We start from the raw sequence: 117668 nt of genomic DNA, 5'->3' as shown, positions 1-117668 counted from the left end.
CCAGTATCCCGAAGCATCAGAACAGTCACTGATACCACGTGTGCTGTTTAGTTCTTTTTCAATGTCAGATGAGGCTGGCAAGGTGGAGCCAGGAACTGCTGACAGAACTGGCTCGCTAACCCGGGTGAGGAATCTGATGTGGCAACACTCCATGAGATAATTTTACTGTAGTTTCAGGGTGGTGTGGCTCGGGACTTCTGAGGCTCAGCAAACGCTTCCTCAATGCTTCCTGGGTTTTGAGTGAGGAAGAAAGTACCAGAAGCCAGGGCCTTGAAATGTTGCCCCTGGACTCTGGTCTCTTGGGGGTGGGGTGGAGGATGGGAGTGAGGGGTGGGAGGGCTTCACTGGGGGAAGATCTTTTCAGTTATCTCATGCTTTGATTTCTCAGTGATAACTGAACCAGAGGGCTTCTTGCTCGCTTTCTTCTTTTAAGACAGGCTCTAACTATTACCCTGGCTGGTCCACCTGGAACTCTCAGGAATCCTCCTGCCTCATCCTGCCGAGTGCTGATATCATCGTGTATGCCATCATACCTGTCTGGGGTCTCAGTGGGACCTCTGTGAATGCTGGGACATGTGTGGAATGTTGGCGATGGTAGGTCAGAACGGGGTGGGGAAAAGCCACCCTTTACGGAAAATCCTAGTGTCTGCTTCCCAGGTTCCAGGAAGGCTGGACATGACTGGAAGCATGGAAGCCAGCAGCTTCCTTCCAATGGCTTCATCCACCATCCACCATTCCAAAGCAGCATTACGGACAGTAGAACAGAGGTCCAAATAGAGTTGGACCGGCCAGCACGAGCTTTGTTGTTTTAACCTAGAGCAGCTGGTGGAATTCTGGCTATGCATCCATTCAGCAGGTTAACCCTGAGCAACTACCAGGGCCAGGCTCATGCGTGCACCTCAGGCGGAGGAGGAGGGAGGAGCATACACCTTCACTGTTCTGCTCCTACCACCTTCTTAAAAGGATCCTGCCAGCTAGGCAAGCTGGCTCAAACCTGTATTCCCAGCTCTTGGTTGGTGGAGGCAGAAGGATCAGGAAATTCAAGGTCAGTCTTGGCCACATAGTGAATTTGAGGCTAGTCTGCATGAGACCCTGCTGAAACAAACAAACAAACAAACAAACAAACAAACACAGGGTTGTACACATCCTCCAGGCCTAGGACTCCCAGATTAGAAGTCATGACTGCTGCAAGGAGGGACCAGGTCTAAGGAGAAGGAACCCAGTGTTCAGAGGGGTGCAGGGCTTCTCATCTTTTGCATGCTCAGCACCCATGCTGAGCTTGGATAGCATTCTGAGCTTCCTCTAGGAAATACGATCATGCCTTTGAAAAGAAGCGATTGCTATCTGTCACTCCAAATGGCTGTGAGGAACAGAACACCGGGGCAGGAGGATGGGGTATGTAACTCATCTAGTGCAGAAAGAAGTTGCCGGGGTATAAAGAAATAGCTGGAAAAGTACTGCACGGGGAGTCGGAAGCCTGCTTTGAACTCCAGCTTTATTGATCAGGGGAGCTTTCTTTGGAAGGCTCTCTTTAGAGCCATGATTCAGAAGGTGAGCCACATACTTCAGATAAGAGTGAAACCACCATTGTTCTGCAGGTCCCGCCTCAGGACCACACCAAGCTTTATAGCCCTGGGCCTGTCTTAATGAGAATTGCATCCCCAGAGCAGCCTTAATCCCTGGGTGCTGCCATCCGCCCACCTCTTCCTGTCTTCCACATAACCTCTTCGGTTCACCGGTGTCTGGCCCTCGAGTTGAAGGCTCTTACTGCCTTTTCTGTCTTCCCCACTCTCCTCACTCTGTATCCTGACCCAGATGGCTCGCCCGTCATAACCACTGCCTTGCTAAAGCCAAGTTCCTTTGCCCCTCGCTCACTCTGTCATCTCTGCCTGGCCAATCCCCAGTCCTGGCTCAGGCCCTTCCTTCAGCTTCTCCCTACCCGCTCTTGGAATGACAGAAAAATGAACAGTCACCCACTGGCGGTTAATCTCCGCTGTCAAGATGACAGGATTAGAATCACCTGGGAGAGAATGCGAGGCGTGTTTGGGATGCTGTTTCCAGGGAGGTTTAGCTGAGGAGGGAAGACCCACCCAGAAAGTGGGTGGCACCTTCCCATAGGCTGGAGTTCCGGACTCGCTAAGAATTCTGGGGAAGAAAGAGCCGGCGAGTGGAGCGCTGGGTTACACCTCTCTGCTGCCTAGCCTTGTGGGGGATTGTGTGATCAGAACGCAGTGTAACCAGCCGCTTTCGGCTCGCAGCGCCGTGCCTTTCCTCCGTGACGGACTGTGTCCCTTTCTTTCAACTGTTACCCAAAATGAATTCTTCCTGTAAGCCGCTCTTGCCAGGTATTCAGTCACAACGATGAGAGAACTAGCTAGAACCCCCAGACTAAACAATCACCCAGTGAACCTGTTTCCTCTCCCTCTCCCGGAATAATAAATTCTCACCCTTTCTTCTCTCCTCCAACTTCAGTCTCTCCTTTTGCCACCCTTGCTTCACATCGCTTCCTATTGCTCAGGGAAAACAGATACCAACAAAGAACTCCCTGAAGCTTGCCCCTCAGCCCTGATGTATTTAGGTCACCTCTTGTGACTCAGAGGGCCTCTTTCCAAAGCCAGTTCTGTGCACCTGGCCCCACCTTCTCAGATGCCTCCTCAGGGATCTTCCCACTCTGTATCATCAAGTCTTTCCCGAATTATTCTGATCAGCATACAGACAAGGTCCCACCGTTTTTCTTCACCTTCAAAGAAAACAGCAGCTTTCCTCCACTTTCAGCCCCTTCTCCAGTGTCTGCTCTTTCTCTCTGCTCCTTTGTGGCAGAATTTCCTGAAGAAGCAGTCTCTGTATTTTTTTTTTTTTTTTTTTTTTTTTTTTTTTTTTTTTTTTTTTTTTTTTGCGTGCACATGCATCCGCCAACCGGGCTGTTGCTCCCAGCACACCGGAAGAGCAGCTCTGGTCAAGGTGTTTGGGACTCCCTATTGCCAGTTTCAAAGGTCGGTCAATGTGCAGCCCTTAGCTTAGTTGACTTACCTGCAGCATTTTACTAACCAAGCCCTCGCCCCTTAAATGCTTTGTTCTCTGGCCAGGGCGCCTCTGTCGCCTCTGTCACGGGTTTGCCTCTCACCAGCCCCTCCCTAGCTCCCTAGTCTCCTGGCCTGTTTCCTTTCCTCTCCCTGACCTCTACTCCTGGCACACTCTAGAGTTTTCTCTCTTACCTGCTCCTTGGCTATCTTGCCCAGATACATGGATTTTTTTTTTTTTCTGGTTCCACATTTTGCTAGTTCTCAATCATACATGTTCAGAACTGCTACATCCAGGCTACTTCACGCTGTACATACTGTATTTCCAGGATGTTTCTCAGATATCCAAACTGAGGGCCCTGGCAGCAAGGGTTCTCCTTATGCTGTCCCACTCCAATCTTCCTGCTTTGGGTGAGTGGTAGCTCTAATCTTCAGGACGAAATTCTTGATTTCTATCTTTTTTTTTTTTTTTTTTGTCAAATCCGAATTTCAATATGCAAATCTTATTGACTTTTTGGTCAAGTTATGTATACTATGAAGCATTTTCTCTTATTTCCTCCTGGCTTCCCTGGGGCCACATCTACTCTTGCTTAAATCCTTGCATCAGCCATCTATCTGGCCTCCCTGCTTCTACCCTAGCTCCTCAGTTTACAACTGCAAAGGATGTGTCGCCCTCCGGAGAAGTGGACTCACGCTTCTCTGAGGCAGTGGTATTCACTTTTCTCACCTCCCTTACCACACTCCTCCCAGCAGCATCTTTCCCGTTGCTTGGGCAAGGCAGCCATGCTCTCTACTGGTTTCTTCCCCCCCCCCCCCCCCCACTCCGCCCAGACATTGACATAACCACGATCTCGTTAGCCCTCCCTCTCTAGTGGGAGCTATGGTTTGAATCTGAAATGCCTCCCACAGTCTCGAAGGCTTGCTCCTCAGCTTGTGGGGCTATTTTTGAGGAGCTCTCAAAACTTTGAGGAAGTGGGGCCTACCTGGTAGGCCACTGGGTTACTGGGGAGTGTGTTGTCCCTGTCTACTTCCTGTCTGGGTTCAGCTGCCAGGAACAGGTTCCTCAGCCGCGCCCTCCCTGCCATTGTGGACTGAAACCCTCTCAAACTGTGATCCCTAACGGACCTTCCCTCCTTGACGTTGTTATTGCCAGGTAATGTGGTCACAGTGATAGAAAAGTAATTAATAAAAAAATAAATAAAAATTGTGAGGCAGCAAGATGGCTGCCTGCTACCAAGGGACCTGCTACCAAGCCTGATGATCTGAGTTTGATCCCCAGAACCCACCCGGTAGAAGGGCGGAGCTGGCTTCCGCAGGTTGTCCTCTGACTCCCCCAAGCGTGCTGTAGCGTGTGTGTGTGGGGGTATGTGTGGGTGTGGGTGCAAATAAAAATATTTACAAATAAAATGTAATCGTTGTTGTTGAATGTTATAAAATTTTTGTGTCAGAAGTGGGGTGCTACTCTGAACAAATCTAACCATGTGGCTTTTAGGCTTTTGGAACTGGTTTTTGGAGGGAATTTGGAAGCATTTGGAGAAGCAGGCTCCAGAAGCCCTAAAATGCACTAAGCAGACTTTAATGGTGATTTTGGTGGGGCTTCAGAAGCCGGAATCCCGGCAAGAGTGTGCACAATAAAGGCTGTGCTCGTGCAGCTTCAGGTGGGAACAAGAACTCGGCTGTGACTTTTCCTGCTACATCCTAGCAAAGGATTTATCTGTATTTTTCCTGTATTCTGAAAAACTGAGTTCACAAGTCACGGACTAATTTAGCAGAGAGAACTCCAAGGTGGCATAGCATTCAAACTGTAGCGTGGCTTTTGCTGACTGATTGTAGTTAGGTTTACGGTGAGAACTGGCAACAAGTAGCAGAATCGGGGAGACAGTGCTACCACGTGTTCTACTCTAACGGCTCCATCTAAAGAAGTGTTTTTCCAGGTTTGGCCACCCAGACCTTCTTCTGCAACCATGGTCCAATGGTACATGGCAGCTGCTCAAGCTGGCACTAGACTTTCTTACCATACATCTAGGGCCGAATTAGGGAGCTGTATGATCATCCTTAAAGACTCCAGAGAAGACCCCACGAGGCCAGGCAATGTGTAATAGGGGGTTGGAGTCCCTACAAGGTATCTGTGGACCCATGAAGAGAGCCCCAAGGTGCAGTGGATGCCTGAGATGCCAGGAATGTGGGTGTCTGCTCAAGAGAGCTGCAGGTACCAAACGGAACCAGACCGGGAGAGAGGCCCTGGGTGCTGAAAACAGCACAAGCCACAGAGACAGTGCTGCTGCCCAGGACTGTTGGAGCTCACACCATGATATGATGTCCCTGGATGTTGGTCATGGAGCTATGGGGGTTAATATTTGACTTACTGGCTTTGCTTTGATAAAACCCTTTCTTCTTATACCATATTCCTGTCTTTTTGAAATGCAATGTTGACCGTACCATTGTACATTGGAAATTTATAACCCATTCCTTTACTCTCAGGGGCTCGCAGCTAAGGGATTATTTTGAGTCTCAGGAGAGACCCCACATAGACTTTTGAATAATGTTGGAAATGTTAAGATCGTGTGGATACCTGGACTAAGTTTTACATTGTAAGACTCTACATGGTAAGCCTTTGGGGGCTGGGGTGGAACATTACGGTTCGGCTGTGAAATGTCTCTCACAGGCTCATCGTTTGAATGCTTGGTCCCCAGTTGCTGGTATTCGTTGGAGAGGCTCTGAAAGGTTTGGAAGGTGGAACTTAGCTGGGGGAGGTAGGTTCCTAGGTCCTTGAGGGTGGGTCCTCCCTGCCCACTTCCTGTTTGATGTCTGCTTCTCGGTTCACGTTGATACAAACAACCTCTACTACACACCCTCACCGCCATGCCTTGAACAACCGGCACACGTTCCCCATCGTGATAGACTGAAGCCATCTGAAACAGTGAGTCAAAGCAAGTCCTTCCTCCGCTGGGCTGTTGCTGTCAGGTGTTCTGACACAGCAACAGTAAAGTGACAAAGACTAATCCTCTCTTTTCCTGCCATGTTCACATGAGGCCATTATGTTGCTTTTTACCTTGTAAAAAAAAATATTTTATTGTACATGTGTGACAAGGTTTTGCCTGCATGCGTCCCTATGTATTGGGTGCACGCCTAGTGCCTGTGGAGGTCAGAAGAGTGTCAGATCCCCCCAGAACTGAAGTTATGGGTGGTTGCGAGTTACCGCACGGATGCTGGGAATCGACCCCAGGCCCTCTGCCAGAACAAGTGCTCTTAACCACTGAGCCATCTCTCCCGCCGCTATTTTACTTTCCTTGCTAGTCCTCGCCGTTCTCTGAACTAGCCTTATTTCTATGCTGGTCTGTGGTCCGTCACTGCCGTGGAAGCCCGGTGCGGGCAACTCGCTCGGAGCTTACCGCACGGCTGCCAGGCCGTCCGTGGAAGGTTGTAGTGCGTCAGAGCTTCTGGCTGAACGCGCCAGCGGGATTGCTGTGTATTTTACTTATTGGGTGGCTGTGGCTCTGTGGTGTGCGTTCAATAAGTATTCTTGGGATAAAGGACGGACGGGTGTGTGGACCATTTCTTTATTTCCTTTGCCAGTTCACATCTGTTCTCTTCTCAGGGCCTCATTCTCTTCATTTGGAAAGGGGGTGATTAACATCGATCTCGTGGGATGGTTATGAGAACTAACCATCCACTCAGAAGTTGGCACTGAGCTGGCTGGGGTGGTGGTGCACACTTTTAATCCCAGTACTCCGGAGGCAGAGGCAGGTAGATCTCTGTGAGTTTGAGGGCAGCCTGGTCTACATAATGAATTCAAGGTGAGTCGGGCCTACATCGCGAGACCCTGTCTAAATGAAATAGGTAAGTGTATGTGGCACAGATAACGTGACATTTATACAAAATATCCAGAAAAGGCAAACCCACAGAGACTGAGAGAGCGTGGGGCCGCTGGAACTGGGGCACGGAACACAGTAAGTGGCTGCTTCCTGGGTGTGAGAAAAGTACTGCGCCTACACCAAGAGCCGCACAGCATTATGGTCCCAAATGTTATGGAATTCCGTGCTTGAAGGTGGCTAACAGGGTGGGTTTTAGGTCTCCAGACTAGTGTTATGCTTTATACCTTTACATAAAAACAAATACAGCCCTCTCTCCAGCTCTGCCCTGCTGGTCCTGGATCCTGGCGCATGCATGCCTGAGCACCAGTAGCACAGGCAATCCTCTCTCCCTGAGATACCTATCGATCCTCTGCAGCCTCGGGTACTATGCTGGGCACTGGCAGCCCAGAGAACCCCTGAGGCTGTCTTCCCCCCGTGGGAGAACGTCCAGGTGGCTACTGGAGGCAGGCTGGGCAGGAATGAGCCCAAGATCCTGACAATCACTGATACCAAAGGTGTCCCAAGCTGTGCTGGACTGGGGTAGAGGTGAGACTTAAGTTGTGTCTTGAAGGACAATGGATGGAGGGAAAGGGAAGCAAGAGAGGAGATCTAAGGGCCTGGCAGGTGGAGTCAAGGGGTTCATGAGACCCAGATGAAGGCTTGGAACCCATGAACACACACACACACACACACACACGCACACGCACACGCACACGCACACGCACCCACGCACCGTGTGCTAACTCTTTTCAGGGGAGTTTGGAGCATGCCTGGTTCCCTCAGGCTCTGCTGCAGAAGGCTCTCTCCCCTGATGGTCCCATCTGGCTATTGCCTTTGCAGGTCTGTAAAACTCCAGCTTCAACTTTGGACTTTGTACCGGCACTGGAAATCCTTTTGTTTATCGCTGCCGGTAGCAGGGCCTGCTGAGATCTGTCCCTTCGGCGACAGGCTGGACCCCTTCTTCCTTCCAGTTGCACTAATCCACAGCGCTGGGGCACTGGGGGGAGGGTGCAAGCCTGCTCCCCCTCAACACTTAGGAGACGTGAGTCCTCCCTGCTGAGCGCCTTGCAAATCCTGGCTGCCGCCCCGCCCCGCCTCCCCTTCACCTGCACTTCTGCCCCGCCCACCCCGCAGCGGCTCCAGGTGAGTCAAGCTTCGCCGGGCCCGCCCACCTGTCCAGGTTCAGCAGTCCCAGCCGGAAGCCACCTCCACGGATTGTGCACAGTGTCTGAAGGTGGGAGCGGAGAGGGGACACGGGGTTGTGGGAGAGGGTGCTCAGGTCTCTTCTGACTCAGGAAGAGCTCCTGTGCGTGCAGCAGAGAAACTAGATCCAGTCGGGGGTGTGTATTACTGTGTTGTGGGTTGTGAAATGACAGCAGGAGGGGGATGGGCAGACAGGTGTGGGCTGTGGGTACAGAGCGTCTGGGAAGTGACTTTGCGGATATCTCTGGAAAGAATTTACAGAGCAGGGCAAGGGCAGAAAGGAACGAATGTGAGACCTTTGAGAAATCTAATTTAACTCATTGCAGTGTAACAAACTCTTGTCTTTTGAGTGCTGGGTGCCTAGACAGAGGTCCCCAGGAGGCAACCAAGGATTGCTTGCAGATGAATGAACAAACTAGGTCCGTTCCCTTTCTGAGGCTTCCATCTCCCATACGATCATTCCCTCTGCCCATGCCCCTGCACTCCTTTTACAAGCCTTGTGTACTGAACCCTGAAGTCCAGCTTCCCAGCCCCCAACCACAGGCAAACACCAGCCTACCCAGCCCTCTACCTCAGGGAAGTGTGTGGCTGGTAATGACCAGTTCTGACTGGATGCTGATGAGGCAGAGGTCACCTGTAGACCCTGGAGCAGCGGGACAGGGACAGTCTGGTTTGGCACGAAGGGATGAAAACTCAGAGTTGAGGGGTGGATAAGTTTGGCCTCCGCCCATGCCGGAGTTTGAGTCCCCCACCTAAGAACAGGACATGTTTGGCCTATAGGGAGCTGTAGTGGTAGGCTCAGGGTTGGCTTAGGGAGTAGATTGGAGATGGTTAGACTCCTGTTGGGAGATCGCAGCTGGGGACGGTGACTGGAAGGACACAGCTGTGGCGGAGGGTAGGGAGGAGGGCTGAGTCACTGGAGTGAGAGCATCCTTTGGGTACCGAACTAAGGAGTGTGGCTGGGTACGCCCCTAAGCTGGGTGCTTCTGTCCCTTGCCTGCCCAGTCTGCCCAGGGACACCTATGACTCTTGTCAGCCTCCAGCAGACACTGCCCAACTGCAGCTGTCCTTCTCTCCCGTCCCTAGCCATGCCTCAGGTTCGCTTCTCTCCACACACTGTTGACCTCCTTCAGAGGCGCCCAGGCCTTACACAGGTGATCTTCTCCGTTGGCTCAGATGCCCTTCCCCAGCCCCGAGCGGCATGACCCTCATCTGCGTCTTTTCATTACTCAGGTGGTCCTCTGCAATAGTTCCCCAGGATAAACCCCGCTGCAGTGGCAGAATGTGGGCCCTCCACTGGGTAGAGGGGAGCGGACGGAGGCCACCAGAAGGACTGAGGTGTGGGGTAGGAGAGGCTCCTGAGGCAGGAGCAGAGAGGCATAGCTGCTCTGTGTGAAAAGAACTTTTAGTCGCCTGGTTCAACTGTCTGGGAGGCTTACTGCTTCTGTCTGCTAGCCTAGGCCTAGGCCTGGAAGCTTCTAACCTCTGACAATTACTGCTTACTTTCAGCATTTCTGCCTCTGAGAATTACTGCTTGATAAGCTCACCCTTTCTTGTTCTTTCTGAGCTCATAGCTGGCGGATTCATCTCAGCTGTTTCTGGCTCAAACTCCTCTCCCAACTTATTCAGTCTGGCCTTTCTCTCTGCCTCTGAATTGCCCTGCCTGGCTCAAACTAACTCAAGAAATCTCTAATGTTCTGGCTGCTTCTCATTCAGTCTTCACCTGAGTTCTCTCTCTCTCTCTGCAACCCTGTCTCTTCATTGGTGTCCTAGTGAAAACTGCATCTTCTCTTCCATCGCCCCTTAAGTAGCTTCCTTTTCCTCTCTCTCCTCATGAGAATGGGGTGTATCCCATTCTGTCAAGTCTTTCTCTGATTCGTCACTGTTTCTGCTACTCAATTAGACATCACTTTCCAACATGGGTGCTTCCTTCTAACTTTACCTTCATTGCTTGGGATTAAAGGTGTGTACCACCACACCTGGACCTAACCTTTTCTTTACCTAAAACAATACCTGTACCTACTCCATACCAGGCTGGCCTTGAAGTCAGGTCTGCTTGCCTCTGTCTCCTGGATTAAAGGCGTGTTTGTATTCCAGCCAGATCACACAGACCTAGAAGTCTTTGGAGGTGATCTCTTTCCAGCACAGCCATGTCCTGAATTAAAATTCCTCTACAGCTCTGGGGACAACCTGCTGTTCTTGTGGTCTGCTTCAGAGCTGGGTAGCTCCACACAGTTGCAACTGAACTGCCCCTGCCCTGTTTCCTATCAGCTTGCCAAAGATTGTGCCAGGCTGTGCTGTGGTATTGGAGACCTGAGTTTGAATTCTGGGGGGGCCTCAACTGAATCATTGTCCATTTGGAGGCCTCTGTGCTCTCATCAATAAGGCAGGTGTTTATACTTAGGTAGTGGGATTTTGTGAGCATACTGCTAGTGTCTAAATCTTAAGGTATGCTTACTAAGAGCATTAGAAATTCCAGTATTAGCCCATTCTAGAGTTGAAATCTATGCACAGCTGCTTTGGTCCTCTTCCTTGGACCAGTGATGTGGGCAGTGGTCATGTCCTTGGAATTTATAGTACCCTAACATGGCTGTGGGTCTAGTGTGGAAGGTGCACTCTATCTAACCCCTACATGTCTGTATTTTTTCAGGACTTGTACCCCAGGACTGCCTGGAGCCTGGGGTTTCCCTGGAGCCAGGGCTTTTTCTGGCAGAAGCCAAGGCTCACCAGTGTCATCAGGCCTCTCCATGACCGACGCAAACCAAAGTGAGTGGTAGAGAGGTATAGATGGATGAGGATGGATTGGGTCCTCTCAGCTGCTGAGATTGGAGGAAGGGCTCTGCCCACTCTCTCAGTTTCCCCTGGCAACCCCATCTGGGGTCCGCCGTTTGCAACCCTGTCTCTTCCTCTGCAGCTGGATTCACTGTGGCCACAACTCCATCAGCTATGGCCCCTGGCCTGGCCACTGGGGGCCGGGCATGGCCTGTGCTAGTAGGGGTCGTGCTGGGGGCGGTGGTCCTCTCTGCACTCATCGCGCTGGCTGCCAAGTGCCACCTCTGCCGCCGATACCGTGCCAGCTACCGGCACCGCCCACTGTCCGGAGCAGCAGGTGGGAACCGCCCACAGGAAGGTGAAGATGAGGATGATGATGGCTTCATCGAGGACAATTACATTCAGCCTGGGGCTGGTGAGATGGAGACGACGGGAAGCAGGGACCACTTCTCTCTCTGAGCCACATCTTTGGACACTCCCCATTTCCCTCCATGCCTGGCAGTTTAAAGACAGCATGCCTCAAGCCTCAGGGTCAGAAACCGCTAGTACCTAAAGCCTCACCAGGAGCCTGTTTCTCGACACTTAGTTGCCAAAGTGACAACAGCTTCTCAATTACTCTCTGAGGCTCTCTGCTGTCCTGGGATACAGCCTGACAGTGAGTGAATGTGGAGAAACTGGCCCCTGTGAGTAGGCCTCTTGATTTCCTTTCTTTGCCTCCCTCCTCCCTACTTCACTAAGTTTTACCACAGTCACCCACTGCCTGGACTGCTTTGATGCCCCTCATGATGGCAGCCCTAACCACAAGTTCCCAGATTTCACACGTCTCCCGGCAGGAGAAGACCGTGCCAAAATAACTGAATTTGTTTTTCTTATCAATAAAGTATGTGACTTGGTTATAAAATATCATGTTTTCCACTGTAATTAATCTATTTTCATTTTGGATTCACATAAGAAGTCGTTCCTTTACCTAAGCACACTGCTCATAGCTGGTAGACGCTGCCTAGACCTCCCCCTTCCAGGTTCCTTCTTGAGCATCTCTCTGGCCACAGTTTGTTTTATTAAAATCATTTTTTTTTTTTACTGGTCCAGTGAAATGGCTCAGAAGGTAAGGGGGCTTGCTGCCAAGGCTGACAATCTGAGTTTGATCCCTAGGATCCACATGATGAAAGAAGAGAACTGACTCCCAAATTCTGTCTTCTGACTTTCACATGTGTGTGACAGCCCACTCATGCCAAGCACAAAATAAATATTTTAAAAAGTATAACAATAAATTAATTGACCATTTCATACATGTGTGTCCTGCATTTTGATCATACTCACACTCTCTCTCCTCTCTCTCATCCTCCCCCCTCCCTCTGAAACCCTTCCTCCCTCCACGTCAGCCTCCCGCTTTCATATGATCTCAGATTCTCACACAAGGCAATGCCAGGCAAACATACACAACCCTTTGTATCCAAGGGTTTTGTATTCACAGGCTCAGCCAACTTTGGATGGAAAATATTTGGTGAAAATGCCTAAGCTTTGAGTTTGCTACACACCATCATTTCCTGCTGAATCTATGAAAATGGAATAATTTGAAGGCATTCTATTAAGAATCAAAGTGGGCCCAGCGGTGGTAGCGCATGACTTTAATCCCAGCACCTGGGAGGAAGAGGCAGGAAGATCTCTGTGAGTTCCAGGCCAGCCTGGCCTACAAAGAGTTCTAGACAGCTAGAACTGTCTAGCTAAATCCTGTCTCAGAAAGCCTAAACAACAAACAAACAAAAGAAAGCGGGGCTGGGGAGATGGCTCAATTGCTCTTACAGAGAATCTGGGTTCAGTTCTCAGCTCACACCGTGGGTAAATCCAATTCCAGGGGATCCAATGTTCTCTTCTGGTCTCTTTTAGAACTGCATGCACACACAGGGAGCACAGACGTGCAGGCAAAACGCCATATACATGAAGTTAAAAGAATCAGAAGTATTTTAGACGTGACTTAAAGTACCTGGGAGACTATGGATGGGGTATAAGCAGGCATTGTAAAATTCTGTATGAGGCGCTTGTGTGTATGGATTTTGGTTTCTACAAGGGGCTCTGGGGTAAGGGATTTTGGGATACACAGTTCCAAGGGACAGTGGTGTTTGCTGAGTGACTGAGGAGTGAATGTGGAAAGGGGAGGAAGAGGCAAATGTGGAGGATTTCATCAAGAAGCTTAGTGATGGGAAGGCCAGACGGTCGTGAGCCACCTTTAATCATAGCAGAGACAGAGGCGGGTAATCTTGAATTTGAGGCCATCCTGGTCTACAGAGGGAGTTCCTAGACAGCTGGGGCTATGTAGAAAGACCTTGTCTTGAAAAACAAACAACAACAAAAAAAAAAAAAAAAAAAAAAAAAAAAAGGAAAGGAAAGGAAAAGAAATATAGAGCCAACAAGATGGCCAGAAGGGAAAGTGCTGTGTAAGCCTGATAACCTGAGTTTGATCCTCGTAAAGATCTAAGGGATAAACTGACTCCCTCTGATCTGTGCACACATGCATGATGAGAAGGATGGTTCATGATGAAGGGAGATTTTGCCAGAGAGGCCACCTTGAGCTGGGAGGGGCTTGAGTTGAGAGTTTTTCATTATGAACAGTTTGGGGAAGGAACATGGCTTTAAATAGAAGCACAGGGACAGTTGATTTAGAAGGCAGGTTGTCCTGTCCTTGTGGCTAGTGGCTGGCACTGTACCTGTAATGCTCTGTCATTTAGAAGGACATTGATGTGACTCTTCTTTCTTAGAACTTCTAAAACTTTGAACCCAAGTTTCAAGCAATCAGGGAAGACGCTGGTCCAAGCTGGTTCTTGTACTCATTTCTGATCTAATCAGCCAAGACTTGGAGGACGGAAGGGCCAGAATCCTGTAGCACACATGGGGGATGGTGCCATCTGTTTATTTCCGATCATTCCCAGACAAGGGGCCATCCTGCTTGTGTCTACCCTGTGTCTGCCCTTGAAGGAGAAGAGAAGAAAAGTGGTTGGGGGGGGGTGGGGGGTGGCTGATGCAGGGAGGGCCTTGAGAAAGGCAAGGATTTCAGATGGGACACAAGGAGGTGTCTGAGAGTCCCTGGTCAGCTGTGAAGCTGGAGTGGACAATATTGGTGAGGGCCTCTGAGGCTCAGACAGAGAGCGTACAATCCAGCTGAGAACAATTGAGGCTCATCTGTGTCTATTTTTTTCCCTCTTCAAAATGATAGAAAAGCCCTTGTAAGCCTAGTAAGATGGCATAGTTGGTAAAGACTTGCCTCATGCAAGCACCACGCAAGCCTGATGATGACCTGAGTTCAAACCCTGGAACCCAAATTGAGGTGGGAGGTGAGAGTCAACTCCACACAATTGTCCTCTGACCTCTACGTGTGTGCTGTGGCATGTGTGTTCATGCAAACACACAGACTAACTAATAATAAATACATACATTCAAAGCCATTGGGGCTGAGGAACAGAGAGGGAGTGGAGGAAGAGACAGATAAGTGATGAGACCAGAGAGATATGACACAGACTCCAGAAACAGGAAGGGGACAGCGCTGACAGCAGTTGCTGACTCTAGATCCGGGGAGCTTCCCTGGTTTCTGGCTTGGCATCTGGATACAGTACTGGGAGAACAGGTTGGGAAATGACCATTCCAGGTCAGAGGAAGGATTTCCAGAAGGAAATACCCAGGACAGAGGGGTTCACCTGGGAGCCGTCCAGCCTGGGGTCTTGGGTTTGGGGATATCAGCAATGTGGCCTCAGAGAGTAGCAATGTATGAACCAGCTAAAGAGGGCAACTGAGAGGAGATGCTGAAGGAGGGTGGGGGCATGCTGTAGGGGTTGTCTGAAAGGAAGGGCCTGGCCTGGAGATGGGGTGAAAAGAGCTAGAGGAGAGAAGTTTGACTCCTGGGGTCCGAGTTACCAGTTGTTCCTGGGTTCAGAGGTGGTTTGGCCCTTGAAAGCTTGGAAAGAGCAGAGGCATCTACAGTCTGAAACCCCAAAGGATCCTGAAGAGCAGGCCCAAGGGACTATAGATAAACCCTGGCCTCTGAGGAAAGAGCTGCTGCCTGCCTTCAGTGTCCACTGGGGAGAAACAGCCCTGAGTGCAGTTATGGACCTGTGAGTGGCTCAACTGTCCTAATTTTTACATATGCCTCAAGACATGAGCTGGAACCTCTAGGACCCAGGAGATGCAGGTGCCTGATTCAAAGCTAGCAGTTGCTTTTCTTGCCTACAGCACTCAAGGTTCCATAAGCCTGGCTTCCTCTCAGAACCTGCTGTTGGATGCCAGGCCTAGCAGAGTAAAACCCTCAAGTCACAGAACCTTGGACCCTGTCCTTCTAGGCCTCATTTGATTTGTTGAGGCAACCCGTTTCCAAGGGTTCTGCATGTGTGGTTCTAGGCACAGGGAGGAACCTTGACCTGGGTCATAGGCTTCGAAAGCCACAGGTGCTGACCCATGGAGGAAGAGAGTGATGTCACTAACCTGAACTCCCCCCCCCCCATCTGGCCTCTTCTGGCTTCAGGTGGTCCTGGCCCCAGCTTGCCACTACCCACTCCTCACCACTGGCCACTACTTGCTCTGCCCCAGAGCCCCCAGGCCAGACCTGATTTCAGAGGAGAATCCAGCTTCTTGGCTGCCTCCCAAGGCATGGCCATGTCTCTGCTGTGGGAAGACCAAAGATGAGGGAGGAATTGTGAAAGCCACAGACGCTCAATTTAAGAAACTCCCAGGCTCGGGAGACAGCTTAGTCATAGAGCTTGCTGCACAGACAAGAGGAACTCATGCTGAAGTTCACATCCTAGAAAAATATAAGGAGCCTGGTGGCACGTGCTCATAATCCTAGCAGAGACAGGTGGATCCCTGAAACCATTGTCCAACCAACTCATCCTACTTGGTGAACATCGTGCCAAGGGAGACACTGTCCCCAAAATCAAGGTGAATGGCTCCTGAGGACACCTGAGATTGACTTCTGGCACCTACACAAAAAAAGCTCACATGTGTACTCATGTTTGCATGAATGAACACACACACACACACACACACACACACACACACAACAGCATCCTAGCAGTGATTTGAGAGCACAGGTTAATCCAAATCCCAGCTCTGACACTGGTATGCTGTGTGACCTTGAGCAAGTTATTAAACCTGTCTGTTCCCAATTTCTCAGTAAACTGGTATTTATTTCATATTGTTGTTGGTAAGACTGAGTTCCATATGAAAAAGAGAGTGAATAGTAACTATATCCCTAATGATGGGTGCTCTGCCATAGTTCCATACAATAGGTAGCCAGCATTCATTTTCAGGGAGGACCTTGCTAAGTCTTCTTGTCAGTCTCCTCTTCCTCTTCCTCCTCCTCCTCCTCTTCCTCCTCCTCCTCCTCCTCTTCCTCCTCCTCCTCCTCCTCCTCCTCCTTCTCCTCTTCTTCTTTTTCTTCTTCTTCTTCTTGGTTTCTTGAGACAGGGGTTCTCTTGGTTGTCCTGGACTCACTTTGTAGACCAGGCTGGCCTCAAGCTTACAGAGATCTGCCTGCCTCTACCTCCCTGAGTGCTGGGATCACAGGTATGTGCCACCGCACCTGCCCTGTCGGTCACTTCTTGCTGGAGACTTGAAAGGCGGCTTCCCAGGATACAGATCTGGTGAGGACAGCAAAGGATTTGGATTAAAAACCTCAGATGCTGTATAAACAGTAAAATGAGCAGCAAGAACAGCATTAATACCGTACCTTCTCCCAACAGCTCTACTGTACAGACTCACAGGCTAAGGCTCACACATCTTAGCTGCTATCTGCTGACTGCACTCAGAAACTGACACCATTGTCTTACCTGGAAGTAGGAGTAACAGAGACTCAGAAAAGAAGACTCCTTGGAGGGTTTCATCCCTACCTGGCCTGGGCTGACTGCATTCCCCACTTGGCCAGCACATGAAGACCCAGAAGATTCAGACTGTAGCCCCAGGTTGGGGGAACAGAACTGGCAAGCCTGATCTGGGGAGACTTTCAAGATTACAGGCAGGGTGCTGAGCCTGAGGGTTCCTGTGTAGGTTGCCTAGCCCCTGGAGGAGACCAGGAGGTCTGGCGTCTCCTATAGAATGTGACTAGACCGGAAGGGGCAGTTTCAGGAGAACATTCTCCCAGTGTCCGGGAAACATGCCCGAAAGAATGTAGAACTTGGCTATAGCCTCTGGAGGGAGAGTATCAAGTTTCTCTCTCTTCCTCCCCTGGTATTAGTGTTTTTTCGCTCAATGCCAGTTTGGATATTTCGTTATTTATTTAGAGACTGAATCTTACTGTGTAGCCTTGACTGGCCTGGAATTTGCTATGCAGATCAAGTGGGCCTTGAACTCATAGACATCTGTCTTCCTCTGCCGCCCCTTACCTGCTGCCTCTTTGTCCCTCAGCTTGGACTTTGAGGTCCATCATGTCAATCTCTCCACAGTACTTTTTTCCTGCCCCATTGTTCACCACCGAACATCCCAGTGAAACTCCAGCCCATGGCTGATGGCTGTCCATGCCTGCATCCCGGCCTGCAGCCCTTCCTGCTAGTGTCTCAACTGGGTTTTCAAAGTTTCTTGAAGCTTTCTTGGTCAGGCTATGGGATGCTTGGCCATCCTACTAGTTTTAACCCCAAAAGCAATCTCCATTCCTGGGCTCTAGTAAGAGACTTCCAGCAGGACCGGGTAATAAAGGGAGTCATGAAGAATTTACTCTTAGCAAGCAAGGAAACAAGAACGAGTTCTTTAGAAAGGGCACAGAGACGAGTGGCCACATCCCAGATCCGAGCAGGCAATGCCTTCCCCTCCCCTGTTTCCCCCCAGGCCTGGAACTTCCAGGGAATGGGTGTATTTTTCTCAGAAGCCCATTTTACCTAGATCTTGGTCTGTTGTAAGAAGATGTATAAGATGCAGGAATGTGTGTAGGGATTTGAGTGCCCCCAAAGTTGACAAGTTTACTAGGTGAAAGGGCAGTAGCATTCCGGGCATGCTCCCTTGGCAAGGAAGTCCCTCAGGCTGGAAGGACCAACTCAGCTTAGTCTTTACATCCTGCTTTGGGGTCTCTGAGCTGGCCCAGTTGGAGGGCCTATTGTTCTTGATGTCCTATTTTGGAGGACCACAGTCAGTCCCTCCTAGCGCTAACCTCCTGCCTAAGAATCGTAGACCTTCCCTCCTCCATAACCCTTTAAAACTGCCTCCACCTTGAAGGGAGAATCGCTATCAGTCAGGGCCTCCCTTCGTTTTCTGCTTCAAGCCCACAAACTCACCTGCATGCATGCATATTCTTCCTTCTCTTTATCGAAAGGAGTTGCAAGCTCATTCCCATCCTCCTTGTGCTTTTGGGCCACTGGCCTCCCCTGCTCCAAGGCTGACTTCTGTCTTGCACCTTCGGGTGATCACTGCTGAATCATCCGCATCTCTTCCATCTGGGCTCCTCTGTGGGTCCTACTTTCCCAGCATCCATTGCACCTTGGAGCTGTATTGAAGCAGTTCCTAACTTAAGTCCCTGTACCTTACACCTGGGTTCAGCATTGATTTCTCAGCTATTTCCCTAGCTCCCTTTTTGTCCCTTACAAATCCACTGTCTGCAGACATATGCGTCACCTGAACGCACAGTTCTGACCAGGCCATTTCTCTATGTAAAGTCCTCACTACAGCCTGGGAAATGGCTTCCAGAGTGTTTGCCATGCTTGGACTGAAGAGCTCAGTGGAGGCACGGAATCTCCAAGTCTAGCAGGCCGGTCGGACTAACCAAAAGAGCAAGCTCCAGGTTCAGGGATAGACTGTTCCTCAATATACAAGACGGAGAGATATGGGGTGTGGGGGGAAGGGCACCCAATGTCAGCTTCTGATCTTCACATTCTCCTGTGCACATGGACGCGTGGACCTGAGTCCCTGCATACACGAATGCACATCACACACACAGCCATACTACCAAACCAGAAACACCAGAAACAAGCTTCATTAGCTTCCTCCTGGCCAGAAAGAACTGGCCCACCTGTAAAAAGACCCCTGAAACTCTCGCCTAGCACCCCCTTTCCAGCTTTCGGTTCTCACCTCTCCTTAAGCCTCTAAACCGCTAAGGCCCTTTGCTTCCCTCTTTCTGAGCTCCTCTTCCCAACCTCTCCTCCCCCAGAGGTAGAGGAGAGGCAGCTGAGACAGCATTTCTGGGCCGTTTAGCCATTTCTTGTTTCCCTCCTAAAGCTAATCCCTACCTCCCTCAGAGGATCCAAGCAGTCTAACAAACTTTAGCCACAGACCTCCCTGGATTAAGAACTACTTGTTTTTCAGTGTCTTGAGGACAAAGTCTAAATTCCTCCCTAGGCTCTTGAAAGGGAGGAAGAGAGGATACCTCCCTCCCATATTCTCTTACAGTGTGTTTGTATAGTGTGTGTGTGTGGGGGGGGGGAGCTGAGTCAGCAGTGGAAACTGAGGCGGGAGGTGCATCTGAGGCAGATGCTTCTAAGGACTGTTCACTGCAGGGTGGTGGGTCGGGTAGGGAGTAGGGCCAGCACAGGCAGAAGGTGGTTTCACCGGTGGAGGATGTTTTGTCGAGAGCAAATGCATGGCGGAGGAGTAGAGGAACCTGACAAAGGGCCACAGAGTCTTAACCAGAAGTCAAGGGGGCTGAAGACAGCAGGACAAAGTGTCTTCAAGAAGGGACAGCTTTGGAGAGAACAGGGGAGCTAACGAGCGGGCTGCTGTTGGTGATGTGGACCAGGCAGAAGTTGAGGGAAATGTTTGGAGCAAGGTGGAGGAAGGCAGGAACAGGCTGGTTTAGCAATGGAAGCAAGCGGTGGGTGTAGCGCTGGCTCTAGAACCTGCCTCATGTTATGGTCAGGTGGGTAGATCAGGTAGGTCAGGTAGTTGACCTCTGTGTTAGGGAGCAGGCCATCTGGAGCACATGCTTTATTCTCTCCCTCACATCCTTCCCCAGGAGACGGACACCACCGCCACATGCTCAGTGAGAGGCTAAGCTGTGTGTCTTAGACTCCTTCCTGTCTTCTATGCCTCCGTGTTTCTGATTGCCTTCAGTGTCTTAAAAGAAGTATTAAAGAGACCAGGCCTGTCTCAGTCAGAGGGAAAAGGGACCCCTTGCTTAGGCTGGGGTGGAAGGAATTGGTCTAGGGCTGCAAATCTTGGGAACCCAGGGAGAGTGAGGATTCCTCAGGGAGAGAGATTAAGGGTCTCGGGAGAAAAGGACCCTGTGTAGAGTGGCCTAACTTCCCTTCCCGGTGAAAGGTGGATTCCACCTTCCCAAGTGACAGTGCCTCAGCCACTTAAAAGGAGCCCCTGCAGCTCGCTAGATTCTTGTTGGGAATGAAAGATACATAGAAAAGCAAAAACAAAACAAACACTGCAGGGATGAGCCCTCACTGAGTCTCCTCAGACCTATCAAGAGCTGTGGGTTAGCCTCTGCAGCTGAGGGTGCCGTGGGCACCAAAAAAGAGCAAGCCACTGACTTAAGAGGAGAGGGTCGAGGGGGTGACTCCCCAGAGAACATGGCTCCCCAGAGAAAGGAGTCTTAAGGCATAAGAAGGATGGGAAGCAGGATGAGTGAGGGGATGCCGAAAACATGCGGAAAGAGTTTGGTGTGGCTGGTCCATGAGGCTGAGAGGAGAGCAACACCACATGATATTAGGAAAAATTTTGAAGTAAAAATTTAAGGTGGATCTTCATTTTAGTATTACCATGATCACTCTGGCTCAAGCATATGTGACAGGTGAAGGTGAACTTGAGGCAACAGAACAAAAATCATGGTGTGGAGGCAGCTGTACAACCAGGACCAAGTCCCTGCTAAAGAATAAGGATGTGTGTGTTATCAGTCTATGGGGGCCTCAGAGATGCTTTATCCTTGGTCTTGGGAGAGGAGCCAGTGAGAGGGCTTCTACCGTCCAGGCCCATGCTGAGGTCTCGGACTTGGATGGTGACTGACCGGTGGCCCCTTCAGTCCAGCTGTAGGAACTTGTAAGATTGACAGCAGCGATCCTATTTTGAATGTGTGGAGGGACGGAGCTCCATGGAGCATTCAGGAGATGGGTTCCTGCTGCTCTGGGCGTCCTGGGAAGTGTGCTGTTTTCCTCTCCCAGTTCGGCTCACCTGGCCCTCCTCTCCGTTGGCAGAGTTTGTAGCCCCCTTCCCCTGCCCACCAGCCCAGCACCTCTCCAGGAGACATGCTGGCCCCATCTGCTGAAAGCAACTTTTCTTCATCAGAACCTAAAACTCTGTGTTCCTCCTTCCCGCCTAGCAGACAGCATGCTTCCTGGAGGAGAGCATAGCAGACTTAAGGAAGGCTGTGACCCTGCCCTGCCCATTTGAGTTGCAGCTTAGAGGCACATTCTTTGATATGGAGATTGGCCTAAAGGCTAATTGTAAATCAGGGTTGTCTCCTTTTATTATGGAAATGGAGCCTAATTGGAGGTCAATCTTGGTAAATAATTAGCAGAAACATTCTCAGGGAGCCTAAATTTCAATTGTGGTACAGAATTTTCTTCTCGAAGTTTGCCAGCCTGGTTAGTGTACTTATCTTCCAGTCACTGGAAGCGGTGCTCCTCCTTTAGCTAAATTCCACTTTGTGTAACTTACTATTTCCCAAGTGAGTTTATTAGTAAATCCTTTACAGCTCCAATTTTACTACTTCAAGTTTCTCCTGCATCAGTGTCATTCAGGAGACAGATAATCTGCACCTTGTGGAGCAGGAAGTGGCAAAAGCAATAACTTGCAATAATCTTTGTCACCTGGAAACACAACGCAGACTTACTGCCTCAGAAGGGCTTGAACCCAGATGCAGAGCCCACAGGGATTACAGGCTGGCTTTGTTTCATAGTAGGGGAGGGAGACCGTCCCCCAAGGCTTCCCTCAGGGACTCCACAGAAGGCAGGCTATATATAAAGCAGGGGGCACACTTCCAGAGAAACACTCACCAGTTCCTGAGGTTAAATCTCCCCTTGAGCTAGTAAATGAACAAACATGAATGACTGGGGCCAGAAACCCACTGTCCTCTGAAACCTGTGTAATCCTCTTGACCCTTCCCCCTTCTCTCATGAGAAGAGAAACCCCAGGTCTGACTGAAGACACCATTATGGCACCATAGCCTGGGATGAGGGTCTCTGAGGTGAGAAGGGCAGGTGAGGACAACAACAATAATTGCCTTTGCATTCAACATTTGCCAGGAGCCCAGTCATCTCCCTCAGGTGGCATTTAATCCTAAGAATCAATGGCAACACCATTCTAAGAAACTAAAGCAGAAGAGGCTGAGTTACCTCACCCAGGCCCCAGCTGCTAGGTTACAAGGTCAGAGGTGTTTCCTGTCCAGGTCCATCTCATCAGGAAGCCATTTCCCATGTCACTCTTCCTGAAGAGCAATTACTGGTGTAGTTACAGAGAGGCAACAGTCACTTCCATGGAGACCCTTGATGATGTCATAGGGCGAGGCTGGAGCTGTAGAGTCTCAGAAAGATGGGTCAAGTCTTCAGGGATTCCAGATGAATTTTGCTTAGAGACTCCAGAACCGGGCAGCAAGCACGACAGTCCATAAGGCACAAACAGCCCCAAGGAAGCATCACTCACCTTCTCATGGTGTGGATGCGTGGGTACACATGAGCTCCTAATCACATGTGATGCAATGCCATGGCAGGGGGCACACATACATGCATGCACCTGTAAATGTCCTGAGACAAGTTCTGGGGACACTGAGGCAGTTCCTGGGAAGAAGGGCTCCACCTCCGTCAGATGAGGCTGGCAATGCTGGAGGTGGTTTCATGACGCTGGCCAGAGGACAGCTGTCCGGAGATGCTAAAGATGCTGCTGTTACCACCGTGGTCATTTTGGGTGGCGGCTGCATCTGTACAGATTGGGGAGCAGTATCCACTCACACCCACCTGATACAGTAGCAAACCCAGCAGCAAGGCTGAGCCCAAGGAAGCCAGGGTAATGCCCACAGACAGCATGGCAGCCAGTGGCCGAGCTGGGGCTGGGGCAGCAGCCAGCCCAGCCAGGGTCAGGCCAGTGACCAACAGCACGAAACCACTGAGCAGTACCACAACGGCATCGGCCCCTCCGCCGCTGCGCAGCAAGGCTACGTGCTGGGCCTGGCGGATACAGTTCATATCCTGCACGGCAGAGCTCATCAGCTGCTTCACCAGAACCATCAGGGCCAGCAGGCAGAGCACGGTGCCCACCGCTAGTCGCCATTCGCCGGAGCGGCTACTAGTGGAGGACAGGAGGGCCACGCCGCCCGCCCCACAGCCAGCCACAAGGCCCACGGCCACGGAGAAACAGAGCAAGGAGCGCCGGGGCTGCTGGGACCACCACAGCTCCACCTGCTCTGCCAGCACGTCTGGGGGCAGCCCCCTGCCCACTGAGGCTTGTTGGGACATGGCTTGGCTCAGGCAGGGTCAGGAGAGAAGATCAATGTCAGGGCCCAGAGGGCGTTCATCGTGGCCCTGTGTCCCCATCACCTGGTTGGCAGCTGGAGGCCCGGTGTCCTCTTCTCAATGCTGGCTACGGTTGCCCTCTCCTGCAGGGCAGGATCACATGTTACTCCCCATCTGTCTGGCCCGCGGAGTCTCACCTCAGAGTCTTAGGGAAGGGCCCCAAGCAGCTTCCTCAGGGCCCCAGGAATCTTGCCCAGGGCCCTCAGGTCCTGTTTGTGAAATCTGCAGCCCCAGCATTCTTTGGGAAAGCACCTCCCCTGACCCCAACAGAGTTCCCTCCACCACAGAGCTCCCCCCTCCCCTTCAAGGAATCCCCTTGCCCAGCCCCTGACCTCTCTGGCTCTGGCTGTCTCAGCCGCCTGGAACAGACTGTTGGAGGGAGCTGGTGCCACAGTGGACGATGGGACGAACAGTCGGAGATAAAGCCTCATTCAGGACCAAACTCACATGGCCTCAGCTGTCACTGCTGGGTCCTGGGTGGGGGAGCTGTGGGGAGGGGAGGCTGATGACTTAACCCTTCTGGAGCCAGCTGCCTGACCCTTCTCTCCTAGGGCTGTACCCTTCTCTGTGGGTCAGCACACCCTCCCTCCTCTAATCCTGTCCTATCTCCTGCTGGCAATAAAAGATGCAGGCTCCAAGCATCCCCAGTGCTCATCTTCCTCCTGGGCTAAAGTCATCTCTGATGCAACAGGGCCCAACCCTGTTCCTCATCCTACCCTAAACCTGTTCCTCCTGTGGTGTTCCTTTCTCAAGATGACTTTGCTACCCAGTCAGCCCACCGCAGGGGCTCCTTAACGCCCCCTGCTGTTGCCAATCCACTCCCCCAGGGCGCATGTCCCACCGGTTCTGTCCTCACCAGAACCTCCCCCGCCCTCACTGATCTGTCCGCACCCCCCTGGCCTACCCCCTGCTATGCCCCTCCACGTGTTCTCTGAGACAGCAAAAGGAGGGCTCTGGATTTGAACCGCAGCCCAGTCCTTCCCACCGTGGGAATGCGGGGAGGGATCTAACAAAGTTACTCATTTAACCTGTTCCCTAGAGGACGGGCAGCATGACTCACACCAGGTAAAAATAAAGCCAGCACAGCCGGCAAGGAGCCCAGCTTCCTGAAGCAGGAGAGACAGAGCCTGTAGGTGCCAGCTGCGAGTCCAGGAGGGGCTTGAATGGAACAGAGAAAGTGAGGACAGGGGACTTTATTCTGAGGAGTGGGAGAAGTCATCTAACATCTTCTTTTCAGACTTCCCATGGGGCAAAGGGGTTCAAAACATAACTTTCTGAGTAAGAGACTCAGGGTAAATCAGAAGGCTTAGGTCCTAGAGCCCGTATGGACCACAGAGCCGAGACCGGGCTTTTACTCCAACGAGAGAGAGATCTGTCCTCCAGGACCCTTCTGTCCTTTGCAGGGGCTGTCCCCGGGCACCGCCGCACGCAAAGTGGGCGGGGTAGGTGCCCACGCCCCCCCCAGGGTGGTGGGGGAGGGGCCGTGGGCGGAGTCTGTCCCAGCATTCCTCAGGACCGTGGCTAGCGTGCAGGTCTGACGGTGCTATCACAGGGTCTGCGTGGGAAACGACCTCCGGCGGGTGGAGGCTCCCAGGAGCAGAGTCGGTGGAAAGGGCGGGGGCAGGGGGGCACTCACGAGAAGCCCGGCTGCGCTGAATCCGATTTAGGCAGGCAGGCAGGCAGGCCCCCCCCAGGTGGGGCGCTCTAGCTCGGTTTCCGGGAGGCGATTCACCTGCCTAACCTGCCACCCAGGTGAGCTGGAAGGAGGGGGGATTAACAGGTGCTGTTTCCAGGGCAGGGCCTGAGCCAATTGGCTGACGTGGCCTTGCGCCTTCTGTTGGGGCTGAGACATTCCTGGGAAGGGAGGGGCTTCGGTCTGCTGCTCTTAGGTCCAGAACGCCGTGCGCGGACTGGGTCAGCAGGAGGAAGGAATGCTTGCCCCTCTGCCCCAGGCTGAGCTCTAACCCACTCCCCAATTCCAACCTCATTTTCCCTTCAGCCCCTCCCCGAAGACCTGCCGCCAAGCCTGCAAGGAATTACCGTCCAGGCCTGTAATTCTTGCGCTCTGGGAGGCTGAGGCAGAGGGCGAGGCAGCGAGAGGCCTGACACTTCAGCTCCAACGCCTCACTCCAGCTTATTCTGGACTTTTCTAAGTCCCACTGTACCCTTAGCCCCAGTCTTGACTCCTATGCACGAGTCTAGCCCCTTAAGACCCAGCTGTGCCTCAAAATCAGCCTCAGCCCCAGAGCCCAGCATCCCTGATACCCCAGACCTAGTTCCAGCTCCATCGTGGGCGGCCCACCATAGGCCCTTGGTTTATTTTCCTGGAGACCTCTAGTGGGTTAGAGGCCTTCCAGGTAGGCAGCTGGAGCTCCCAGAATAAACTCTTCTTGGAGAAGCTCCACATCCCCTGACAAGCCAGAGCTTCCTTCAGCTGTGCGGGCTGCCCTCCACCTACCCTGTGAACTGAGTCCCTCTCCGCCAGAGTCCGGCCAACCCGATTCCTTCAGCTGAGATGCCCCCTCCGACCTGGCTGACTGCACTCACGGGCTGTGCTTCCTCGGTGTTCCGTCTACATCCGCCCTTCTTTGTTCTTAATTGTCCTTTGGTTAATTAGCTTTCACCCCCACCCCCACCCCCGCGATGTGTATCTGCAGCCAGTTCAGGGTTAGCGCCGGTTTACTCGGCACGGAGATCCCAGCAGCCAGCACTCGGTAGCCTGGACGTGCAGGGTCCTTGCTAAATGTTCGCTGAGTGGCTGGCTAAATAAAACTGTGAACTGACCGGTGTGACTATTTTGAGCTTTGAGCGTTTGGGATGAAACCAGAAAAACAAGTTGCGTCGGGACTGTATGGTCCTTGAATGCCTCTGGGATGCATCTGGATGATGCTGTGTGTCCCCGGGGGTGGCCTGAAGTGGAACGGAGATATGGCTCAAGGCTCTGCTTCTAATCGCCAAATCTGGTTCTCATACACTATGCCCCAAGTGGTCAGAGGTGGCTGGCCGCAGGCGTTCTCTGGGCTACCCCTTCTACTCAGCTATACTTTCAGTATGTTCTCCTCTGTCCGCTTGATGTGGATAAAAAGAAGAAAAGCAAACAAAAAACAAGCAACAAAACAAAATCCAAGTTATCTTCCCAAGATCAGTTCACAAAAGAACTGTTCCTGGCCTCGCTTCCTCTTTTGTTTTGTTCTTGTGCAGATGACTAGGAGCCTCATAACTCTAAAACAGTGTGGTTTGTATGTGTATATTTGAGCTTATTTGTGTAGTTTTTTAACATTCTGTCATATATTACATCCAAATCTGACCAGACTTTCCCCTCCCTCCTCCCAGAGTCTCCTCTACCCCCCCCCCCATCAACTCCTCCGTTTCCCTTCAACAGCAGAGCAGGCCTTTCAGAGATATCAACTGAATGTGGCATAACAAGTTATGAGACTAGCCACAGACCCTCATATCAAGGCTGGACAGGGGAAGCCAGTAGGAGGAAAAGGGTCCCAAGAGCAGACAAAAGAGTCAGAGACACCCCACCCCCACTGTTAGGAGTCCCATAAGAACACCAAGACACAGCCATAATGTATATGCAGAGGGCCTAGCTCAGACCCATACTGGGTCTGCGATTGTCACTTCAGTGTCTGGGGCCCCCTCTTATTTGTGTAACTTGAACCCTTCTAATAGCTTATTTCAAAAGACCAGATAAAATTAACACATTAAGATGAGTGTATTTGCTGGGCTGTGGACGTAGTCCAGTGGCTGCTCAGCACCAGGTTCGATCCCCAGTGCTGCAAAAATATACATATTTGAATTCTAAAATATATTGTATTATAGCACGTATTAATGAGCCCTTTGAAAGTCTTTTATTATACATACAAATCGTTCAAATTAGCTATGGAGTACCCAGTAGCCACCTTTGCCTGTGGCTGTGTTCTCACTGGGGAGTACAGCTCTGGCTAGCTTTCCCCTGAAGAAAAGTCTTGGACTGGTTGACTGCTGCAGGGCAGGCTGAAAATGGGGTGCACTGTGTGACATTGTGGGTGTTAAGCCACTTTGCAAAGCATTACAAGCATGCCCCCGTTATAAGCAACAGGCCCCGGAGAGCAGAGGTCTGGTAGAGCTTGCTTAGAACACTTCCAACATCCTGCTCCCTAAGAAAGTCCAGCTGTCCTAGACAGAGGTGGGGCAGGGAATTCCCTCCTTCCCTTTAGAGTCTACAGAGGAGGAAGCAGGGCCTAAAGCTTCCTCCGTTTAAACACTGGCTGGGCGAGTCAGTGGCTCAGAGTTAGTGTTAGACTGTCTCTAAAGCAGAGGCTGTGCAGTGGTTCATGTGGCAGAAATGGAAGGTCAGGAGGTAGAGGTGGCAGTGGGCATGAAGGAGAAGGTGGAGGTCTGAGGAGGAGCTGATATAGCTATTTTTATAAAACTGTTTGCTTTTCAGTTTTTCTCTCAACCTGGCTATCACACAAATAATTGAGACTCTATTATATTAACAAGTTTCACAGCACAAGAACTGAGCAGTTTTAACTCCATTCTTAACCCTCTAAGCTAATTTGGCTTCCTCCCAGCATGCATCCCAGAGATCCTTGCACTTTGTAGCTTTCCTTGCTGAGCTTTCTTTCTTTCTTTGTCCCTCCGAGACCTCTCCCTTGGCTGAGTCCCCTACTTTCTCCTCTAGCTCCTCCTTCCCTGGCTGACAGGAAGTCCTGTTCTGTCCCCTACTCAGTGATTGGCTGTAAGCTGCTTTATTGTCATATCAGGGGACAGTGGGGAGCAGTGTTTATACAACACTGAGACAGGAGAGTCTCAGAACAAGGATTGCAACCAGATATGGAGGGGTACAGCAATCAGCATTTAAATTACACAATATCCTACGCCTACAGGAAGTACAGGGAAAGAACAGATGAGCTGAAGGACCATCTATACTTCTACCTTAGTGAGCCTGTTACTGTAATGTCACTGACTGCCTGAGTCCCTCCCATGGCCAGGCTGGGTCCTTCCATGATCTTTGAGGCCCTCTTTGAGGTCATCCCACTGCCTCAAAACCTATGTGCACTGGTGGCTCCCACAGTTGTTTCCTTCCAGATGGGGTCCCCCTCATCCCTTCAAGAATGAGCTCAAATGTCAGCTTTGGCTGGGAAAATCCACTCCCAGGGGAAGATGTAAGCATAGTCTACCCGTCCTCCTGAGGTTCCAATGATTAGATTCCACCAAAGTGGAACCTGGGGAACCAATGAGTTTGTTGAGGTTACCTTCAGAGTGCAGGTGAGGGGTTAGTTACTAGAACATAGGTGCTCCCTGCCAAAAGGCCACACTGGAAAGTCTTTACTTTTCCACAGCTGTCCCCTCTAATAGGTCCTTAGACCTTAGCACAGCTGACTCCATGATGGAAGTACCATTCAGGCCATAAAACTCGGCACATAGATAGCACCACCTGCCAAAATGAAAGCAACGACCTAATCCATCAAATCTATAGTTTTGGGAAAGTCTCTTAATGTACTAACCTTGCTTTTTGGCTTTTGTAGTTCTGTTTCTGTTCCTGTTAAGTGAAGTATACCAACCCAGGACACAGTTTTGTGCTTAAAAAGCTCACCCTGAGAATGTCTCGGGCTACTGGGATCCTGAACACCCATGTCGTTTCCAGCTGACTAATAAAGACTTTCTGTTGGCTTAAACCCATGTCTGAGCAGTCTCCTCTGGTGGACACCTCACAACATCCCCCTTCAGTAGGCTTCCTTGGCCTATGTACTGTAGCCTTTCCCCCAAGGCCACGTGTAATTAGGGCAGAGATGCACACAGCAGGTGGTTATGCTGTGACCGATGCTCAGGTGGTGGCCCCATGACCCTCTCTGCTCCTCTGTGAGAAGTAAACAGGCAGCAAGTCCGGCCGGGTTGATCTCTTGCAGGTGGTGCAGCTGAACTCCCGAAGATGGTGGTTGTTGGGCTCTGAAGACAGTCATGTACCACCCCATCTCAGAAGAGCTTCCTGGCCACCCTGTTCAAGATCACCATCTTCCCCCAGCATTTCTCATCCCCTTGTTTTTACTCCCCTCCTTTCCCCTTACCCTCAACCCCCCTCCCTCGTCATTCCTGCGGGTCTCCCTCTTTATGCGGAAGGATTTGCTCTGTTTGTTCACTACTGTGTTTCCAGCTCTTGGAACAGCAGGTGTGCAACCATGGCTGTTGAGTGGCTGAGGGGGATCGTGGTTTTGGAGTTACGCTGACCTTGAGGTGTCAAGTCTCAGCCCTAGTTATGCAGCTGTAGAAAACCTGCCATGTTTCTATTTGCTTTGTTAAAACATCAGGACCCCAAGGCAGCTTGGGAGAGGAAGGGGTTTATCTTGCTCACTCTTTCACCTTACAGCCCATCACTGAAGGCAGTCAGGGCAGGAACCTGCAGGCAGGAGCTGATGCAGAGGCCTAGAAGAGAGCTGCTGCCTTACTGGCTTGCTCCCCCAGGCTTGCTTAGCCTGCTGCAGTTAACGCTAGCCCAGGGATGGAACCGCCCACAGAGTGCTGGGCCCTCCCACACCAACAATGCAGAAGATGCCCTGTAGACTTGCTCACAGGCCGGTCCAATGAGGGCATTTTCTCAACTGAGGTCCCCCTTCTCAAATGACTCTATCTTATATCATGTTGACAAAAACGCTCACTCTCTAGGACACATTTGGTGGGTCTGGGTCCCTTACTTTGTAAATAACGAGGCTTAGTGCATGGTTAGGGCGAATTAAATGGCTGAATCCACTCACTCAGAAAAAAAAAAAAAAATGATTGTAAGCCCTTCTGTGAACCAGGTATTGATTGCACAGGGGACATAGGCATGAGCTGGGAGCTTATGATGCTGTCACCTGGGAGAAGAGGCTAGGAGGAAAAAGGACACACAGCACAGGGTAGCTTCAGGGCATCGTTAGAGCCATACTTAATGCACAGCGAGGGACCATTTCTCTAGGTGGGCACATGGGGGGGGCGTAGGTTCCACTTAGGATGCTCACCCTCTTTCCGGATAAGAGCTCTAGGCACCAGGACTATGATCCTCGACTCACCCCGTGTCTGGAGTAGATGTAAGCCCCTGACTCAAGCTAGGTCCCAAAGTCTCCAACTCAGCAATTTAAGACTGTGCCAGAGAGACCGCTCAGTGGTTAAGAGCACCTGCCGCTCCTGCAGAGGACCTGGGTTTGCGTCTCTGGGCGCATGCCAAGTAGCTCTGTTGCTAACATTCCTTCCTCGAGGGAGAAGTAAACTGTTTACCTTTCTCTGAAGGTCCCAATGACAAGCCGAGGTACAGTTCCACCAGTGTTCGCTCTGGGGAACCTGTGAGTTTCTTAGGCTTCCGTATGGAGCAATGGAGGTGATAGGTGGGGGGAGGGGGGCTTACAGAAGCCACACTAGAAGGTCTGCACCCAGAATGGATGACAACTCTCCCACGGATACATAGGTTGAACTGTCCTCTCTAGTCCTTCCACCTGTATACACTAAAGCCCACCCCACCCACCACCACTCCACCTAATTAGGCCAGAATTGTATATAACTGGTTGGGAGGTGTGCCTGGATCCTCTGTGAGGGTCCCGTGACCCTCTGGCATGACAGGGAAGGTGTCAACAATCCCAACTGTGGTGACTTGTGGTGACTGTTTTTACAAGTGAGGACAGCTGAACTCATGAAGAGGTTGGTGGTCTGTCTCAGAGGATAGTCCTGTACAGAAGGCTCACAAACACCTGCAACTCCAGTTCCAGAGGACCTGATGCCCTCTTACGGACTCCGTGAGCACCTGCACTTACTCGTGCGTGTACACACACACACACACACACACACACACACACACACGGCAAATAAACCTTTAAAACAAAACAAACAATAACCCAGCTGAGTGGTGGTGACAAAAACCTTTATTCCAGTATTCAGGAGGCAGATGCAGGCAGAGCTCTGTGAATTCAAGGCCAGCCTAGTCTATAGAGTGAGTTTCAGGACAGCCAAAGCTACACAGACAAACCCTGTCTCAAAACAAAACAAAACAAAACAAAAGCAAGCAAATGAACAGAAAAACTCCCAAACCGTCCACTGAACCAACCAAACTAAAAATCCAAACCAAAACAAACAACAACAACAACAAACCAAATTGGGACTGAGTTCTAGCAGAAGGCTACAGGTGCTCTTTTTTGGCTATGACTCCAGATAACTTAAGCAAAAAGAGAGAAATTTATTTTCTGGCTCCACTGGTGTCTCTCAGGCTTTCTTTTGGCAGAGAAACACTCAAGCCTCAAGAAAAACCTGAGCCAGGGCCTGGGACACAGCCAGCGGCCATCCCCCTCTCTTGTCCAGGACTCTCTGTGCAGATGGGCATCTGTCCTATCCCAAGTTCAGCTGGCAGGAGGGCACATTAACACCGCTCCTCAGGAGCCCCAACAGAAATGAAATCTTCAGACCAATCTGTAGGCCAGGCTAGCCTCGAACTCAGAAATCTGCCTGCCTCTGCCTCCTGAATGTTGGGATTAAAGGCGTGCACCACTGCCCAGTGTGCAAAGTCCCAATTTTTAACATTTACTGCGTTAATACACTCAGTGTGTGCCTAGAACATTCTAGCCCTCGTCTGTCATGTGACACCTAGTAGCTGAGCAATAAATAGCAGTTCTTGTAAACCTACCAGTCACTGCTTGTAATCAGTAATGCTGGGCCCCTCCCCCCCACCTCCCTACCTTCTGCTTCTGCTGCCTGGTACATGACAATGTGATGTCCTTATACATATGCCCCCAGTGTAGCACCACTCATGGGAATCTGGCTGAATTTCAGACATAAACAGCACGGCTTCTCTCTTGACTCTTTGATGGTCTTGTGGAGCTCAGGGAGAATGAGCCCCATGCCTGGTGCTGAGATGTGAGTTCTCTTTCCTTTCTGAATCCAGAGCAATGCTTGCAGTAAGTTGCTGCCTGGCCATACAGCTGTTCCCAGGATTGCCTGTGCCCCTCACATAACTCCTGGGGACAGCTGGTGAGTAATGGCTGATGCCACAACGGCCGGCCATGCTTTGTGGAAATGGTGGAGGAAGATAGACACTGATGCCAAGACCCCACTGTGGGATGGAGTCTTTCCTGTCAATAGGACAGGATGGCAGAGGTCTGAGGTCTAAGCAGTTTACACTGTCTGGCCGTAACAGATGCTGAAATTCTAGAAGAACGGGGGTGGGAAAGCACAGAGGATACCAGAGCCATGGGGAAAAAGAGTAATTCTGAAGGCTCTCACAGCAGGACGACAAGCTTCTCCCAAAGCCACTTGCTGTCCTACTCACTGAATGAGTCCCCAGAGTGCCACAATGGACTGCAACCACAAGAGCAAGAACTGAGTTCACGTGCCAATGGGTGACTGGCTCGGCTTCTACAGCTGCTGAGGGGGATGGGGGATGACGGCTAGGTTCCCTCTATCAGTGGGGGTCAGCCAGCAGAAGGGGCCTCTAGGACACGGTGAGGCCTTCCTCCCCAGGAAATCAACATAGTGGAGGGAGGTCTGGGAGGCAGTAGACAGAGAGTCAGGACCATGCAGCAGGTCCTGGAAGCATGGAAGACAGGATGCAGAGACTTAAACAATACTGAGACTCCAAAGCTATGTTCATCCCTCTGCAGCTAAGAAACAAGCCACTGGCTCAGGCGATAGCTGGGGTGGGGGTGGGGTTCTTCTGTCTCTTCATCTGCTGGGTAGCAGTCCCCCAGTCCTTCTTGTTTGGATTTTCTGGGAGTCACATCCCGACACCCTCCAACCCCCTGACCTGTGGTGTTCCTACAGGCACCTCTCCAGCATGGTACCTGACAACACAGGCTTGGAGGCCATGGGGCCGCAGGCTCACAGTCATGGCTCCACCCATGTGAGTGTTCCAGTCACCCCCAAGCCATCGTGTAGGAGGAAAGGTGATGTCCTAATCGAGATTTCCCGGTGATGTGCGTGTCATCTGAATGGCGGCCTCAGTGAATTTGCTCCCGGTCCTCAGAGCTCCATATTCCTCTGCACAGATTGGCTAACTCCCACCTGTCCTCAGAAGAGCTCATTTCTCTCCCTCCCCTCAGCCGTCTCCCCTGGCCCACGCCTCTCACACCCACTACTTCTTCCTAAAGGGGCCACCTGCTTCTACTATTGGGGCCCCTCCATGGAGGCCACACATCACACCCATGTGAGCTTTACACTCAGAGATAGCTCTTGTGGAATTCACGCAGCAGAGGGGAGGTCAAGGGCTGACTTTCTGAGGAAGTGACACCCAAGCTCAGATTTGAACCTGTTGTGGGCGCATTTCAGGCAGAGGAAGTAGATCGGAGAAATATGGAGCTGCAGGGAGATTATGGCCTGTTACGGAAACCGGAAATAGGGCAGCCTTGATTCCAACATCCTCTGGACTCTAGTCAGCCTCTTTCACGGGTCCTCAAGGTCAGGCAGGATCGGGCCCTACCGACTCCTGTGCCCGCTCTATCCCCTACCTCATTTAAAACCACTCTGTCCTGCAGAGATGACAAGTCTGGAATGCTGAGGCCGGATCGTGCAGAGAGGCCATAGCCTCCCAGCGGGCAAGGGACAGGCTGGCTGTCGCACTGTCGGAGGAGAGTACTGGCTGCAGTGATAGGGTGTGGGCTGGGTGAGGGGGCGATGAGTAGAGACAGAGCCCCCATGGAGCACCCCCAACCCACAGAGTCCTTTGCAGTCTTTGTCACGTACCTTCCATCTTGGATCTAGAACAGCAGAGTTTCTGGCTCTGAAAATACCCAGTGCCTACAGTGTTGGCAAAGCAGCCTGGAAACACCGAGGCGCCTGGGAGCTAGCAGGCTTCATGCACCCAGAGGAGAGCACTAGGGGCTCGGGGGGACTGTGGGCTTAAATACACAGATTCTCTACAAGCAGAAACCAGGGACATTTGGCTTACACTCTTTTGCTCATTACTGCATAAAGGAGTCTCTTTCCTTGTACCTACGTGTGGCTAGGCTCCAGGGATAGGACCTGGACGCATTACTGGAGAGAAAAGTGTAAAGTATTCTCAAAACTGGAGGAGCCAGTCAAGGTCACACAAACACGAATGTGAAGACAAGAGGAAGGGCAGGAAGTCCTTGCCCTTTGGTCCTGACTTGGTTGAGAGGGATGAAAGCCAGGAGGGGAGCAACAGGTGAGCTATTTGAGATATGAGAGGTGTCCTCATGCCAGGCCCCTGGCAGGAAGCTGGCCGCAGGCCCTGCCAATCTTTGCAGTGCAGGCTGCCCAGTTCTCACACGGGAACAAACAGCAGAGGCTTTGGAGAACCCACAGTCCCCCCCCGCCACTCGCCCTTGTCCTCAGGCTCCCAGCCCCCTTGCTGCCCCACACTCTCCTGTGTGCCCCCACCCTAAGCAGAAGTCGGACCAGGTTGTGAACAAACACCTTTATCCTGACCCCACCCCTAGCCTTCCAGGATGAAAGGGGTTGACGGAACTCAGGTCAGAGTCTGGCTCGGTGTTTCCCTTGCTTCCGGCTATGACTGGAGAGGGCTCACCAGAGGTCACTTGGTGTGCACCTCTAGGTCCACTTCGGAGTCGATGAGGGAAGGGAGCCGAATTCCTGCGATGGTGTGGAGGCCTGGGACCTGCTCCTGCTCCTGGATCTGTTCTCTGAGGCGGCGGATTTCCAGGCGCTGCATTTCAATGATTCTCCCGGTCTCCTCCTGTTCGTTCAGTCTCGTGGTAGCACTGGTTGGTTCCTTCATGAGCACTGTAAGGGACAGAGCAGGGTAACTGTGGCTGGCCTGTTCACTGAACTACTGAGGTCTCCTCCTCCAAACAGGCCTGGAGCCTCCACCGCTGGAGAGATAATAAACAGGGGATGCTCCAAGTGCTCCCTGTGTGACCTGCCTGTGCCTATGTCACGTGCAGCTCCCCTGGGGATGACGCTGGAATCCAAGCCACCAGGCCTCTGGGAAAGATGGTGTTCCTGGAAAAAGACTTCCCTCCTCTCTCTGTGTGGCATCTGCTAACGCTTTCTTCACCTCTGGTCTTGCCATCTTCCCTGTCTTGGGGTTCGCCCACCATCCTGGTCATCCCTGGAGCCTGTGGCTTAGCTCAGGCTTGGGCCTCAAAGGGCTGGACTCCCAGCAGTAAGACTGGCCTCCATGCCAGGTCACCTTCCTGTCTTTCCTTGCCACCCAGGGGTCCCCTCTGCTGCCCATGCCAGCACACCAGTCTCTGACCATGGACCCTTTCACTGTTTGTACTCAGTATTTCCTTCTAGACTGCCTTTTCCTGTCATTCCCTTCTACCCAACGAGATGAGCTCCGAAATTTAGTTTTCTCTGGTCACTTGAGATTCACCATGAGTTTTTTTTCCCCCCTCTTTATTTTCTTGACCCTGGCCCCAAGTTTTCTAATTGATTTGTTCTTCCATTTCATCTGTTCTGCCCAGCCTGTACCTGGGACAGCCCAACCCTCAGGATCTGCCCATCTATGTCAAGCCTGCTGTGTGCTACTGAGAAAAGTAGCAGGTAAGGTTCAATGTTTTTGTCTGCAGCCAATGGCTCACCATTCCCCCATGGCAGCACACCTGAACCCTGGCCTCCCTTCCCTCTCCATCAGTCTTAACAAATGGCATTTCCTGTCTCTTCTCCCTACAGCCAGCCATTTCCTGTAGCTCTAAAGGAAAAACTAGAAAAAAGAACAGATGTAGGCAAAGGGAGAGGCAGTGCCACAAGGAAACAGTCAGCAGTGGCTGGTGGCCAGCCTTGTCCTGCCCTCTAACTGGAGTGATGGGGCAGGATTTAAGGGGCAATTGGTTTATCTTGCCCTTCTTCCTAGGAAAGTCTGGTCCCTCCTCTTTCTGCCTTTACTTCTAGACGTTCTTTTCTGCAGCCCCAAGGTTCCTGACTTCTTACTGTGTTCCCCCTCAGCCCCCGGGGATCAACCCTTGGTCCTCCCGAGACTGGTTCTTTCTGGTAACTACCGCCCTCAGTTTCATGACCTCTGCATCAGCTCCTGTCCTCTGATGGCTTCTTCACCTGCCTTCACACACAGATCCTTAACCAGTCGCCATCTGGCTCCCCCGGGGATGCAGGGGTCTGTGAAACCACAGTCCTAGATGCTGGGCATCAGCCGGAGGAGCTCAGCAGTGAGGTGCTCTTCCTCGCCACAATGCCTCTCCACAACACCCCTCTATATGTTCTGAGAATCTTGCTCTAAACGGTAACTTTAACGTCCAATCACTGAGTGAGGTCACTGGACCTCAGAGGTAGGCTCTCCACAGAGTCCAGGAAGAGTCACCAGACCCACAGCTGCAGGCTGGAGGCTGACCCGGGGCAGCTGCCTGAACCACACCTGGCTTCAGTCATACTGCTCCATGAACGCAATACGGGGTGCAGCATGTAGAAGATGGCCCAGGGGCCCCCATGTGGCACTTCTGCCATGGCTCCTGCTCTGTCTCTGACTCTGGCTTGTGAACGATTTATCTCTAGGGCCTGGGCTGTGCTCTTCTTGTTTCTTCCCATCACCCCCTCACTGGTCTCTTTCCATTCTTTCTGACAGCAAATCGCCTGTTTATCACACTGTGGGTCAGGCATACAGGGGCCACTTTCTTTGGTGTCTAAACCTCTGCCTCTTCCAGAGCTGTGGGAAGTCAGCTCTTGCCATGAAGCTCCATCTACCCCCCTGCCCCTCTGCTCACAGCCCCGGTCTCCTCTTGTTCCTGTTCTGCTCAGAACCTGTCGCCTTCCAGACCTCGTCAGTGGCCCTCTCTGCGTGCTCCTCACAGGCTTCTTTCAATAGGCAGATGAAAGACTGGCATTGTGTAAACGATTAACTCATTATTATCCCCACTATTGTTATTTGCAGTGTTGGGGAACTGAACCCAGCGGCTTCATACACATGATGGAGATTCACCAATGCGCTCTATGCTCAGGGCCAAATCTGACTTCAGACGATGGAAAACAAGAAAGCGGTCAGGGATGCATTTGGACTTAATCCTACCTCCTTTTCTATACTCTGTATCATGTTTCTTTTATTTATTTTTTTCCCCAAATTTGCTCTATTTTCCCTATGTTGGTTTGAGAGGTTTTCTCTTTCTCCCCCGCCTTCCTTTCTATCATCCCTGTGGTTTCCAGAAAGGTTAATATGCTTATATAACACAAAGAATGCAAAATAGGAATGGCCGAGTTAGAGTCTCCAGAACCCACATGAAGCACAATGTGCTATGTGGTATGTGTGCGTGTGCATATACGTGTGCGTGTGCATGCATGTAGTCTCAGAACTCCTACAGGGAGACGGGAGCTGAGACAGGAGAGTCCCCGAAAGCTTGTGGGTCAGCTAGCCTGGTATACACAGTGTGTGTGGGGGTGGGGGAGGGGGAAGCAAGCCACCCTGTCCCAAACAAGGAAGATGAGGACTGATGACTGACATCGCCCTCTGACCCTTGTGTTTACATCCACTCTGTGGTGCATGCTTACATGCATTTACACACACACACACACACACACACACACACACACCACAGTGGCGCACACACACCACAGTGGCTCTCCCGCTGTGAACCGATCAGACACAGAGGATGGTTTGGTTCCAGGCCCTCTGGCCTCCATGCTCCTGCGCAGTATTTCAGTTCTTCTGATTCTCTGTTTGCACCCACAATTCAGCTATTGTCTTCCCTGTGCTAAGTCATTACTGGTTCTTTAGCACCTACATTTTACCTTCTTTATTCATTGTTTCGTCTTGCAGTCAGACTTACTTCTGGGACTATTTCTCTTCCTGATGTACAATCTTTAAAAATTATTTTTTAAAGGTTATGCTGGGGGGGGCAAAGTTCAATTTTTGTCATTTTTTTTCCCCCTTTTAGCTCCAAAGAGATGGTTTCCCTGGTGAGATCTATCAGGGAACAGCCCCCAGGCCTCAGCTCTCTGGAGGGACTGTGTGACCATGTCTGAGTCTCACTGTTGTCGCTGGGAAGCCACATGGCCCCCCCCTGGTGTTGCTCTCCTGTGTCTGAGCTCCTGCTCTCCTCCCTGATTGTCCTTGGTGGTGAAGGTCGCTGTGAGTTATCCTCTCGGGGACCCTTAGGATCCCTGCACCTGACGGGAGCCTTCTTTCCTCCATTCTGAGAACTCGCAGTTACTCCTTGTGGCAACACCGTTCTTCGTCAGAGTCCGCTTGGACGGTTGCTGACCTACCCCATTCCATCCTGGCTCTGTGTATCTTGTTCCTCCGGGCTGAAACCCAGCCACCGCCTTCATTCTTTTGCTTCATAGATTCTCCTTTCAGATGGGTGTGCCTACCATATGGCCCAATTTGTTCCCTGAGCTTCTAATTATAATGATTATAGTTTTCATTTCTGCTAGTTATTTGTGGTTTTTAAATATGGTTTGTCAGTAAAATTTTAGAAGATTTTTGCTTTAAAAAAAAAAAAATTCAAAGGCCTGGCGGTGATACAAGCCTTCATCCTAGCACTCTGGAGGCAGAGACAGGTTTACCTTGGAGTTAGAGGCCAGCCTGGACTACAGAGTGAGTTCCAGAACAGCCAGGCCTACACGCAGAAACCCTGTTTCAAAAAAACAAAAAAAAAAAATTTTTTTTTCAAGCTAGGAGAAGGTGGTGATGGCCACCAAGCCTTTACTCCCAGCAGAGGCAGGCAGCTCTCACAGCTTGATTGGGGCCAGCTTGGTTTATAGAACGAGTTCCAGGACAACCAGCTACACAGGAAAATCCTGTCTTAAAAGACTAACAATAAAGTAGTAGTAGTAATAAAATAAAAAAATAAAAATTCAAATTCCTCTTTTTATTTCCTTAAACATATAAAGCATCAAATCTTATTATATTTTGCTCATCTACTTCTTCATGTGTGTCCCTCGTGTGTGTATGTTGAGCCCTTGCATGGCTCCTGTGGCTTGATTTGGTTGGGGTGATGAGGAGTTGAAGGAAGGACAGACAGAGAGGGACAGGCAGGGGCTGGAGGGCACTGGGTCTCTGCCTAAGAAGCCACAGTGATGCAGGCAGCTCAGGGTGCTTCTCATACAGTTGAACAGAGAGGCCAGCTGGTCACATTCAGCTCATACGCTCTGTAGTGAGCAGCAGTCTGCGGGCCATAACTCTTTACCTGGGCATGAGGGAGAAGCAAACTACAGTGGACATTTTTTCTTTTGCACGCACTGTCAGCCTTAAGGTTTCACCATTTTCCTAGGGGCTGAGGTTTTGGGGTGCTGTTGACACAGACATTGTTCGTGTCAACAGCACATGCTCACTCAGGACTTCACTCACTGAGCACTTCTTCCACTCCCTGTGTGTGTGTGAACGTGTGTGCCGATGTGAATGTGTGTGTGTGTGTGTGTGTGTGTGTGTATTCCTGTGCATGCTGCCACGAACACAAGTCTCCCCGTCCCCCACGCGGTCTTGAAGATTCAGCTCTAACCAGTCCTTTGACCATCTGGTGGGTCCACAGTCTCATTTTAATGTTTTTTTTTTTTTTTTTAAATAGTCTTTGTTGGTTTTAGCCTATAGTTTGACGTTTTGAGGGTTTAGCATATGTTAGGCTTTTTTTTTTTCTACACTATTTTCAGCTTAGGATTCAGTTCCGTGGGCCTGTGAAATCAGGAACATTCACCCAGCCATCTCCTAGCTTTCCAATAGTCTCTTATTTCCTTTTGTGCTCTTTTTGTTCTTACAGTTTATTTATAACATTTTAGTTGGTTTTTTAATAGTCAGCTTTGGTTGTAAATTTAGTGAAGAGGTTTCAGTAATTGAAAAACAAGCAGGTGTATCTGCTAGAACTGTTAGTTAATTGTCTTGCAAATTTGAAAATAATATAAATGTTGTTACAACTAAAGTAGTAGTTAGGGAATGGCAAGCTCCCTTGTTCAAAGGATTCTTAAACAGCAGCCGAATGGGCCAGGTCCTTAAGCAACCTGAAGAATGTGTAATTTGTACTGACTTGTCTTGGGAAGGGGGCGGGTGCTCATTTCAGAATCCAAAGTCAGATTTAGGTTTTGCACAATCGAGGTCGACAACTGGTATTTCTTGTCACCAACTGTCCCAAGTAAATGCTTCTTGAATAGAGCTGTAGCAGATGACGGATATGATTGCTTTGCTTTCAGACAGTTCATGGTGTGGGTGTTAGGGGGTCTGGGGTGGGGGCCAGATATTGAAGAGACAAGAGTGAAAGGAATTGATGCTTCCTGAAGTTGAGAAATGGATTTGTGCAAATTCACCAGATTTTGCTCTCAACTTTTTATGTCCATATTAGTAATATAAAGAGCCTGGTTGGGGGGGGGGTGTCCCCAACTAAGAGGTTTTCAGGATGCTTTGGTGAATCTGAAGTATTTTCTCCGCCTTCCCTCCCCTCCTCTCCTCTTTTATCCCTTCTCCTTCTCTCGCCCCTCTTTCTTCCTGTGGTATACGCACAGGTGCATATGGAGAGGTCACAGAAGGGCATCCACTGTCGTCCCCTATCCCTTCCCACCCCGTATTCCCTTGAGAAAGGTCTCTCACTGAACCTGGAGATGGTGGTTTTCAGTCAGGCTGGTAACCAGCCAACTCCACATGTCTTCTTTTCCTCCTGTCTCCACTCACCCATTGCACCTTCTGTTTCTACCCCGCCAAGTGACATTTGTGGCTGCCTTCCTCTGCTCCCTATCCCGCTCCCCTCTCCTGCTCCTCTCCCCTCCCCTCTCCTCCCCTCCCCTCTTCTCTCCCTCTTCTCTTTCTTATGAGGCAGAGTCTCACTACGTAGCCCCAACTGTCTTGGAATTCACTTTGTAGACCAGGTCTGGCCTTGAACTCACAGAGATCCACTAGCCCCTGTCCCCTGAGCGCTGGAATTAAAGGTGTGTGCCCCACGCCAGGCCAGGTTTGTAACATTTTAAGGAGAAGTTTTGTAGTTGCTGACAGGGATAGCTGCGCTTTACCCCCTGAAAGAAGGTGACCTCAACTCTGAGAAGTATGTAGCTCATGCTTTAGGATGGACACTGTGTTCGCATGTCCCTGTTGAGGACTGAAGATGGCGACTTTGGGTACCACTCAGAGGATTTACTCTGGTCCCAACTGTTATGGGACCATAATCTGACACATACCTACATACAGACACAGCGCTTAATGACAGAGATATGTGTGTTCCAGGAACTGCGAGTCACCGTGCGAGCTCATCATTGTGTGAACATCAGACAGTACCCTTATCCTAAGGGGGCCATGGGGACAAAGCACCGGAATCATAGACATCATATAGTCATGCAGCACAGGGCTGTACACAGATTGCAAAATTAGCACAGAGAGTTCCTGTGGCATCCGAAACCCCAAGGCATTGCTCTGGGACGCTTCAGCGTGTCGAGTTTTTGTCCCTGAGTCCTAACCACCGGGACACAGGGGTGTCGGCGTCACGTGCTCACTCTTCACGGAGGTGCCTTATGCTCTTGGTTTGTGCTGGTTGTCGGGTATGAAAGCGACAGAGAGCAGTGCTTTATCGCCTGACAGCCTGGGGCCTGGAGGCCGCCAGTCCACAGTCTTTCTCAGAGAGCCGTGTTGACAGGTTTCTCTCGGAATCTAGGCAAACAAGCCAAACCCCTTCTTTCTGTCGTACAATGAGGGCTATGTAAACCACCCCGTGTTGGAGACAGGGTCTCACACTGTAACCCAGGCTGGCCTTGTGCCCGTGGCGATGCCCCTGCCTCAGTCTCTCAAGTGTGGGAGACTATCATACTTCTCTATTTCCCTTTTTGCCTTGGCTACCAGCTGCTCAGAAGCACTGTGTCACTGCAGTCACCGACTTATTGAACATTTCTGATGGAATTTCTTTTTCTCTTTAAATAGTTTCTCATCTTTTTGTCTTCGTTTTAATTGTACAGGTCCCTTACCCACAATTCTAAAATGTTAAAAAAAAAAAAACATGAGAGAGAGAGAGACAGACAGATAGATTTAAAAATGGAACCTGTTCTTAAATTCATGAAGCTTGGTTTGAATATTCACATGTCACTGCAGAATACTAATGTGCTTGATTTCAGGGCACTGCCCCAGACCTTGCAGGGACATTACATAACACACTGCATGCTCCTTCTAAGATCTGCAAGATTCTGAGTTCTGACTTGCTGCTAACCCTGAGGATTTCAGACAGGAAACTATGGCCCCATGAGTGAGAGCATGGACGGGGGGCAGGTCCTCACGGGTCCTCTGGAGAGCTGTATGTGCCATGGAGAAGCTATGAAACACCATTATGCGACCTGCTATTGAAAGAGGCCAAAGGGAGACCCGCTCTTGGCTGTCACCAGGCCTTTGTCTCAGCGCCCATCTCCCAGTAGCATTACCTGTCTCTGTAACTTCTTGAGGTCGAGTTTTCTTGGACAGTTTCAGGGCTGATTCAAGGTCGTAGATTTGGGAGCGGGTTAATCTCAGCTCCCGTCGGAGCTCATTAATTTCCTTGATCAGAGAGACATTTTCCTTTGGAGAGGAAGGAAAGGCAGTGAGCGTGACAAATAGGTGCTCGAATAGGTGATGAATAGGTGGGTTCAGGGTGAGCCCTCCTGGCCTTAAGACCCCAGGGGCCTGGACCACAGCTAACTCTCTGGATTCCTCACCCGGTAGTGAGCCTCTATCTTGCTCACTGCCAAGCCTCTCAGAGTACCAGCTAACTTGACTTCATGTGAAATTGGTCACCTTTGCTAGCCATGTGTGCTCTTTCAAACATCCAGAACAATGCTTTCCTAGGTATTTTGAATATGCTTTAATGTGCTTCAGCATGGTAACCCTTTTACTTGCACTTGGTGATGGTTCTGGAGATAGGACCCAGGGCCTTATAAATGTTAAGCATTGCTCTACCACTGAACTACACCCTCATCAGATCCTATAATAACTTTACAGAAAAAGAAACTGAGGCACCAGAGAGGTTATGTAAGTGGCCTGAACCATACGGTTGGCAAATAGCAGAGCCAGCGTGTTAACCTCAATAGCGCTCTGAAGGACTGTGCTGTATTTCTCGCATACCCCCATTCATTGTTGAAAGTAAAGGGCGTCTATTAAGTCTTTATATGCAACAAAAGACTGTTGCCCTCAGCACCACACCATTTAGTGAGCAACCCAGATAAGCGAGCAGCTAATTAGTATTTGTATTCTCTGGAGATTCACTTGTTTATGTTGGATCGATATCCATCCATCTGCTCAATAATACTTTACTGGGTACCTGTGCTGGCTACTTCTATGTTAACTTGACACAGACTAGAGACTTTTGAAGGGACGGAACTTCAGTTGAGAAAATGCCTCCATGTGATCAGATTATAAGGTGGTGCCAACCCTGGATTGATGGTCCTGATTCTATAAGAAAGCAGGCTGAGCAAGTCATGAGGAGCAAGCCAGTAAGCAGCACTCCTCCATGGCCGCTGCTTCAGCTCCTGCCTCCAGGTTCCTTCCTTGTTTGAATTTCTGCCTTGACTTTGATGATGAACAGTGATATGGAAGTGAAAGCCAAATAAATCCTTTCCTCCCCAACTTGTTTTTGGTCCTAGTGCTTCATCGCAGCAATGGTAACCCTGACTAGGGCAGCACCCGCTGTGGGCCAGCCACTTGGTTGGTCTTGGGGTATGTGGAAAGGCAGTGGGAGTGGGGCTGTCTCTGACTCTTTTGCCTGCTCTTGGGATCCTTTTCCTCCTACTGAGTTGCCTTGTCCAGCATTGATAGGAGGGTTAGTGCCTTGTCTTATTGTAACTTGTTAGGCCATGTTTGATTGACATCCCTGGGAGGCCAGCTCTTTTCTGAAGGGAAACAGAGGAGAAGCGGATCTCGGGAGGACTGGAAGGAGAGGAGGGAGGGGAAACTGTGGTCAGAATGTAATGTATAAGAAAAGAATGAAAGTGAGATCTGGTCCCTGTTCTTGAGGACTTTACAGTTTAGTTAGGGCAGGAACATATTTGTGTGGCTCTGGCTTCCTGATGTGAAGGCACAAGGAACATAAGGAAAGACAATCTTGTCGGAATGACAGACAGACTCTTACGAGTTGATCCCACGACTAAGGCTTAGAAGTTAGCAAGGGAGAGAGTAAAGCAAGTTCCAGAGTGTGGAAGGGCAGAACAAGGGTACAGACAGGCAGCATGGCTGACAGGGTGGGGGCTTCTCACTTCCTGCACCTCAAATCTCTGTCTTCCACTTCACACAAGGGTCCTCAGATGTGGCTAGGGAGGAGTCCCTACCCCTGTAGGCACTGAGTGACTGGCCACGTCACCCTCAGAGCCACAGCCTTGTTGTGCTTGTCCCACACACGCCTGCAAATAAATCACCCCAGCACAGTTAAATGGAGCTGCTGGCTCAGCAGGTCCGGTACAGGTCCTGAGACTCAGTTATTTCCTGTTTGTATGTATGTGCGTGTTTGTATTGTGTGTGTAGGTGCATGCTTCTGTGGGTATGGAGGCCAGATGAGGACATCAGGTGTCCTGTTGAGACAGGTCTCTCACCGGGCCTGGAGCTGGGCTACTGGGCAGCAACCCCGGCTATCCTCCTGCCTCTTCTCCCCACTGCACTGAGGTTACAGGCACACACACAGTCACACCAGCTTTGTATGTGGGTGTTGGCAGTTTGAACTGAGGTCTGTACACTTGGAGAACAAGAGCTTTACCTACTGAGCCGTCTCCCCACCCAAGTATCTGCTTTTCTAGGTGGCCGTGCCTGCCTCCAGGTCAAGTCTACGCAGGATGGTACTGTTCGGACCAAGTCTATGTGGGATGGCGCTGTTTAGGCTAAGTCTATGTGGGATGGCGCTGTTTAGGCTAAGTCTATGTGGGATGGCGCTGTTTAGGCTAAGTCTATGCAGGATGGCGCCATTGTGGCGCACTCTGTGTGGGTGTGGGGTTTCGTCAGGACTGGTGAGTGTTGGGCCAGAGCTTGGATGACCTAAAACACCTCCTGAGTTGTGACAAGTCCTCCTCTGCTATGAGGAGACAGCTGTGGGGCCCTTGAAACAGCAGGGACTGCTAGAGACAACTCACAGATTCTCCCCTCCTCAGAGTGTAAGCCCGGACCTAGACCTTTAAAGTTTCAGCACACCGCCACATTTCAGCACTCCTCACTTCAAAAAAGTTGCCTCCATGTTGGAGGCAGTGCCCAGTGCTTGCTGCCAGTTCTCCAGGCCAGGTGCCATGCCTGTTTTTCTGGGTTGGTGGGCTTTCTCCTTCTAATGCTCTATCTATCTATCTATCTATCTATCTATCTATCTATCTATCTATCATGAACTCCGACCCTTAACGATGGGTCACCCATATTTCCTTTCCAGATGCTGCCTAGTAAAATTCCCTGCCAGTCTCCCCTGGATCTTTCCCATGCCAGCTTTATATCATAATGTGATTGCTTTAATACATTTTCGTTGGACACGAAGACCTAGGGCATCACTTTGCCTGTGAGACATGCTCAGTAAGTGGGCTGGATAAGCAGGTGAAGGATGGGGTGGACATGGAAACAGAGGGGAGGATCTTTTGAGAGCCACAAAGAACTCCTGGGTACATTCGTAGGTCTGGGGGTGCAGGAGTGCTTTCTCTTAGCCCTCTTAGCTGGGGCTTGTTTAGCTCCACTTCTGCCTCATTCAGTAAAGGGAGAAGACTGGGGCACAGCCTAGAGACTGTGGGTACCCCTCTCCAGTCCTCTAAGGTTCCTCTCCTTGGCCCTTCCAACCATTCTGTCACCCAGTCCCGTCAGTTTTGTGTCTGAGCTAGGTCTCAGCCTCCTTCCACTGTTGGAATGACTCCAGGCAGAGCCCCAGGCTCTCCCCATCCCCTGGCCAGCCGCAACCCTGTGACTGGGAGTTCAGGGTCTCGGTACTTTTTGGCATGAGTGCGCGTGTCAGACCCTCTATGATGGGTCTCCAGAGTATGACTGCCTCTTTTTAACCCCTTATTTTTATCTTATTTTATGTGTATGGGGTGTTTTTGCCTGTGCACATTTGTGCACCACATTCGTGCCTGGTGCCCGAGGAAGCCAGAAGGGGAAGGCATTGGGTCTCCTGGAGATGCAGACAGTTGTGAGCTGCCATGTGAGTGCTGGGAATCGAACCTGGGTCCTTTGGAAGAGCAGCAAATGCTTTTAACGGCGTGAGCCATCTCTCCGGCCCTGTGTATTCCCTCCTCACTGGAGTGTGACTGAGGCCAGAAGTCAAACCCCGCATCTGCTGGTTCATTTCTTCCTCCACCCCTTGCCCCAGTGGCACAGCTCCTTACAGCTATCTGTGCTAATGAGGAAACTCTCTCTTGGCTGTAATAACTCATGTCCTGGAGTCAGAAGCACGAAGCTAGCTCTGAGAGAGGCAGGGATGACAGAGGGTGGAGAAGACTGTCTCAGCCAGGAGCTCCGAGCGAGCAGGAGGCACAAAAGGCACTAAAACCTTGATGATAAAAATACTGCTAAGAGGCCCAGCGTGGTGGTGCACGCCTTTGATCCCAGCACTAGGGAGGCAGAGGCGGGTGGATCTCTGTGGGTTCAAGGCCAGGCTGGTTTACAAAAGCAAGTCTAGGACAGCCAGGGCTTCTTACACAGAGAAACCCGGTCTTGAAAAACAAAAACAAACGAACAAAACCCTGCTAAGAGCTGTGAGGTTTGGCTGCGTCCCTGCACACTGGTCTGTACACACCACCTCACCTTATCCTTCAGCAGCCTGGCGGGGGGGGGGGTGTTCTTCATGAAGATATGGGGTGGGAGTGTGGCTGTGTCTGCCTCCACAGTGCCTTCTCCTACATGTCTGCTGCCTTCCACACCCACGCCTCTCCTCTTTATTCTACTCTTGCTCAAGTGGCTCAGACAGAAAGATGGTCAAAGACACTCCCCTGAGCTGAGTTCCCTAAGACTTGTTCTTTAGGGTGGCCCATGTTCTGAGGAACCCAAAGGTCACAGTGAGGTCAACTGTGTGTGACTTTGTAAATTAAAAAAAAAACAAAAAACAAAAACAACAACAACAACAAAAAAAAAACCCTCCACTATCTTGCTAAGCTTTCTCCTCCTGCTGACATCCTGGCCAAGATGGTCTATAGACCCTTCCATTTGCCCAGACCTTCCCCACCCAGCTACGGAAAGATCTGACCAGTTCCAAGTGTGAAGAATCCGAGAGCAGTCTGCAGACACTGAGTGAGGTCTTTATATAGAGACTTTGAAGCAAGGTGATGGGGGGGGGGGGGGAGGCGGAGGGGCACCCACTGCCTTTGTAACAGAGTGGCAGGTCCTGGCTGAACTTTCTGATACTGATGTTAAGCGGAGAAGGGAAGGGAATGACCATAGCTCCCCCTACTGGCTTCTCTGAGTCAAACCCTCTAAGGGTAGGCTGATCCGTGGTGAGGGAGTACCTGGCCACAGATAAGGGCTGTGATCATGGGAGCCTCACATCTGTTAGCAGGATCATCTAACTGCACAGATAAGCCAGTCTGTTAGTTCCCCTGCTCCGTGCCTGACTTGGCATTTCAATTTGTCACTTTTGCTCTGAGATGCCTTTGGCATCATCACATTCCCTTCTCCAAGCTCTGTTACCCCTAACCTGTCAGCCGTCTAACAGGTTTTCCCGGCACCTGCTTCTTTCCTCACCAGACTGAATTCTCTGCTAACCGAATCCATCTTTATGAGACAAAGACAACTGTATCCTGGAAACACTCAGATCTGTATTCGGGACGAACCGCACAGGTTTGTTTGTTTGTTTTGACAGGGTTTCTCTGTGTAGCTTTGGCTGTCCTGGACTCTGTAGACCAGGCTGGCCTCAAACTCCCACAGATTCTCCTGTCTTTGCCTCCCCATGTGCCACTGTACCCGGATGAACCTCCCAGTTCTTGGCAAGGGCCAGAAGGCCAACATGACCCAAAGCCGGTGCCAGTCCACCGGCCTCTCGCTACCTTGGATGCTCTGCAATAAGCTGAGGTCCCCACTTTCAACCCCACCCCTTCCCCTGCCTTTTCCCAAACTGTTGCCTCTGCTGAGAAGGAAGGCTCTTCTCCCAGCTGGTCCGAAGACACCCTCCACCCACCCTGAGGCCGAACTGCAATGGCTCTCACTCCTTCGAGCCTTCGAGGAGGCTGTCTCCTCCGTGTGCTCACACCGCTGGGTGACCAGAATGGCCCCTGTTCCTCAGGATCTCTCTGAGGGTGGAATACCCTGTTTCTATTTTGGCTGATACACAGCTTGTTGTGTAAGAAGCTCTTGAAAAGTGTAAAGGGAATGAAGAGAATGCGTGTTCTGGGTGTCTGTATTGCACAGCGACTCTGATTTCCATATTCATATAAGCATGCCAGGGAATGCTGTGGGGTGGCCCTGAGCTCCTATCTGGATATACAAATGAGATGGTGGCCCGGTTTTTTTTTCCCCCTCAGTTATTTTCCAGTGAGTTGCTCAGCCACTGTGCCTGTCCTGCCTTTCCCTGGCCATTCTGGAATAAAGTGCTGGGGCCCTGGTGGGCACAGAGGCAGCTCCTAAGCACCATGCCAAGGCGTCTGGGGCTTGTAGCACCACCTGGGTGTGTGGGTGTCTGGAATCAGTGGTGCTCTTCTTTCCCACCCCAGGCCACAGGCCTTCCTGTCCCAGGTGAGATGCATTTTTAGGCTCATTTATTTCCACTGTGGCTCTTGACAGGGGTATCTTGCTGGGATAAAGGGAAAGAAATGGCAGTTTCGAGCCCTAATTCTGTGCCAGGTCAGTGGCCGCTGTTAGTCTTGGCCAAGCATCGCAGTAGCCACTGAGGTTGGTGTCTTTTGCCTGGTGTTACAGATAAACAGAGTGGTTTTTGGAGTCCCACAGTCTTCTGGCCAAAGAGCAGTGAGCACTGTTGCCTCGGTCTATGCGGATACTGTCTCCATTCATGTCCCACACCCTGGGTTAGAATACAGCTCCTAGCTCGGCTTTGCCTGCAAGAGGCCCTGGCAAACTTCTGTATCTCTGGCCTAGCCCTCTTATTCAACCTTAAGCTCAAAGAAGAGAGAAGTTTTTGGCACCCAGAACAGTAGGTCTTTAAAAAAAAGAACTTTCTTTTAAAAATGTCTTTGGGGCTGGGCATGTGGCTCCGTATAGAAATGCTTACTTGGTATGTGTGAAGCCCTGGGTTTAGCCCCTAGCCCTTAGGAAAAGACGTCCTTTCTGTTTGCAAGCCAAGTCTTACCCAGAGCCCCGATATAATTAGCACGAAGTCTTTGTGTGTGCATGTGGTGTTGCTGGTGGGACCCAAGCACCCAAGCTCCCTTCTTGTCCCCTGGTGTAGTATCAGTCACTTTTCTAGATCCATAGAAGTCACAGCACACACATTTCTTTTGTATCTATCCTTCCTTCCTTCCTTCCTTCCTTCCTTCCTTCCTTCCTTCCTCCCTCCCTCCCTCCCTCCCTCCCTCCCTCCCTTCCTGCCTTCCTTCCCCACAAGACAGAGTTTCCCTGTATAGCCCAAGCTGTCCTAGAACTAACTGCGTAGACCAGGCCGGCCTCAGATTTAGAGATCCACTTGCCTCTGCCTCCAGAGTGCTGGGATGAAAAGCCTGTGTGCTGTGGACTGCTAACAGCACACAGGTTTCAGCACACAGGTTTCACACAGACAGAAGACTTTGCCGGAGCCCCCTCACAGGAGCCCTGGTAGAAACTCTTCTGTTGCCAATTCCTACCCCGGTCCAGCACTCTCCAGGGAATGAGGGAGGGGCAAGAAACATGGTGCCTGGCCTAGCACCCTCATGCACCTGTACGCAACAGCAAGCCTCTGGTCTCCCCTCCCTCCTTTCCTGAGATGGACTTTTGCTTTGGGCTTCCGCTTGGTGTGCAGAGGGGGACCAGCCCCTGGAGGACCCCAGGCCTAGGTGCTGGTGGCAGGGCTCAGCCATGCCACCAAGTGACAGATACTACTGTCACCCCGGCTCACTGCCCATGCTTTGGGTAGCCCAGGCTCTTAGCAAGGCTGTGTGTAGTCACTGGCACCAAGGGGGCTACCAATCACACCCACTCCTCTTTCCAGGTCTCTGAAAGCTTTCATGGTCCAGAATAGAGATGGTTTGAATGGGCAGTGGGAAGGGGTGCTGGTTTTAAAATGGCAAGAGACCTGTGTCTTGGTCTGGCCTGGGTTGCTGTGTGCTCTGCGCAACTGTGTGTAACTCTCCAACCTGGTATCTGGTTTCAAGCCAAACTGCACCCTGTTCCCATTCCAGTACTTCAGTTAAGACACTGAAGGAACGCAACCATAAAAGCATGTGCCCTACGTGTTCCTGATGTTCCCTTTTGATACAGATTTATATTAATTGCTTTAGATGATACCGACACCTCAACAGAAATCTGGCAGAAGCATCTGATGGGCAGTCCCCGTAAAGTGCTGGGTGGGGGTGGGGGGGAATGGGGCCAGGCTCTCTGAACCACCTGCTGAGGGATCCTGGGAGCTGGGTGTGGGGAAGCACATGAAATATGATCGATGCCAACTCTGCGGGCGCGGTTCAATCTGGACCAAGAGATAAGGGCCAAGACCTGAGGCAACAGAAAGGGAGACGAGGCAGGTCTGGCCAGACACATCCCAGTAGGTGGAAAGAACAGAATAAAAGGCAGCAAAGTCAGGTGGTGACACAGGGGCCGGAAGCAGAAGTGGGAAGGGAGCAGAGAAGTCAGGAGAACTGCGACCCGATGGATCGTGGGTAGCTGAGAAGAGTGAGGCGGGATGCTAGCTTATTAGGGGTAGGGGTGAGACGGCAAAAGGAACAGGGGTGAAGCAACAGGGCCACCAGCGAGGCCTAGGTGGGCTCCGTGGTGGGCCCTGGGCCCTGGTGACAGCCTGGATGGGTGCTGGGAGCTCAGGGAAGAAGAAGCCGGGGGGCGCCCGGATGTCCGGGAAGCCTGGAAGATGGGTGGTCTCGGGCAGCGAAGGCAGCGTCCGTTACCTGCATGATGCGGACGTAGTCCGTGCGGTGCAGCTCGCCCTCCTTGATCACTTTCTTCTTGAGCGTGGCAAGGTTCCTCTCCAGGTGCTCCCGCTGGCGGGCATACTCCTGCTGCAGGTCTGTGTTCAAGCCTGCAATCTCCACCTGGTGTTGCCGGGGACACGCTCAGCAAAGGAGGGGAGGTGTGAGGCACAGGGCAGGCAGGGCGGCCGGGGAAGGGGGGGACGCTCGGAGCTCACCATGTCTGCCCGCTGCACGTACTTCTCGAAGAGGCCTCGGACCTTCTCCTTCAGCAGCCGGGGCTCCTGGATGTAGGCCACGCAGTTGTGAAGGTCTGTCTTAAAGCGGCGGACCAGCGCTTCCAGGTCCCTTTCCTGTAACCAGACATTTGCTCCTGGGGCCGCAGGGTGCACTCCCCGTGGAGCGGCCAGGGGCTTCAGGCAGAGGTCAGTGACACAGAAAGGGCCCAGACTGTCCTCGTCTGGGATTGATGCCCGACTGCTGGGGACCAGCCTGGGCACAGAAACCTGGATGGGCAGCTGGCCCAAAGGCAGCAGTGCCGAAAGGCTTGTCCGCCTGCCTGGGCTGGGTACCCTGCCTGAGTAGCTGCCAAGATGACAGGGCTTGAGACCACACACACACACACACACACACACACACACAGCATTCTTATTGCTCTGCATCCCTTTAATGGGCCTCAGGCTTGTAAGAGGAAAGGAAGCTTATGAGGCCACAGTTTTCTTTAGTTCCACGAAAGCTGTATCGCATCATTCTCTCCCACAGATCCTTACCCAGGGCTGCCCTGTGCCCGTTAGGACCTCGCCCAGCATTTGTTCTGGTGACAGTTGGGAGCACTGCTGTGAATGGCTGAGCCACTCCTACAGATTTCTATACACTGGTCTAGCTTTTCAGCCATGCTTTCTTTGACAGCTACTTTCCCCTACCCTTTCCCAAGAGGGTGTCTCCTTTCTCTCCACTTTCATAGCCCTTTATCCACTTTCCATTACACACACACACACACACACACAGCAAGATGGAGGTGACGGTCTCCCAGGTTCTCCTGACATCAGCAGTTCTGGGCCTGGTCAAAGCTTTTGTACTTCACTAAGTACAAATGACCTTTTGAATTCTGTTCTTCCCCAGGTCAAACAAATGTAGGGCTAAGGGTGTTCCTTCCTATGAAACCAACACTCTCGCCCTCTCATCCCGACACACAAGTTGTTTTAATGGTCTCGGATGAATTTAGACATGTAAATTTGGGCAGGCCTGGAAGCAGACAGGCCTGTGGGCAAGAGCGTGAGTTAAAACGGGAAGTGTTCCTTAGCAATGGCTGGCTCTGTCTGGAGCAGCCAGCTGCCCGCCGTAGGCAGGTGCCAGATCCTGAGTCCGGGCACTGCCAGACTCTGAAATCCTCACACCTTCTGCTGCTCTTTGCGCATCTCCTGATCTGTGGCTCTCAGTTTCTGCAACAGCTCCGTGATGTTCAGCTCCAGTTGTGTGTTCTGCTTATGGAAACGCTCCAGCTCGGCTTCCATCTGTAGAGAACCAGGGGATAGAGGCCTGGACAAGGAAGTCAGGGATGGAAACTGCGTTCCAGAGCAGACGCCTTTCACGGGGCACATTCCCGACACCACGGCATCTCTTCTCTAGCTCCCAGCTATGTCCTCTTGAATGAAACCTCTGTCCTTACTTCTTGCCGTCCTGAAAGCACCCCTCTTGACTGGCACCACGTCCACCCGGAGTCCTGCACCTGCCTGTGGCCAGGCCTCGAAATTTTCTTAGTTAACCATGCAGAGTTCTCTTTTCTTGTGTTCTTTCTAATTCAATCACTCTAAATCCTAAATTCCCAACTCACAGATCAAGTATTTCAGAGAAATACCTCCCTCACCTGGTTTGGGAGGTAATATGAGTGGAACTTGACCCATGGGGGCCACAATCATTCTAAACAGAAAATTGAGGCTTGTTTCTAAAGCACAGAGTTTTGGGGGGCCAGAGCAACATGTGGGCATCTTCAGTCTAGGGCATAAAACAAGGAGGAGCTGAGGACGGCCAGTCTGAGCATTAAAGGGTCCAAAAGTACAACCAAGGGTCGCCCCTCTTCAGAAAGAGGGCAGGAGACACCGGTTAGCATCTGAAAGGCTTTCTCTCCCTTGTTGAATCTGTCTACAAGGTGCATTTGGTTCAGATGAGACTAGCTGTGAAGAAATCCAGTTCCCACTCAAAGCACAGGGTGATGCTTGATGGATACCCCAACTCTGATGTGCATTAGTACTCCTGGTACTGGTGAGGTACTCCTGGCACTGGGGAGGTACTCCTGGTACTAGGGTGGTGCTCCTGGCACTAGTACTCCTGGCAGTACAGAGGCTCCTGGCTGTTTATAGGGGATGGGGCAGTTCATTGTTTGGTATGTAGGGTGGAGGTAGTGGGATGACCTGCCCCACCCCCACGTTCTAGCAGCACATGTTAAGGTTCCTGCCCACCTTCAGAAGTCTGAGACGGTTTAAAATAGCTACTCTCAAGTTCTGGACACAGAGGAATCCCTCTTTGTTATAGGAGGTGTTTCACTAGATAGAGTAGCCCTCTGAGGCCATGCCTGGCATCTGGGTGGACCCTGTGAACCCTGGATGAAGGATGTGGTGGGCAAAGGGAAAGGCAATGAGGGGCGGGAGGGGAAGTGGGAACCACCAGCCTCTGGAAGAGGAGTGGCAGGATAAAAGGCAGTGTTGGCAGAGCGGCAGAGAGCCTCCTAGAGGACACACAAGAACGGGGCTTTGCAGCAGCTAAAGCAAGAATGAGCACCTTCGGGGCTGAAGAGATAGAGGCCTTGCAGATAGAGGTCTGGCAGAGGGCCTGGGTTCGGCTCCCAGCACCCATGTGGTGGCTCACAACTGTTTGTAACTCCAGTTCTAAGGGGCCTGATACTCTCCTTTCTGGCCTCCGTGGGAGCCAGGCACACACGTGGCACATGTGTATGCATGCAAGCAAAACACTCTTACACAAAACATATACAGCTGAATAAATATATATATTTTTAAAAAGCAGTGAGCACTGTGGGAGGCTTAGGGACACAGAACTGATGTAGAGGTGGTTTCTGCGTCCCAGAAGCCTCCAGTCTAACAGAACGAGAGCAGTGAGTGGGAAGTTGCTATGAAATGGATTACACGACATCCGTGGCTGAGGCAGGGGGGCCCCGTGCACACCAGGGCTGGAGCGTGTGCCTACCCTGGGAAGGGGCACTTTGGCTGAATGCTCTAGAGCGAGTACTGGAGGCAGAGTAGGGGAGAGAACGGCAGGAGGAGAGCAGCCTGCCTGCAGTGGGCCTGTGGGTGGGCAGCCCGGCGCACGTCTTCCGGCTGGCGCTGGTCCGGATGACTGCAAGATGGCACAATGCTGGCGGCGGGCTGCGGGGTGCACCGCACTTTAGTGCCACCGGAGGACACCACCAGGAGCAGCAGCAGTGGCTGGCATCTGGGGGCGGGGGGCGTCTAGCACAGAGGTTCTATCAGGAGAGAGAAATCTAGAGCCTGGGAGAGTACCTAGGCCGATGCGCTGGACCCCAGGGAAGAAAGAAGAGCGCTAAGACAGGGCAATGTCAGTTAGGCCAGAGGAAGGGCGCCCCAAGGTCGTGTCTGAGTGCGGCCCAGGTCTTATCAGTCCCGAGCCAGCGCTGACAGACTGGGTTAGGATGGAAGAGGCCCACGACTATACTCTTTGCCCTTGTTCCCTCCTACGCAGGCACAGCCTCACGGTACTTCAAGGATATAAATACAGACTGTAAAGCATGTAAAGTGTGAGCGACCAGCTGGAAAGGCCAAAGGTGGGACCAAACATCTCTCTCCTAGCATGGGCATTCTGTCAGTTTCTCCATGTTATTTGTCCTGTTAATCCTTGGTGGGAGAGGGGAAGAAGCATTCTCCCCACCCCCAGTGGACATCTGGCAGTGTCTGAAGATGTTTTGGACCATAATAGCCGAGGCCAGGAGGTGGGTGCTTCTGGCATGGAGTGACAGAGGACAATGGTGCTAAAGTCCCAGACACATCATGGGACAGGACCTCCCTCCTCCCCACAGCGGAGAATTAGCCACCCCAGAACACAGAGAGCGCTGAGAAACCCTGCACTAGGTGGACAAATAAATGAGTTGAAACTGAGACCACAAGAACCCTGGCACAGAGACTTTTCCCTCCGTGAAGAGAGGCTGGAGAAGCGTGCGTGAAGCAGGGTATCTCTCTCACGGCTGGCTACGTGTTCATTCACAGAGACCTCTGTGTACAAGCCTAGGGCTTGGGCCTTCCTTCCTGTAGGAGGAAGTTCACCAGAGATGCACACTGGGTATTTCTGAACGTATCGCTAACCTCCAAAGGCGAGGGCCACAGTCAGAGGTTCCCACAAAGAACCAGGTCCAGGTAACAACCCCGAGCCACTGGCAGAAGGAGGGGGCATAGATTGCGTGTGGGTTAGCTAGGAAGGTCCCTGCCCTATTCCCCCAAACAAGGCTATTCTCTGCTTAGATCAAGGTGGCACTCAGCCTCCCGTTACTGCCAGGGGCACTGAATGATCCCATGGGTGTGTTGATAGGAAGGTCTTAGGGCAGAGCCCTCATGGATGTCTGTATAGAAGAGGCCTGAAGGAGCCCACCACAACCCCCTGCCCTCCCACGGTCTGAGGACACACGAAAGCCATCGAGAGATACAGACTCTCCCTGACACGAGATCCCATCCTGGACTTTCAGCTTCCAGGACAGTGGGGAAAAGCCTGCTGTTTGTGAGTTCTGGCTGAAATACTTTGCTACTGAAAGGTCAAAGAAAGTTGCTATTCCTTGGCCCTGAAGTGTACGGCAGGAGGTCCCAAGAAGGCAGCTCTGTGGTCAGCTGGGGGGGAGGGGACACTCGGGAGAAGTCAGCACCATCCCCTCTAGATCCCTGTCGCCCTGATCTCTGCTTGATCTCCTGGAGCAAAGGTTTTGCTAGCACATCAGCACACCGTAAGGGAGAGTGGAGTCACCCTTTGTATGTGATGTCATGGAAGGTGTCTTTTAGAGGTGGCATCTAAGCTGAGGCTGGGAAGATGAAAAGCTGGCCACGTGACAGTCTAGGGGACAGTCTTCCAGGCAGAGGGGAGCCTACCACAGAGATCCTAAAATGGGCGAGTTGGCTCTTAGGAGCTGTTAGGAAGTGGGTACTGGGGAAGGAGAGGAAGGCATGAGATAGGTGGAGAGAGGAGGGAGGTATAGAGCCTTTAGACTTCACGTTAGTGGGATGGGACACCACTGAGGAGTCCACTCTACGTGGAGGCCAGGCTGCAGCTTGAGTCAAGTCCAGGTAAGAAATGGTGGAGGCAAAGGGGCTGGCTCAGTCCCAGGGCTTGAGGTCCATCTCTGGAACACATACGGTGGACGGAGGGAACTGGCTCTTGAGAAAAAGAGATGGAAATCAGGCATCTTCCTTCCTGTCTTTCTTTTTAAAGAAGGAATGGTGGAGGCTTGGACCAGGGCAACCGCAGCAGGGAAGAAATACTGGGTTTGAACTCTGACTGGATGGATGTTGGTGATGCTTTCTGACATGGGAGTTAAGACAAGGGTAGAATAGGAAAGACTTTTAAATTTCCATTTGACTGAGAAACAAACGCTGGAGGGGAAGGAAAAAAAATCAAGAGTGGTTGGGTGTGGTTGGGTGTGGTGGCGCATGCTTGTAATCACAGCACTCAGGGAGGCAGAAGCAGGCCAGTCTCTGTGAGTTTGAGGCCAGCCTGACCTGCAAAGCAAGTCTAGGACAGCCACGGCTACACAGAGAAACCCTGTCTCAAAACAAACAAACAAACAAACAAACAAATAAACACCCCACTCCCCCATCCAACCCAACCCAATCAAACAAACAAAATCAAACAAACAAACAAACAAACAAAAGTCAGAGTGGCAGAAAATATCAACAATTCAACTTTAGGTCATCATGGTCCCCAAATCTTAGCTGTTTTTCTGTACCCAGTGGGAGGCTGACAGGTTAACAGCATATAAGAAAATGCTCAGGAGCTCGCGGCGGCTGAAAGGCACACATCTGGACTACTGGTCTCTAGAAATCCTTGTCCGGATGGCCTGACTTCTAATCTCTCCTCTTTACCTCTGTCCTGTTTGTTCCCCAGAACAGACTCTTAATTGTTCCTTTCACTCTTGGGCTGAAGAGCTGCTGAAGACTCCTGATTCCCAGTCAGAAGTCCAAATACTGGGCCCCAGCAATATCCAGTTTGAGAATCAGTGCTTGGCGCTTGGTGGCAAGAGTGCCTTTTGGCTGAGTACATACTGCCCCCTGGTGGCCAAATGTTCAACAGCGGCACTTCCCGTTTGCTACTGCACTTAAAACTACCCCCCCCCCCCCCAGCCCCCAGCCCTAGCACAAGCTAAATCCTCATCCCACTTGCTTTTTAGGAGCTTGAAACTGCACATGCTGCCTTGGCCGTGAGGAGTGTTTTCTCTCATTTCCCCCAAGCCAGTGCGCGACAGGATCGGAGGGGACAGAGGTTCTGAAGGGCAGGCCCTGTGAGCGAAGGCCCTCACCTCCTGGATCTGCTCCTTCATCACTTTGATCTCATCCTCCCGAGGTTCTATTTGCTTCTTCAGCTCCTTTATTTTGTAATCGAGGACGAACTTGAATTTCTCTAGTTCTTGGTTCTTCTTCTTCAGGTCATAAATTCGCTTCTCCTGGAAGTGAGATGAGAGAGAAAGAGGAGTGATTGATTGATGTCACAAGGCCCTGGCACATGGAATCCCTCTAGGGTAAAAACGAACAAACAAACAAACAAAAATACAGAGCCTGTGACACTGCAGATGGAGGAGGCCGCAGACTTCTGGCTGGGGATACAGATTTTGGCATAGGCCGCAGCAGGAACTCCACAGGAACTCCCTCACTTTTGTGTAGGCTGTGAAAGACAGTGTCTTTCATCCCTCACTGTGCTTCTACCACATTATGGCCTTGACACATCTCTGTCACCAAGCAGAATCAGTTCTCCCCTCCTGCATCTCACTGGATTTACGACTCGCTCGTAACCCACGGTGCAGCGGAGGGAATGTTGTGCGGCTGCCCAGGCTCAGGTCAGACAGACAGGCAGCTCCCCTCTGGCTCCCCTGGGACACTCGCTGTGGTGGGGGTTAGCTGCTGGGTAAGTGGTTTACACACACTGCGCCCTCTCGGATGGAGAGCACACTCGGGGCTCTGTGGCTGAAATGCTCAGCCTCCTTACCGTCCCTGCTAGGGGAATGGAGCTGGGTGTGTGGAAGGCACAGCCACCGTGTGCGTTCATCTTCTAGCCACTAGCTTTTGGACTTCCCCACCCCCCACACAGACAGAGACCCCAGTCTTCCCAGCTGAGTTTCCAGACACGGAGGTCAGAGACCAGCCTTCCTTTTGGACCTTGTCCAGTGGAGGCTGAGAGGATAACAACACAGCTGTTTGGACCACCGAGTTTTCAGGTGGAAACTTTCCAGTTCTGCAGTAACTGGAGCAAGGGTCTAGCAAACAAGCCTGGGCCGGATGGCATTTTCCTGTTACAGCTCTGAGAACTGACACAGTCCCTGTCCTTCAGACAAAAACACAACCCCAAATTGTGCTGTGTGATGCAAGGGAGGGAGACAAAGGCACCATAGTCGTTTGTATGCAGCAGAAGAGAGCAAACAGTTCCAGTGTGACACGCTGGCTCCAGGGGAAGTGAGATCTGAGGCTGGAGGAAGAGGGGCAAGGGACGGCAAGGCTTTGGCCTGTTGGCTTTGAGAGTTCAGAAGTTATCCTGGAGGCCAGGAATTGGCAAGCTCAGCCCATGAGCCAAAATTGGCCTGAGGCCTTTTTGTCCATTTCGGTTGGAACATGGCCTGGATCATTTGTGCCTATTTTATTTCTGGGTGGTTTCACATGTGCTACCCAGAGTTGATTAGTTGAGACAGAAACCACATGGCCTGAGAATTATTTACTATCTAATCCTTTACGGACAAAGAGTGCTGACCTTGGCTGCGGGCCATGGGAAGCTACTGGAGGATTTTCAGTGGGAGAATGACTGTGCTGGCTAGTTTTATATGTCAACTTGACACGAATTAAAGCCATCTGAGAGGAGAGAACCTCACCTAAGAAAATGCCTCCGTAAGGTCAGGCTGTGGGCCAGCCTGTAGGTCATTTTCTTAATTAGTGATTGATGGGGGCGGGCCCAGCCCATTGAGGATGGTGCCACACCTGGGGTGGAGGTCCTGGGTTCCATAAGAAAGCAGGCTGAGCAAGCCATGGGGAGCAAGTCGGTAAGCAGCACCCCTCCATGGCCTCCGTGTCACTTCCCATCTACGGGTTCCTGCCCTGGGTGAGTTTCTGTCCTCACTCCCTCGCTTTTGGTCATGGTGTTTCATCATAGCAATAGAACCCTAACTAAGACAGCGACCAGCTACACTTGCACTCTGACAGCTGTGCTGCTGGGGACCAGGGCTGGGGAGTGGAAAGGCTGCTGCACTAGGAGGAGGTTATGACTTTCTGTGTTTGTTTCCTTTCTTGTCAGTTTCCTCTTTGAGAATCTGAAGGTGTCCTTGCCCCGTCTCCAAAGCCCGGGCCATATACAAGATTTCCTCGTGCAGAAACAGCATGCAGGCACCAACTAGCTCACCAAGTCCTTACAGGTCCCCATGTCCTAGGAGAGAACAGGGCAGCTTTGAGACCCAAAGTCTGTCCCCTACAAACTGTGGGACCTTGGGCAGTAAACGCAGCTTCCTGGACTTCTGCTTCATGAGACACAACCCCAGATTGCTCATGCCGCAGGGTTATTGGTGGAATTGTGTGTGATGTGTTTGCACTAATTGGCTCTGTGCCAAACACACAGTGGGTACTTCATAGACTTGTTTTCCTCTGCCAAGTCAAGCAAATGATCTTTAAGAAGCCAGGGCCCTTTGAGCCCTGGGGCTCTGGGTCCCTCTGGGCAGTGTCTGGGGAGGGCAGACACTCACCTTGTCTTGAATGGTCTCATCCCTCTCCTGGATCTCTCTCTTGAGCCCTTGGATGTCTTTCTCCAGGGACTTGATGACCCCCTGCAGCTTCATCTGCTCTGCCTTCAGGAGCTCAATGTCATTGGTGCGCTCTTCAATTTCCTTTTGCAGGCTGCTGAACTGAAGATGGAGACAGCACCAGTGAAGACCCTTGGGGTCTTTGAGCATGGCCCCACCTCAACTGCTGATGGAGCTGGGCCTCCCCCAGGAAACTAAGAAGCCCCATCACTCAATATCCCTGAGCTTTGGGGAGTGGATTTTGTTATCGCTGCTATTTTAATTTTTGGGAACAATCTTTGTAAACTGAGGAATAGGTCCCCCTCCCGTCATACTTGAAAAGTTCCCATGTGTGTACAATGTACTGCGGTCATATTCACCCCTCCATCACCCTCTCTTACTTCTGTTCCAGTCTGACACACAGCTCCCTCTTCCACAACTACGTTCCCCTTTCACTCTAAGGAGACAAGCTCTTTTTATGTATCCAAACTCACACTCTGCCTGACTTACCTCCTAAATACTGGGATTACAGGCATGGGCCATCGTGCCATGCTTAGTTTGTTTGCTTCAGAGACTGAGTTTTTGGAGAATTTGGGACAGTGCAGTGTTTTCCCCGGTCAAATGGACGGCAGAGTAGCCAGCAAAATAATGTCTAGGTCTATTGAAGTTCTAACCCCTCCTAATGTATTAGCCTTTTAATACAGTTCCTCATGTTGTGGTGACCCCCCACCCCACCCCATCATGAAATTAATTTGTTGCTACTTCCTAACTGTAATTTTGCTACTTTATGAATCATAATGTAAACATCTGACATGCAGGGTGTCTGGCATGTGATGCTTTTGGGGTTGTGACCCACAGGTTGAGAACCAGATTCTATTCCCTGCAGGAGAGAGCAGTCTGTGGACAAGATGCTTTAGAGACCAGCTCTCGGGATGGACTCAGGTTCTTCCAAGACCACACTGTCCTTGAGAGCTGGCCAATGTCATAGAGATGAGCTCTATCTGATGGACCACTGTAGCCATGTCCAAGGAGTGAGAACCTGGTTGTCCTGGGAATCACTAACAACAGGGGGATTTCTGACAGGATGCTTTGATTGCTAACAGGCCTGCTTTGGACTCAGCTTCTCTGCGGCCGACCATTTTAGAGGAAATGAGGCAGTTCTGCGAGGATCCTGTGAAGCGCATTGTCCCTCTCTCAGCATCACTGAACCAAGAAGCTGCCTCATTTTGCCATCAAAGCATCTTACACATCCCGCCACTCTTCTGAGGAGAAGTCAGAGGGGGAGCCACCTGCGCCAAGACATTTCCAGGCTGAATTGCTTGCTGCCTGTCTTATCCTCAGATCTCATTTCCATTTTCAAGAGATCCTACTTGTCCAGAAAGAAAGGCTCAGCGCCTCTTTCTGTGCACAGGAAGCTCATGAGGAGGAGGGAAAGAGTCAGGCACAGTGGTACACTCCTGTGATCCTAGCATCGGGGAGGGAGAGGCAGGAGGATCATGAATTTGAGGACAGAATGGGTTTTGCAGTGAGATCTAAGCCAGTCTGGGACACGTGGTAAGATCCTGTCTCGTGCCTCCCTAAAGAGGAGGGGAAACCAGATATGGTCCTTCCGGAGGGGAGAGCCCCTTTGTCCTAGAGATGGGACTTTTGTGTGGCTGCCCAGGGCTCTCTGGCCACTTGCCCCTTACCCCCAGCCTCCTCTGTGATGCTTCCAGGGCCCAGCTGGCACCCCACCTTCTTCCTCATGATGCCCGTTTCTCCCTTGAGCCGAAGGTTGGACTCCTTTTCATCCCGAAGCTTTCTCTCGTACTTGGTTTTGATATCTTGGATCTCTCTGTCTTCATCTTCTTCAATCTGCTTCTTGGTTTCCTCGAATTCCCGAAGCTGCTGGCGGACATCTTCCTGTGCCTGGCTCAGAGGGAGGGAGGGGGGGAGGAGAGAGTGCTGGAAGATGGGGCTGGCTGCTGTGCTGGGAGAGGAAGGGAAGAGGAGCCAAACTACAGAAGTGGAAACCAAGGCCCCGGTCCTGTCTCCTGTCCGTCCACTTCCTTCCTGTCTCCCTTCTCTTTTGACCTGATCAGGCCTCGGGGTCTACCACCTCTTCTTACCAACAACCCCATACCCTTGCATGCCCTCTTTAGTCTCTGTTAGTCACGTGACACTCAGGCTTCAGACCCTGCAAGGCGTCCTTCCTCTCTCCACATATCTGTGTGGCCTTGGCTGTCTTGAACTCTGTAGACCAGGCTGGCCTTCAACTCAAGAGATCCACATGCCTCTGCTTCCCAGGTGGTGGGATTAAAGGTGTGTGCCACCACCTGGCCCAGACACATCTTGAGAGAGCTTGGATCACTGCAATTCTATCTGTAAAATTAATTGGTTATCCCCCCTCCCCCCAGATGACAATGCCTTGAGGGTAGAAACCTCTTCTCTTGACTCCCAGGGCAAGGTGTATGCTATACACAGTAGCTGCAGGGCAAATGGCTGAACAATGGTGGCTCTAATTGCTCCCCGCCCAAGCTGCCCTTTCTCACAGACAGGGAGGCGGAACTTGGCTCCCTGGGGTCACCTCTTCTAGAAGGGTCGTTTTCTCCTGCAGTTTGGCCTCGTAGAACTCCGTCAGCTCCTCCAGGGCCTGGCTCTTTGTCTCGTCATTATCTCGGAGCTGTTTTTCATACTCCTCCTGCATTCTCTGGGACTTGAGCTGCAGCTCCTGGTATTTCTCATATTCGAGGAGCAGCTTCTGGTTGTTGCAACATTCTGGGGAGGGGAAGGGTGGTCTGTGAGACTTGTGCGGGCAGGCAGCAGCAGCCTTTGGTGCACGTGAGGCCCTCCCCACCCCCCACACTTCCTTGTTCCTCCAGAGCCAAGGTTCAAGGCCCTTAAAGGTACTGGTGGGAGGTGTTCGAGGGTTCAGGGTCAGGAAAATGTCCCAAGTATGCAATATAGATTTTATATATCTGTCCTAGAGACAATCGAGCTGAGCCTTGGTAAGGCTAGGTGATACCCTGGTGCACACAGCAAGGAAATGCTGAGACCTGGGACTCAGCACTCTGTCATGCTCTCAGCTGAATCTCTCACTGGCATGTAAGAGGTGCTGTGTGTGTGTGTGTATTCTGAGGAAGGGGCAAATATACATGCGGGGAAGTCATGGTGAATTCCAATGAAGTAGTGTATTCACAGACAGAGCTGAGTTCCCTGGCTTCTGCCATGTCTGGGGCTGGGGTGGAGTCCTTTTCAGCTGGTTGTTCCCGGGCTCATGCCTGCCTTCACCAGCTGCCCCAGCCGTGCGGCTCCCCACTTCCGGACTCACCCAGGTCCTGCAGCTCCCGGCTCTGTCTCTCCAGGAGCTCATCCATGTGTTCCCGGTGAATGCTGTCTTGCTTTTCTTTCTCTGTTTTTAAAACCTGAAACACAGAGTTGCTCTCTCTCATCTCTACGCATTTGCCGAAGGCGCTACAGGAGCTACTTTTACTGGGAACATCTTTATTCAGACATTTTTCTCAAGCCCTCACTTTGCACCAGACACTGTTCTGGGGAGCCATGCAACAGGGCCACCTTTCACACTCCGAAAGTTCTACACATTTGCTCTTTATCCATATGTGGTAAATAGATTTGTCAGCGAAAGAAGAGTTTTGGTTTGGACACAGAGCAAGCAGACTTTGAGGAGGGAAGTCAAGGATTCATCTTAATCATCTATTGCTGATTGTCTGGGTGTGGTGGTCACACCTTTAATCCCAGCACTAGGGAGGCAGAGGCAGGTGGATCTCTGTGAATTTGGGGCCAGTTTGGTCTATACAAGTTCCAGGCCAGGGCTACACAGAGAAATCCTGTCTCAAAAATCAAACCCAAATCAAACCTAACCAACCAACCAACCAGCCAAAATCCAGCAAGCCCCAACTGTGTCCTGCTGGCACACTGCTGTCAGGTCATTATGCTCACATGTATCTATTTACCTGAGCCAACCAGCTCCTGGCAGGCTGAGGCGCCACCCTGGGGCCTGGTTTTGTGTTTGGCTTATAAACAGCACCAAACTAACACTCCCTGCCTGGCTGAATGAATTATAAATAAATGAATAAATAAATTTAACAGCCAAGGGCTTTTCAACCAAACAGACCCATGAAGATAAGTTACCAGTACAAATACCCCTTGAGCCAAAAGATGGGGTTGGGGGCACGGTTTTGGATGAGTGGGCCAGGCGGGTCTTGTGTAGTGTGAAGACTACAAACTGTTAAGACAGATTTCATTTTTGACAGTCTAGAGATCAACACCTGCTATTTCCCTCCTCCAGTGTTCTTGTTATTTCGTCTTCTAAAAATGAGTTTTTCCCGGTTACAAAGATAAATACTCATGGTAGAGAATCTGGAAATCGCAAAAATGTATTAGAAACAAAATGTAAGTTGTGTCCGGAACAGCAGCTTTGTGGGAGAATCTTGTCTTGTCCCCAGACCTGTTTGACCTGGCAGTACCGTTCACTATGGAAAGCTTTATGTTCCGTTTGTCCTGCTTTGTCCTCCTTAGTCCCGAGTCACACGCATCTTCCCCAGCAGCCGGCCCTCATGACTGAACAATGCAGATGCCCTTAGACCACACAGCTGGCCCCGTGCTCAGTGGTGTGGGGCGTGCTTACTGCTGAGGCTGCGGGTTCAGGCTCTCAAACCCACCTGGTTCTTGGTCTTTAAGGACTCCATCTCCTGGGTGAACTTGTCCGTCAGCTCCTTAATCTTCTCCGAGTAGTTCATGTCCTTCAGCCGAAGCTGATACTCGTTCTCCATTTTCAGTTCTTCCACACGTGTTTTCAGCTCCAACATAACCTGAGCCTTTGGGAGAAGGATGCAGAGTGAGTACACTTAAACCTGGGCTCTATCTCACTTCAAATGCGGTAGGTGCCAGCTAGAATGTCACGTTTCTCTCACAGGATACACATACGACATGAAGACACACAAGAGTGTCTTCACTTCATGCTCTATTTTTAAAAGTATTTCTTCAATATTGGTACTTGGGAATTATTAAGTGATTTCCTGCTTATTATCTTTATTCTGTTGTCCTTTTCTGTTTTTTTAAGACAGGGTTTCCCTGTGTAGCCCTCACTGTCCTGGGCTCACTTTGTAGACCAGGCTGGCCTCGAACTCACAGTGAGATGCCTGCCTCGGCCTCCCTGACTGCTAGGATTACAGGCATGCACCACTGTGCCTGGCTCGCCTTTTTCTTTCCTTAGAATTTAAGCTCTGTACAGGTGATGTCTTTGTTGGTTTCATTCTCCAATGTGGCCCAAGTTATACAGCTAGACCACAGCAGGCACTCCAAAGGTAATCGCTTTCTCTGTGTTTGGTACTGGGAATCAAACCAAGGGCCTCCCACTTCACGAGTTCTACACTGTCACACCCAGCCTCCAAAGACATTTGTCCCCATGAAATTCAAAGCCTACTGAGGCAGTAGTTATAAATTGTGATTAAGTGTCCGATGACGTGGTCACTGTCCCCTCTCCTGTCTTTCACGCCTGTGCTTATGTGAACACTAGCACTTAAGTCCCACTTCTGCTTGGTTCCAGAGTCTAGTGTTTGCTTTTTCCACTACTATGCAAGTTTTCTGAAAGTCCTGTATATGCATATCCCTCATCTCCTGAAGAGCGGGAGAGGGCACAGATGCTTTCTTCTTGCTCACCTTGCTTACACCCCAAACACCCCACCTCGTCTTTGAGGGTCTGTCTTCCCTACCTCCATGACAACAAGGAACATGTTCCTTTGTTCCTGTATTCCCGACTGGCACCTGACATATAGACTTAGCACGCGGGAGGCTCTGAGAGCGTGCCTGCTCAGGGTCCTCAGTGATTTGGTGCCAATGGCAGAGAGAGGGAAAGGGAGGGGGGAGGAGGAGTGTGAGCTCAGAGACCACCGGAGTGTTCTAAGTCAAGTATGAAGTTGGGATCCCTCCAAAGAGCCTCGTCAAAACCTCCGTAGGCTGGCTTTGGATTGACGAGGACTTTCTGATGACGGTGTGCGGCGCAGGGTTAGAGGTGAGGTCATGAACTGGGAGGTGACTACAGATTTCAGCTGAGAGGTGCCAGGGGCTTGAGCTGAGTGGGGGAGGGGAGGCTGGTGGAATGGAAAGAATATATAAGAATATGTGGAAGAATAGAAGAGATTCTAGAAAGTGTGGTGTCTGCCTCGCTCTGTGGCGATGGGAGGGAGCCATGCTGGAAGACTCCCCGGGTGACTGCTGTACCTGGCTTGGGGTTGGCCCATCTGGCTTCACTGTCCTGTCTCCAGAGCCTCTTCGCACAGATGCAACAGCCCTGTCAATGCTAGTAAGTGGTCAGATGTGAGTAAGTGGCCCCAAGGCCTGGGTTGGACCAGTGAGATACTTATTGTTGCGAATGGTCCAGCTTTTGATGTGGGACCTTCAAGGTGCTTGCTCATGGGCCTTCTGTCTTCTGTCGCTACATTGCTGCAGATTATCTTTCCAAGGCAGGGATCTTGCCATGGTACTTCCTAACTTAATGTCTACCTGTGCTCCTTCCTAACTGTTGCCAGTCTAAGACAAGTAAAAGGCCCCCCGTGGCCTCTCCGATTCTCCCCAGCTTTCTTCTCTGCAACAGTCCGCTCACAGCTGCTAGGCACATCTTCCCAGAGGATCATTTCTTTACCTCTCCACACGCTGCTGTCTCGATATGGATGGTCCTTTGTTCTGGTGGTGCTATGCAGGGCTTGCTTCCTCTGATTCAACCTGGCCTGGGATGGGGTCCTTCCCCTGTGCTCTCATGGCAGTGTTCTTTTACAACGCACCTGCTTCCCTATTTTGTTTTCCCTGGCTTTCCTCCCAGGCTCCAGGCTGAGGAACCTTCTGTGTCTTTTCTCTCTGTAGCGCCAGTGTCCGTGGCCTGCCAGGCACACAGCTGGCTCTTCTGTTGCCGGCAGGTGAAAATGTATATCCAAATGACTGAGTGAGTAATTCCTCACAGGATAGAAAGACAGGGAAATAGAACTGGGGAGGATGTGGAATGTCATGTAAGGGGCATAGAGGGAGGAGGTAGAGAGGCAGCTGGAGAGAGGTTCGCAGAGAACCATCCTGATGGATGTGGGAGAGAAGGGAGGCTCAAGGAGTGGGCTACACACACACACACTGGATGTTTCCACTGTGGTGGCGGCAGCAGTGCTTTCAGGCCTGGCCAGGATCAGGGGTCAGGGGTCAACCCAGACACTGTCTGACCTTGAGCCTGTCCTTGCATGTCCTATTTGGCTTTTCTACCCTCCCCCGCCCCAGAAGAAACGAGAAGAAAACAGAGAGGAAAGAGCAGATAGGTTTGCCACGGGGAGGCTAGGTTCTCTTCCCTTCTTCCTCCTCCTTTGCCTTTCAGAGAGAAAGTTCTGGGGCTCTCTGGAAGGGCTCCAGAGCCCCCCTCCACCCTGCTGTGCCTTTGCACTGCTGTTCTAGCAGTTTTGTTGTCTCTCTCCTTGCCTGACTGTGAAAGCTTCCCGACCATAATGTGTGCCCGAGTGTGACTCTTCCAAATACTCATGCCCAGAGCCTAGCCAACCATGGGAAGTGTCCTCAGTTACTCAGATTCTTTTCCTGAGTGGCAATGACTGTGTAGCTCTGGGATTATCTGAGAGCCAGACTTTCAGCTCCCAATCATGAGCTGTGCCGAGGGCTATGCACTCAGATTTCAGCAAAGCATTTTTCCTATGTTGAATTTACTGTATGAACAAGAGAGGTTCTCTTGGTATAGTGAGTAAGAGCCATCCTCCAGATTCAATCCGGAGTCAAATTCTGGTTCATTACTTACCATCTTGGTGAGTTGGGATCCAGCACTAAACCTCTTCGCATGAGGTTGATCAGTAACTCTTGAACCTTGGGGAGAACAACAGTGTCTTTTCCATAGAGGTATCTGGAGGTTTCAGGTTACGCTCAGGTTACGTTGCCAGAATTGTGCCTGCTCCACGGCAAATGAACGCTTCCTTCCTTCCTTCCTTCCTTCCTTCCTTCCTTCCTTCCTTCCTTCCTTCCTTCCTTCCTTCCTCTTTTTCTCTCTTCTGAGATAAAGTCTTACTATGTAGCCCATACTGACCTCAAACTCATCTTCTTCCTGTCTTAGCCACCTGTGTGCTGGGATTACAGATGTGAGCATACACTTATATATGTGAGTGCTCATGTCCTGTGTGTGTGTGTGTGTGTGTGTGTGTGTGTGTGTGTGTGCAAGTGTAGAGTCCAGAGGTTGACACTGGGTGTCTCTATCAGTTGCTCTAGAGTTTGGTTTCTGAGATGAGGTCTCTTGTTGGACCTGGGGCTCCCCAGTTCAGTTAGGTTGTTTTGCCATGAGCTCCAGGGTCCTCTACTCTGGACCTCAGAGTCTCAGGGTCTTCCACCCCTAGCACTGGGGTTCTATACAGAGGCCTTTGTGCCAAGCTGGGTTCTGGGGATCCAATCTCAGGTCTTCATGCTCGTCTGAGCCATCTCTCCCTGCCCTGGGCCATCTTTAAGTGAAGGTTCACTGCACTGGAAATCATTGCGCCTCACAGATACAACCTGGGCATGTGGCTTGCCAGCTTGACCTTGTGAATGTGTCCTGGTTGTCTTTCAAGTCCCTCGCCACAGTTCCCCATCTCACACTGCAGCACGAGGAAAGTGGGATCACCTCACCAGAGCCCGGGACAACCACTGGGTAGACAGGAAGGCAGTGTTGGGTGGAGGCAGTCAAGGGGTGGCAAGCAGGACGCTGGCGTGAAGGGAGCTGTGAAGGGAGCTGTGTTAGTCTGTACCAGGCGTGGGTGTAGCAAACCACCAGAGGACCTCAGATGCTGGCCTGAGCCCTCCGAACGCAGACTAAGGAACTGTGTGTTTCTTCTCACTGGACCCAGTTCTTACCTTCTCTTCCATGTCTGTCTTAGTGACAAGCACCTCTTCAGCAAAGCCCACCTCCCTCTCTCGTTTGATTCCCCGACCATCCTTATCGAAGACCTTCCAGGTGAACAGGCAGCCGTCATCAGCAACAGTCAGTAGGAACTGATCATCAAAGGTGAGCATGATCTGTGGAGGAAAAGAGCATGGAAAAGCTGCATTCCGGGGCCCTGGAGGGCTGCCATCTAGTGGGGAGAGCTGGCTGCCACACAGGCCTCTGCGCACACAGGCCTTGCACACTTCCCTGGGTCTGTGGGCTTGTGTGCTGTCTACCAGGAGCATCAGACAAAAGCACCTTGCTCAAGTGTGATGGAGTCAGTGTAGTTCTCACTGTGCTAATGGGTAACTAACCATGGATCTATTGTTGTGACTATGTGATGCTTTTGTCTCTTCCTACTTGGAATTTTCCCCTTATCGGCTGAGATAGTCCCTAACTGAGTTCAGTGACAGAGTGGGTCATTACCCTGCCTCAGTGAATTTGATTTTGATGATCTTGTTTTCCTGGGCCTCGGGTTTCTGGAATTTCGGCTGCCCAGGACTCTGAAGGCTGATCTGGCTTCCTGATCTCCTGGAGACTGATTTACTTTTTTTTTTTAAACTCTCAATTTCCTGTGTTCGTTAACCTGGTAAGACTGAGGGCTAGCCAGTCTCAGGCACAGCCACACAGCATGGAAGGTCGGAGGTCAAGGGGAGGGGAGCTATGTCAATGTTCATCTGGACTCAACAAGAGCAGCACGTGCTCCCCACCCCTGAAGACCATGCCTTCGGGAAACCTTCACTCATAGAGAACAATCCTTGGGGCAGTGCTAAATGTTTAAAAAGCTGGCTGTGACAAAGTGACCATACAGTATGATTTTTATTTCAGACACATGTATAATACATATGTTAGCGTAAGTGATGTTGCTACAATGAAGGTCTGACTTCTAATGTGAACACACACTGCTTCTATAATAAAAAATGATCTTACCCCAAACCTTAGTAGGTCTGAAGGGAAGACAGGACTACATTATGACACTTTATTTTCAACCCAATGCCCAGGCTTAAGACAGAAATGTGTCATTTTTAAATGGGAAATCCTTTTCTAATGTGTACAGTACCTACAGCATGGAATGAGAATACACTCCCCCCCCCATAGGCTCATATATTTGACCACTTGGTCCCAGTTGGTAGAACTGTTTGGGAAGGGTTGGGAGGTGTGGCCTTGTGGAGGAGGTGTGTCACTGGGAGCATGGTTTGAGGAAAGGCTCATGAGGTTACCAGTGTTTGCTCTCTGCCTTGTGGGTGTGGATCAAGGCGTGAATCTCAGCTGTTCTTTCACTCTGCCATCATGGACTCTAATCCTCTAAAACCATAAGTCACATTAAACACTTTTGTTCAGAAGTTGCCTTGGCTATCGTGTTTTATCACAGCAATAGAAAAGTTTCTAAGATAGTGAGCCAATATAGAATTCAGGACATAATTAAAAATCTTTCATGTCATCCAATCTCAAATAAAGGAGACATACATTTTTTCAGGGTTTTTTTTAGAAGTCTGCATAACGACCCTACCCCCATAGCTCTGATTTATGGATATCCATTTTTCATGACAGAGAACTTTTTCATTCACTTTTTGTTATGGAAAAATACATACACTATAAAATTTACTACTGTAACCATTTTTTTTTTGGTTTATAGTTTACAACTGACACATTTGTGAAGCTGTGGAACCATCACCACCACCTATCCATCCTTTTTTGCCCTTCAAAACAAAAAACTGCACAAAATGAACAAGAATCCCCCTTCTTTGCCCCGCCTCAGAGTAGCATGGAACAACTACCATTCTAGTTTCTATCACTTTCAACTTGTCCAAGTATCTTCTTTTAGGTTCTTTTGGTCAGTTTGGGTGAGTTACCGCTGGACATAATCCCAATTCACTGTTCCACACACCCAAGCCCCTTGACACCGGGCAACGGTGGGGGTTGGGAAAGATGCAAAAACCTCAGAAGCTGACAAAGCAATGGGGACCAGAACCGATGCCCTAGGAACAAATCCAAGTTGGAAAAAGCTTCACCCAGCAGCAGAGACCCTGCAGACGCCGGATCACTGTCTACCCTGGCTCTAGGTTGGGAAGCCAACAACCGTGTGTCATAAACTCCACAGTCCAGAAAAACTGAAAAAGCTTTAGAAGGGGCCAAAGAGTTCTGTCCCCACGGCGGGACTCTAACCTTTGAGCCTGTTTCGCTACTGTTAAGCATCTGGTCAGGGTGGAATGATGCTGCCCTTGCCTGTTTGGGACTGGCTTGTTTTATGTCATACAGAGTCCTTAAAACCCATCTATGTCGCAGCCCAGGGCAAAGTTCCCTGCCCTTTCGGGACTGTTACTCCAGTGTGTGTGTGACGCACGTCTGCTTATTAATCTGTCTGCTGCTGGAGTCAGGCTGCTTTTTTTTTTCCTTTTCCTCCATTATGACTTGAATTGTTTAGCTATTAGGGATAGACAGTGCTTCACAAGATGAGGGGACAGGACTATTTGTAAAAGCCTGCCCATGTTATTGCTCCCAGGGACAGTCTTTATAGCCATAGTCTCAGGGAGAGGTTGGCTCTAGTATCTTGTGGTACGACTTCCCCTGGGTGTGAGAGTCATTAGTAGGGAAAACTCACTGCAGCTGGGAAATCCGAATGACTTAGCTGGGACCCCTGCAGCACTCAGCCAAGGGTCCATTATTAGGTATAATTTTGTGTCAAATGATCATTAGGTATGACTCTGATTACTTCCTGGGATGAGTTCCTAGTAGTGTCAGCATGAGTATGAATAGCCAACAGGTGCCCTAGGGAGCATGTGATAGATGAGAGGAGGAATGCGGATAACCCAGACACACTGAGAGGATGCTGGGGTGGGCAGGTTTGTGAGGCAGAGCCTAGGCTGGGAAGCAGTGGTAAGGTACCTCTCACCTTGTTGATGGGACCAGCATGAGCCTGGTACTCATTGAATTCCTTCTGCCCAGGCAAGGGGTATCTCATGGAACGGATAGTTCCCACCGAAGTGCCCACAAACATCATGCGCCCGGAATGTGAGATGGTGATGGCTGTATAGACGACATCAAATGCTACTATCTCTCGAAGGATCTGGAACACAGGCAGATCTGTTCAGTGGGAGGGCTGAGCTGTGTCTCCAGGGTCCCAGGGTCTTCTCTGGGGGCAGAATTCTATTCAACTTAGTTTTCTATTCCTTATAGCATTTTGTGCAGCGTCCAAGCACATGAAAGACCCAAACTAAATACATCTTGGTTCCTCCTTCTCCTCTTCCCTGTCTTCTCATTGCCATTGTGGTGCTGGGAATAAAACTCAGGCCTCATACATGCTAGGCAGGCTCTCTACCACTGAGCTACCTCCCCAGTTCAGAGATCCTAATTTTTGTTTTATTTTATTATTATTTTTTGAGCAGGGTCTCACTTTGTAGCCTTAGGTAGCCTGGGACTTATGAGGTAGACCAGGCTGGTCTCACAGAGACCCACCTATCTGTGCCTTCCAAGTGCTAGATTAAAGGTATGTGCAATCATGCCCAACTGGAGTTCCCAGTTGGTATGTGTGTGTTTACACCAGTGTGAGTACATGGAGGCCAGCAGGGCATTGGGCATCCTAGCCTATCAGTCTCTGTCTCATTCCTCTGAGATGGTCTTATCCTGGAGTTGTACAGGTAGCCAACAAGAGATCCTTTTCTTTCTGTTCTGCACCCAGCACTGGGTCCCAGCACTGGGGTTACAGGTACACATGGCCACACCCGGGTGCTGGGACCTCAATTCGAGTCTGTATGCTCGCACAGCAAGCGCTCTAACCCACTGAGCCGTCTCTCTAGCTCCAGTTGTGGGTGTTAGGAACAATACAAACGGAATGGCCAGCAATATTACTGTAGCACCATGTGCAAACACTGTGTGTAGTGTTTGCTCACGGTTGAATGAAAATGGCCCCCACAGGTTCAGAGGGAGTGGGCACTATTAGGAGGCATGGCCTTATTGGAGTAGGTGTGTGGTTTTGTTGGAGAAAGTGTGTGTCACTAGGGGGTGGGCTTTGAGGTTTGAGTGGCTCACAGTCTTTTCCTGCCGCCTGTGGATCCAGATGTAGAACTCCCCGATCCATCTCCAGCATCCCATCTGCCTGCGTGACACCATGCCTCCCACGATGAGGATAATGGACTAAACCCTGAGACTGTAAGGCAGCCCCATTAAAAGTTTCCCTTTATGAGAGTTGCCTGGTCATAGTGTCTCTTCACGGCAATAAAACCCTAAGGCACTGTCTTATATCCTTTACCTGTTGTAACTCATCTGGTTATCCTCAACCTCCCTCCCCCCCCCAGCCTCCGGAAGTTACAGTTACATTTAAATGACAATAGCAGATGAATCACTGAGTCAGGAAGTAACTTGCCTCATTCCTAAGTGTGGTCAGTGGCAGCCTCTCACCCTTACTGCTGTGAACAGGTCTCAGAGTGCGAGCAAGATGACAATTATCAATTTATCCAGGAAGCGTTTGTTAACGCTGTCAGGGAACTCATTCATTCCTGTACTCACGACTGTGCTTATTCGCCCACCCACTCACCTATCTACACATTTTAATGTTTGTGTGTGGGAAGGTGGTGGTGGTGGGGTCAGGCAGGGCACCAACTAGTCAAGGGGAGGGGATATGGCCTGCTCCAAAAGAACGTTCTTCCGGTCTAGCTGTGTAAAAGCCCAGTGAAAACTAGGATCAGGCCACCTGGGAGTACATAGGAGAGTCGCCCTGAATGGAACTAAGCTGCGTTCCAAACCCGGCTCAGGTTTATTCGCTGCTGTGGTGACAAGCCTGGGCGATGACAGCTAACTATGGCTGTGGCTCCATCTCAGCCGGAGCACGAGGGCAGGAGTTTGGTTTAACTGAATTACATTTCAATCAAAGTTTTGTATATGCATGAGTAAAATGGTGTGCGTGTGTTTGCGTGTATATCAGAGGACCACCTGTGGGGACTGGCTCTCTCCTTCCACCCTGTGTACTCCGCCAGGGTCCACCTCCCATCCTTAGGCTTGGCAGCATGTGTCTTACTGGGCGAACCATGTTGGTGACTCAAGGGTGTAGTTTAGAGATGTCGCTGACCTCCATGTGTGGGGGATAAATGGAAAGTTATAGACAACAAGCAAGATGGTGGACAGGGGGACCGGGGTTTGATCCATTCAGGAGGATCAATGAGTGATGCTGAGCTGACCCAACAGGGAACACAGCAGGGGCTGTCCCAGGAATGAGGGAGGGCCCTCTCCCATGCCTGCTTCCCATCAGAAGCCCAGGAGCCTGACTTCTGAAGCCCTGGGGAGCAGCCAGAGCCGGGGAGGGTGGCCTCACCAAGGAATCTGCAATCTCCTTCAGAGTCTGGTCTGATCCGACAGCAAAGATAACTTTGCCATCAGGGGAGACGGTAACGGAGTTGTAGCTGCAAGACTTGAGCACGCACTCTGTCTCTCTCTTCCCTGTGGAGAGGTTCCATTCATACACGGCGCCATCTGTTCCAGCAGAGATCAGTTTGCTGTCGTCAGAGTTCCACACAAGTGAGCGAATCTGCAAGGGGTGCGGACACACCTGGGTGAGAAGGACACACACACACACACACACACACACACACACACACACACAGACACACACCAGCCTGGGGAGAAGATGAACCTAGGGGTTCCGCTACACTGTGGCAGAGTGTCTGTTCCTGGCAGAGGTCTGTCATAAGCACATAACATGGCTTCTTGGCCACATTAACATTCTATTTTCTAAGATGTTTGTAAAATGCAGAGAACAGTGTATGCCCGTTTCCATTTCACACTATGAATGCAGACCGACTCATATCAGTTTTCTAACGTTGTAACCAACATTATTAACGTTAGTTAACGTTGTTAACGTTATTAACACTGTTTTGAAAATGTGTGTGTGTGCATGTTGTGGTGTGTGCTCTGTGTGTGTGGAGGTCAGAGTTCAACTTGCTGATCCTCAGGAGCACTCCCTCTTGCTGTCAGAGCCAGAGTCTTTCCCTGGGCTAGAGCTCACTGAGCAGGCCCGCCTAGGCCCAGGAATCCACTTATTTCTGCCTTCCCTGTTGTAGGATTACAGTGAGATGTCATGATGAGATTTGTTTTTTTAAGGTGGGTTCTGGGGCCCAAACTCAGGTCCTTGTGTTAGTGTGGCAAATATTTTACTGACCAAGCTGTCTCCTTAGATTCCTGAAAACCCTCCTATCTAAAAACATTTACAAAATTTAAGATTTGTTGATCTTATGCGAATGCATGGCTTGGCTGAGGTTACAAGTATCTGCAGAAGTCAGAATAGGCTGTCAGATCCCCTGGAGCTGGAGTTGTAGTTGTGGATAGTTGTAAGCCACCATGTCAGTGCTGGGAAATGAACCCGGGTCTTCTGTAAGAGCAACAAGCACTCCTAACTGTTAACTCCCAACCTCCTTTGAGAGTACTTTTAGCTTTGAAATATTCCCAGGAAAGTGTGAACAACAGCCCAGAGAGTGGTCTTCTAGAGTGGTGGAGTGAGGACATCAGCTGGTCTCCCCAGGGACCTAAGCTAACTCAAAAAATAAATAGTCAGAACAATCACTTAGGGCTGGGGGCACAACTCAGTTGGTAAAGTCCTCATTTTGCAAACATGAGGAACTGGGTTTGACTCCCAGGACCTACATTAAAAAAAACAAAAAAACAAAAAAACCAAAAACCGGGCAAAAAGGCACATGGTCTGATCTCTGATCTCAGCGATGAGGATGCAGAGCCACGTGGATCCTACAAGGTGAGTTCCAGGTTTGTCAGAGAACCTGTCAAACAAACAAACAAAACATACATGCATGTGAGCACCTATCACAGTGTCTGGAAACTTGTTTGAAGGGCATGGGACAGTGGAGAAGCATTCGTACAAGAAAATCTCCCCAATCTCTGTGAGAAGAGCCTATGGCATCTGTGCCCCCCGAAAAGCCATCGCTGTGTATTCTGGGCAGCAGCTGCCAAGGTGACATGCCACCTCTCCTGCTGCCCCGGTTTCACCCTGGTTCCCTCCCCCCAGCCAGTCTCCCTGGGGGCAGCTCCATCCCTGTGCAGGCAGACCAAGAATCAACTGGTCTCTCCACGCCCCCTGAGAAGCAGCCCAAGATTACCATTGGCTTTTGGTCAGAAAATCAGGAAGGAGACACAGAGGAGACATATGTTTAAAGCATGGAGAGTAACAACAGCAAAACCCACTGCCTTTCTGTCTAGCAAAATTCAATTTCTATTTTAATATGAAGGACACATTGATGTATCCTCAGATAAACAAAAACTGGAGAGCTAGCTGCCGGCAGACCTGCCTTTCAAGAAATACCAAAGGGAGTTCTTTTTTTAAAGATTTATTTATTTACATATATGAGCACTTTATTTGCATGTATGCCTGCATGACAGGAAAGAGCATCAGATCCCATTATAGGGGTGATTGTGAGCCACCATGTGGTTGCTGGGAATTGAACTGAGGACCTGTGGAAGAGTAGACAGTACTCTTAACCACTGAGCCATCTCTCCAGCAGCACCCCCAGTTGACCTCTGACAAGATGATGTCACACCAAAGAAAGCACAACTGATAATTTCATATGCAACCAAGAGACAATGTGATTGTGTGTTACATTTTCTTTACTCTCTGACATATAGAACGTTCATATAGAATATAATTATATTCATTTGTGGGTGGGTTTTTTTGAGCTTCTTTAAAAGACACAGTATAGTTATATAAAGCAGTAATCAAAACAATGTATTATAAGCTAGGTGTGGTAGTACACACCTTTTAATCCCAGCACTCCAGAGAAAGAGGCAGACAGATCTCTGAGTTTGGGGCCAGCCTGGTCTACAGAGCAAGTTTCAGGCTAGTCAGGGCCTACACAGTGAGACCCTGTCTCAAAACCAACCAGCTACCAACCACCACAGAGGCTGTATAATGAAAATAAAGTACAGGAGCAGTAGACGGCCTAGGGGGGAATCATGCTTGCTGTCAACTCTGGCAACCTGAGTTTGATCCCAGAGACCTACAATATAAAAGGAGAGAACTGGCTCTCCTCAGATCTCTACACTCATGTCACACACACACACACACACACACACACAGAAAGTTAAACAAAAATAAGCAAAACACAGTACAACAAAGGGCAGGACTGAACAGACCTATGGACAACATTTCACTGGTGCCAAGTCAATATCTGAGTTTGAAGCATTTATTTAATGGGTCACGATCTATAACTCTGTATGCTGCTAGGTTTCAGTGTTTTGCTGTCTTGAGATTTCTCTGTCTGTGTTCACAAAGGGTATGGATCTGTAGTTTCCTTCTTTTGGACCATTCTGTTTGATTTTTTTTTTTTTTTTGTTAGGTTAATGTTGGCCTTGAAAGTGATTTAATATGTGTTCCACTTCTGTGTTGTGACTATAAACATGTTTATGTTTTTGTTCCAGGTATGGATGTGGGATTGATTCAGATAATCCACAGCAGTAGACTATTTGTTTCATGTGGGCTCTGAGAGGAGCTCTTTGTCGGCTGTGGACAGTTTAAACCTGAGGACTCTGGAAAGAGAATAAATGCCAGAGCCCAAACAGTCAGGAGAAAGAACAATGCTGCTCCCGCTTCCCCCTTGCTGCTCCTGATTGCTGTTGTGAGACAAGAAGTTGGAGATCTCCTGAAACGAGGATTGGACTGTCTCCAAGGAGCCCGATGACCCTAACTAGTGGGAAGCAGCTAAGATAACTGAGCCAGCCCCCTCTCCCACTAACCTTTTCTCTTTCCTGCCTGGCATTGGGATGTTGGAAGGGGTTGGGGTGGAGTAAGGAGAAAAAGATATAAGAAATGTAAATAAAAGAGTTTTGTTTTGTTTTGTTTTGTTTTTTTAAAGTATGCCAGCATTTCTGTTGCAGGGAAGTAACTGTATAGAACTGGCCTTAAGTTCCCTTCCAATGCATAGACACACCTGCTCCTGTCTCTCTGCATTAAAAGCCATAAACTCGTGGCTTTACCTCTAACCTTGGTTGAACCACCCATTCATCTCAGGCTTTTCCCTCTCTCTGTACTTGTAGACCCAGCTCCCATTATCTTTAACATTTGCTTTTCCTGCGTTTTCTATAAGTAGCCCATCTCCTGACCCAATGGCTCTTTTGGTAACATGGCTATTTCCACTTAAATCAATGTCTTCAGCCACTTAGCCCTGTCTTCATCTCTTAAAAGATGAACTTCATTTGTTTAATGTCATTATGGAAGAACATCGTGATCTTATTTACAATAATACTCCTAAACGATACTGAATCTGAACATCCTTTGAATTTTATGCCTCCTCAATCATGTTGTCTGCAGTAGTTTTATTAATTGCCATTTGTTCCAATTTCTTGTTTTATAGCAGTGGTCCGGACTCAGTAAAAGGCTACCAAGGAAGACCCAGTATAAAATACTTAGGAGATCTACAAGGCTCCAGGCCCTGGGGACAGGCAAATCTCTGCAATCCCAGTTCACCTGTGTGCTGCCTGACATCCCCACAGACTCTTCAGGACCTCTGACACTCCCTCTGATCTGTCTGTGGGGTTGGTATTTTCACATGTGATGGTGATTGCCACCAGCTCTGTCTGTGTGACTCCTCCTCCCTTCCCCAGGACCAAGCCTTTGCAAATGGCATGCTTTCCTTTTTTTTCTTTCTTTTTTTTCCGCATGCTTTTCTTTCACCGAGTGGGTTTGTTGCAATTTGTCTTTGCAGGTATTTTATGAGCCCTGTGGCCAGCATAGTACATGACTCAGTGCCCCTTGCCACCCTGGCCAATGGCCACTGACGTACCTTCCCTGTGTGGCCTTTCAGGTTGGTAATGTTCTCCAGGCTGGTGGTGGTAAAGATGTGAATCACATTTCCATTGACTGCAGCAAACAGGTGTCCTCCATTGCTAAAGGCACACTGCGGGCAGGGAGGAAGCAAGCAAAAGGTGAGCGTCTGAGTGGAGGCCACCTTTCTAGGGGAGTTCAGGCAGGACTCTGGGTGGGGTGGTGGTGGGGAAGGGCTGTTTCCAGACACCGCCAATAATCCTACAGCTCCCTGCTTCTAGCACGGAGTTTCATGGCGTCTGCAGACGCTCTGTTTCAGGCCAGGCAGGTAATGCTTTTCGTCACTGACTTGCTTCTTCAAGCCATTTCAGAGAAATATGATGGGCTGCGCCTGCACCTCACGGTTCATACTCTTTCCTGGCTCCTCACAGTCTCCGATTTTACTCTCCCAGCGGGGACTCTCACTTTAGGATTGCTTTTCTTCTTTAATCTTTACTAAGATGCCCAGCCCCATCACAGATGGCATCCCACAAAGACTTAGTCCAGTGAAATTATTTTGGTGGGCGTAGGAAAGCATGGACAAGGGCTGGAGAGGTTGCTAAGTGGTTAGAGCACCGGCTGCTTTTGCAGAGGACAGGGGTTCAATTCCCAGCACCCACGTGGCACAGCTTACAACTGGCTGTACCTCCAGCTCTAGGAGATCTGACACCCCCAAAAAGACATGAACACCAAATGCACATAAAAATAAAATACTTAAAAAAAAGAAAAGAAAGAGAAAGAAAAGGAAAAAAAGGAGAAGCATGGACGGAAGCATGTGCCCAAGGGTCTGGTGAAAGATGCTCTGGTTGTTGTAAGCTGCCAAGGCCCCATCAGACAGACTTCGGTCCCACGGTCTTTACCTCTTTGCATGCTCTGACGGAATACTCTTTGAAAGGACGGATGTCGTCAATGAGCAGATTCATAAGGCGGAGTTTGTCAGCAAATCCCACCACAATGAAGTGTCCAGAGGGGTGAAGGCTGATTGTATAGGCTTCTTCTTGGTATTCCTTATATAGCTCCAGTGTGCTGTGAGAAAGGCCAGGTACTGAGTTATGAGCTGAACGCCTAGCCCCTCAAGTCCCCCATTTTATTAGGTTTTGCCTGTCTGAGTTATTTGGTGGCGTGCAATTACTGTTTCCTGGATTCTGGTTGCTGAAGATAATGGTGGGCACTGAGTACAGCTGAGACAGGGAAACTGGTCAAGATGCCATCGGGTAATGAACACTCTGAGAGCCCAAGGATTACAAGGACTATCCCCACAAGTAATTTCTCCCAGCAGCCCCTTGTACACACAGAGTAAAGAAGAGTATGGGTCCAGCCTCATGGAGGCTGTACCAGAAGAATATGACTGGGAAGAAAGGAAGAGCCAAAGGTCAAAAGAGATCCCTGTAGCAAGAGAAAAGGGAACGGGAAGGAATGGCAGAGTTGGAGGGACAAAATTATTAATGGAAGGTGAGCTACTATGGGGTGCTTACCTTTATGTTTCTAGGGTCTAGCATGGAGTGAGCATTTAATAAACCAGAAAGTGATTTTCTAGCCCATGCAAGACTGAGAGGCAGCTCACTAATTTGGTTTTTAGTAAAAGGCTTTTCCAGCAGAAAGCTTCTGGATCGTTGGCTTGTAAGCCTCTCTAATTAAAACGCTTCGCATAAACAGACTCAACAATCAACGTTCTGTGCACATAATGGCAGCAGAGCCTTTTCCTCCTTACTTGGTTTCATAATTCCAGATGCGGATGGAGCGATCCAGAGAACAGGTGGCAATGAGGGGTTTTCGGACGCAAGTATCTAGACCGGTGATGGCCGCTGAGTGCATTGGGTAGAGCAGGTACTCGAACTGGGCAGGCTCTCCCTGGAGAAACCACACAGAATGAGATCCAGATGGGCGAGCAAAAGGCTGACCGTGTCCTTCAGCATGAATTAGGGCCCATGCTAAGGCACATTCTTTCAATGTTACACATGGTTTTCCTGGGGCACTATTATTTTTAAAGTATTGACAAGGCCATGGAACCTACAGGAGAGCCTATCACAGCCTGCTTTTTTTTTTCTTTTCTTTTTTTCTAAACCACTATAATCTCTAACTGCATTCTAAGTACTTATTCTTACACCCACAGGTAAGTGTGCTGAGACTTATGGCCAACCTTTGGGCAGAGTGCAGGGAATCTTATGAAAGAAGTGGGAAACAGTAAGATCTGGAGAAGACAGGAGCTCCACAAGGAGAGCAACAGAACCAAAAAATCTGAGCACAGGGGTCTTTCCTGAGACCGATACTCCAACCAAGGACCATGCATGGAGATAACCTAGAACCCCGTACAGATGTAGCACATGACAGTTCAGTGTCCAACTGGGTTCCATAGTAATGGGAAGAGGGACTGCCTCTGACATGAACTGATTGGCCTGCTCTAGGCCACAGAGAAAGACAATGCAGCCACTCCTGATGAGACATAATAGACTAGGATCAGAAGGAAGGAAAAGAAGACCTCCCCTATCAGTGGACTTGGGGAGGAGCATGCATGGAGAAGGGGGAGAAAGGGAAGGCTTGAGAGGGGGGAGGGGGAGCTAAAGGGGGGATACAAAGTGAATAATGTGTAATTAATAAAAAATAAAAACATAAACTAGAAAAAAAAGAAGCTTTTTTTTTTGTCAGACAGTGGAGAACGTTACAGAAACTCACAACTGTCAAAATGTAGAGAATAGCCACCCACAGTGTGCCCACCTCAACTGCTACACCTATAGCCCAACCTCCACACTGAAGGCTCAGGGAACATCACAGAAAAGGGGGTGGAAAGACTGTAAAGGCCAGAGGACCAGGATGTGTGCTTTGGGAGGATGTGCTTTGGGAGGACAGGAAGGAGGATATAGGGGACAGATCTGAGAGGAGTTGGAGGGAGAAATGGGGGTGTGTGACTACGATTAAGATCTTCTAACAATTCTTTTTTTATTGCTTATTTATTTTTTTTTCTAACAATTCTTAAATTATTAGGTAGATATTATTTTAGGGGCTGTAAAGATGGCTCAGTGGTTAAGATCACTGACCGCTCTCTCAGGGGATCCAGGTTTGGGTCCCTGCACCCATATGGTATCTTACAAATGGTCTTAACTTCAGTTCCAGGGGCCCCGATGTTCTCTTCTGGTCTCCTACAGTACCAGGCACACACATAGTACACAGACATACATGTGAGCAAAACACCCATACACAAAAATAAATAAAACTTTAAACATTTATCATTTTAATGGCAACACAAGTCTAGTGTCCTAGGCTTTAACCGTTCCTCTTCTGTGGGAGCATGAGTGTGGCTTCTAACTTTGTTACTCGAGAATAACCCTATAGACTGAATGTCCTTGCGCCTACCGCTTTGTGTATCTCTCAGTACTTCCTCAGGATACATTTCCAGGTGTGGAATTCTGGGTAAGTGCTATCAGTATTTTTAAGCATCTTAGTAAGTAATGGCAACTTTCTCTCTGTAGAGACCATACTAATTACGTGAGGGCCATTTAGCACTGAGCAGTGGGTGAGTGGTCCTGTGGGTGTTCTGGGTGTCTGTCACCTGAGGCATTTTCTCTGATGACATAGGGGAGTGATGGTTGGGAAATGGAATGAGGCGAACACACGCTAGGCCCAGGCCAAGCCAAAGGTTGAGATGCGAATTCCCACCGACTCTTGTGCCTTCCCACTTACAAATTTACATGCACCCACTCCTTTCTGCTTTCCTGTCTGAGACAGAGGGGCTGTGTATTTGTTACTCCTTTTACCCTCAACTGTCTGGTAACATTGTTTCTACTAGCTCATTCTTACTGGGTTTTAAACGTACTCACACTTCTCAGCAAGCACACTGGTCTCCCTCAGAGTCCATGGGCAGGAGCCCCTATGGCCTGCATATGTCCCGCGATGCCTTTGCTTTCTGAAGTTCCATGCCAACTATCCTATACTATTTGTTTTCTTTTTTTCAGATCTCATGGTTTGAATGTGAAATGTCCTCCACAGGCTCATGGTGTTTGAACACTTGGTCCCAACTAGTGACACTCTTTTGCCACTGTGTAGAACCTTTGGGAAGGAAAGGAAGCTGGGGAAGGGGGGACTCCTAACGTGTTACTGCCCCACCCTGCCTTGTGTTTGCTCAGCTTCCTGATCCAAAGAGATGTGAGCAGGCAGCCTCAGGCTCTTGCTGGCAGAGGCTCAGCTGTTCCTGACGTCAAGCCTTCTCCTCCACGATAAACTGTACCTTCAAACCGTGAACTAAACCAAATCCTTCCTCCACTAATTTGCTTTCTGTCAGGTATGTGGGCACAGCAACAGGTAACTATGTACAGATACAAATCCGACTGCAGGAGTAATAACACCAAAGGTGAATGGGTAACAAGTGAGACCCAGGCTGGAAGGATACTCAGTGGCTGAGTGTGTGCTCAGCATGTGTGAAGATCAAGGCCACACCTACTCCACCAAGGCCACACCTCCCAATAGTGCCACTCCCTTTAAGCTTTTGGGGGCCATTTTCATTCAAACATCCACAGGTCCTGTACTCTGTGTCACACACACATCAAAATAGATCAAATAATTAAATCAAAGAGCTAATCCTATAAAACTTAAGCACAGGGGTATATCTTCATTATCCAAAGCTGTAGTGATGGATCCTTAAACACAGAAGAAAAATAGACCAGTTAGACTTTATTAAAATGGGAGCTTGTATGAAATACCAAGACAGTGAGAAGATTCTAGAGGTGATGGGGCATACCAACAACCCAGCACTTGGGGGGGGAGGCTGAGGCACAAGTCCATGCCTGTAATGCATAGTAACCCTCAGAGCCAAGTAGTAAAAAGATTGCGCAGAGTTAAAAGTGGGCAGAAGATCCGAATAGAATTTCTTCCAAGAAGATGGACAGAGATGCTGGTGTTATGGTCACCAGGGAAACGCAAACTGAAACCATGATGAGGAGCTCTCAGTACTGCCTCTTGGAATTTAAGCAGTTTCTCAACTGTCCAACGTGGAGCTACCGAGTGTGGTGGTTTTGAAAGAAAATGGCCCCCAGAGGCCCATAGCGGGTGGGTGCTATTAGGAAGTGTGGCCTTGGAGGAGGTATGACTAAGGGGCTGGGTTTTGAAGTCTCAGGAGTTCAAGCCAGTTTTCTTCCTGCTGTTTGAGGATCAAGATGTAGAACTCTCAGCTCCTTCTCTAGCATCGTGTCTGCCTGGCACACGATACAGAATAAGCAAATCTACATCTTATACAGAATGAGCAAATCTATCATCTGTGGAATAGATCTAGCGCTTACTTAGGCTGAGGTGGGAGGGACTGTGGCGGGGTGACAGTTAAAGGGTGTGGGCTGTTTTCTCTCTGAGGTGATGAATATATTCTACCATTAACTGCACTACTGGCTGTTCAGCTGTGAATAACAAGGCTGCTATAAAACACCACTGGGCTGGAGATGTAGCCCGGCTGGTAGAGTGCTTGCCTAGCATATACATGAAAACCTGGGTCTGACCCCAGCACAGTATGAATAAAAAAGGTGATGCCTCTGCCATTGAGGTAGAGGCAGGTAGGTCAGAAGTTCAAGGTCACTCTCAGATACTATGGCTATATGAGTGCCTGTCTCACAAACAAACAAACAAACAAACAAAACCCTCACAAAATAGCAATAATATACTACCCAAAATATGACTTAAAAGGATATGTTCAAAAGCCCTGACTGTGACTGCAGGTGGTCTGTTTTCCTCACTTTATATATTTGAGTCCATGCTGCTCGGGGACACAGGTGAAACGAGATCTTACTGACGATGTGTACAATGAACAGCGTGAGCTTCGTTTGGAGTGTTTTCTGGTAGTCTCCTCTGCAACTCCAAAACAAGCCAAAAGAAGCAACTACAAAGATTTTCGTATCTCCACCTTTGGGCCATGACTAGGTATGGTAGTAGATTAAATTCAACGAGACGTAACTCCTGGCAGGACTTGTGGGATTTGAATTTGATAGGCAACGCTGAGGAGGCACTCCCACCCTCACCCCTCACCCCGAGAGTGCCTCTGCACACTCGGCTTTTCTGTTTGCTCATGTGATCAGGGTCCACGAACCATACAGAGCTTTGCGTGAGAGTCTGTCCACGGGGCGAGCAGCCCCTCAGATGGGCATCCCAGCGTGGACTGGAAGGGGACTGATGCCCTTGAGGAGGCTCACCTTGCTGATCTCTGTCAGGGACATGGTGATGGTGTAGAGCTGGTTCCTGTTGGTGCTGGCGATGAGGGTTTCTTCCGATGGGCTGAAGCACAGGCACAGAACATCCTGTTTGTCTGACTGAGATGGGTCATTGCTTTGTGGGTCCATCGGGATCTGCTCAAGGCACAGACAGCCATCAGTCATTCTCAGTCTCAGTCCTTGGCCACAGGGGTCCCAGGGGTACTTTTAATTCACAGGCTCCTGGCCAGGTTACCCCCCTCCTCTTGCTTGGGCCCGGAGAAGGGAGGGTTGGTGTGGCTCTGCTTGTATTGGTTTTAAATAGCACCTTTTGCAGCAGCTAGCATTTGAATGGCTAGACAGCTGTGGGAATGAGCAGGCCAGGCACCCCAGTGTGAAATCCAGTGTGAGAGTTTAAATGCATATTCATTGAAACCCACCCCAGGTGTCCACCTGTTGGAAGCCAAGAGCACAGGATCACTTGGCCCCCAGTACACCTGTGTGTACTTCGGGGCCTTGGAGGGAAGTGGTGGCCCTTCTACAAGATGGGGTGGGCTAAAGGGTGTGGGAAGGATAAGGGGTCACTACCCTAGGCTTGGAGAGGAGCTGTGGCTCCCAACGAGACATAGTAAAATTAGATTTCCTATCCCCTTGTAGAGCGCCTGTGACTGACCAGGCATGTTGATGGACCAGCCTGCATGAGCCATTTCTGCACCCTGGCTCTCTGCTCAGGCCTTAGTTTCTTAGAGCTTCTCAACCTGTGAGCCTGTAAGTCACTGATTCGTGTCTGACACTCTGTATCATGGGGAGGTCAATTTTTCTTAGACAGAACCCATTACCACCCCAAATCCTTGTATGTTCCAGACCGGCATTTGTTACTTTTCACTGTTCACAGTTGCCCCTCTTTTCCTTTCAAGTGTCACGAGCCCCTCTGTACTGGGCAGCAGGGCTTGTCCTAAGCACCCCATTGCTTCCCCTTCTGCCGCCAGGGTGCCATGGCTTAAGCTGTCGTCTCCACCTGGAGTTCCTGGCTTACGACCTCTTGTCAAGTGTCGTTCATTTTCTTAGATCCTTCAGGAATAGCACCAAATACCAAGGAGCCTTCTGGGTTCTTCTCCCAGCTGCTGTATTGCACCTGTCTCCACAGCTTTCTGTGTTGCGGGCCAGGATACCCTGAGACTTTCCCTGGGACCTTGGTGTGTGGAGAAATAACTTAATTCCTTGTCTAAAACCAGGTGAGGCCACACAAGGCCAGGAATGGCTGGGGACCAGGGCTTTGGGGAAACTGGGATTTTCTGACCTTTCCCCCTCGAAGGGCTATGGTTATCAGTGCCAAGACCATTGAGTGCTTGATCTGTGATGTACTTGAGACACTCTATGTTCTCCTTGTGTAACACTGCACGATTAGCTTCCTCCTGACTTTATCACACTGTACAACGGGTTTCCATGGACTCTGTCCCATTCTCCCCCTGCAAGCTGTATATAAGATGCTGTATTTCTTTTTCTTTTTTTAAAAAGATTTATTTATTATGTATGCAGTGTTCTGCCTACATGCCAGGAGAGGGTACCAGATCTCATTATAGATGGTTGGGAGCCACCATGTCATTACTCAGGACCTCTGGAAAAGCAGCCAGTGCTCTTAACCTCTGAGCCATCTCTCCAGTCCAATGCTGTATTTCTTAATAAACTTGCTTGCATGAGCTATCAGTGTAAGACCTCCTGATCCCAAACTTTTCTATCCTCTTTAGTTTCTCATCTCCTGGTCCTCCACCCCCCCTCCCCCGATCCCTGTCATTGAAGAACAACCTGCTGGTCCAGGTCATTTCTGCATCATTTATTCCATAAATGTGTGTGCTGAGCAGTATACTTTATTATCATGGGTGTAACAGTGGAAGAGTTATGGGGCACTAAGATTCAGGGAGAAAGTGTAATTTACCACATTTCCCCACAGGACTCAAATCCAGACCTCGCTTCTTCTAAATCCCAATCCAGTTTACCGGCTCCTAAATTTCTCAGGACAGGTTCTCTGTCTTGGTTTCTGCCTAGTCCTTCCCCACAAAATGCTCTGTCAGAGCTCTGCAGGACAACAAGGACCCCTGCTTGCTTTTTTCTTCCTGCCCGCTTGCCTTACCCGGATTTCCCTGCTCTCCCGGTAAAAGTCCTTATCTTCCACCTTCTCAAACAGCAGCACTCTCCCTGGCCCAGCAGAGCAGGCAAAGCCCTTTGAATAGGCAGCGATGGCGAACACTTGGGGCATGGCCATCTGGCGGGAGTCAGTGGCTGTCACGACCTGTTCAATGGAGGGGACCGGGGAACTGGGTGGTGGAAACTCAATCAGGCTGGAAAAGAAAAGAGCACATAATGTTTTCGGAGATAATCCTAAGGAGAAGCATGGAGTTCTGGAGAAAAAAGAATGGGGAGGGGGAGAGAGAGACACACAGTGGCACACAAATTTAATTCCAGGGCACAGAAAGCATAGGCAGGTGGATCTCTGGGATCAGCCTGGTCTGGATAGTGAGTACCAGTATGGAAACGAGACCCTGTCTCCTGAAAGATGGGTGGGATATCTTTGGCTGTGAGCAATGCCACCTACTGATCTCCTTCTCTGTGGCCAAAAAACTGCTTGAAACTCTACATAGTGCAGTGAGAATGTTCGCGAGGCTGAGGATGGTGATTTTTATTTTGTTTAGAGAGAAGTGGTTCAGAAGATCACACAACCCTGCCAGAACTGAGATCTGAACCCAGGTCTCTCTTTTCATTCATTCACTCATATGATAAATGTTTATACCTGCTCATAAATGGTAATTTAGAGTTATAATGGCTCCGTGAAACAACAGTAATGAGACCAGTACAGTCCTTGCCTTGGAAAACTTCAAGTCTCGGGCTCATGTACTAAGGACTGTTAAGGGGGAACTAGGCATGCCACAAAGAGCCGGCCACGAGTAACACAGGCTTTCTGAGGACAGGGACTGAGGAGGTGCACCTGTCCAAGGTGAGCAGAGAGCAGGTGCCCTTATTCAGGCCCTCCAGGGCAAACAGGAATGGGTGAGTATGTGTTTGTCTGTTGGGGCAGGAAGTGGACAAAGGGAACCACACTTGGCTGAACACACTAACAAGTGAATACATTGGTTATTCAAGGTGCCCAGAGGTGAGAGCTAATGCTCCCTTCAGGAGAGGAGAGAGGCAGGGCTGCTTGGGTAGGGCTAAGTCCTGGACCCATTGAAATACTGTACATATAGCAGATGTAAACATGTGTCTTCTTCAAATATCATTGTAAAATTCCAAGATTTGTTGGCATATAAAGGATAATCTGCATATCTAATGTAAGTATTAACCAGTAACAGACGGAACAATTCCATCACTAATTTCCTAGGAAGCCCTTACACAAGTCACAAAAAATGAGGAGGAACCAGCTGGCATGGGTAGGGGACAGTGGGAGATGGGGTAAACAGAAGATACTGAGAAGGAAGAATCCACAGGGTGCCAGGTGGCGGGGAGCGTGGGCTCTGGGCTCAGAGGGAATGAAAATGAAACACTAGTCCCATCACGGAGCAATGCTGAGCTCTGGGGCAAGTGACTTAACTCCTTTGGGCCTTGGTCCCCTGGTCTCACTGTGAAGGATGGGACTCAAGAGCGTATGTCAGCAGTACATTCCACTGCATGACATGTGACCACTCGTGTTACAAGGAGGATGAAACCGAGCACCCCTTCCTGCATCCCTTCCCTTACCATCCCTCAGTCAGGTCTACTGAGTTCATTTTCTTGGCCCTCTTTGCTCCTTGTTGCCTCCTACTGAACTGTCAATGCCTGAGGGCCTGTGTTCCTACTACATGGCAAGGCACCATGCACATTGAGAGGGCTCCAAAGGCATTTATTCCATGGATTTGGTAAATTAGGCACGCAGCCAGTCATAGAAAACATGCTTTTGAAGAAAAAAAATCTACAATTTTGAAGACTTGTCATACTGAACTGTGTATAAAATGAGATTAGGCATAAAAATAAAAAAGACTTGTCTGTGGGCTATTGTCATAACTGCCAGGTTTGTGCTTTGAATACTGATGGAGGCTAAAAGAGAAGGAAGAAACAAGCACAGTTGGTTTTCAAGGTGGAGTGATGGTGAGTGGCAGAAAGATTTCTTCATGCAGGTGTCTAGCCTGCATGTCTGTAAGTGTACTGCCCACAGAGGCCAGTAGAGGGTGCCAGATCCCCTGGAATGGTTATGAGGCGCCATGTGGGTGCTGGGAACCAAACCTGTGTCCTCTGCCAGAGCAGTAAGTGCTCTTACCGGCTGAGCCATTTCTCTAACCTTGGTGAGAGGCTTCAGGAAGAAGCTCATTTTATATAACTTTGGCGGTGCAATGAGGGTGGGCGCTAGCCCAGCAGGGGACACCGTTACCTCTCTGACTCCTGGACGACCTCCAGGCTCTTGGAGCTTGTAGACTCCTTGACCATGATGCTTGTCTCCCAGCGTTGATCTCCAGATTCGTAAAGAAAGAGCCTGCCAGTGTCAGTGCCAACAATGATCCGTTCCTCAGACACCCAAGCGTGGGCTAGGTAGTTTGGGAATTCTCCCCTCTGGAAATTGGTTTGCTTTAGGGTTCCTTCAGCAAAACGGAGAAGCTTAAATATCCCGGTTCCAGTGATGCACAATTGAGTATTATCTTGGGGATTGATGCTAACCTGCAAAATGTTGGGAGATAAAATAATTAAAAAAAAAAAGATAAGATGAATCTTGATACAGTTATTCCCCACCTCACCAGTTAATACTCACTTTTGGTAGTTCATAGTATCTTGTACATATCACCAAATGCTGGAATCTTATACTATACTTGTTAAAGATACATGTCTATGTCTACTGGATGGACAATATTTTTTTTTTAAAGTAGGACAAACTTCTTTTTGGTAGCCTAGGCTGGCCTTAAACGGTTACTCCTCACACCTCAACTTTCTGAGTGCTGTGATTACAGGCGTGCACCAACATGTCTCCCAGTATGAGCAGCGAAATGGAATGAAGTTTAGCTGCAGAGACTTGGGGTTGAGCCTGTGTATGGGGGCCTGTCCAGGGGGAAGAAACCACACATCAGGAGTGATGATGTGGTCTTCTACCAGACGAATTTCCTTCATCTGGAGCCCTTATCCCAACACACACTAGTGACAGTTAACCTGCCATCCTCAACGGAGCAACTTGGGGGTGTGTTGCTGCTGAGTCCCTGAGGCTAGGTTCATAGTGGGCACCTAGGAAATGCCAGTGATCTGCTGCCGAGGAAGCAGTCTCTGTGCTCAGCAGGGGTCATCACTGGACACTATGGTCTGGATGAAACAGCCTTCCAGTTCTCCCTGCCTTTGTGATTCGTCAATTCACACTCATTTTCACTGTACTGAGAGTGGATACGGTGTCCAGGCTTGCACATCTACCCTTGGGAGATGAGTGATTCGGGCCTGAGGCTCTGGCAAGCTGGTATCTCTGAACATGGACAGTACTGACTTCTTGAAGTTGAGAATATGAATATAAGATGCTGGGCAGGGGTGACTGCAGAGAGATAAAACCTGGGGGGGGGGGGGCTCCCTGCCTAGGCAGTCATCTGGTTTCCTAAAGGGTCTTCATTTTGCTCTTCAACTGCAATAGAAAATTCGGTTCTCCACACACCTGTGACTTCATTGGCAGTTTCCTACACATCTACCTTTTTGCTGGGCATGCTGGCACCCATCTCTAATCCCAGCACTTAGGAGGCAGAGGCAGGCAAGACCATGAATTCATGGATAGTCTGAGCTATGTGGTCATAACCTGATTCAAACCCCAAACTAACACCCCTCCCGAACAAAATAAGAACCCAAACCTACCACTTTATATGCCATTCCTGAAATCTTCCTATTGCCCAGAAGTCTACTGCAAAGGGGCCAGAACCAAGAGGAATGCATTTCAGTCATCACAGCTGGGTCTAACCTGCCCCTGGGCAGTAGTTCTGGGCCATAGGGGGGAAAAGAGAGTTGACAAAATTGGGAACCAGAGGGCTCTGCCTCTCACCACTTCTGCAGTCTTGGATGAGTTACTTAGCCCCCAGAGGCCCAGGGCCCTCATCTCTAAGGTGGGATAACAACCACATATTTCCTGTGTGGTTACTGTGATTTTAAATGAAGGTTCCCAGTGGCATCTGTTGCCTCCCAGCATTTTAAAATGCGGGAGAACTGAGCACTGAGACACAAAGCAAGTGCTTGGTCGAAGCTGGGTGCTTAACTGCTTTACAGTGGGCAAGGCACTTGTCACGTCAGGAGGTACCTGGTAGATGGGGTTGTTCTGAACATCAGCTCTAATAATGGCCATTACTTTCTGCTTTTCCCACAGCCAATAGATGAGGTTTGACTCTGGAGGCGACGTCTGTGTCAGCAGGTATTTAGAGTCTGGAGAAAAAGCCATGCTAACAAACTTTTGAACTTGGAAGTCAAAATTATTCAAGATTTTGCGCTTCCGGCAAGGGATGGATGACAGCTCATAAATAGTGATGGTGGGTTTTTCTTGCACAGTCTCGGAGATGGCGAGGTATCGCCGATTGGGACTGATGGCCAGCGCCAGCATGCCCTGACTCTTGTCTGAGCCTGCAAAAGGAGGTAAAAGGCGGGACTGAGGAAAGACAATGCTTCCATCAAGGCAACAGAGTAGAAAGGTGCACAAATGCGGAGAGGTCCGTCCTTGGCCACCCCTTCGTTTGACTGTACACAGGTAACTGTGAAAATGACTGGGGTGGGCACCTCGCTAGGCTGACCTGGGATGCTGAGGAACCTTTTCTGACTCGACCAGAGAGGGTGGAGGAAGCTGCACGTGGCAGGATGTAACAGAGGGTGCAGTGTGGTGGACACTGTGTGGCAGTCAGGGGTGACCAGGGATGGGTTAACAAGGGTGGAATAGGGTCTAATCCTATGGGCCTTCATGTCCTGAATCCAGCATTCAGTACTCTGCTGTTGGGGTCGGAGGCTAACTACTCAACTCCTCGGTCTGGCAGTTAGACAGATGCCCAAGTCTTTGTGGTGAAGCTTTGTGCTTCCCTGATAGCTGAAGATGCATGCACGCTGTGTTCCCTTTCCTGGAATTTAGAGCTGACAGCTGGAAACGCAGCCAGCATCCTGCTGCCCTGCAGTAACAAGCAGGGAATGAAAGCTGTGATGAAAGTGTGAATGCTCCACCCCGAAGACCACAGCAGGCCCTATTACTCGGGCCCCAGGCACTCTGCTTTCACGGGTCTCTTCCTTCATTTAAAATGATAAAAATAGGGCTGGTGACTTTTCCACAGGACCTGAGTTAGCTTCCCAGCACCCATATCGTGTGACCCAATACTACCTGTAACTCTAGCTCCAGGAGGATTCAAAGCTTCCAGCCTCTGCAGACACCCACATATATGTGCACACGCCTGCTGTGCACACACATATGTGTAATTATAAAAGAGAAAAATGAATGATAAAAACAGGGCCGGCAAGATGGCTAGGTGGGCAAGAGTGTCTGCTGCCAAGGCTGAGGATTGACATTTGATCCCCAGGACCCACATGATAGAAGGAACAAACTCCCATGAGTGGTCGGTCCTCTGACCTTCACATGCATGCCATGGCATGCAGGTGTTCAAGTACAAACATGCACAATGAATGAATAAATGTAAGAGAATTGTGTGTATATATATATATATATACATACATACATATATATATATATGAATATATACACAGTCACATATTTGATGGTTGCACTAACATAAAGAGGAACATAATCCAGGCTGGGATTACAGTCATGTAATCAATACTGCTATATTCATTTTTTTTCTGATATTAGTACAAAGTAAAATCTTTTCATGTGGGCCTTGGGCACTGTGCACAGGATGAGTCAACCATGGATGTGGGTCCCAGACAGTGGGGTTGAGGGGGCAGGGAAAGATGCACTAGAAAGTTGCATTGGAGTCTCTCTGTGATGGGCTCCATGCTGCTGCTTTCTAGCAAGCTAAGGAGGGATAAATATGTTGTCTTGTAGCACATCTGCCCAGCACACTAGACTCCTGCAGGAAAGCTGGAGGGACAGCTGTGCCAGAGAAGACCAAGTCTGAGAACTTTCACAAGGGTCTAGACTGAGGCTGGGAGGCAACAGATGCCACTGGGAACCTTCATGAAGGGTGAGACGTGTGTGGCAGGAAGATCTCCCTGGCACTGTGTGGATCTCCCCGGAGGCAGGTGGACTGATTGGCCAGCAGGTGATTCATGAAGTGGGAGGTAGCAATATGTGATGTGGAGGCAGCAGGGACAGTGGACATAGAAATGAGGGGTGACAAGGCAGTGCTAAGAGGTAGAAGCAGCAGAATTCTGCAGTTGACTGGGGGAAGGCATGAATGCCTGGGAAAAGTGGAATGCCAGGTGTGGAGTACGGACTGGACAAGTTACTGCTGTTGGAATTTGCTTAAAATGGTCCCTCTAAGTCACGGAGCTTTAATTATGTGTATTGGTTTCTAGTTTGTAACGATTTGACTGATTTACATTTAAGTGTTCAATCTGTCTTGAGTCCATGCTGATAAAGGATAATGAGGGAGACGCTAGAGTCTGGTGAGATGGCTCTGAGGTTGAGAGTGTGTTCTGCTCTTTCAGAGGACCTGGGTTCCATTCCCAGGACCTGAGTGAGGGGGCTCAAACCTCCTGTAACTTCAGCTCCAGGGTATCTGACGTACTCTTTTGGCCCCTATAGATATCTGCACACTCACAGACACACATACATACATATTTATGAAAAAGAAAAGAAGACTCTAAATGGCTTCCCAAGCCTACACTGACTCCTAACTCTACTTCTATGATATATTAAAATTGCATATTTACATACATATTTACTGGGCTTCTGGGCTCTTTATGCTTGCACCTCATTGCTCTTGTAATAATATCTTTAACACAGGTTTGAATATCCAGCAAGGAAAAACATACAGAAAGAGGAGATAATAAAATTGGATTTTGGATGTACATATATGAAATGTAAGGTAAAATATGGGGTAAAAGGGTGTAGAAGTTGACTAAGATTCTGAAGCTGAGGGCCAAGGCTGGCAGGAAATGGCATAGCGAGATGTTAAAGCTGAGAGCATGATCACGCCTGGAGGAGGCGAGGGGAAAAGTGCTCATTCCTGTGCTTTTTGCCAGGCTCTGCTGGGTGAAGCATGCACCCCAGTCACTGATACAAGCTGAAAAGCACACTTGTTGCTGCCAAGGCCCAGAGCCTGTGGAGGGCAGGGAACACGACTTTCTTGCCATTCATTCACTTGTTCATTTACCAGGGAATGAAGATCTAGCAGGTGTATGGCCACACCCGGTGCAAGGACAGGCATGTTGAGAACTGTGTCCTTAAGCGATTGGTGTGGATACCATTGTGTGGACTAACGCAAGATGTCTACAGTATCACTAGGCAACACAGTCCTCTGGGACCATTGTTGTAAACACGGTCTCCAGTGGTGATAGTTCCATGTGGCCCGTGACTGGACTTCTGATTTTAGTTTGTCAGACACTTTCACATTGCTTTCAGTCCAGTTGATTCAGTTCTCCTTGGAATAGCTTCTTCTCTCCCACAAGAGTGTGCATCTTTCTCCCCCTCCCCCACACCTGGTCCTTCTTCTGCTTGTTATTCCTCAGCCCCTCAGCCCTAAATGGAGGAGGGTCCCAGAGCTTACGGAAGCCTCAGCTCATGCGCTTTCCAGTTCATCCATCTGACCAGATTCCTTTCTCTGTGCCTGGGAACCCAAACTGCCCTTTATGTTCCATTTAGATGCTTCCGTGTGTCTCAAGCAGACCTGTCTCCTCCCTCGGCCTTTTCTGCCTCAGTCAGCAGCAGTTCTGTCCCCTGGGTGTTCACGTGTAGTAACTGTGCTTATGTGTCTGTTTGTGAAAAAAAAAAAAAAAAAAAAAAAAAAAAACAAACCAAAAACAAAACCCTGCCATGCCTACCTCCAAGACGGGCCCCACCATCCCCAAGGACTGTCCCCACCCTGCCTTATCTGCCTCATCCTCTCACCTGATGACATCGGTCCCCTACTCACAGGGCTCCCTGTTACCCTTGCTCTTCCTTAAGTCCTGCTCTGCCCTCCTACCCCCACCCCAGAGTAGCCAGAGTGAGCTCAGCGAGGTCAGCTGCGCTGCTCTGCTGAGCATCCCATGAAGTCTCATCACGTGCCTGTGCAGTGTTGTGCCTGTCTTTGCCATTCTAGAGTACCATCCCCCCTCCTATGTCAGCATGGCCAGCTCCTTGACTACCAGCATTTATCACCTAAAGTTGCTTCCTCAGTAAACCAACTCCGCATCCTGCCCAGCATCTGAGAGCTCACACTCCTTCAAAATTCTGCATTTTCCAGGCCCTTCTCACTAACATCTCCATTCCACCTGTTGTTCTCCCTGAGCAGCAAGCTTGGCATTAGCTCCACTTCACAGATGAGGACACTGTGAGCTTAGAAAACGGAAAGTGAGATCAAATTCAGATCTTTCAAGTTCATGACCTCTTACTTTTTATTTTGTTTTTCCAGACAGGGTTTCTCTGTGTAGCCCTGGCTGTCCTGGAACTTACTCTGTAGACCAGACTGGCCCCAAACTCAAAGAGATCCTCCTGCCTCTGCCTCCCGAGTTCTGGGATTAAAGGTGTGCCACCACCACCTGGCGGACCTTTTTACTTTTTCATCAGTAGTGGTCTGAGATGTGGCAACCATGGAAGCTGCTTTGGCCCTGTATTTCAGAGTGATCCTTTCCTGGCTGCAGTCCTCACCAGGAGATAAGATTGAGGACACCTGGGATTCTGAATTGCCTTTCCTAGATCCTGTCCCAGATGCCCAGGCCCCTGGAATGTTGTGCCCAACTGGTCCTGAGCTTACTGGCAGCACCAACACCAGTTTTGTCCTTGTCTGTCTTTGCCCTTGGCCTGGGCTTGAAGGATGCTCAAAAGGTGACTGCTTACAGGATGTGTGGGAAGACCCTGAACATGTGCCTGGGATAATTTCCACATGTAAGTGAGGCTCTTGGTAATACAAGATGAAGCTTCTATTCAACTCTTACTTGAGATGCTTCCCAGTATAGTGACACAGATAAAGAAACCATTATGATTGGTAGATGTGATTGTCTATGTAGGACACCCCAAGGAATCTACAGAGAGGTTATTAGACTTAATAATAGTCCAGCAAATATGCTGGACATAAAAACTAATAAATAAAAGTCAACTGCATTTCTTTACTTCTCCCCCCAACACTGTGTGTGTGTGTGTGTGTGTGTGTGTGTGCATGCACGCGCGTTTTCCATGGCACGCTTGTGGAGGTCAGAGGACACCTTGGATGTGGTTCTTCCTCCTTGTTTGAGGCAGGGTCTCTTTGCTGCTCACTGTTGTGCAGGTTAGCTAGCCTACAGGCTCTGCTGAATTTCCTGTGTCTATCTCCCATCTCTCTACAGAAGCAATGGAAGTACAGGTGTGTGCTATCACTCCTGGCTTTATGTGGGTTCAGATCACTTAAAGGCTATCACATGCCTGGAAGGTGCTTTACCCACTTAGCCATGTCCCTCATCCCTCAGGTATAGTTAGTACAGTTTATTCTTACAGAATATTTACATGGTGTTCAAGGATGTTTACTTCATTAAAACTAAGAATTACTGCTCATCCATAGATACAAGGAAGAAAAAAAAAAACAACACAGGCTATAGAAAAAATCCATTCTTTCTTACATTTTTTGGGTTTGGTTTTGTTTTTCATTTTTTGGAACAGGATTTCTCTATGTAGCCCTGGCTGTCCTGGAACTTGTTCTGTAGAACAGGCTGGCCTTGAACTCAGAGTTCCATCTGCCTCTGCCTCCTAGGAGCTTGGTTAAAGCACCACCACCTGGCTAATTATTTCTAACACATATATCTGACAAATGATTAGCTCAGAGACTATATGAAGTATGTCTATAACTCAGTAAAGAAGTTCCCCTTAGAACAAAACCTTAAAGTAATAGAAAAATTGGTAGAAAGCATTTAACATAGACCTAAGTAGGGATTAGGGATATTCCATAAACGTGTGAAAAGATATTCACCTTAATTAGTTATGGAGACATGCATGCTAAAATAACGAGATCCCCTTTTTTGGATTACTAGAATCACACAAAATATTAGGAAGTTAAACAAGGGTTAGTGAGGATGGGGCAATAGGAACCCTTATGCATCGCCAGTAGGAATATATAAACCAATATGATCACATTTCTCAGTAATTTTACTTCTGGCTGTGTGTCCTGGAAAATCTTTGCAGATATGTGTGCATCTAAGAATAGTTATGGTGATGTCTCTAACAGCAAATAATTGTTATTTACCACATGTCCCTCAAATCTAAAATGGCTATATAATGTGTGTGTTCCCAGATTGGAATGCCATACTGCAATGAAACGGACCATTACGTGTGTCAAGATGCATGACTTACAAAGCATGAAGCTGAACAGAAGACACTAGCGACAGAGCAGACTAATTTCATTTGTCTAAGATAGGAAAATATCTTATACAAAATACCATACACAGAAGCGCATGTATAAGGTTACATAGATGTGTGGTAAAATTATACAGGTAAGACCCAAGATGAGCTGGCAGAGGGAGGGGCGGGGGGTGAAGTGGGTTGAGAGGAGAGCAACACAGAAGCCCTGGAACTGGCTGATCCTGGGTGTCTGGGTGCACAGGTCTTTATGTAATAGTAACTCATTAATGATTACATATATGTGGTTGGTCTTGTATATATGCATAGGAAGCAATAAAAATGGTCAGTGTGGAAAAAGAGGGGGTGTCATGTCATGAATATCATCGGCTGGACCAATGTAAGCAAAAACAGCGGGCAGATTCTAAAAACGTCCAGTGTCTCCAACATACAAGGTGGTGCCCTTTTGAAACTGTTAAGACTCAAAAGGGGGTTCTGGTGAAGACGATCCCAACTGCAGGAGAATACAAAAACACTGTTTAAAGTAAATCTTCTTATGGAATTACAGAAAAAAAAAAAAGTACTTTAAAAATTAGCATTAGGGGCAGGGTTGGTGCCCCTTAGGGGGTCCCTTCTCTGAGGAGAGGCAGTAGTGAGGGAGGGGGCCTGAGGGCAGGACTGGGAGGAGAGGGGCGAGGGGGCTGGGATCAGGCTGTAAAGTGATTTGAGGAAAGAATAATAACAGGGGGAAATTCACACATAAAAAAATCAGCGATACATGTCACTTTGTCTACATGTGTCAGGTTAATCTGTAATTAAACAGTGCATATTGACATTTATTTTGCCTAAATTTATAAAACTACATGGGTAGTCTACCTGTCGTTAAAAAAAAAAAAAAGACCTTCCCAATCGTTGATATTGTGTGGTTCTGTGTAGCACATGCCTTTAATGTATATGTCAGGGTGGGAACGGGTTTTTTTTTAATTTTTTTTTTTTACCTGGAATGAATTTTTGCCATTTCTGATCCAGATTGTACTTCACACAGTGATTTCCTGAAGGAAATATAACGATTTGTTCATCGAAGAAGAAAACATTGTTGGCCACGTGAGACCGAAAACCAAAAACATTCAGCGACTGAGCTATCACGGTGGACATGGTACCTGTGAGAGTGCAGCTGAGAATGAAGCAGCAAGCAGGTGAGAATGAGGAAGCTGACCGCGTCGCCCCGCCCCGCCCGTGGCCCCGCCCCGCCCGTGGCCCCTCCCTGACCCCGCCTCACCCCTCCGTTGCCCCGCCCCCAGACTCCCCTTCTCGACCCCATCCCCGCGGCTCCTTCCGCGCTTTGTCCTCCTTCCATGCCCTCCCAACGCCCCCAGGCCCTTAAGAGAAACCTCTCACCTCTCGCTTCGCGGGTATGGGTTACTAGAACACGCAAGGATCCGAAGCAACCCCGGCACGCCCGAACGCCAGAGCAGTTCCTATAGCAACGAGGAACCGGAAGTGTCGCTCTGCACCCGGAAGCGGAAGTCTGTGTCGACAAGCTGGAGCGGGGGTGGGGGGAAGTTACAGGCGCTGGTGCGGCTTGTGGGCACGTGTAGCGGCGGCCGAACCTCGCGGGGCCGGAGGCCGCGAGATGGACACCCCTCCGCTCTCAGGCTCGGACTCGGAGTCGGACGAGTCCCTGGTGTCAGACCGGGAGGTAAGCGGCCGCGAAGCTCGTGGGACAGGGGTGGGGACGGGGACTAGCTCATCCGTAATGCCGCGCCCGGGTCTGTAGTTGCAGGATGCGTTTTCCCGCGGACTCCTGAAGCCAGGTCTCAACGTTGTGCTAGAGAGGCCGAAGAAGGCGGTGAATGACGTGGTGAGCTCGCGCGCGGGTCGGGGTCCTTGGAATGCGCTGTGCACAGGCCCTGTGCTATTTCTGAGCCCGATTCTTGTGGGAAAGATGCGCCCTGCGCCTTGACACAGGCGGTCGGCTTTCTGTGTGGGTATCAGATTTTTGTCACTTTGGGCTTGAGATAGACAAACTTTGGGTTCTCATGGGCGCCGTGTCTGACTTACCTAGAACGGCCTGAAGCAGTGCTTGGCTGAATTCAAGCGGGATCTGGAGTGGGTTGAAAGGCTGGATGTGACCCTGGGTCCAGTGCCGGAAGTCGGTGAAACTCAGTCAACACCCCAGAACAAGGACCAGAAGAAAGGTGTTAATCCAGAAGACGACTTCCAGAGGGAGATGAGTTTGTATGTTTGTTGTGGGTCCTGCGATAGAAAGTCACAGGAAGGAGAACGAAGTGTGCCAGCATCCTCAGAGGCTCCGAGTAGTTAGCGCGAGCCTAAGCGTGGAGCTGGGGGCTTCCTCCTGGTTGAAAGACAATATCCTTGGTCATCATTTAACCAGCTCCCGGCTTGAGGGATATTTCAAGATAATTCATTTGAAGTTTGTGTGGGTGCAGCATTAGAACAGACTTTGCAGAATGTGAGAGTGGATTTTCTGTAATGATTGGGAAAGTACTTTGGGTGCTAATGGTACCTTTAATTAGCTCAATTGTTTTAAACTGCTGATTTGCTCTTATAAGTATTTTCTCCTTAAAAATAAACGTAAAGTGAAGTTTCTGTTATATATGAAATTAGTGGAGCTCTGTTGCAGTTTTTGTTTGTTTACTTGTCTTGCCAGTGGTGGTGGGATGTTGCTAGTCCTGAGTTTACTTAACTTCTGAGAGGCAGTAGGAGAAAATGAACACTTTTCTCCTCGTTCCTGTGATTTCAGCTACCGTCAGGCCCAGGCTGCAGTGCTTGCCGTATTACCCCGACTCCATCGGCTTCAAGTCCCCACAAAGCGGCCCACTGATTATTTTGCAGAAATGGCCAAGTCTGATCAGCAGATGCAAAAGGTAAGAGGCAGACAAGTTTTTCCACTGGAAAGCCAAGGCTTTACCCTCAAGTATATTTGTTCAGCTGGTTCATTTCTTGTAGTCTTTTAGAAAAGATCTGTGCTGGTTGTAATTAGTATTTTTCTACAGAGTCTCTGCTTCAGAGGTGCTCCAGGAGCCTAGATAAAATAGTAAGAGAAGGGCTGGAAGAAGTGTGGTCCCTGTAATAGGAAGGCTTGTATATTTTCTCTCTGGCAGGGTTAGTTGAATGGGGGTATAGACAACAGTCATTCTGGGCCCAACAATACCAATGAGAATTCTGTTGCTTGTATACAGCTTTTCCTCTCTGGGCCTCTGTTTTCTATAAAGTGAAGGGTTGCTATCTAGCTCGAATATAGTGCAATTTAGAGTTGCGGGGACTTGATCTTCATTTAACTTCAGGAGGAAAAAGCTTTTTGACATCATATCCAGGACATGTTTAAATTGTTCCTTTGGTCTCAGGCTTCATCTTAGAGAATTACAGATGGTACCCAAGAAGCTAATCAGAGACAAGCACAGATACCTGTGACAGGCACACTGATGGCGATTTACGCTTTCAGGAAACTGTGTGTGTGTGATGGAAGAGGCAAGGTCTGAGTGTCCAGGAGTTTTATCACGTATGTGGCCCACTAGAAGAGAGCACTGAAGTGTAGCATTAATCTGTAAATAGGACTGGGGGGAACAGGTCTTACATGATAACCGAACAAGCATGCTTGAAAAGGCAGGGCAACTTTTAAACTCTGGCTACACACTGACACTTTTGGTACCTAGATAAAGGCTCTGCTCTGGGGCTGTATTGTCCTTTTGTGGAAAACTGGAGAGTACACGAGTTCCATGATTTTCAGAGCCCTGTTGTAGTGTACTCTAAACAGCACCTACCAATGTCCTGTGTTTTAGATTCGACTGAAGCTGCAGACTAAACAGGCTGCCATGGAGAAATCTGAAAAGGCCAAGCAACTTCGAGCGCTTAGGAAATATGGAAAGAAGGTGAGAAAGAACACCATGGACTAGGGCAAAGGCAGGAATGCCAGGTCAGATCACTGTGGTATGATTTGGTTCTAGCCCTGTGTGTGTTTGATCTTGTGGGTTTCACCTCTTGGTGAAGTGTTCACTCAGCCCCATGAAACCCCATGGGGCACCCACCATGGTGTGGTAGCAACACCTGAGGTGGAGTCATGGAGTCTTCGGAGTCATGGTTTGGGATGTGTGACTGACTTTGTGTCTGTCTCACAGGTACAAACTGAGGTCCTTCAGAAGAGGCAGCGGGAGAAAGCACATATGATGAATGCCATCAAGAAGTACCAGAAAGGTCAGTGTGTCTGTCTGCTAAGGGCATGGGGAAGCCTGGGTATCAGTGCCTCATAACTAAGGGAACTCTATAGTGCTTTGCAGTCATCTTGATTTTAATCTGCTGGGCTTAGGTTTGGGAAATGGTGTGGGGAACAAAATGTGCTGCTTAAAATGGATTTAGAGAAAAGCAGCCACGTCTTGAACATTCCTAGAAATACACTGGTGCTGATGGAAACACTTCTCCCTGCACAGGCTTCTCTGATAAGCTGGATTTCCTTGAGGGCGACCAGAAGCCTGTTGAACACCGTGCAAAGCCAGGAGCTAAAGGCCAGCAGACGAATAAAGGGTAAGTGAGTGTTTCCGTTTAGTTTTGTCTTGTGATGGCCAACAGTCAGTCTGGTGAGGGAGCTCCCCAGGGAACGCCTCCAGTGTAAAGTACTGGTGCTCAAGGGGCAGAGATTGAATACTGTGGGGTGACCGTGGCCATAGCAGTGTTCAGAGGTGGACACTGGTACTTGGGTCACTGTAAATGAGTGTCAAATGACTGTTTTACTCCATGACCTTCAGAGTGATTGTGGGGAGTCCAGCTCTGGGCATCAGATCTAGGTCTAGCCATTCATTAGGTGGGAGGCTTCGAGCTTCATTTACTGCGAGGCAGTGGTTTGTGCCTCAGTGTTGTGAAGAATGAAAGGGAGCTGCGTGCTCACTGTTCCTCTTTTCAGTCTCACTTTCTGCATAGGTGGACGCTGGCCTGAGGGTGGGGATTTCCACATATATCAGGGCGTTAGTGTGGAAAAGCTCTTTAAAGTCTCAGTGCAGGCTGGGCATGGCACCCTGGTGGACCATCCCACCGGAGCCTAATGTGAGGGGCATGAACGTCTGAGCAGGAAAGAGGGAGAGGAGTGTTTAGAGAAGGAAGACCCTGTGTGAGAGAGGTGCAGGCGTGAGATAGTGGTTGCAGGTGAGCAGCTTCCTGTGCTTGCCTTCACAATCACCGCTGTGAGGCCGGGAGTCAGGGAGCATTCTTCCGTGGACATTAGGGACGGACACTGGTTTCACTCAGTTATGAGCAGGCCATGTTCCTGTTCCAAGAAGGTAACGGAGCCCTGTGTGTAAATAAATGTAGTCTCCAGTTCCATAGAAGCCCCAGGGAGCAAGGGCAGTGCCTCACAAGTGTGTGCACAGGGAAGAAAAGCGAAGTGAGGGCTGACTGAGACAGAGAAGCAGGGAGAGGTGGGTGCTGGGCTAATGGTAGGAGGCCATTTGTATACCAACTATAAGTTGGCATTTCTAAGCAACTGGAACCAGTCCAGGAGGGGTGGTGGCATGGTTTGGTAAGTCTTTACATTTGAATGACAACTGTGGTTTTGTCCTTAAGAAGAATAGAGACGACTAAAGCTGACACTGCAGGATTGAGTTAAAGTGGATGCTGGTGGGAGCGGGAAGCCAGGTGATGGTTATCAGTTCTTTCTGCTTTTTCTTTGTGAGTTTTTCTTCTCTGGAGTTATTTCATGAATAGATGACTTTGCCTATGGGGTTTGTAGAGTAAAAATGGAGGGCCAAGGACAGTCCTGCAATGTTTCCTCAGAAACGAGCCTGCAGGTGTCACCCAGCCACAGGCTCATAGGTTTACAGTGCACTAATCTGTGAGCTCACCTTTTTCAGGCCCAATGCCAAGCGAAGGTACAAAAACCAGAAATTTGGTTTTGGTGGAAAGAAGAAAGGCTCCAAATGGAACACTAGAGAGAGCTATGATGATGTCTCCAGCTTCCGAGCCAAGGTGGCTCATGGCAAGGGCCCCAGGAGGCCTGGGAAGAAAGGGGCAAATGTAAGTGGAGGGTCCAGGTTGGGGCCTGTTCAGTCTCTGCTCAACCCCATTCCTACTCCCCTTGGTTCCTTCCCACCCTGGCACAGAAGGCCAAGTGCTGTGTGGCGACATACGATTTTTGTTTTGTCTTTGCAGAAGAGACCTGGAAAACGAACAAGACAGAAAATGAAGAGCAAAACCCACTGAACAGTATTGTCTTCTGTAGAGAGCCAAGGAAAAGGGGGATGTACAGACTGTAACAAATTCAGAGCTTTTGTCTTGCTTTTTGTAGAGAATTATTTTAATAAATTAAATTTAGGAATGAAAGACACTCTGGAATCAAACACAGAAATATTTTAAAAGATTCAGAAGTTTGTACATGAAAGAATATTGCCTTTCTATTGGTAGCTGCAGGTTAAACCTACACCTCACTTTTTAGGTCATCCTTCCAAACTGTCCTTTCACATGAGTCCCTAAACTGTCACAGTCAGTCCCTGGGAAGGTAAATTGTGATCAGAATGCTGCTTTCCTTTTTTTTTTTTTTTTTTTTTGTCCTTAGTTTTCTACATGCACTGTCATGTTTTCCACCTTAGAGTTTTCCTGTGATAGCCCAGGTCTGTCATAGCTTGTTTCTTGGCCTCTGCTTTAAGCCATCTGTATTGGCCACATTATTCTCTCTCTTTTTTTTTCTTTATGACTTTTATGTTCCATTGTTTAGTATCTTTTTAAGAAAGAAAACAGGTAAACTTTACACCTCCCATTTCTGAGACAGCCTTTAATTTGACTGTTAAGACTTGTTGCTTAAGATGGTGAGTGTTAGGATATATTTTAAAATGCCGTATACAACAGATCTGATATGAGAGATTTATTGGATGGAGATGGAGAGTGAGACGGTGGGAGGTCCCCAGGATTGAGACCGAGGCAGAAAGAGTACAAGAGGATTGAGAGAGAGAGCGGGTGGGAATGTCAAGACGGGTTATATCTGAAGCACCTGGCCCAGGTGATGACATAGGAAGTAGGTGGTGAATAGGACATTGTCAGGACCCTCAAAGGCACCTGAGGCAGGCCAGTTGAATTGCCTGCACAACAGAACAGTGAGGGCCCCACTCCTTTGTGGAGCCTCCTGTTACCTCCCGTCCTTCTCAAAGCTCTTCTGAAGGGAAGCCTATGGTGCCCTGCTTTCTGGGTCCATGTTTATTTGATTAGGCTTTTAAAGAAAATTGTTATTTTTGTTGTTGTTGTTTGTTTTTTGATTGTTTGTGTAGCCTTAGCTCTACTGGATCTCTGTAGACCACCCTGTTCTCAAACTCAACAGACATCCACCTGCCTCTGCCTCCCGGGTGCTGGGTTTAAGGGCGTGCACCACCACACCTGGCAGATTCAGGCTTTTCTATTTTGGAAAATTCTTCCTCGTAACCTCTCCATGCTATTGTATCATCCCTGAGATATTTTATTATCCCTGCGCTTTTTCACAGTTACAGTATCCTAATGTTTCTGGGATAGGCATAGTAAGTTTTGAGAATATTTTCTTTTGTCCCATTCATTTTGTTTGTAACTAATTTTTTTTTTTCTTGGACATTTGGCTCCAGTTTATATTCTGTTTTGAGATGTTCTCAAACTCTAGCCCAAGCTGGCCTCACACTGATCCTCCTCCCTCTGCCTCCAAGTGCTGGGATCATAGACTTGCGCCATCATTCCTCACTGAAATGAAGTACTTTAGTTTTATGGCTGTGCTGTATGTGCATACAGTGTATTGATGAAGTCAATATAATTAGTGTTTCTCATTCTCAGTGCTTTGTGTCCAGAACTTCCTACTTGTTCCTAAAATAGCATATGCTACAGATTAGGTAGCCACCACTGTGCTGTAGACACTTGGCATTTACTGTTTTTATAGCTCTTTCCGCCCAGTCTCCCTTTCACATGTAAACCATTTCCCACCTCACAGTTAAGGTAGAATTCTAATACAGTCCAAGCATTATATATCCAGTAATCTTTAAGCAGTCCCTTGTTTAGGATTACTCTGTTGGGACTGTGTAGTAATCCATGTTGCTCTATCAAGGTATCTGAGTTGAAGAACTTCATTAAGAAAGTTTATTTAGTTCAGCTTGAAGCCTGTAGGTCCAAGATAGTAGGTATAGCAGTGCTCAAACTGATGAGGGCGGCATGGCCCAGTGGCCTCATGATGGGAGGGCTGATAGGAAGACAGTAACTCCATTTTGTAAGAACTAGCTCTGTGACACAGGTACCAATGCCACCAATGTCAGTGCCCCTAGGACTCATCTCACATGAGTCCTTGTGGGGCAGATGGTGTCCAGATACAGCTGCAGCTTTCTTTAGTGTCAGCTGGGCCTTGCTGGTCAACTCAGATGCTGAGGTGTTGTGAGGGGCTGCGGGTGTGGCATGTAGCCCCTTTGTGTGCCTGGGTCCTGTTGGGGTTTGGTCTGGTGCTATGCATTCAGTTGTTGGATACTGGCCACCAAGATCTGGTTACAGACTTAAAAAGAAAGAATTTCTGATTTAATCATGAAAGGTAGACTAAGAGTGCATCAATTGCCAGGAGTGGACCCAGCAGAAATTGTACTTATACTAATGCTGAGTTTATGTTATGGGCAATCGAAGAAGGTTGGCAAAAAGCTTGTAGCAACTATTTGGGAGAAATGAACAACAAATATCTTAAAAACAAGTGTCTTCAGTTTATTAAAAAAAAAAACAAAAAACAATGAATTGGATTCTCCCATGCATTATAAAAGGAATGCCAATTCCTGAAACGCCTATATTCTACACTGATGCAAGTAAGTCAGAAATGGCAGGCTATAAGTCAGACCAAATGAGCAAAGTAATTAAGAGCCCATATACTTCAGTTAAAAAGTCAGAGCTGGGCCTGGTGAGGTGGCTCAGCAGTTAAGAGCACTGTCTGCTCTTCTAGAGGTCCCAAGTTCAATTCCCAGCAGCCACATGGTGGTTCATAGCCATCTATAAAAAGGGATCTTCTGGCATGCAGGTGTACAATGCAGACATAAATGAATAAATAAAAATTTTTAAAAATCTAGAAACTCTTGAATTTATTTCTGATAATTCAGAATTAACTTTGTTATTTATGCAACTGTAACGGGCAATCCAAAACTATCCATTATATATCACCCATATTCAGTCTCTACAGGCTTGCCAGGTCCAGTGGCACAAGGAAATGAAAAAACTGACAAATTATTATTAGAAAATGTCTTAGAAGGCTCAAAATTTCATGAAAAACCATGCTAACAATAAAGGTTTAAAGGAAAAAAAATTCTATCACCTGCAACAAGCCAAGGAAATTATTTTTTTAAAATGTCCCACTTGTTCTTTGTATAACCAAACTCCATTGCCTGCTGGAACTAATCCTAGGAGTAGCAAAAGAAATGAAAATCTGTCAGATAGATGTATTTCATCTTGAAGAATTTGGAAGACTGAAGCTTGTACACCATACCATTGATACATATTTAGGATTTCAATGGGCAACTGCTTTGAGTTGTGAAAAGAGTGATTTTGTAATTACACATTTACTGGAAGTAGTGCCTATTACTGGGACACCTGTACAAATTAAGACTGACAACGCCCCAATATATGCCTTCAGTAAGATGAAGCAATTCTTTGCATATTATAATATAAAGCACATTACAGGTATACCACACCATCCTACAAATCAAAAAAGATATAATCACCCCTCAAAGAAATGCTTATAGAACAAGAAAGAATAAAGACCCTCAGAGATAGACTGAATACTGCTCTGCTAACTTTAAACTTTTTGAATGTTAATGAGAAAGGAACAACAGCAGCCAAGAGACTCTAGGTTATAGTAAACAAACAAACAAAAACCATGAAATTAAATCAGTCTATATACTAGAACTATGTGTTAACATCAGAATGGAAACCCACAAAAGTTTTGTATTGGGAATCAGATTTGTTTATATTTCCATAGGAAATGAAAAGTTGTGGATGTTTAAAAAAAATCTCATTTGATTTTATTAATAAAGTCTTGGGAGCCAGATGTTGGGATGAAAACTTGCTGGCTCAGAGAAGCAGAGAAGGCACCTAGCTGACCTTCCTACTCAGCCCACATCCCAAGAGAAAAGTGCCTGCTAGTTCACGCAGCTGACTTTCCTACTCAGTGCCAGCCAGGAGGAAAAAGCCAAATGCCCAATGCCAAAATTTTGGCAACTAAGCTGACAGCTCAGGAGGAAAAAGCCAAAAGCCCCAAATTCCAAAAGCCAAAAGCTCCTTCTCTACGCTGTCTTAAATAACTTCTCTCAAAGTCCTTCTTTTCTACTTTATTCCTGTCAGCTGGTTTCTTGCTCTGTATCTTGACCTAGGGTTAACTTTTTTTAGCTCTTAGATTAAAGGTGTACGCTAAGGGCTGAACCACAACAAAAGGACTTGCTTATAGTAAATGCAAAAGCTCTTGAGTTAAAGGTGTGTATTTTGGTTGAGCCACAGCAAACAAGAAACAGGTATTTACAGCTCATAAGCTCAGGGTTCATAATGGGATCAAATATCCTGCAACATGTGGATACCATCAAAACTTACAAATATAGAATTGAGTAGGAGAAGACTCCTGAAAACCTTGGTCACTAACCCAAAAAGCACTTAGTTCATTGAAAATGTTTCTGTTTATAATCTCTCACTACACACAGCATAATTAATGGCTTAAAACAGAAAGGGGGAATTGTAGTGAAAAATTTGGGAATTTTGGTTTCTTTTAAAAACAGCAATGTTTTGGGAATATGTTTTTGTGTTAATCCCAGGTATGGGGATATGGGACTGCTTCACAGAAGGTAACTATGATTTGTCTCATGCTCCAGCAGAGGCATGATTTCACCAGCTGCAGAGAGTTTCTGTGACTGGGTGGTACTTGGAATTCTGGGGACTTTTCAGAGGGTAAATAAATGCTAGAGTACTGAGAGAGGTGATGGGTGTTTGGTTGCTATTTGTTGTGGTTTGTTAAGTAGTCATGAGCAAACAAGATGATGATAATAATAAATAATAACAATATAAATAATAATAAATGAGATACCCTGATGGCAAAGATCAAACTTGCCCCATGGAACTTGACACCCTTAATCATCAGGAAGTAGCTAACAATAGCGTTGCCCACTTTCCTTTCTTCTCTCCTCTCTAGTGTTAGGGGTTGGAAGGGAAGAAGTAAAGGCATGGAGTCGGGTGGAAGAAAGAGGAACCCACAAAGTATCACACAGTTGCAATAGATTTCACTGAGGAGAACCTTCAGAGACTTCATGATACTGAAAACACAAACGGTTAAGATGTAGGTTGGGAATTCAGACCTGGGAGGGAGAAAGGCCATTTGCCAAGGCAGAGAAAAGAAGTGCAGGGCCGATGAGATGGCTCAGTGGTTGAAGGTGCTTTCCGACAAGCCTGGCGTCTTGGGTTCAATGACAGGGAGCTGCATGGTGGAAGGACAGAAGCAGCTCCTGCAAATGGTGCTTTGACCTCCACGCATGTGGGCACACACATGCACAATACAAAATGTAATTTTGAAAAAAGATGCTTCATGATAGAGTGCCTGCTTATTGCATGGTAGGTCCTGGGTTCAGTCCAAACCGAAAAAGAGAAAAGCTTCTTCAGTGCCACAAGTTGTGTAGTAAGACAGATGAACATGTGGATCACAGTGTGCGGTTTTACGCTATAGCCTACTAAACAAACTTTTACAAATTTTCTTCTGCATTGAACAGTCAATACTGGTGAAAACTACATTTTGGATAATTTGGGGAAAGGTGAAAGTAGAAATATGGTGACTCTATGGAAAGGACCAGACCTACAGGAACAATCACTTTCAGAGTTAACCGTAGGACAAAAATAATCAGGCGGCTGGAGAGATAGCTCAGTAGTCAAGAGCACTGGCTGCTCTTCCGGAGGATTTCCAGCACCCGCATGGCTTGCAGCTTTAGTTACAGGCATCTGAAGCTCTCTTTTGGCCTCCAGAGGTACCAGGCATACACATGATGCACATACATACACACAATCAAAACACCCATACACATTTCTTTTTAAAGCCAGACTAAGTTTATATCATTAAGATTCACTTCTGTACCTCAGCACTACTTCTTAGGCATTCAAGTGATTGGGGATGCTTTCCAAACTGATGACCGAATGCCCAGCAGGATCTTCTGGTGCTTTTAGTATGTGATGTTAAGTAGATGTCATTGGGCCTGCAATGTGTACATGTGAACTGATTTTCCATCATATCAAATGCTACCTGGCCACCTGCCGTGCTACTGTCCATGTTGACATGCCCATATGGTGTTGCTCTGGGTGGTGAGGCTTTGGTGATGCTGGGAGGGGAAAGGCTTCTTTGGGCCAACAAAACCAAGGATGCAGAAAACAAGGAGAGTAGTACTCGGATCTTGTATCTGCTGAAATTCCAGACGAAAGGAGGACGAGCCTCTTTCTTTCCTGGGAACTGTGTACAGCATTTTCTATGTGATTCGGGCAACAAACATGGCTATATGTAGCAGCTATAAGGATATTTTGCACACCAGGCTGGATTTTTACTCTGTGTACCAATCTACAGTCATTCACATGAGGGCCTCTGCAGTTCAGAATAAAACTGATCCTTAGACCTTACGAGTAAGTGAATCCATGTCCTGTTTTCTCAGAACGACTAAGATCCAAGGATGAGATTTGTGTTACACAGCAGGTAACTATGATTTGCCTCATGTTCATTACTTGTCTCATTGCTGCTATTTAAAATAAAAAAAATTAAAAAACCCTGACAAAAACATCGTAAGCTTATTTTTTACTTACAGTTCAAGGGTACAGTCTACCACAGGAAGAATCTGAAAAATACTGATGTGTTACTCTAGTTTCTGTTGCATTTGTCATGGGGGGTGGGAATATCATCAGAATTTTCTAGATTCTTTTTTACAATGAGGACAAAGTTATTTGGTTTGAATTATTGTGCAGTCTTCATAGCTGATCTGAGTGTTTTGTTTTTCCTTGGAGGAGGAGACAGGCAGGCAAAAAGCACAGTGTGTTGTAGTTTGAATGAAAATGGCCCCATCGGCTCATAGGGAGTGTCACTGTTGGGACTTGCGGCATTGTTGGGGGAAGTGTGTCATGAACTTTGAGGTCTTAGATGCTCAAACCAGGCTTAGTGTAGCGCCTTTGTTCCTGCTGCCAGCAGATCCAGGACTGCCTGCCTCTCCAGCACCACATCCGCCTGTGTGCTGCCGTTGCTTCCCACCATGAGGATAACAGACTAAACCTCTGAACTGTTTGCCAGCCCCAATGAAATGTTTTCCTTTGTAAGAGTCGCCATGGTCACAGCGTCTCTTCACAGCAATGAAATCCTAAGACAACATTTTCCATAACAAATTTGTTTGGTGATAGATCAGTAGCCTTTTTTATCTTCTGAAAATCGAATGTCTCCATTTTAAAAAGTCTCGGTCCTTCAGGGATGCAGATGCAGTACAGCAAATGCTGTAATGCTCAGCATTTCATGGACCCAAGGCGTTTCTGAGCATCAGGGCCGCCCTGTCCTATTCTCCTTCCAACTGCCTACTGTAGAAGCCACACCTGCCAACATCCTGTTTGGCGTCCATGAGAAAGCAAGCTCCAGGAGCTGCGTCTTAGCAAAGGTCCCCATCTTAGGGCAGCATCCAGCTCACACTAAGTATTGGCCATCGGTTTCTTGAATGAAATTGAAGGCGTCACACAGAAAGCTGACACAGAAAAAACTATCGTTTTTATAGAAACGATACAGCTGCAATAAGCACAATCAATATATTTTAAAGTAAATATGATAAGGAGATATGATGAGATGTCCACTCGGCATGGCTTCCCATGTTCCCCCATATTGAAGTTGGGGGTACTCTTCCTCAGTGGGATGAGGGCTTCCCACCTATGTCGAGGCTCCTCAAGATGCTTCTGTCTCTAACCACCCTTCTGGAGCCAGCTGAGATGCCTGTTAGGGTCCACAGCATCTGGATCTAATGTTTTGGAGAATATGATTTCTTAGATCGTCACCGATGTCACCTGGTGACGTTGTTCCTGGTTTGTAACTAGCAGGCGAGGAGTGCTTCAGACTGTGTTGGACAAACAGTCTCTTATCTCCAGGGTCCAAAAGGGGTCTGAAGCAAGGCTGGCCTGGCTGGGCCAGCCACACTGCTCCTTCCTGTCTCGTAGGCTGAGTGTGCCACAGGAAGGTGCAGGATTCAATACATCCATGTGTATTCTTTCCACACGGAAAGCCAGGGCTTTATTCCTGAAGAGAAAGGAGAAATGCTCTGTCAAGTTGCTTGCACTCTCTAATATTTTTCTAAGTTGCCTGGTTGCTTAGCTTGGATGATTTCTACCCAGCTCCCACCCCAGGCACAAACCTCCTCTCTTTGAAACCCTTATTAGTCACAAAGATTCCATCAACCAAACTCCACTCAGGCAGTCTTGAACTCTTTCAGCTAGGTCATTCTTTGGATTTTGGTGTTCATCGCTGCCTTGTCTAGTACTGGCAAAAATCTTGCCAAGTCATTTACTCCCCCCTCCCTGCTGTAAAACCTGGCCTTGCTCATCCTCTGTCCATGAAGTCGCCTTATCTCAGAGCCTGTACCCAAAACGAGTTGTGCGATGGATGAGGAGGCCAGATCCTGGGGCTTTCTGGCAATTGTGAGAACTGGAGAAACACAGCATCGTGGCTCGGGTTAGGACTTAACTTCCTGCCCTCTGGAAGACTTGTACGGGTATCCGTTCGGCACCCAGTGAGTGATACATGACCGATTATAGTACTGGGCATTAAGGGACAAAGTTAAGTAAACTTTCCAGAACCTGGAAGTCTAGAACAGCATTGTTCAGTACAGAGATTGTTGGGTATGCGTGACTACTTGGGTTTACATGACTAGGGTTAAACACCATTTAAAAAAAAATGTTTGTGTGATTTGTGTGAATAATCAAATTTAAATGAGTAAGATTAAACACAATAAAAAAAAAAGCGCAGCACCTGGGTCTGGGGAAATGGCTTATCAGGCAAGGTGCTTGTTTTTCAAGCATGAGCACCGGAGTTTCGTCACAAGAACCCAAATTTTAAGAGGTGGGTGTGAGTACACACTTGTACCCCCAGTGCTGGGGAGGGAGGGATGGTTGTCTCTCTGGGGCTTGCTAGCTAGCCAATCTAGCTTTTACTTGGTGAGCTCCAGGCCAGTGAGAGACCCTATTCCTCCTCAAAATGTGGACAGTGTCTGTGGAATGACACCCAAAGTGTATCCCTGTGGTCTTCATGTAAATGCACATATGCATATAACCTCAAACATAAATTAGCACACAAATGTACACACACAGAGTCCAGTTCTTAGTCACACCATCCATGTTCCAAATGTTCACTAGTCATGTGTGGCTAATGGTTACAGCACAGATATAGAACATTATCACCATCAAAGAAAGTTCTCTTGGATCAGAGCTTTTGTCTAAGTTATTTGAGCATAAAACACATATCCATATTATCTCTGTGTTCTTGGCTAAGGGTTTGCTGGCTGACCCTCATCTTTTGTTAATGGCGTTATATAAACCTTTACATCATCCAGACACACTAATGACATCATCACACCTGGCTGGGCTAGGGAAGTACCTTGCCACTGTGGGCATGCCTGACTCCTCACCGCATTCCTGAGGCAAATAGGAAAATGGCCTTCATTTTTCAAAAGCCACTTTGTTTGGTGACACGTAGCAAGGATGCTTGTGCCCTGAAAACTGAGTTTCTTCAGCTTGGGTCTACTTGACTTCTAACGGCCAGAATTGCACCAGACAGCTTCAGTGCTGGGCTGGGTAGAACCTAGGAAAGAAAGAAAGGTCAGGGCTGGAGTGATGGCCCATGACTGTCTATTACTCAGATGCCAGGAGATCAGATACACTCTTCTGGCCTCTGTACACACCAGGCACACAAGTGGTGCACATACATTTAGTACAGGCAAAAAGGTTAATATGTATAAAATAAATATTAAAAAAAAAACACTAACATTTTAAAAATAAAGAGAGCAGTCAGAGGCTGCTCTACATTTCTGTTTCCCGGGTGCCCAGGTATAGACTCAGGTAGCTAGGGCAGCCCAGTGACACCATAGCTTCTGCTTACATAGAACCCTTTCAGGCCATCAGTTCATCTCAGTCTTTTATTCCTTAATGGAGACAGGATTCATTCTTGTCTGGGCACTGTGAACTGAGAAATACTGGAGTGGTGACACAGCTAGTGTCCTTAGGGGACTCACTTCTCTAGAAATCTCTGGGTTCCTGCTCAATCAGGATCAGATGCCAAGACCCAGCCGGCAAGGAAACCAACTAGAAAATGGAAGATAAAGTAACAAGCCATTTGTATTAGGAACAAACTATTTTCCAGGTATTGACCTAAGAATGACTGCCTGTGTCTACGTGTGAGTGCCTTCTGGCGCCCTGTGGTGTACCATTTGTCTTTGTTTTCATCAGTTCAACATATAGTACTTAAATCATAATTTAGGGGATTAGCTGTTGGACCTGGTAGGGAAGAAATTCTTTTGTGAGAAGCTTGGATGTTTTTTAATGCTTTGTATTTCTGCATAAATTATAATGAATTATTTTAAGTTTTACTAAGATCTTCCTGTATTGTTGGGGTCCTCATTCGGGATCATCTGCCTGGGAATGGCACATAACTGTAGTCCTAGCACTTGAGAGGTGGAAATGAGTGGATCAGGAGATCAAGGTCATCCTTGGGTACACAGTGAGTTCAAGGGGCTCCTGGGATATCTATGTGAGACCCTATAGATTCGACAGGGCACAGTGCCTGCCTTCAAGACTTTACCACTTGTCCCTCTTTCAGAGGCAGCTGACAGGCCTTCCCTTAGAATCTTGATGAAATCACAGTGGGGTCCCCTCCCTTTTGTGACAGGGGCTGTTTCCTAAGGGCAGGTGGGGTCTGGCCTGATTCTGAAGTATAGGAGACTAATAGTAAATGGACTAATAAGAAAAATAATAAAATAGGAGTCCCCATCTACCCATGACAGGAGCATGAACCCTGTTGTATTCTTACAGGATTTTTCCTTTTATATCTCCCTTTCTCTCTCTGCTCTAGCCCCAGCTCTGATCCTGCTAGTTAATCTCTGGTTATAGCCGGAGTTTGCTGGAAATGGAGATACCCAAAGACAGCTGAGCAGGCAGGAGTAACAAAAACCAGACCTTCTAGAAAGAGGAAACCATTAGATTAAAGCCGTGGTTCTGAACCTTCCTAATGCTGCGATCCTTTTATTACCATTCCTCATGTTGGGGTGACCCCCAACCATACAATTATTTCCTTGCTACTTCATAACTGTAATTTCTCCACTGTTATGAATCACAGTGTAAATATCTGATATGCAGTAAATGACACCCAAGGAGGCAGAGACCCACAGGTTGAGAACCACTGGTAGAGCCACAGTTGTTAAGAACCAGAGTGTAGCCACAGAGGTCTCATGACTAATCAGGGAGGTGCTCCATATTGGTTCCACAGTCCTGCATCCCTGTTTGCAAGCTCAAGCTCCCAGGAGTCCACAGTCCAGGTCATTCTGATCACGGCAGCAGTAGGGAAGCCTCTCCCCAAAAGGAGGTTGGTGGCTCACCTGGTATGGCTGGGGGTGGGGATGGGTGGATGGGTGGATGGGTTGAAGGCGGGGACAAGAGAGAAGGGAACTATTCAACAGGGCTGCTGGGAGGAGTAGGGACAAGGAAGGAGGAGTAACAGGAAAGGGGAGGAAGCCGGACAGTTCGTTTAGCTGAAAGTCTGGAGTTGCTGGGCATGGAGATCTTTAAGGTGGGGTAGTAAGAAGGGGTTTTCAGGGGAGGGAAGGAAGTAGGGCAGAAGACTGCTGAGAGGGGCGGGTCTTGCTGGAGAGCAGGCTGAAGTCTGGAAGATGGAGTTGTGAGGAGAGGAAGGCTGGCTTGATGATGGGCAGGCAGGGAACCGGGCAATGAGTGAGGCTGCAGCCTCGAGGAGAACATCCGAGGAAGCCTTCTGGTCATCTTTCCCGTAAGACCCCGAAACCTCTCACTTCCTCACAGCCAGTGTCTGAGCGAGTGCCAGGCCCGAGCAAGTAAGTGTGCCCCAGCATTTCTCACATCACTTGTTGTCTCATCCATTGTGAGCTTATCCCTCCTCCCCCCCCCCCGCCCTCTGGTGCAGTGAGTAGAATCTGCCAGCCAGTGAGCCGGCCCCAAGGCCTAGGTCTGGGTGATCTTGTGAAATCGCACAGGGAAGACATGGGGCTGTAACCTTAGTCTCTGCCTCTTCTCCAAATAACATGCGTTTTTGCCCTTCACTGGTGGAACTTGGTTAAAGGGATATGGCAGAGCCAAGAGTTTGGGGCAGGTGGCCACAGTCCTGATGGTGGAACTGGGAAAAATGGAAAAAGCTTAAACTTCATACCACCTAAAATGACCTAGAAAGAGAGTTTCAGTGCACAGCTATCTATTTGGAGTTGGCCTGTGGGCATTCTTATGGGGTTTTTGTCTTAATTGGTGTGGGAAGATCCACCCCACTATGGGTGGCCCCACTCTCTAAGGGGGAGGGCATGTCCTGGAAAATATGTGAGAGTGAAAGCTGGGAGCCAAGGCCAGCTAGTGGAAAGTTACAGACAGCTGCAACAAGGTCGTAGGTGAGAGATTTACGTTTCCGGAACCTATGAGACATCTGTGTGTCAGGCTAGACATTTGAGATATCTTAGCTGACATTCTTGTAGTATCTCTTTTAGTAAACATTCTTTTGGTGTTCTGCATCATCATCAATCACCCTGTTATGTTTTGTAAACTATATTGCTGACACATTTTCCCTTCCTGCCTTCTCCCTATAAAGTTGTGTGAAATTTTTCAAATAAATGAGAGCGAGATCAGATTATAGACTTGCTCTCATTCTTTGTGTCTCCTTGTCTCCACTTCATTCTTTTCACCCCTCCTTAGGAACTCGTTGAACTCCCGCTGGACGGGACAAGTGAAGAAAATCGAGCCGAGTGCAACCAATGAGCCATCTCCCCAGCGCTGCTGTCTAACTCTTAAGCAGACTCATACACCCAAGGGGCAAGCTGGTAGGATGATTGTTGCCCGCTGAGGCACGTTAGTGACGAAAATCTGCATTTTCTCACCACTCGAGATGCCTACTCCATGCAATGTGCAGGAGGTTTACCATGCTCTGTCTCAGGTGGCAATTCTCCTTCCTCTGCCTCATTTCTATCATCATCCAGATCCCAAGCTCCTTTGTTCTCGTCTTCTGAACTCACCCCTGCAGTATTCTGATTTTTTTTCAGAATCAGATGAATACTTGGTTCTGATTGTACTTGGCCTGGGCCTATTCCTTTCCCTTCTCACCTTCACAGAACTTTGCTTGTGTGTGTCAGCTGTTCGGCCATATGTCAAGCAGTCTTGGCTCTGTGTCCTCACTGGCTGTTTGTTGCCTCACTTGGCTTAAACTACAACCTGGATGTCCATGAAGCAGGGCTCTGCTCCCCTTGCATTCATTAGAACCTCTAGTGGGGCCTCACAGGGCAGTACTCACTAGCGGGTACTTCACAGGGCTGGGGGGTATGGATTGTAGTCTTGCGGTGGTTCTACAATGGCGTTGAAAGCTGCCATTGCTCTCTTCTTGTTTGACGTCACCATCTGCTGTGCCTTGTCCTGTCCTGGCGTGCTAGCTCCTCTTCCTGTGTAAACCGTAACACTTAGTTTTGTTCTTGCTGTTTCTTTAATGTTCATATAGATGGCCTGATCTGGCTCTGGCCTCTCCTTTCCATGATTTCTGTTTAATTTTTTTTTAAAGATTTGTTTATTGTATGAGTTTTTTGCCTGTGTGTATGTATACAATGCGTGTGTGGTGCCCTTGCAGAAGAGGGCATCAGATCCCTTGGAACTGGACTTATGGTTGCTTGTGAGCTGCCATATGGATGCTGGGAATGGAAGCCAGGTCCTCTGGAAGAGCAACAAATACTGTTAACCACTGGGTTATCTCTCCATCTCCCTCCTGGATTTCTGTACCACCTACATTTCACTCCAGACCACCAAGATCATATCTTGTACTATTCATTACCTAGGAATTATTTCATTCATGAAGTCACTTCCTTAGACCTTCTGTTTTTTGACCCATACTTTGTGTGTTCATAATGTAGCTATGATTATTGCTATTTCTCTAAGGCCTTTCTTGTGAGAATTCTTTTTCTGGGGACATAGAAACAGCTACCCCTTTTTCATACGGTCCCAGTGGCAAACTAGAGTATAATTCCACCAGATTTCAACCCGGGGGAGCCAATGAGTTTATCAGGCTTACTCGGGGAACATGA

The 117668-nt window shown here is 49.1% G+C and overlaps 4 protein-coding genes and 2 long non-coding RNA genes across 11 annotated transcripts; 3 read left to right on the top strand and 3 right to left on the bottom strand.

Annotated features, from left to right (window-relative positions):
* Nucleotides 1–7737: 7737 nt before the first annotated feature.
* On the top strand, nt 7738–11750 carry C3H1orf210 (chromosome 3 C1orf210 homolog). 4 transcript variants are annotated; one of them, XM_060379715.1, is made up of 3 exons: nt 7738–8017; nt 10728–10843; nt 10992–11750. In XM_060379715.1, exons 2-3 carry the CDS (start codon nt 10825–10827, stop codon nt 11306–11308), a joined length of 336 nt encoding a protein of 111 aa, XP_060235698.1. In that variant the 5' UTR covers nt 7738–8017; nt 10728–10824; the 3' UTR covers nt 11309–11750. The 4 variants fall into 4 exon arrangements, with proteins under 4 accessions (XP_060235698.1, XP_021500199.1, XP_021500200.1 ...); XM_021644524.2 differs by having other exon boundaries at nt 7739–8108; XM_021644525.2 differs by lacking the exon at nt 7738–8017 and adding an exon at nt 8111–8214.
* Nucleotides 11751–15999: 4249 nt separating this feature from the next.
* Nucleotides 16000–17695, bottom strand: LOC132653020 (uncharacterized). 2 transcript variants are annotated; one of them, XR_009590649.1, is made up of 2 exons: nt 16663–17695; nt 16000–16473 (listed from the first exon to the last, which is right to left on the bottom strand). It is a non-coding gene; the product is annotated as an uncharacterized LOC132653020 (long non-coding RNA). The 2 variants fall into 2 exon arrangements; XR_009590650.1 differs by having other exon boundaries at nt 16563–16667.
* Nucleotides 17696–21415: 3720 nt separating this feature from the next.
* On the bottom strand, nt 21416–25984 carry Tmem125 (transmembrane protein 125). Of its 2 annotated transcripts, none has more exons than XM_021644560.2 (3): nt 25724–25984; nt 23598–23751; nt 21416–23348 (listed from the first exon to the last, which is right to left on the bottom strand). In XM_021644560.2, exon 3 carries the CDS (start codon nt 23206–23208, stop codon nt 22558–22560), a length of 651 nt encoding a protein of 216 aa, XP_021500235.1. In that variant the 5' UTR covers nt 23209–23348; nt 23598–23751; nt 25724–25984; the 3' UTR covers nt 21416–22557. The 2 variants fall into 2 exon arrangements, with proteins under 2 accessions (XP_021500235.1, XP_021500232.1); XM_021644557.2 differs by lacking the exon at nt 25724–25984 and adding an exon at nt 24902–25034.
* Nucleotides 24878–26048, top strand: LOC132653019 (uncharacterized). The gene is made up of 2 exons (XR_009590648.1): nt 24878–25017; nt 25265–26048. It is a non-coding gene; the product is annotated as an uncharacterized LOC132653019 (long non-coding RNA).
* Nucleotides 26049–34633: 8585 nt separating this feature from the next.
* Cfap57 (cilia and flagella associated protein 57) lies at nt 34634–98859 on the bottom strand. The gene is made up of 23 exons (XM_060379712.1): nt 98761–98859; nt 98361–98536; nt 91225–91541; nt 89344–89627; nt 87079–87286; nt 84951–85103; nt 80495–80634; nt 79644–79809; nt 78764–78877; nt 74296–74508; nt 71881–72054; nt 68918–69079; nt 64717–64872; nt 63366–63459; nt 62622–62812; nt 61790–61963; nt 60020–60178; nt 57602–57745; nt 52473–52589; nt 51294–51428; nt 51055–51198; nt 42517–42649; nt 34634–34968 (listed from the first exon to the last, which is right to left on the bottom strand). The coding sequence occupies exons 2-23, from the start codon at nt 98515–98517 to the stop codon at nt 34760–34762; spliced, it is 3744 nt and encodes a 1247-aa protein (XP_060235695.1). The 5' UTR covers nt 98518–98536; nt 98761–98859; the 3' UTR covers nt 34634–34759.
* Nucleotides 98859–103696, top strand: Ebna1bp2 (EBNA1 binding protein 2). The gene is made up of 9 exons (XM_021644556.2): nt 98859–99061; nt 99140–99223; nt 99428–99600; nt 100127–100250; nt 101166–101255; nt 101502–101577; nt 101811–101904; nt 103224–103386; nt 103522–103696. The coding sequence occupies exons 1-9, from the start codon at nt 98996–98998 to the stop codon at nt 103570–103572; spliced, it is 921 nt and encodes a 306-aa protein (XP_021500231.1). The 5' UTR covers nt 98859–98995; the 3' UTR covers nt 103573–103696.
* The last annotated feature ends 13972 nt before the right edge of the window (nt 103697–117668 follow it).

The sequence above is a fragment of the Meriones unguiculatus genome, chromosome 3 (genome assembly GCF_030254825.1).
Source record: "Meriones unguiculatus strain TT.TT164.6M chromosome 3, Bangor_MerUng_6.1, whole genome shotgun sequence".
Lineage (NCBI taxonomy): Eukaryota > Metazoa > Chordata > Mammalia > Rodentia > Muridae > Meriones > Meriones unguiculatus.
The sequence above is the reverse complement of the archived record's forward strand: the minus strand, read 5'-3'. Positions and strand labels throughout refer to the sequence as shown.

Coding starts and splice junctions, on each gene's coding strand:
- Ebna1bp2 (XM_021644556.2), top strand. CDS start 98,996: ATGGACACCCCTCCGCTCTCAGGCTCGGACTCGGAGTCGGACGAGTCC. Junction 100,251..101,165: donor CTGATCAGCAGATGCAAAAG/GTAAGAGGCAGA, acceptor CCTGTGTTTTAG/ATTCGACTGAAGCTGCAGAC. Junction 101,905..103,223: donor GGCCAGCAGACGAATAAAGG/GTAAGTGAGTGT, acceptor CACCTTTTTCAG/GCCCAATGCCAAGCGAAGGT.
- Cfap57 (XM_060379712.1), bottom strand. CDS start 98,517: ATGTCCACCGTGATAGCTCAGTCGCTGAATGTTTTTGGTTTTCGGTCT. Junction 91,542..98,360: donor ATGGCAAAAATTCATTCCAG/GTAAAAAAAAAA, acceptor CTCCTTTTGCAG/GCTCAGACAAGAGTCAGGGC. Junction 51,429..52,472: donor TGCGCAAAGAGCAGCAGAAG/GTGTGAGGATTT, acceptor GTCTGGTTACAG/GAAAGGGACCTGGAAGCGCT.
- C3H1orf210 (XM_060379713.1), top strand. CDS start 9,360: ATGTGGGCCCTCCACTGGGTAGAGGGGAGCGGACGGAGGCCACCAGAA. Junction 9,416..10,727: donor AGGCCACCAGAAGGACTGAG/GTGTGGGGTAGG, acceptor GTATTTTTTCAG/GACTTGTACCCCAGGACTGC. Junction 10,844..10,991: donor CATGACCGACGCAAACCAAA/GTGAGTGGTAGA, acceptor CTTCCTCTGCAG/CTGGATTCACTGTGGCCACA.
- Tmem125 (XM_021644560.2), bottom strand. CDS start 23,208: ATGTCCCAACAAGCCTCAGTGGGCAGGGGGCTGCCCCCAGACGTGCTG.